Raw genomic sequence first — 123,200 nt, 5'->3', positions numbered from 1 at the left:
CCAGACTACTCAGAGAGGCAGACCTCACATTAGCAAAAGCTGATATTTGTCATGCCAGTGAAATCACATCTAGCCAAATAAAAACTCCCAGTGATTGAAGAAGCAGACTTGCACAAAATTAAAACTGTCGAAAACAAATGAAGAACAAGTAAGAACGAGTTGAAAGGAATGCAGAACGATTCAAGAAAAATATTGTAGATGTGGTTACAAACATGAACAGAGAAATGCCCTGCCTACGGACAAACGTGTAAATCATTCAATAAAAAGAACCATTCACCAAAATGTGCAGAAACGAACGGAAACAACCAAGAAAATTGCATGCACTTGAACAAAATCACGGAACTGACACTAGCATGTTCCTAGGCACAGTCGAAGTTCAGACGATTAAAGAAGTAGAAAACGTAAAAGCCGTCATAACAGAAATGCAAAAAGATAAAGTGGACAGTGAAACTCAAGATAAATAACAAAGCAGTCACATTCAAACTAGACATGGGTGCAGACTGCAATGTTCTGTCCTTAAAAACTTTTAAATCACTTGCCATAAAAGAGAAATTAAATGAATCCACATGCAAGTTGATAACCTACTCTGGACACCTGATGTCGCCATTTGACAGAAACTGCTTACATGTGAATACAAAGGAGAAAAATATAGAATTGAATTTGAAATCACTGAAAGAGATACATCTGCAATACTAGGAGGAAGCACTTGTCAAATTAGGCATGATAAAAAGAGTACACAAAGTGACAGATGAGGACAATGACATACTGAAGGATTATGAAGATCTGTTCTGTGGTTTAGGACGTATGCCAGGACACCATCACATACAACTAGATCCAACAGTCATACTAGTTGTTCATGCTCCATGAAAAATTCCGGTTGCCTTGAAAGACAAGATAATCGAGGAATTACACAGAATAGAAAAGATGGGTGTTATCGCCAGACAAACAGAACCAGCAGATTGGGTCAGTAGTATGGTAACAAGAGTTAAGCCAAACAAAATTTGTATATGTCTTGACCCACAATACTTAAACAAGGCAATCAAACGAGAGCACTACCCACTGTTTACGGTAGAAGAAGTTGTGTCAAACATGCCAAATGCCAAAGTCTTCTCTGTACTAGATGCAAACCAAGGGTTTTGGCAGATTAAATTGGATGCTGAGAGTTCCAAGTTGTGCACCTTCAACACACCCATAGGAAGATACAAATTCCTGCGTTCACCTTTTGGAATATCATCGGCGTCAGAGGTATTTCAAAAAGCAATAGCTCAGATGATTGAAGATCTGGATGGTGTAATCAACATAGCAGATGATCTGTTAGTACGGGTATAAACCATACTAAAACGTGATCACAGACTAAGAAAACTCCTGTAAAGAACAAGAGAGTACAGTCTTAAATTGAATAAAAAGAAATGCCCAATTAGAACGTCACAGATCAAGTACATTGGTCACGTACTCACGGCTGATGGACTCAAACCAGATGATGAGAAGGTGAGAGCTGTAATCCAACTACCGCCACCAGAAGACAAACAAGCTCTACATCATCTAGCCAAGTTCATTCCCAATTTGTCGGAAGTAAGTGTGCCACTGAGAAAGCTGCTTGAAAACAACACTGAATGTAACTGGGGAAGTGAGCAAGAAAAAAGTTTTCAAAAATTGGAAACACTAGCCACAAACGTACCAACATTAAAGTACCATGATGTCCCCAAACCGCTATCCCTATCAGTAGATGCTACTTCTGAAGGTAGAGGAGCTGTCTTATTGCAAGATCAAAGACCAGTAGCATACGGATCACAAGCGCTCGCAGATTGTCAATGTAAATATGCTCAAATTGAAAAAGAACTACTTGCTGTGGATGTGAGAAATTTCGTCAATACATCTATGGAAGAGAAGTCCTAATAGAAAGTGATCACAAACCACTTCAAGAAACCACTTCATCAAACTCCTTCTAGACTACAGAGCATGGTGCTTAAGACTTCAAAAATACTGTAAAATCCCTATTTAATGCCCCTGGGGGTGTTAATTAGAGGTCATATGGTAGTGAAATCGATCATCAGCTAATTTCAGAGCACTACACACGTGATCAGTAAATTTACCCGAATGTCTTCACATGGGCCTTACGTACATGTACTGAGTAGGTCTAATATTGTCTAGTTTTGAGTAATACTTTCAGTCATGGATCGTAAAAAAAGAGTTGCACAAATTGTATAGTTTGCAGAGGAAAAGGGTAAACATCAGACCAGCAAACTTTTCCAAGTTGACAGAAAGAGAGTGCGCGAGTGGTGCCAGAACAAAGAGAAATTGAAAGTTTGGAGCAAGTCACGTAAACGTGCACCAGGGGCAGGAAGGCCCGTACGCTATGCTGACATAGAAGAAAAGCTACTGAAATGGTTTTCGGAGTGTTGTGAGTCTGGAGTCCGAGTAACTGGAAGTCTTTGAAACATGAAGCTCTCAGACTGCACAAAGAGGGTGGATCTCAGTCTTTCAAAGCCTCTTGCGGATGGTTTATGCGTTTTAAACGTCGTCACAATATTTCATTTTGTCAGCCAACACATATCACAGAAATCAGTCGAGATCAACGTGTTTGTGCATTGTTTCATGTTACAGACTATGGAAGAGAGTGCGATTTAAAACTTGGTAGTGGTAAGTTTTTTTTCATACTTTTCTGATTGCTTGAAAAAAAATACCAGGTATTTTCAAAAATGGGTGGGGGCATTAAATAGGGATTTTACGGTACAACCTTAAAGTTACATACAGACCAGGCAAACAAATGCACATAGCAGATGCATTAAGTTGTGCATACCTCAAAGAACAACAGAAGAACTGCCTGAAGAGGAATTGGAGATAAACTGGATAGGCAATTGTGGTGTTATCTCAGACAAGAAACTTCAAGAGTTCAGGAAAGCTACAGCAGAGGATCCTGAAATGATAATGCTGAGAAATATCATTCAAAAACCCCTTATGAAGAAAAAATCAAGGCTTTCGTTTACCCCGCCCGGTATGGGGTCACCGGGGCCCCACCCTGGAGCCAGGCCTGGGGGGGGGGCTCGCATGCGAGCGCCTGGTGGCCAGGTCTATGCCCACGGGGCCTGGCCGGGCTCAGCCCAAAGCCATGACATGGACATGGAGTCGCTCTTCAGTGGGCTCACCACCTGCCGGAGAAACCGTAAGGGGCCGGTGCATTGTGATTTGGGCGGTGGTCGGGGCCGAGTGCCCGGCCGACCCAAACCTCGGGCGCCAACTCTGGTTTTTGGGACTTGGAATGTCACCTCACTGGCGGGGAAGGAGCCTGAGCTGGTGCGGGAAGTTGAGAGATACCGTCTAGATATAGCCGGGCTCACTTCCACTCACAGCTTGGGTTCTGGAACCACTCTTCTCGATCAAGGGTGGACTCTCCACTATTCTGGCGTTGCCCAAGGTGAGAGGCGGCGGGCAGGTGTGGGCTTATTAATAGCCCCCCAGTTCAGCCGCCATGTGTTGGAGTCTACCCCGGTGAATGAGAGGGTCATCTCCCTACGCCTTCGGGTTAGGGAATGGTCTCTCACTGTCGTTTGTGCTTATGCGCCTAGCGGCAGTGTAGAGTACCCGGCCTTTTTACCCGGACTCTGTCGTTCTACTGGGGGACTTTAACGCCCACGTGGGCAGCGACAGTGATACCTGGAGGGGCGTGATTGGGAGGAACGGCCTCCCTGATCTGAACCCGAGCGGTGAGTTGTTATTGGATTTCTGTGCTAGTCGCGGTTTATCCATAACGAACACCATGTTCATGCATAAGGGTGTCCATCAGTGCACTTGGCACCAGGACACCCTAGGTCGGAGGTCGATGATCGACTTTGTAGTCGTTTCTTCTGACCTTCGGCCATATGTCTTGGACACTCGGGTGAAGAGAGGGGCTGAGCTGTCAACTGATCACCACCTGGTGGTGAGTTGGATTCGATGGCGGGGGAAAAAGCTGGACAGACCTGGCAGGCCCAAACGCATAGTGAGGGTCTGTTGGGAACGTTTGGCGGAGGCCCCTGTCAGAGAGGTCTTCAACTCCCACCTCCGACAGAGCTTCAACCAGGTCCCGAGGGAGGTGGGGGACATCGAGTCTGAATGGACTATGTTCCGCGCCTCCATTGTCGGGGCGGCGGTTCGGAGCTGCGGCCATAAGGTCTCCGGCGCCTGTCGCGGCGGCAATCCCCGAACACGGTGGTGGACACTGGAAGTAAGGGATGCCGTCAAGGTGAAGAAGGAGTTCTATTGGGCCTGGCTGGCTCATGGGACTCCTGAAGCAGCTGACAGGTACCGACTGGCCAAACGGAGCGCGGCTCTGGCAGTCGCCATGGCAAAAACTCGGGCTTGGGAGGAGTTCGGCGAGGCCATGGAGGAAGACTTTCGGTCAGCCTCAAAGAGATTCTGGCAAACCGTCCGGCGACTCAGAGGGGGGAAGCGGTGTTCCACGAACACTGTTTACAGTGGAAGTGGTGCGCTGCTGACCTCAGCTGAGGATGTTCTCGGGCGGTGGAAGGAGTACTTTGAGGATCTCCTCAATCCCTCCGACACGCCTTCCGTAGAGGAAGCTGAGGCTGGGGACTTGGAGGGGGGGACTCGTCCATTACCCTGGCTGAAGTTGCTGAGGTAGTCAAAAAACTCCTCGGTGGCAAGGCTCCGGGGGTGGATGAGATCCGCCCAGAGTTTCTCAAGTCTCTGGATGTTGTGGGGCTGTCTTGGCTGATACGCCTCTGCAGCATCGCGTGGAGTTCGGGAACGGTGCCTCTGGACTGGCAGACCGGGGTGGTGGTCCCTCTTTTTAAGAAGGGGGACCGGAGGTTGTGTTCCAACTACAGGGGGATCACACTCCTTAGCCTCCCTGGGAAAGTCTATGCCGGGGTACTGGAGAGGAGAATCCGACCGATAGTCGAACCTCGGATTCAGGAGGAGCAATGCGGTTTTTGTCCTGGCCGTGGAACACTGGACCAGCTCTATACCCTCACTAGGGTGCTGGAGGGTTCGTGGGAGTTTGCCCAACCAGTCCATATGTGTTTTGTGGACCTGGAGAAGGCATTCGACCGTGTCCCTCGTGGCATCCTACGGGGGGTACTTGGTACTTCGGGATTATGGGGTTCGGGGCTTGTTGCTACGGGCTGTTCGTTCTCTGTATGACCGGAGCAGGAGCTTGGTTCGCATTGCTGGCAGTAAGTCAGACCTGTTCCCGGTGCATGTTGGACTCCGCCAGGGCTGCCCTTTGTCATCGATTCTGTTCATTATCTTCATGGACAGAATTTCTAGGCGCAGCCAGGGAACGGAGGGTGTCTGTTTTGGTGGCCGCGAGATCTCGTCTCTGCTTTTTGCGGATGATGTGGTCCTGTTGGCTTCATCAAGTCAAGACTTGCAGCGTGCACTAGGGAGGTTTGCAGCCGAGTGCGAAGCGGCGGGGATGAGAATCAGCACCTCCAAATCCAAGGCCATGGTTCTCAGTCGGAAAAAGGTGGATTGCCCCCTCTGGGTTAGGGGAGAGTTGCTCCCTCAAGTGGAGGAGTTTAAGTATCTCGGGGTCTTGTTCACAAGTGAGGGAAAAATGGAGCGGCAGATTGACAGACGGATCGGTGCGGCGTCCGCAGTAATGCGGTCATTGTACCGGTCTGTTGTGGTGAAGAGGGAGCTGAGTCGTAAGGCGAAGCTCTCAATTCACCGGTCGATCTACGTTCCTACCCTCACCTATGGTCATGAACTCTGGATCATGACCGAAAGAATGAGATCGCGGATACAAGCGGCAGAAATGAGTTTCCTCCGCAGAGTGGCTGGGCGCACCCTTAGGGATAGGGTGAGGAGCTCAGTCACCCGGGAGGAGCTCGGAGTAGAGCCGCTGCTCCTCCGCATCGAGAGGAGCCAGTTGAGGTGGCTCGGGCATCTGTTCCGGATGCCTCCTGGACGCCTCCCTGGGGAGGTGTTCCGGGCTTGTCCCACTGGGAGGAGGCCTCGGGGCAGACCCAGGACACGTTGGAGAGACTATGTCTCCCGGCTGGCCTGGGAACGCCTTGGGGTTCCCTCAGAGGAACTGGAGGAGGTGTGCGGGGAGAGGGAAGTCTGGAGGACTCTGCTTGGACTGCTGCCCCTGCGACCCGGCCCCGGATAAAAGCGGAGGAAGATGGATGGATGGAGAAATATCATCATGAATGGATGGCCTGCTGAAGGAAGTGCTGTTCCAAAAGAAATACAACCATACTGGACATTCAAAGAAGAAATCAGTTACACATCAGGACTGATGTTTAAAGCAGCAAAACTCATTGTACCAAGTCAGCTGAGAGAAGAAATGTTGGGCAAAATTCATGAATCACACCTGGGTATAGTGAAATGTAAAGATAGGGCAAGAGACATCTTTTGGCCAGGTATGTCAACTCAAATAGAGAACAAGGTATCTCAATGTGCTAAGAGCAACACACAGAGAAACAGTAATGCAAAAGAGCCATTAATACCGCACACATTGCCAGGTAGACCTTGGGCAAAAATAGGTGAAAATGGTTCTGAATACTTATTGTGTATAGACTACTACTCATAGTTTTTGGAAATTCCAAAGTTAACTGATATGACTAGCCAAAATGTCATCATTGCCATGATATCTATGTTTGCCAGACATGGAATACCAGATATAGTGATATCTGATAATGGACCGCAGTATGCGAATCTAAAGTTCAAATGGTTTGCATAAAGCTGGGAATTTGAACACAAAACGTCGAGTTCTGGATAGGCTCAATCCAATGGACAAGCGGAAAGGGCTGTACAAACAATCAAGGAGATGCTAACAAAATCACAAGGTGAGAAAGGAGATCTATACATAGCATTGTTAGAATACCGTAACACACCACTAGATGACATAGGACTGTCTCCAGCACAACTACTAATGGGAAGAAGACTGGAGACAAAATTGCTGACCTCCACAACATTGTTGACTACAGAAGGAAATTGGCAGATAAAAGAGAAGTTGAATCACATACAAACAAAAATATTATTATGACAGACACACAAGACAACTGCCAGACATAGCTCCAGGAGACAATGTTGGACTCTGATAAGGACAGGTTTGGAATCCAGCAACTGTCTTGTACAAACATGAATGCCCAAGATCCATCATTGTTCACACATCAGATGGAAAGACCTACAGAAGAAACAGGAAACATTTGATGAAGACCAATGAACAAGAATTTCCACTGTCTAACAAACAGACAGACATGTATACTGATTCAGACAAAGAAGAAACACAAGAAGGCAACAAGGATCAAGTTGAATCTGCAATGGTGAATCACACTTCACAGCAAGAAGAAGCACAGACATAGTTGACTAAAACGACTAGATCTGGTAGAGTGATAAAATTGCCATCAAGGTTTAGAGACTGAAGTCATGTAACATATGTAAGAATTCTTGTTATTGTGTATTAAAAAAAATGCTAGAGACATAGTTTAAAATGAATGTCTTCATAGAATGCTTTGCTGAATGTTAAATAGCTATTTGTGCTTACATGGTTAGATTTAAAAAGAAAAGGGGGATGTGATATATTCAATTAGAATATGTAAAATATGTAAGTGACGTGATTACGAAGTAGGCGGTATTGATTGTGTGTTCATGCAAGATGGCGGAATAAAGAAGTCTTGTTAACTCAGCCACATGTCGAATACTCATTAAACCACAAACAAAACAAACTTTACACATGGGTCGTGGCTCTTTTTTTGTTCACCTTACATTCGTTTCAGGTGCTGATATTGTTTGCCTTATTGTATATTTCCTTAAAACTAGTTTCAGGATTTCGATGATGTCTTTACGAAAATCAAAACGGTATCGACTAAGTATTGCACTACATTTCCCAGCATCACCTTGCCCCAGTCGTTTGAAAGGTGTGCTTTATAAACATGGACGGAGAAGCGTCTGCTGTCACAGCCCACCAGGGGGCGGCGAATACGGGCTCACACTCGCTTCACTATGTGCTTGTTGAATTGGGTTTAGTTGCTTAGGCTTTAACTGAATTTTTAGAACCTGTTATTAAATGGATTTCAGTGTATGGGGTGTAATTTAAGCATGACGGTTTTCATTATTTATTAAATGGATTTAAACTAAAGTGATGAGCTGTCCATTCTTATCCATGGAGGGAAAAACCTGTTCTAGCTCTTTCTTAGGAAGTGTAATGGTTTTATCTACATTTTAGCTGCCAACATTTATATGTTGCCCATTTTACTATGAACAGGTATAGGTATTTGCCATTGCTTATCTTTTATTAATGAACCTGTGCCGCTGGTGCAACTCTGAAAGTGTTCTCTCTGCAGTGCTTGGAGAGCAAGGCTCCAGCAGATCCTGTCTATCTGCTGGGCTGAACCGTTACAAAGTCAGTATGGATGGCGACTCTATCAACTCCCGTGGAAGCTAGGAAGTCCTGGAGACACGAGGACAGGAAGCAAACAAAAGTCACCCTCTCCCACCAAAACAGCTGACCAACTTTGTCAAGCAAGGACAGCTAGCACATGGCATCACGCTCAGGAAGAATGCCGCAATCATTGCATCTGGAAATAATTGGTCTTTGATAGTAGACCTCTGTCGGCAGCTCTGTGTTCACACCAAAATTATGGCAAACCTTCTAAGACCAGACGTTGTGGTATGTCTGCAGCAGTCAGAGCGGTAATAACGATAGAGCTGAGCATCCTGTAGGAGGAAGGTTTGCAGGCAGCCCACAGAAGGAAGAAGTAGAAATACGTAGAGCTTACGGCTGAATGCAGGGAAGGGGGAAGGAGGGCAATCGTTTATCTGGTGGAAGCAAATGTTGGGGGCTTTGTGGGGACATCTACTCAGCATCTACTGAGAGACTCTGGAGTGATAAGTGCAAATCAGGAGGTACTAAGAAAGCTGACTGAGGAGGCAGAAAAGGGAATCTTCTGGCTATGGCTAGGAAGGAAAGGTAAAAACTGGGGACCACATGGCTTATGAAGGCAGACTGGAGGACTCTATGAGCAGTGAAATGGAGATGTCTGCTCTGATCATGGAGAACGGACAACACCTTGAAGGGATGGATTTTGAAGCCAGCTGCAGGGGGTGGCAGGGAGACATCCAGCCACTGCTCCAGCACCAGGAGATTTTCTGGGATTAAGGGGTGAAATACTGATGAGGATTGGCTCTCAACTGATAACCTTGCAGCTGGTCTGAAGGCACCGGTGAGAATGTGACAAACAGTATTGCTCAGCAGAAAATACGGCTACCTGTATATGCAACAAATACTGCTGTGGCAGTTACAGTATATAAATATCAATATCAGCAGGAACGCTATTTGTTTAATTATAGTGTGGAAATTAATGTGAAATTGAGACACGGATGTGTTTCAGCCACAGACCTTCCTCAGCATGCACAGACATTTGTGAGAAATGCAAATAAAGAATAGATATACAAGGTCATGTAACACATAATTAAGTGTAACAATGAATATCATTAGATAAAAAATGTTGACCACTAAGACAACCAGTTGGACTACCTTTTTTTGTCCAATGGCAGTAATTGGGGATACATCAGTCCTAGATATACTCTAGAGATATACTCTATTTTAGTTTTTTCAGAGAATTCAGCACTTGTTGGAGTAACCTTTTCCTTCTTTGTGATTATCCAAACATCTATTGTTTGTTTTGTGATTTGTGTGACTATTAAATTGTGTTACATTTAACTTCTGTTTCCTTTTGTTTTACTATAGTTCAAGCATAAACCTTTCATTTGTGGAGCTCACAAAAAGTGTACATACACATATTGTAACTGGCCATTTAATATTTGTAAATGCAGAGCCTGATATGAAAACCTAATATAGCTGCAAACACATCAAAAGCTTCTACAGGATCTGATATTTTAAACCAAAATCTGGCCATTAATATAATACTCTACTGCACTTTAAAGTATTCTAAAAGTTGTCTTTTATAAACTAAAATAGCCCATAACCTTGACATTTGTCCTTAAGGGGCCTATTCATGAATTATTTTATCAGCTAATCATACATTAATATTTCATAGAAACTCAAAGGCACTTGCAGTGGATATCACTAACTTAGAATGCAATAAGATGTGACAAAATTGTTTAAATATGTTCTTTATTTTTGTCACTACATTTGAGCTTTTTTCTTTTACTCAACTTATGCATATAACTGTCAGTTGTTGAAGTGCTTGTTTATCCACGCTGTTAAATTATGTGAATCTTTTATTTTGTTATATTTAAACTATAATGTATGTATCCATAAAAGATGAAGCACATTTTTGGTTTTTATTCTTCAATACAAGGTCAGTGTGATGAGTAGATTATGGTTTGAAGCAAGTATTGCTGGAAAAAATCACAGACATTGTAATCAGATTTAGTTTTCTACATAATTCAGAAGTTTAAATGGCTATTCAGTACCAAAAGTCTTTCTTTAGTTGCTCTGAGAGCAGGGTGAAGTGAAGCTGTAATGATTTATCAGGTATTGGGGATCATGTGGTCAAATATGTTTGCAATAGTACTGAGGATTTATACCTAAATTAAGGTTTGCTTCAACATTGGGGGGATATTTCCATCGTTATGCTTATGGTGTGGAAAAGCTATCCAATGGCAGGCACCTAACCCTAACTACAGCATGCAAACCTTCCCGAAAACCTTGGCTAATCCAGGTACTCCAGGTTAATGGAGGCTCTCAAATCTGTATTAGATCTTGCATGAACTGGAGTTGTTGTGAAATTGAGTTTCCTTGGGCAATGTAATCCTCATCCATTTTGTTGGTGTTTTATCCACAGTAATGTGTCCATGCTGGAGGATCAGATAGCCTATACATTTTCCTTTTAGGTCTCCACAGGAGTGTGGGGACAATGGCATCTGCTGTTGTCCCCCTGTTCCTGTCTTTAATCAAAGCCAAGCCTCTGCCAGGTATGTTGGAGACTTCATCTCTGGAGACATTACTTCCTTACAAAAAGACATTGTCTCTGTCTTAATTATAGCACTAAGAAATGATATGAGCTGTGTGGTGCCAGGGTAGGTGGGCTGTGCAATGCCCCCATGGCATTAAGTTTTACTGTGAGTAAATGAGAAACGCAAGACGACCACCATGATCAGATGGAAGAAAGATGATTAAAACTCATGGAATAAAGAGAGGTTTCTTCTCATCGGACGTCCCCCCAGTTGCCCCTCTACTCCTTGGGTATATAGAGGCAACAGTAGGAACTCCATGATTTTTTTGTTGCTGTAGGTTTCTGAGATTTTTGGAGATCCTCCAGATGCACAATGAGCCTTCCATCGAGGGACCCTATGCTGGCCATCCTCATTCTCACATTAGTGCGGACCTCTATGGAGAGTAACATCAGTAAGTTGTTCACTGAAATTGACTTTTTACAGTGCACTTGTAATGGACGACACAGAGTAACTCAAAATTCAGGAAAAATGCTGAAAACTCAACAGCCTTGTGTAAATCTCATTTTCCACTGTGTGGAGTTATCATTAAGTAGTTTGCTTTTTAGGCATGGATTGCTTTCTAAGTAATATTCTCAACTGAAAATATGTTTACAAGATCATTTAAACCAAGACTTGGTTTAGCTAAAAGCACAACACAGAAAGAAAGGCAGTGGAAAAACTGTAAATGTAAAAAGGTTCAGCAATATCTTTTTTAGTGAAATACTGTAGAAATTATCAACACAATGTTAGAAGTGCAGATTTGCTCTTTCTTACATTTGTCTGTTTTTCTGGAATATTTGTTACGCTTAATTAGTTCCGGATTCAGTTGCATGTGTCGGCAGGTAATATGAACTAGATGGTTTTTCATCAGAAACTCATTTGTTTGCCAAAATGTCGAGTCCCGTTACATTTGTCACTAACAGAGCCTGAAACAAATTTTTCTTAATTTAACAAGTCATTGAAATAACTTTTTTCAAGCACTGTTCTTACTTCTGGGTCTAATACCAAATCTGTCCTTAGCATTAATGCAGAAAATGACAGTAAAAGCCAACAAACAATTTGTTGTCATTGGTCTGTGGAAACATAATGTACTATTATCATAATAATATTTTCTTAAATTAAATACAAAGATTTATGCTACAACAGACATATGTTGTGCACTGGATTAAGTGACAACACACTTGATATTCTTTTTTTACCCCTTAGGTCTTCATAATCTGTGACAGTAGACATGCTTTGGGGTCTGAGGCTTAATGAAAAATACATAAAGACTGGGATTCTATTTAATGATTTTAGTCTTTTGGATTTACCAATGAAGAATTCAAAAATACAATGCTAACTGAATGCTGTATTCTGATTAATACATTCTCACTTTCAGTATTAACAGATAAACCCGTTATGAATGAAAATAAAATTGCACACATCATTGCAGATTCAGTAAAATAGGGACCGTTGCAGAACAAAAGTATTGATGTCAGGGCTGCAGGTAATGTAGCGTTTAGATTTACCATACAGCTCAATAGTTTTCAGTTACAACTGCTCTTGCAGTACCTGTTTCGTGAATAGGTAAATGGGTATGGTGTGCTGTTATCTCACATTATAAGATGTCTTGTGGTAACTCCAACATATGGAACAAATGAACCAACGGTATTTTAGTTTTGTGGTGGTCTTGAGAAGGAGCCTGCTGATTACATCCATTTCGACAAGTGGTTCCTTTGTGCTTTTAACTGCTTAGTTTTTACATTTTTCAAATGGAGAGTCACAGTTTAAAACCTGAGGAACAGCTTGTACTGATCAACGCCTGATGTGCTGCAGTCACGTGGTGCACTGTGTCCGATGCCGAGGAGCGCAAGTGTTGGGATTTGGCCGGAAATGCCACTGCCAGGAGCATCGGCCCCAAGCTGCAGTGTGCGCGTGGCCTACACGCTCTAGACTGCATGCAGAAAATTAAGGTATTAGTATGACACGTGTTCTGTGAGAACTTCTGTAAGATTGCTGAAAAAATTTCTCAACCATTGAAACGGATCTGAGGTTCTTGTTCATCTGTTGCTTTTGTCATGTTGCTATTTTCTTTCTATCCAGTGTTACCAGAATGGTCTTTGGAACAGGTTGATCATTTTAAATACATTTTGAGAATACAGGAATATGTGCTATTTCTATAGAATGGGACAGCAGATGCTGCCACTATGTATGCGGATGATGTCTACACTGCAGGATGGTGTCATGGCCTGGAGGTGGCGGCAGGGGAGTCCTATAATGGAGAGGGTGAGCCCAACTGGGTGTGACTTGCTCACCTTGAACAATACACCTGACCTCTGTCATCATTATGACCTCCTGTGCATGCGTGCTGTGGATATGTCATTTTTCACAGATTCAGCGGTGCCTAATTGTACACCGTATTGAGGGTTATGTTAGCATCTGATGTAAGTGTGAAGTAAATTCTGTAATATTTTCTTGGATGGTTGCTAGGATTTTTTTTCCATAAGAATAATTGCAGTATAGTTTAAACTAATGCTGCAATAAGGATTTGGACATGTACCAATTGTAGGCTGAAGAAAGGGTTGTAACTTGGTGCAAGGAAGAGTTGAAGGAAGAATTGCTTTTGGTGTGAATGCTGTCATCTGGTTCCGTTCTGTCATCTGGCATCACAATGATCCTGGTATTTTGTGGCTTTATTGGGCATAACATGTCTTGTGCTGCTAAGATCTCTGTACACCCCCCCCCATCCAGATGGTATAAGTTACTATGTGGTGGCACTGGCCAGGCGCTCCTCTGGTGACCTGTCCCTGCTGGAGATGCATGAGCGCAGCTCCTGCCACCCTGGTATCCGTACAACGGTGGGCTGGACGGTGCCCATTGGATTCCTGGTCAACACCTCGCAGATTAGTGTCAACGAGCAATGCAATTTCCCCCAAGGTCAGATACACCCCCTCAAAAATGCTACACCACAATAATTCAAAAATAACTGCATGTCCTTGTGAAATTTGCACTTCCTGCTCCTCCCCCTGCCTGTCAGCCGTGGGGGATTTCTTTGGCTACAGCTGTGTCCCTGGGGTGAAGGACCCTGAGCACGACCCCAGGGGAAGGAATCCCAAGAACTTATGTGAGGCCTGCATTGGGGATGACAATGATCGGCACATCTGTGCCAACGGCCCCCAGGAGAGGCATTTTGGGGAAAGTGGAGCTTTGAGGTGAGCTGAGGCACATCAGACTTTCAAAGGCTGGCTGGGGCATGTTACTTCTCCTTGCTGGTGCCTGCCTGCATGGGAGTCCAGTGGTGCCTCAATGTATAGCGTATTGGATGGGAAATGAGCAACAAAACACAACTGGTCCACTCCTGTGTGTGCGGAATTAGGTGTGATGCACTTCTCCCTTAATCCATGCCTGCAAGTTACACACATCCCAACGCCTAAAGTGCATACACAGCATCTTAATTCCCAAAATAACAATGGAAGTATAAGAATACTGTGGGAAATTCTGCATTCCTCTAAACCAGCATCTTTACACTGAGCATCACTATCTGAGAATATTCCGCTTCATGCAGAATGTCGACTACAGGGAAAGGTATGATTAGTTCAGCAAGAACGGGGCAATAAAATGCTCAGGGTTATTGTCCTCATTTACTTGCCTGAAGCGTTTCTCCATGGTGACTTACAAGGTTAGATTCTAATACTAAGGTGTTTGTTTGTAGGGTAGTGGTTATATTTGCTGCCTTTGGCTCCAAAGGTTGCAGGTTTGATCCCCACCTCTGAGTTTAGTGCTCTTACCCTAAATTGCTCCAGCAAAATTACCCAGCTGTATAAATTGGTAAATAATTTTAACCTTAACATTGTAAGTCACTTTGGAGAAAAGTGTCAGCTAAATGAATTAATGTAAATGTGTTCAGTTACTTACACAGCTAGCTAAATTATGGAATGCATTTTGTTTCATAGGTGTGTTGCTGAGAACTTGGGTGATGTAGCCTTTGTGAAACACACGACAGTCTTTGAAAACATGCAAGGTGAGTCCACTTCTTTGAGCACTAAAGCTGCTTCACATCTCCTCTGCTGACCCTGATTCTTCACAACAGGACTTGGTTATTCTTCAGTGAGCTACAATTTTTTTGTCACTGTTCCCTCTTGTAGAATATTATGGAAAGATATTAGTAATCAGTTTAAATAAGACATGCTGAGCAGGTCTATAGAAGGAGTAAAGGTAAAAGATGCTTTACACTAAGGGTCTGAAAACTCACCTTTTCCGGACTCACTTCGCCCAAGATCGCTCCAGCTCATGTATAGTGTAACATGTGCTGTAACTTTATAATCATCCCCAGATAAGCCTTTACACAGCTGCTACTCCTGTATTGTATGTAAATGTTTGTGTACCTTTAAAAAAAAAAAAATTGTAGGAAAGGTGATTAGGATTCATCTATCCTGCATCTTATGCACCTACTTGAGCGATGAACATTGGTGCTTCAAGTGGAAAGAAACAAACTAGGTTTACTTAAGAATCACATGTCTGCAACTATGTCTCTTTCTCCTGATGTAATGCACAAATTGTTTTTTCGCTGAGATGTATGTCGCTTGGGAGAAAAGCATCTGCTGAATGAATAAATGTAAATGGAAATAATATACACTTCTAATAGTGTTAAAAACCTTGTTTCAGCGTTTTACACTGAAGAGAAAGTTGCTTCTGGAAAAGTGGTGTGAACTAGCAGGAGGTGGAGCCTGGGAAGGAGCAGGGACTAACCTGATAGACATCTTCCCAGTGTCCACTCCTGTGCCACTTTAAGGTGATGTTGACCAGCTGCAGTCAACTGCAGGTCACTCAAGACAGATGTTTAAGGCAGCTGGTCTGAGGACTTGACAGGCTTGGGCAGACAGAGTTTTGTTGTGGTTGAGTTAATGCATAAATTGTACTTTTGCTGAGATGTACGTGGCTTTGGACAAAAGTGTCTGCTAAACGAATAAATGTAAATGTAAATGTAAATGTTAGTTGTTTGCTTTGGTTTAGCCTTAAAGGGACCACAATCTTAGTTGGTTTGGCTCTTTTTGAAAATAAAACCCTTTTCGTTTGTGGAAAATCTGCTGTCCTTAGCCTCTGGCCTGCCCCTTTTGACACCCCCACCCCACAATTGATCATAATGGCTTATAGCCTGAATGATTTCCACACCTGATTTTGTTATATCAAAATGTAACAGAAATATTTTGTCTTTGTAATCAGCATGCATTGTGTTTCTTATGCCAGACAGTGTATTTCAGTGTGCATCACATCTGTGCCTTTCTTACAGGAGGCCTGAAACTGCCATTAGCTGTGATGATCCACTAGATGGCAGGAATTAAATGTTTAACATAGAAGAAATAGGAGGGAAGTGCCAGGTGGAAATGGAGTTAAACTTTGAAGTAATTAAATTACAATTACAGATACAGATGTGAAGATGAGTCATACTAGGTTGATTGCCAGTTATCAGTATATGTCAGATATAAAAGAAGTCTGATAATAAGTACAATGATATGTGAGTTTTCAAAGTAACATGAGCCAGCTAATAGTTCTAAAGAGGTCCAAATAATCGGTGCATGAATTTGCAGGTACATCAGTCGCATAAACTGGAAAATTATTTTATTTATGAAGGGAAACAGCCTCAAAAATAATGCCAGCAAATCCCAAACATAGACAAACTGCATTGGCAAAAAGGAACAGTGGTCACAGGTCAAAGCTCACTGACATGGATACACACTTCACTACAGAGCAGCTAAATGCCACAAAAGGACAGCCTCAAAAATTACCGCAGAACTGAGTCAGCACCTCTGTGACCCAGCCTAAAGAAAAACTGTATGTCTTGAGTTTCGCAAAGCTGGAATTTATGTTAAGGTGCCACTCTGAAATGCTGCTTACGACATGATAGCTATTGTTATTTACTCATTAGTACTTACTCAGTAATTTGGGTGTATTCAACTCCTTTGAGGCCCTTTTCTTTCCTGTTACACAGGCAAAAATCAGGAGTCGTGGGCTTTGGATTTGGAGCTAGAGGACCTTAAGCTTCTGTGTCCGGATGGGAGGGAGGCAGGTCTCTCTGACCACCTAAGGTGCCACCTGGCAGCTGTGCCTGGCAATGCGGTAGTGGTACGTCTGGAGGACAAGTGCAGGGTCTACAAGTTCCTGAAGCGCGTGGAGGTCAGTGTGTGGTCTGCTTGGTGCTACTTGCCACCTTGCTGGGCAGGTCATGGTGGTCTGTTCACTGCTAAAAGAGTTATGTACAGTTCTATGAAAATTGTTCCCAGCTTTCTTTGGAGCCACCTCCAAATATGTTCTTCACTTTTTCTTCTTTTTGACTGCAGTGCTCTCTCCCTCTGCCTCACCTGTGCCTGTGTATCGTCTTTTCTTCCCTTGTTTCCCCATTTCCATGTACTCCACCCTTTTCTCTCAAACACTTAACACAAAACCTCACCAAACCCTCCAGCATTGTTTCCTCTCTGACTGACTTGTGATGTCTTCAATTTCCTCCAGATGGCATTTGGCAACACCACACAGGGTTTCTCACTCTTCAGCTCCTTGACCTATGGGGGCCATGACCTTATGTTCAGCGATGCCACACAGAAGTTGTTGCGTGTGCTGGGAGGGTATCGTTCATGGCTAGGGCCCAGTTACACCACTGTGCTGCAGGCCTTTGAATGTGAAGGTGAGCTATACTAAATACCTGGGTCTGATGTCACTTGATCCTCCAACCCCCCCCAGAGTACAGAGTGGGGGACAGACTGTAGACACAATGAATGTGGGACAGCTTTGCAGCACCAGCTTTCTCAGCAGTCAACTTTGAATGAATAAATTCATTTTAAAAAATAGTTGCTAATATTGGGGGGTGCTGTGGTGCAGTGGGTTGGACCAGGTCGTGCTCTCTGGTGGGTCTGGGGTTCAAGTCCTGCTTGGGGTGCCTTGTGGCAGACTGGCGTCCTGTCCTGGGTGTGTCCCCTCCCCCTCCGGCCTTACGCCCTGTGTTGCCGGGTAGGCTCCGGTTCTCCGCGACCCCGTATGGGACAAGCGGTTCAGAAAATGTATGTGTGTGAGTTGCTAATATTTGGGCTTGCTTACTTAAATAACTCCAGATTTGAAATAGAAGCAATTTAAATCCAGGCCTGCTGAGCTCAGATATAACAACCTCAAGGAGTTCTGTGAGTTACCAGGTTACCAGACTCATTATTTCTTTGAGCTCATTGCTTCATGGGCGTGGGTGAGACGTCACTTGATCTCAACAGGAAAGGCTGCCGATTCTGTCCCATTTTAATAAAGAATACCTCACAACAAAGGTCATTGTTTTTTTCAAGGCATGAAAGCATATTTTAACCTGCTTTTTGATGAGATATGTGTTTTATTTCCAGGTCTGTGTTAATATTAAACAGACACTCAACTTTGGGTGGTCCTTCTCGACTTCCGTGGAATGCCTTATTCTGCCTGTGCTTCGTAGCTTTGCTGTCAGTTCTCACGGCTGCTCTCAGACCTCCCACCCCTCCTGAAGGTCATAGAACACCAGCACTGGATTAGATGTCCCCTGCCAACTGTGCCTCTTTCCTTAATCCATGCAATTTAATACATGGAATTGACTTCTGAAGAGGCTTTCCAAAAACCAAGGAAACAGTGCCTTCATTGTTATTGGATTCTGCATGTTAGGTAATGGCATAATACATTCTGTATAGCAGAGTATATAGGAAGAAATCATACACTTAATAAACTTGACCTTGTACAAAAAAATCTATTTCAACATTTTATGTTCATACAGATTGTTTCAACCATGAGACCTTCTTTAACATTTTTCCTTTTCAATTTTAATAGAAAACCTGAATAAAGCTTTACATTCTTTTAATTTAATAAAGATGGTGCTTTTCGGATTTCTTTAAATGTAATTTTTATGAAATGGTAGATGTAAATAAGCTCATTTTGAGTGTCTAGTGACATTTTAATAAAAACGGATTACAATAAAGTACTTTCTGCTATCCAATGTCCTTTAACACAACATGTCTGCAGACTGAGAACAGCTGTACTACTTAAGCAGTCTTTGCAAACATAAGAATGATGAGATTAAATGTGATAAGCTGTCAGTAAGCATATAACATGTATTAACATACAAGTCCCATTAAAGGATAAATAACATCATAACTGCATCTAGTCCAGCAACAGTAGTGATTTAGAGATTATCCAACTCATAGTTATCTAAAGCATAAACTACACATTAATCCCTTGTGTTGTTTACTTGCTGAACACCTACAGGAGCAAGCCCAGCTCCCTGCAACCGAATGCTGCTCAGGCCAGCTTGATGGTGTGCTGTGTAATGCTGAGAAGGTGCCCTGAGAGGCTCTTACATGCTGTTACTTCACAGATGCGTCCTCTGTACTGTCATCATGGCTGTGGTGGAACTCGGACTCAGCTTCTGTGGCCTTCAGATAAGGCCCAATTATCACCCCTGGAGTTACAGGAGACGATGCACAGAGCCACTTGGCCACCCAGCTCCAAAGTGCAGCTGGAATCCGAACAGGTATAGTGACTGCTCTGGCAGGCAGCCCAATCCAAAGAGGCTTAGCCCAACACAGCCCCCTCCTTTGCCCCATGGTCTCATAGATACTCAGACCTGGCTTTCTGCTCCTGCGATCAGATCTCCAAAGTCTTCTGTCTCTTTTGGGTGCAAGTGATGAGAACATAATGCAGTTACAGTGTAGCGAGGACCTGCAGGGCCGCTGTCTCATCTCTGCTGGCATAAATGCAGGAGCAAACAAAGCCATTTTATTTCTGGAATGCAGAGACTAGGCTAGAATTGCATGGCTTTAGTGCATAGCTGGCAGGCTTTCACCTTTATTTAAAAGTCCTTAAACTCCGTATAAGAACATCTGAAAGCGAAACAAGATTCCTTCACATGGTGAAATGATCTTTTCTTAATACTTCTTAATTTTATAATTTTATGTGTGTGTATATATATATATATATATATATATATATATATATATATATATATATATATATTCAGTAGTCACCTTCACAGAATTGTTTATATATCTATGAGAAGCTATAATTGCAATTGCACAGAGGATAAAATGCAGAAAAAAATTTGATTAATAGTAAAAAATTGGAAGAATACACAGGAAGACCAAGCTAGCCAGTTAATTGCATTTATATAATCTATTTTTCTGATGTAAGAACAATTCATCAGTAATCTGGGGTCTCTGTGTGATTCAGATCTTTCAGCATCTGACACCCTCGTTCAAGTGACATGACCAGGATTGATCAGACCCTGGCTTAAGTCTACGTAGTGCTGCCTTGAACCCACTGCTCATCCCACCTGATTCACAGCCATTTAGATGACCTATCTGTAGCCTCAGTTAACAGCTTTGGCGGCCCTCCTCTTTTTACGGTCCGTGATACCCAGCATACTGTACGCCCCATATAGCGACATTCATGAAAAACCCCTGCTGTGTAATTCAGTTGGTACATACATTGTCCTCCAGCCTTCTGAGTGGCACTGCTCCACCAATTCCTCATACCTTACCACTTTTCTCTCATTAGCCTCTTCCAAACTTTCTTCCCATGGAACTGTAAACTCTGCTCAGAGTTTTCAGAAAGCAGGACAATACAGTATCTGGTCTCAGAGATCATCAGAGGCCAGCATCAGGCAGCCTTCAGTGTGGCTCCCTTTAAACAAACATTGTCATTTTATACTGCAGTCTTATTTTTAAAGTGGATGTTGTTTTTGCAACATAAAAAATTGGGAAGTGAGGAAAATAAGAAAAGGAATTAAAAAAAAATCTAAGAAAGTGCATTCTGTTAAAATGAAAAAGGAAAAAGTAGATGAAAGAATTTATCTATGTTCAGATGTCAGTATTTCGTAGTTGGTATGTTGTAAATACGTTCACAGTAACTAGAAATATGTTCCTATTTTGAAGAAAATGTTCCAAATTTAAAAGAGTGAAGTTCACCTTTTTGCCCCACACTCTATCCCTCATATATTCTTCTAATAAATATAACACGTTTCCATTTCCTTGCTAAAGCCAGCCTTCAGTGCCTTGTTTCACGTGGGTTAATCTCATCAGCGCTCAGGACTATTGCAGATAAAGCCATGAATATTTCATTTGCTTTTTCTGATATTTTGTCTCCCCCCTTCCTTTTTTCCTCTAATGCTTTGTCAGTCCATATTCACTTCTACTCGTACTGACTTCTGAAAAGCTCTGTGATGAATATAAAAGAGGTCAGTTTCTTGTACGGGTTCACAGTAAGAAGAATGCAGAATGACAATTTCGTTTCCAAGATAAATTGATAATTTCACTCTGCCAAAGCCAGCGACCTGCCAGATTGACAGATGGTTCCTTTTTTACTCCCAAGGCCATTAAACATGGTGCGGCTACCTTCTCACAACAACACAAAGAAGAAACACAAACTCTGGAGTGTTACTTTGGACCTCCAGTGCAGACTGGTACCTTTTGTGAGAGAGGGTAAGGGCCCAGAAGAGTGTCGACAGGATGACAGACATGCCCACTGTCACAGGGTGATTGCTCATTTGACAAATCACACAGTTTGCTCATGAAACAGGACTAATGGGGTAAACAGCCCTTTTGGAGTATATTGTAAATTGGCTTCCCAGTAGATTTGCATTCAATGGCAATGTAGAAAAACTATATTGCAGTGTGCTGATTGTTCTAATACAGTCTGTTTTCTTGTAAAATGTGCAGGGCAGAAAAATGTCTTTTCCATGTAATACATCCATCCCTCACATAATGGGGTTCATTTGTTCCATCAAATCATCCCATTAGGTAAAATATTATCAACTCTTCGGTTGCCCCTTCCAGCTTGCCTCTGTTGGGGGGCTCCCAGGTCCCAGGGCCAGGCAAAACACACCTGTTCAGCATCCACAATCAGCCTTTGCTATAAAGGTAGAACTCCTAAAGACCTGTGTTTGATGAGTCTTGCACTGATTTGTCTGAAGTTTGACTATCATAGTAGGTCAGTGTTTGTTATAAAAATGTCACCTAAAATTCAGTAATACAGCAAAATAAAAGGTGCTTTTAAACTGTGATAACACCAATATATTTTAAATAATTGGCATATTTTTTTTAGATGACAGCACTGTTTAATCAGTTCCAGTTCCTCAACAGAACTATCCCGCACATGTCACAGATGCTTTTTTAAAATCCAAGATGGATAGATAGATAATCTTCTAATCAAACAGTAGGCAAACAGAAATCCTTAATTTGTCTGAACTTTTCTGCTTTCCAAGAGATAAGGATATAAAAACCTATATGGCCTTAATATATATGCTATAGGGTTTTTGAGAAACTATAATGTATGCTTATATCATTTGTATAGCTTGCATAATAGAATTGTAACATAATTTACAGTTTTTAAAATAAAAAATAAATTTAAATAGTTGTAAGTTCAGAATAGATTTTGTAACTAATCAACATTCTTTTTTCTAATGGAAGACAAAGTGATAAAGACAAAGCAATTTGAAAGATCTATGAAAATGAAAAACATTGCTTTTTACTAGTGGCAGAGCATTTACTGACAAGCATGGAGTGACATAGAAAAAACTCATTTTTACTGAGTAAAACTTTTACATGGCTTCTCCTGTCTTTTTAAATCTATTTATTTTGGAAGATGGGGTAATTTTTCAGGTGGGAAAGAAATCAGGAGAGATTTCCCAGATGAGGTGCTTTTGAAATATTTTTTTCTCCTTAATTCCTTTCTTTTTTCCCTGTGTAAGGATAAGAGGATAACAGAAACTCACAACACCTAGCTGCAGTTTTTGCGATTGCACACATGATGCAACTTTGTGCAATCAGTTTGTATTGTGTTAAGAAGTAGTGCTACTATACTGTGTACTACTGATCATGTGTCTCTTGAGGAGTAAGCAAGGTCTATGACAAAGATATTACAGGCTTCCTTTGTATGATGAAGGCTCCTTTGTTACAAAGACTGACTTTTCAATTCAAAATATGTGCCTTGGTGACATCGAGTATCAGACAAGGTAAGCAGTCTCTTCCCTCATACCTGCATGGCTACTCCTGCACACTTCAGTTCATATGCCTGTGAGCATCTTGGAAATCTTAGCGTTCTTTATAATCTATAATAACAAGCCCTAGTTTAAAATAATATGGTAAAAATTGAAAATACAAAGTGGAATCTCACCTGTCCTAAAACATCAAACAAAATGCACAGAATTCACTTGAATGGAAATACCATTATGAGTAAGTGTGTTCTAGTTTACACCGTTCTTCGATATTTTACCAAAAGCTGAGCAGATAGGGGTTATAAGCATTAAATTAAGTGATGGAAATAAATGGAAGAACAATTATAGTATAAGAACACTAGTATCCTTATAGTAATCTTCCATGCAGGCTACAGAAAAAGGTGTTGGAGGAGAAATCCCCAGGCCTCTAGTTGGTGTTCTGTCCAGTGCCAATATGCCAGGATTCCACGATTCCATGAGTCCTTTAAAGCGGTTTCTTCCTGATTATCTCTTGAAGACTCACTAACTTTAAGTGGTTGCCAAGCTGTTTCTTCTAACTTCACACCAGCAGCAAAGTTATAAATGACATTCCTGGCTAAGCACATCTTCAATCTTATCAAGGCTGAAAAAGAAAGATCTTTTAAATGCAGGCTGCATGGCCATGTTGCAGTTCAGGGGTTCTTTAACTACATGGTCTACCACCCTATAGATTTTACTAATATTAGGAATGATGGGAAATCTGGCATCTTGTGATAACAAAGGATGCTTATTTGGCTTTGACTACTCACCAAGTTATGAAGGAGTTGTTCCTTTCAGATGTTTGTTAAAATTTTAACATCAACCCAGAAGCAAATGGAGAACCAGTAGAGGGAAGATAATATGGGAATTATACTCGTGTGTTCTTATTTTGGACTATGAGACAGGACACCAGTCAGTCATCTAACATATATACAAAGGTGCTGTTCCTGTACAATGGGTTTATACATGGGAATGAGGTATACCAGCTTGTAGTCCTATCCGCCAAGTAGGGGGAGAGGTGTGGAGCTGCAAACCTCTCCACATTAGCATACAGCAAATCCAGAACCCAGTTCTGTCCTGCATTGCACTTGACAAATTGAGTGAAATGTAGGTTGACTTCAGAAAACTTGCAGGCCATACACATACTGACAGCAGTCTGCTCAGTGTTCGGTATACCGATCTGTTACTTAAATGCAATATGTCCAGAATTACACTATTTGTTGTTCATGAGAACGACAAGACCACCACCTTTCCTCTTATAACACTGCTGGTGATTTCTGTCTGCTCCCAAAGTCTGAGACCAGTGCACTGGAGTTGGGGATTTGCTCATGTAGCCGCACCTTCATAAAACGCATGATACCACATTCCTGGTACTCCCTCTTTTGACCTCATCAGTTCTTCTCTCTTATTTCTGAGCAATCGTAAATTCCCCATAATGATAGAGGAAAGATATGGTTCATCATAACAGCACTGATAAATGAAATCTAATAAATTCCAGATGATTAATGTAGTTATGTAGTTCAATTATTTAAAAAGACTAGCTGTTAAAAAACATAAGGTCATTAAATTATCCTTCCTGGCAATAATGACATATCAACTGAGGAATATATCATGTCCCTCAAAGGACTTCTGCCAAAGAGAGTCCTCCCTGGATCACAAAGGACCACATTAACATCCTATCAACAGTCAGAAACAGGAGTGAGAGGCGAGAACATGGAAATGTTCCTTCTGAAATCTACCTTCATAGCAACTCCTCTGTGGTCAGTACATTGCCCTTGTGTATTCAGCCTTGTCAGTATTGCTGTTCAAATTGTTCATACATGCTCTGTTTATTAGTTAATCATCACCATTACTACGAATAAAACGTTCACACGTTTGGATCATCAAACCCCATTACATTACTGCATTCTATTGCATTGCACTGCATTATACTGTGTTTTTTAAAGAAGGACCTAGGGGAAATTCCAGAGAAAATAGAATTACTAGGCTCTTATTTCTGATTTATTTTTATATAAAGTCATAGTACCCAGTATGCGGAACTCATCAGCTCCATAATTTCTCTAATTTTCCCTAATAAAGCCAGCGGTAAGCTTTTTTAAATGAGATTAGGAAAAAAAATAAAATGTCAACAACATAAATTGTACCTTTTCAAACTGGCCTTAAATCCTGGTCTTTCACACTTTCACTTTTGTTAACCACTTGTCCTTGTCAGGTTTGCAGTGGTCCAAAGCCTGTCTTGCAATCACTGGGCACTAGGATAGGAGGGGTACATCCTGGACATGTGAGTGGGCACTACTGGCATCGTAGAGTCATGAATTAACCTGAAACACTTGTCATCCATCTTTTAACTGTGGGGAGAAACTGGAGCACCTGGAGGAAATGCAAACATCAGCAATATGCAAACTTCACATAGACTGAGCTAGATTCAAACCTATACCCAAAGCAGTGCTGCACCACTGTGCTACCCTCCTGGTTGCCATGTTTTAAATTTTAAATGTATTTCTTAATGCCTGGTTTCCCTCTATCGTGTTGTCCTACATTCTCTGCTTTGAGAAATAATGCAGAATTTATTTTTCTCCTTTGAAACTGATCTGCTTTACTGTGTCCTGACCTTGCTATGCCAATTTGCATTCCACCCACCCCCAGCAGTATCCTATTGCACCCTAACACCCATCTCCCTCCGTTTGAGTATCAGAGATTATGTTTTAAGTGAACTGCTTTTAGTCTTTTCCTCTTATGTAAATAACATGGGCCTTCTTGTAACTTGTTAGCTGTAACTGGATTTCATGGTCACAGACCATATCACAAAGTACCACAAAATTTTTATGAAAATTAGAGTAAGAGGTTTACATAATACCGCTAACCAGTTTACACCTTTGAAACTACAGCCAAGCATTTCTATTAGCACTTCTTCTAAAAGAGCAAACAATGGTGTATCAAGAAACTCCACTGTGACATTGTGCAAACATGTACAGGTACAGAAAAAAAGTTTGTAAACCCTTGTGTGCAATAAACAGCTTAAACTAATGTACAAACAATTGTACCATGCTTCTTGTCAATACTAAATACATAATTTAAACATTACTTTTCCTGCTGAAAAGAGTACTTTTTATTGCATTTAGTAACTACTAGAACCTCATATAGCATTATGCTAAGTAATGCCAAATCATCTCAATTACGTGGAGGTCTGGACTCTGACTTGGCCATTCCAGAACACAAGTTTTTTTTTTTTTTTTTTTCTGTTTTCAAGCCAGTCTGTTGTAGATATACTCCTACATTTTGGGTCATTGTTTAGTAGCATCACTCAACTTTTATGAAGCTTCAGGTGACACCGCTACTCTGACATTCTCCCGAAAAATCACTTGACACAATTTTGAACTAATTGTTCCCTGTACGATAGCAAGCTGTCCGATGCCCGAGGCAGCAAAGCAGCCCCAAATCATGACGCTCCCTCCACCATGTTTCACAGCTGGGATGAGGTTTTTTTTTGTTGGTCTGCAGTGCTTTCTTCTTTCAAACACAGTCAGTGTTGTGTCTCTGCGAAAAACTTCAACATCTGTCTCATCTGTCCAGAGAACCGAAAGATCTTGGTGGTCATTCTGTAAGATGTTTTTTTTTTTTCCCATGAACGCCATTCTGCGTTTTTTTTTTTAAATTATAGTGGACCCATGAACAGAGATGTCACGTTCAAGAAATTTCTGCAGAAAAAAGCGACCCCTGGTGGCACTTGGGTGATTTCTAAAATACACAGCATCTAAGTTTCGGTAAAAACACGGTTGCGCTTAAACCACAGGCACAGGACACAACTTTCGAGTGTAAGAAACTACGTGATTCCTTCCTGTTTAAATTCGCACTTAATAACGGTACAATATAGCATCAAGTTTTCTTAGACTCTTTGTGTAATTTTGACCTTTGTCTGAGGTGTCAGCGCGTGCCGTGTAACACACAACGGGTCCAACGTGAACATTTTTATACAGGTAAAACTACGGTACAGAACTCCAAACACATAATTTTGCGCGGTGCTCATAATCTGTCAGGTCTCTTCTCAGTGCGCGCACGTGTGTGTGTGTGCGCGCGAGCACGCACGTCGAGACGGGTTGATACCGCTGTGCATGATGGGCGCGCAGCCCACGGCCGCGCGGGGGGTTCCGTGTCTGTGACAACAGATCGAGCTTATTTTCCGACAAGACGACGCGACCGAACCCCGAGCTCCTACCCTAGTCTGCGAACCGCAGAGCTCGCGCCGTTCCTCGGGGGATGGTCTCTTATGAGCCGCGGTGGGAGGACCATGGTTGAGAGGACCGGTACCTTCTTGCTGGTCCTCGTGGGTTCCGTGTTCTTCATGCTCATCCTGTACCAGTACGCAGCTCCGGGGGCCGCGAGCCTCGGCTCTCCTCATGGGTACCTCGCGGAGGAGGACGCGAATACATTTCCCAGCGCGGACCCGCACTATGTCAAAAAGTACTACTTCCCTGTGCGGGAGCTCGAGCGCTCCGTGGACTTCCACATCAAAGGCGACGACGTCATCGTGTTTCTGCACATCCAGAAGACCGGCGGCACTACCTTTGGGAGACACCTGGTGCAGAACGTTCGCCTCGAGCTCCCGTGCGACTGCCGTCCAGGCCAGAAGAAGTGCACGTGCTACCGGCCCAACAGGAAAGAGACGTGGCTCTTCTCGCGCTTCTCCACGGGCTGGAGCTGCGGACTCCACGCGGACTGGACGGAGCTCACGAGCTGCGTGCCCCGCGTGCTCGAGCGCAGGGAGAACAACAAGGCGGGTAACGCGAGGTGCGAGCGCACGCTGCATTCGATTGAAAAACGAAGAGCCCAGAAAATTAAAATATCAAATGCAGCCCGGCTTTTATTGATTTCCTAATGAGTCATAATAAAATATAAGTGTACTTTGTCTTTGTTTTCAGAAACGCTAGACCTAGGTCGAGTGTTGAGCTGGCTTTATCATCCAGTCGCTTAAGTTAACGTGCTCGGGGTCCAGCTTGCACTTTGTCAAGTTGGGAGTCCCAGTGCCAGCCCAGTGAACGGCGAAAATGTCCGCCGTCTGTTTTTTCAGACGGGCATTTAGACAGTACATGATGCGTGCCAGAGGAGGTGAACCACACACGCTATTTAGTATTTATTCTAAACATTTCCCAATTCACACGCAGCTAGCAGATAAATAATGTAGGATGGGGAAGAAGAAGCAAGGTGCCCATCTCCCTCCACACTCGGGGTGATGATTGCGCTGGGGGAAAAGTAGCGCCGCTAAAGCTGTTGTTGGGCAAACGCTGCTTTTCTCACTATGTCACACACACACACACCGCCGTCCTCTGAGCAAAGACACGTATGTGAGTGGCTGGACACGGGGCCTCTCAGCAATGCCCTCGCTGACGAGCGCGCGCCTCCGGATTTAAAACGGCGCGAGCACGCAGCCCTGGAGGTGACGCTTTGTGACACGCCGGCCGGGCTCAGTCATTCTCGGCGCACCTTCGTCAGCAGAACCCCGTTGTCTGCTCCTTATTGCTGCTCTTGGCACCAACCTTAAACTCCCTGAATATGAGCGTTTACTCCAGTCTGTCCATGTTTATGCCACTGACACTGAATAGATGAAATAATGTTCACTTTTAGCAGTATGAGTTTGGTGGTAGCGAAGCGAAGGAGAGTGTTTCAATTCATGCTCAGAGTCAGTCAGTTTGGAATTTGCACATTTCGCCCATGTTTGCATTGGTTTCCTTTGGGTTCTCTGGTTTCCCTTACAGTGCTGACTGATGCATTTACTCAGGTGTACAGATCATCATGGTAGAATAATTGTACAGAGTTTAGTGTACTGTAGCTTGTAGCATTGCAAATCACCTTAGGTCAAGATGTCGGTGAAATATACTTTGCAGGAAAAGTGTCTGCTAAATGAATAAATTTAAATGTGGGTAGCATAGTGGTTAGAGCTGTTGCCTTGGACCACAAGGAAGCAGATTTGATTCTCACCTCCAGCTGTAGTAGCCTTGAGCAAGGTACTTACCCTAAAATTGCTCCAGTAAACATTACCCAGCTGTATAAATGTGACTGTAGGCAAATTAACATTCAGTCACTTTGGTGAAACTGGTCAGTGCAGCAACAGCTTTACTTTTTAAAGTAAAGTCTATCTGTATTTAGTTATGGTGTAAGACAGGTTATTTTAATGGAACACCTCAGTCAGAGTTGGACCTTTATGCCTTCACCTAGGGGTATTTTATTTATTTATTTTTTTTTTTGGAACATTGTCATGAGATGGAGTTTTTCGGTGATTTCATGCAGGTGTTTGTGTGTGGGGACTTGTTTTTAATAATCTGTTGAGCCTCATAAGGTGATCCATGTGGAAGATAATGTAAGAGCCAAGTTTGTCACGAAACGTTTTACAATATGTTGCATTGAGGACTTACATTTAGGGCTGTCTCTTCTGAAAATGACAGATACTGGCTGTTTTGCTTCTGCCTCAAAGGGCCTCAAAGGCTTCATAGAGGAGTGGGTGGTATTATGGAGGATTGTTATTTTCTAGAGATGGTGTTTACTAGCCACAGCAATAAGACATTGTCCTTGTATTGCTGAAGGAACAGTTTTTTTTACATTTATTTAGTTAACACTTTTTTTGCAGAGCAACGTGCAATGCTAAGGTATTTACAATTATTTAGGTAATTTTACTGGAGCAGTTTTAGGGTAAGTACCTTGCTCAAGGGTACTACAGATGGAGGTGGGAGTCAAACATGCAACCTTTGGGTCAAAAAGCATTAGCTCTAACCACTATGCTACCAGCTGTCCCTTAATTTTTAGTCTGATGTTTAATAAAGTGAAAGCTGTATAAATGGCAGAAGTGCTGAAGATTGTTGATCATTGTGGTATGGAGAACCCAGTTTAAACAGACATTACTTATCTCACATATAAAGAGGTAAAACGGACAAGACTTCAGGCTTTTTCCCTTGAGTGTGGCATTTCTCCAGTCTTGTCACTGTTTTATTGATCAAAAGATTGCGTTTTCAACAACCACTAGTGTCTGTCAGTCACAGTTGGAGACTTTCAAGAACCAAGGACTGTTTTCGGTCTCAACCTGCATAGTATTGCAAAAGTGGGGCTGTTCGTATCAGGAAGGGCCACAAGTTTTTGTTTTCTTGAACCACAGTGATTGGCATTGGCTCTCGCCCTTTATCAGCATTGCCCCAGTATGTGCTCAGTCACTGGGGTCCCACAATCTGCATCTGAATGACTTCTCCTGAAATCCCAGCAGAGACCAAACCACACAGATGGAACCTGTGTTTGTGCTTTCCCATATCACTAGGCCACAGCGCTCATGGATGGAGCAAAATGTGTTGTCATGCTGTCAGTGCAGCTAGAGGTGGTTAGAATTGTAGTTCTGGTCATTTTTAACATGTAGGCTACCTGGTTGAAATTCAGTGTTTGTTATAAACAATCTCTGTATGCTGTTTAAACTTTGAGACCAGGAAAAGATGGTACAGAGGCCAGTAATAATTCCTTTGCATATGGTATATTGCTCACTTGTGTGCTTCACAGTGATAAGCAGTTTTGATTGAGTTCTGTGACAGTCAGTGCAAATTTGGAGAACTCTACGTAGTCGTGCGTCATTTTCTCATTTTTCTCATCTCTTGGGACTCAAAGACTATTTAAATAGCGTTATATCATCAAGACAGTCTTTTCAGTTGTAGCCAAGTTTTATGCAGCATATTAGTGTCCAAGTGAAGTAGGTTTAAGAGGAGATGCTCTTTCTTGACAATGTGGGAATAAATCTTCAATGGAAGTGTTTCCTCCTGACAGTCTCTCTTTGTAGGCAATCTGTACCTCCGGTGCATATGGTTTCCACACTGAAGTCATAGATTTGGGAGTGGGAAAAAAACAGCCACAAGAAGGGATGTTTGTAAACGAGAATTTGTTGATGAGGCCAAAGTCGAGCTCATCCATGCATGTAAAGAGTGGCTGGAAGTTTGCTTCTGAGGCTGCCATGACAGGCTCTGTTTAGTTTGTCTCTGTAGAACCTCTTACTGGTTCCTATTACTTCACCATGGAGGTGGATAATAATGGGTTATTGCAGTTTTTTCTTTTTTTTTGAGAAATTGTAGTTTTGAAGTTTTTGGCATCCCTACATTTATTACTCAAGTATATTTTTAAAGAAAAAATGTACATTGTTACCCTATCCTTGTGACTTTTGAATTTTTCACATTTAATGTTTAACTTTCTCTCAGTAAAATAAATTTTTTGCAATGATCAGTGACATGTCCTTGCTGTCGGCTGGTGTTTATTAATGTTACGTCTTCCGTGGATTTCATTGGCCATTGTCAGTTGAGTTGCTATCATTTTTGTTTTGAACCATTAGCGATTGATTGCACTTCATGTGTAAAACATAATATATGAAGTGTTTTAATAGCACAAAGGGTTGAGATTTGTATGTGCAATGAGGTCAGTCAGTTACATCTCACCTTCTTTGATAACCTGACTATGTAAGAATTAGAGTTTAGGTGGAGAGCTGAATTTCGAGATAAACAGGTCTCAGTCACTTTTGAACAAAATTATTTGGTGAGTCACTCCTGTTTCAATTTTTGTCGAATGGTAATAAGGTAAAGGTTTGAAAAGAACTCAAAAAAAAAAAAAAAAAAATATATATATATACAGGCATTGTTAGGGACAGCATCAGGTCCAGGAGCAGGACAATAGACTTGATATTATTTCTGTTCCAGGAGGTGGTTTTGGACTGTTTGTTGTCTTCATATTGGAGTGATGTAAATGGCTCTGTATTGTAGCTGTCTTCTGCATTTGAATCCAGAAAACACCATAAACACCACACACCTTTGGCTTGAACCCATAGCATTGCAAGAAGGACAGGGTTTAGGGGTGCCTTGTGAGATAGGGAATGGGTACCAACAACTGCAGGTAAATTGATGATTCCTCCTGTTACGGCTTTTTCTGATGGAACTTTGACCTTCTGTATCCTGTTTGACTGCATGTGTTGGGCAGAATGAGATGTATGACAATTGTGGGAACTTGATTTACTCATTCTTAGGACAAGTAGTTGTGTTAACTGATTAGCAGTTTTTAAATAAGGTTGTGCTCTCTGCCTAGATGGAATGAAAGTCAGGGTTTAAGATGAGATGTTTTACACAGGATTTTCTTCCCTTTTGAACATTCATTAATTTACATCAAGCCTCTCAACATCATGCGAGTCTGCCTGTGCAGCACCCCACTGCTAGGGGTGCTTACTGACTGCACACATGCAGTGAATGTCAGTATGTGTTAGCGGGTCGCAGTTGACCTGTGACTTCCATCTCCGTGAAAGCAAAGATGTTTTACACGAGTTGCAGTTCAGAAACAAGCCAGTGAGCATTCTGAATGCATGTTGTCTGGGTACAGCAGGTAGATGCACTTTGGACATGCAATGAGCATGAAGTTATCATAGGCTACATGAGGGAAGCCATCCTGGTCTGGTTCACCTGGCCCCTGCGTGCAGCCTGTGTAATGCTGTGGGTCTTGATCTGGGGGAAGTGAAGCAGAGAGCAGTAATTTCCTGAAGGCTGAAAGTGTTTTGTCCACTGAAATCGCAGTAGTTATGGGTTATTAATCAGTTTTTGTGAGCTGCATTAACAGGCAGCTTGTCTCACTGCTAAGCATTTTTCTTGGTGCTCACTGTATTTCCCATGTGTCAGCTTCCACTAACAACATGGGTTCATTGTTAGTTCTTTGACCAAACATATGGCATGAGGTCACTCAGTCCTTGTAGAGCAAAGTGGCATGTGGGCAATCTGCAGCACCCCGTTTTAAACTGCTAGGGTAATTTCTCACTTGTTCTGCTGATTGTCCTTACAACCCTTGGATAGAGAGGATGTTAGAAGCAGAGGTTTTTTGCGGAAACTCCAAGTAAAGGCCATAGTGTTCCCGTGTTACATATTTTGTGCTGAAATGGTCATACTGACATCAGCTTCAGTGCAGCGCCACTGTAGTGCGGTGTTATCTGAGCAACGTAGCCAGTGATTTATTACCTCTGCAGAGTGAGCAGGAGAACGAGTTCCCTTGTGTGAGCGTCAAGAGATTGAGGACGGAAGGAAGCGGTATCAGTGTGACCTTACTCATTCCAAAAACATTTAGGCTTGTTGCTGTTTACCGCTCCCTTATGCAGGAGACCTCTCTTCTCAAAGTAACCCAGCCTCCTCTTACTTGTGTATAACTCCTGCCTGGGTGTGAGGTTTCATATTGCGCACATTCACATATTATGTACACAGTGTAGCGGGTGTGCTCATTTCCCATCCGGGGATATTCCTGGTACAACCTGAATTCCTAGTACTTTAACATGGTATTTCTGTGTGTGTGTGTGTGTGTGTGTGTGTGTGTGTGTGTGTGTGTGTGCGCGCGCGCGCGCTCGTCTGCACAGGCGTGTCTGCACAGGCGTATACATGCAGCAATGACCCAGGATTTTAGTTTGTTGCAGACTCCAGTGTCTTCTGAAAGCCCCTATTCATTGTCCTGTTTCCAGCGCATCCCTGGTCACAGTCTGCCTGCCTAAGAGCCTCATGTGCCCTGCTTTGAGAAAACAAAAAAGTGGTTTGCTTTTCCACTGCCAAGGCTGCAGTCCCCTGGATCTGGTTGAGTGTGGCTGACTTGGTGCTCTGGCCTGTGAAAGAGTCTGCAGTGTGTTTGGAATGGTGCAGAATTCAAACATAGTGAATGGAGGCTGTAGAGCGGCATGCTTGACCGGGGTGCCGCTGTGGGTGTTTGAACTGCTCTGCATCAGAGGAGTACATTGGTTTCTTCAGGTTAGTCCATCTGTTTTGTATGCGAGTGTGTCGGGAGTCCGATAAGAGCTTATTGCTGTGGGATGCATTTATTAGAATACATTAGTGGGCTTGTTTGCTTTCCCTGTGCTCTGTTTTTCTGGAAATAAAAGGGAAACAAAAGGTGGACGGAACGGCTGTCATAATGAGTTTCAGGCCACCACCCCTGGTGGATGTGAATGATGGCTGTCCAGTTGGTCATGCTGGTGGAGCTCCATAACTGCACCTTTGCTTTAGAACACTAGGTGGGCCGGCAGTGCTTGAAGTGGGGAAAAGTAAATAGTCATAATTAGGTGGTGAAGGAGAGGAGGAACAATGGTGACAAATGTGGGATGCTACCCTCAGTATCAGGTCCTAGACAATTTCAGATTGTTCTTCCTGGTTTTACTAATATTAAGTAAAAAAGTGTCCCCTGTATTTTTATAACGTCGTGTTTCTGTATGTGTATGCATTTGTGTGCGTGCTTTTTCGAAACTATTTGAGATGATTTGTGTTGACTTCACAGTGCAATTACTAAAGGAAGAGCATGCTGCTGTAAAGGGGACTTTCACAGGATGCAGATGGGAAAATATGCTCATTTCTCAAGTCCTGAGGAGGTGTGTAAGAGTAGCACAGGATGTGTGCAGCTTGGACCCGAATGTGGATTTGACAGGTGTGCTGTGGGAGAAATGCTAATGCTGTACTGCTGGACCACTGGAGCCCTGCAGCGAGTATAATTGCACTACTATACTGCAGTGTCCTCAGTATTCATTCCCTCAAGTCACAGTGCCTAAGGATTTTTTTTTTTTTTGACTGACATTTGTGTATGAACACTTAGCTATTGTAATATGCCCTATGTACTTAATTTGTTGTTTCATCTGTATTGGTGTTACTAAGACTGAAGAAGTTGTAATACAGTATGTATTACTTAAAATGCTGTGCCAAATTTAGGTATTTATAAAACGGCCAGAAGAGTACGAGATCAAAGGGGGTGCGGTGGCGCAGCGGGTTTGACCGGGTCCTGCTCTCTGACGGGTCTGGGGTTTGAGTCCCGCTTGGGGTGCCTTCTGACGGACTGGCGTCCCGTCCTGGGTGTGTCCCCTCCCCCTCCAGCCTTGAACCCTGTGTTGCTGGGTTTGGTTCCGGCTCACTGCGACCCTGCTTGGGACAAGTGGCTACAGCCAGTGTGTGTGAGTATGAGATCAATTGACCTTCCACCTCTGAAAAGCTTCTACCTTGTTCCAACTGAGGGCAGAGACACTGAGCCAGAATAGACCATGTTCAAGACCTCAGTTGTAGATGCCATTTCTAAAAGCTGTGACTTGAGGGCAGGTGGTTTCAGCTTTAGGACCTGCTGACGGATGCCAGTACTGAAGGAAACTGTTAAGCTGACAAAGGAGTCCTTCAGGCAAAGCTTTGGGGGGAATTTTTTGATCTGATTGAGAGGTACCTATAGGATAAGAGGGTTGCAACTAAGGCAGTTGCTAAAGCAAAAGCTTGGGCATGGGATGAGTTTGGAGAGGAATGTGGAGAAAGACTGTCAGGTACCTCAAAGTTGTTCTGGTAAACAGTTGGGCACCTTAGGACATGATTCTGCCATAATCCATCTTTGGTGTCTTTGCCATTCTCTTAGGATTTGCACCCAGTTGCAGTTACGATGTCTGGTATGAGGTAGAATATTTGCAGTACCTCCTCCAGAATCCATTGGCTCGGTATGAAATTGGAGATCACATAAAGGTGAAGCTAGAAAACGTGCTACAGACTTTTTGGATTTTGGTCTGCAGTTTGTCTAGCCTGTGTAGGGAACTTGACACACTTCTTTACATGACAGCGCCACATCTCTTCAACAGTGGAACAGTGAAAATGAGGTACCGCAACGTAATTTGCTAAATAAAACCTGCAGCATGTTTTCTAAGTACACCTGCAAAGAAAATGTCCATTTTTCTAATTTTTAGTTGTGTACATGCAAGGGAGGGTGTACTGTTTATCAGAGGCAGATATTCGTTATTGTGTAATTTCTGGTGATGGTAGAAAAGCTTATTGGGTAACTTGTGAGAGATAGAGGTGTTTGCTACTTGGACTTTTTCTAATAGACCCCTGAAGGTTGCACAAGGTGCCATAATGGAAATGACCAGCAGGTTAAGCTTGTTGCTTGGCATCGTTGAAAGTTTCTACCAGCCTTTGGTTTGGCTATTTTGTGTGAACACAGAGATTCATCTGTCTATCCTGTCTGTCTTGCTCTTTTGTCACATTGCATGTCTGATTGTTTGTATTTGAAGAGCATGATGACATCCTGACAGGAGAATGGCCACTGTCAGAGACCCTGTCCTGAACAGCTTCTTTCTCTGTCTTGTCTTTCTTTTTTTTTCATTTTTCATTTTGTGGCATGCAAGAGCACAGACATTGCCGATATCCTGGATTATTGGCCGAAGTATTTAAGTGGGCTGACGGACAAAAGGAGCAGCTAGACTGTCAAGCTATGAGAGGACTAAGTGTTGTTACATGAAAACTTATTTTTGTGTTTAAGTTGTTGCACGGTTTTATGTTGTAATATAATGTAAATCCATCCATTGCCATCTCTCTTGGATGACCAAAATTCTACACACGTGTCCTTCTCCCTCACTTCCCTACCATCTGTTATGCCATCATCCTGTTTCAGCTTATTGCTTCTTTGTGTACTGGCATGACAAAGATACTACATGTTTATATTGCCAGAACATCTTTTTTTTCTTACTGTTTCTCTGTCCTCTCCACCCAAGCACACAACAGGAACCATCTGCCCACCCACACATGCAGTCACTGCTTCTGAAGCCTGGTTCCACCAGGGAGATTCATGTTTGAAATGCAACAAAAGGATTGTAATATCAGTTGTTACTCTGTTTATGTTAATGAGCATTGCTTGATTTCCACATTACGGAAAGGCTTTGGTTGTTACAGGCTTTACTGTCTTGTTTTCGTTTGACAGATGAAATATTCCACATATTCCACAAATATTCTGCTTCATGGTCCTTCTTAATACTGGACCGCATTAGCAGACACAGTAGGTCCTGAGGCAAGGTTGTCGCCGATGTGCCAGGCCTTCTGTGATTTGATGGATTTGTCGTTAAAAATGGACCAAAGGTTTATACTGGTTTCTGATGCTACCTCAGAAAACATATCTGCAGGACAGGGTTATGGCTTTAATGTGCTGGGAGAAGCAGATGTTTGAGTTGATTGTTACTCCCAGGTCCTTGTCTGATGAAGAGAATGAAATGAGTGAATTGTCCATTTTAACAGAGTTCTCCAGAGGTGGCTTGTAGATGGTGGTCAGTCATTCAAGCAAAGATGTCCTAGAGGCAAGCTGCAATACAACAGGATACATCAGTAGCGGAGTCAGGGGAAAGTGTAAAGGAGCTGAGTAAGAGTATGCCAATCACTGTGATAGGAGAATGCAGGAGATGATGATGGGGCAAAGGGAAGCAGTGTAGTTGGAGAAGAGTAAGGAGCTGAGCACTGAGTCCTGTGGGACACTAATGGATAGAGGCTGAGGGGAAGATGGGGAGCTATACCCAAATTACCTGGTAGAATCTACCCAGTAAGACTTGAACCATTTCACTGCTGGTGCATTAATTTGAAGTTCTTCTAGAAAGGAAAGTAGAATCTGCTGGTTGACTGTGTCGAATGTTGCAAAGGGTTAAGGTAGAATGGTGACCGAGGAAAGGGGGGGCAATTCTAGCTGACTGGAGAGCTTCCGATCTTGAATGATCTTGAATTCAGATTGATGGCCGTCAAAAAGTGAAAGTGGTGATCCCCCCCGTTCTGTTCTTTTTCCCCTCTTTATTTTACAATTATTTTCCCTTTATTTTTTCATTATTCCGTTGTTTGTGTGCACTGCTTTGGTCATGTGTGTGCCTCATAGCTCCTGGTCTATGGGTTTGAACAAGGTTTATTCCCTGTTTTCAGTCTGTGTCTAGTTTGCATGTTCACCCCATGTACACAAGGGTTTTCTTCCAACACTATGAAAGTGTATTTCACGTGAATCGGTGACTGAATTGCCTGTAGTGTGTGTGTATGTGAGTGAATAAGTGTGTAATTGCCCTGGAATGGATTGGCGTTCCTTGCAGGGTGTACCCTGTGCTTCCAGAATAAGCTCCAAACCACAGTGACACTCCAGTACATAAGTAGTTGTAATCAAATGTTTTCTTGTAATTTTTTTCCAGTGCTGATATTTTTTGTAAATTTCTTTACATTTGTAATCCATGTATCTTTCTTTTCGATTGTAAGGTAGAGAAGCTTCTTCTAAATGTGCTATATAAAATAAATGTTATTCCATTACATTTTCACTTGCCATTTTTCAAATGCACTTCCCTGGTCACTTATTAGAAGATTACTGGACATGCCAGTTCTCACTGTAATTACTTCAGTTATTTGTAATATTTGTAGCTCTGCTGAGCTACTCTTCAAGTACCATTTGTTATGAATTAATGTTAAGTCAAACTGCGCAAAGTTAATTGTAATTATATTACCTCTGAAAGAGAATTCTGTGCACTTTAAACTAAGCCTTTCCTTTGCCTTTACAGCTCATTATTATTGTATTACTGTAGATGATGGAGAGTTATGATTTTGGAGATCCTTCCAAGCTGATACATGGCTGCAAGACAAGAAAGATGTGCAGGAGAAGCCATGACGAAGCCATGTGGAATGGGTTGAGGGCTAGGCTGCATGCCTTTTGCAGTATTCAATGTCACCAAGGCTCATGTTTTCAGCTGAAATTTCTCTTCTTATAAGGTGTTTCCTGTGACTGTGTTTATACCTTGTTGGGTGAATTTTAGGGCACATTTTAACTTTCAATATTTGTGTGAATATTTGTGTGTTAACTTTGAATATTTGTTAAAGGAGGTTTCATTATACAATGGAATCCAGTATTCTGTTTATGAGGGGGGGTGTGGCGGCGCAGCGGGTTTGGCCGGGTCCCGCTCTTTGGCGGGTCTGGGGCTCGAGTCCTGCTTGGTGTGCCCATCAGTGGACTGGTGTCCCGTCCTGGGTGTGTCCCCTCCCCCTCCAGTGTTGCGCCCTGTGTTTCCGAGTTAGGCTCTGGTTCGCCGTGACCCCACTCGGGACAAGTGGTTTCAGATTCTGTATGTGTATTCTGTTTACATTTATTCATTTATCAGACGCTTTTCTCCAAAGTGACGTACATATCAGAGAAAACAATTTGTGCATTACATTAGAAGAAAGAGACATAGTTGCAGACATGTGATTCTTAAGTAAACCTAGTTTGTTTCTCTCCACTTTAAGCACCAATGTTCATTGCATGAGTAGGTGCATAAAATTAAAATAAAATAATTTTTTAAAAAAAGGTACACACACCTGTTTGCTACGATTGTTTGTTCACGGCATATTCCATTCAAATTTTGGTCCCTGCAGCTCTTGGGACAGGTTTGAATCCTGCCTTCAGATGTAGTACCCTTGAGGAAGGTACTTGCTCAATTGCCCCAGTTAAATTACTCGGCTGTATAAATATAATTGTAGGTGGCTTAATGTTGAAAGTTGCTTTGGAGAAAAGCGTTAGCTAAGTGAATAAATGTAAATGTAAGTCCGATTCTCATGACTGCCATTGGCCAGGTGCAGAAGAGAGGCTGAGTTCTTGCCAAAGTACAAGTGAAATGCTCCTACCTTTAGGGCACTCCTACCCTTTGGACATCCCTCATGGGTGGGGGAGGGATGCTGACATATCAGCTTTGTCCACCTCATGAAACACAGGCTGCGTAGAGCGATGCCTGTCACTGGCTTCTCATTTCCATCTGCTTCCGGCGGCTGTGCTTAGATCCCTGTCCTTGGGGGGCTTATCTGCAATCTCACAGTCCCAGTCCCCCCAAGCGGTGCCTAGGAGAGTAGGAATTTTGAAATTTTCAGGCAACCTTGTTCCTTCCACTTCACATGGTTTACACTCTAATTGCATCAAAGTGACAAAACAAAGCTGAGGGCCTTGTACTGAGTCTGCTTTGTTTCCCTTTGCCCCCCCATCACCAGGTGAGCCCCAGCATGCCCTGGAGGCAGTGGGGATTCATCTCACTGTGAAATTGAGGTCTTCCACTCATACACATTGTCAGTCCACAGATAAAAGATGCAAGATTGGGGCTTTCAGAAAGGTTTTTATTATTAAGCTGTAGTACCGTACAGTTGTGTGTCTGTGTGTGTGTTCCTCTGATGTGATCATCAGGTTTGCTGAGGGCTGCAAATATTTGTGTGGGTATCTCTGTGTGGTTGGCATCATGCATGTCAAAATGCAATGTGGAGAACCTGTATTAAGAACCTGCACTGTTAGTGGATTTGGACTGTTAATTCATCATTACAAGTATATGTACACAAAATGTACAGTATCTGCTGTAACTGCTATGCATACAATTTGTCTTTATACTGTAAAGTTTCTGTGCTGTGCTGTCTGGCCAGGCAGTGCTGTCCTGTCAGTCCTGTTCAGTTTCAGACTCAGTGGAGTTGTTTTGATCTGTTTTTGTTTTGATTTCCTCTCACATTGCAGCATGCCATCTCTGCTTGGATGAATGACTACCGTCTACAACTCAGTCTTTTCAAGACTGAGCTCTCCATCTTCCAGCAGGTCCCTATATTCGTCAGGAACTCTCAAACTGGATGATTCGCTCATCTCATTTGGTTCATTGGTTAGAAGTCTGGGTGTAATGATTGACTCAGACCTCTGCTTCTCTCAGCCCTCTGAAGGCGTAACCCACTCCTGCAAATACCCCCTATATAACTATATTTACGGGATCCGTCCATACATCACAACACACTCTGCACAACTTATGGTCCAGTCCATGGTGATTTCCTGCTAGGACTTCCACAAATCCTTTCTGTCTGGTTATCTGACCTCTGCTGTCAAGGTTTTTTTGGCTGATACAGAATGTCCCTGCATAAGTTGTTTGACCTATCAAAGCATTCCACTCTCTCCCTGAGAAGTGCTAAACCTCTTTCAGCATTCAAGAGTCTCAAAAATGTTTTTTCACCTGCTTCCTTACACATCTCCTGAGGGTGCCAACAGATCTTTTGTGATCACTTAATTCTGTAGATAGCTACTCATTTAATGCATGCTGGCAAAAACTGGTATTGGACGCAGTGACTTTTTCGACAATCATGTGTCTGCATCTATAACTCATCTCATGAGCATCACTTTGGAGAAAATCATTGGCTAAATTAATCAATGTAAATGTAAGTAATTTGCACACTGATATCTAGTACCCTCCAGTCCTGATACCCCTGTCTTTCACTGTCAGTGTGACTTTAATAATATGCAGACTCTGACATCTACTTCCAGCTGACTGAGCTCCAGAGTATACTTCTGAATCATGAGTAACGATCAAGCCTTCAGTTTTATGGGATAAAAAGGCTGGGAGCAAGTACCATGATGCATATTTAGCAGGGTACAGGTCCCTCAAGGGCTGGGTTTATTCTTTATACAAAGCATGGAGATAATGTTGGTTTTCTGTTCCACTAGTGGGGAGTAAACCCTGTGTCCCTACTCAACAGCTCCAGTCTTTCTGTAGAGAGTCTTTGTTTATAAAAAGAAAAAGGGGTGGGGGGGAAACATATTTGAGCTTTTGGGACAGTGTGTTGCCTCCTCCGTGAACCGCCACCTTATCGTGGTGGAGGGGTTTGAGTGCCTGAATGAGTCCAGGAGCTATGTTGTCTGGGGCTACATGCCCCTGGTAGGGTCTCCCATGGCAGACAGGTCCTGGATGACAGACGAGACAAAGCGCGGTTCAAAAACCCCTTATGACAAAAAAATCAAGGCGTCCGTTTACCCCGCCCGGTATGGGGTCACCGGGGCCCCACCCTGGAGCCAGGCCTGGGGGGGGGGCTCGCATGCGAGCGCCTGGTGGCCAGGTCTATGCCCACGGGGCCTGGCCGGGCTCAGCCCGAAGCCACAACGTGGAGCCGCTCTTCGGTGGGCTCACCACCTGCCGGAGAAACCATAAGGGGCCGGTGCGTTGTGATTTGGGCGGTGGTCGGGGCCGAGTGCCCGGCCGACCCAAACCTCGGGCGCCAACTCTGGTTTTTGGGACTTGGAATGTCACCTCACTGGCGGGGAAGGAGCCTGAGCTGGTGCGGGAAGTTGAGAGATACCGTCTAGATATAGTCGGGCTCACTTCCACTCACAGCTTGGGTTCTGGAACCACTCTACTCGATCGAGGGTGGACTCTCCACTATTCTGGCGTTGCCCAAGGTGAGAGGCGGCGGGCTGGTGTGGGCTTATTAATAGCCCCCCAGTTCAGCCGCCATGTGTTGGAGTCTACCCCGGTGAATGAGAGGGTCATCTCCCTACGCCTTCGGGTCAGGGAACGGTCTCTCACTGTCGTTTGTGCTTATGCGCCTAGCGGCAGTGTAGAGTACCCGGCCCTTTTAGAGTCCCTGGGGGGCGTGCTGGAAAGCGCTCCCACTGGGGACTCTGTCGTTCTACTGGGGGACTTTAACGCCCACGTGGGCAGCGACAGTGATACCTGGAGGGGCGTGATTGGGAGGAACGGCCTCCCTGATCTGAACCCGAGCGGTGAGTTGTTATTGGATTTCTGTGCTAGTCGCGGTTTATCCATAACGAACACCATGTTCATGCATAAGGGTGTCCACCAGTGCACTTGGCACCAGGACACCCTGGGTCGGAGGTCGATGATCGACTTTGTAGTCGTTTCTTCTGACCTTCGGCCATATGTCTTGGACACTCGGGTGAAGAGAGGGGCTGAGCTGTCAACTGATCACCACCTGGTGGTGAGTTGGATTCGATGGCGGGGGAAAAAGCTGGACAGACCTGGCAGGCCCAAACGCATAGTGAGGGTCTGTTGGGAACGTTTGGCGGAGGCCCCTGTCAGAGAGGTCTTCAACTCCCACCTCCGACAGAGCTTCAACCAGGTCCCGAGGGAGGTGGGGGACATTGAGTCTGAATGGACTATGTTCCGCTCCTCCATTGTCGGTGCGGCTGTTTGGAGCTGCGGCCATAAGGTCTCCGGTGCCTGTCGCGGCGGCAATCCCCGAACACGGTGGTGGACACCGGAAGTAAGGGATGCCGTCAAGCTGAAGAAGGAGTTCTATCGGGCCTGGCTGGCTCATGGGACTCCTGAAGCAGCTGACGGGTACCGACGGGCCAAACGGAGCGCGGCTCTGGCAGTCGCCGCGGCAAAAACTCGGGCTTGGGAGGAGTTCGGTGAGGCCATGGAGGAAGACTTTCGGTCGGCCTCAAAGAGATTCTGGCAAACCGTCCGGCGACTCAGAGGGGGGAAGCGGTGTTCCACGAACACTGTTTACAGTGGAAGTGGTGCGCTGCTGACCTCAGCTGAGGATGTTCTCGGGCGGTGGAAGGAGTACTTTGAGGATCTCCTCAATCCCTCCGACACGCCTTCCGTAGAGGAAGCTGAGGCTGGGGACTCGGAGGGGGACTCGTCCATTACCCTGGCTGAAGTTGCTGAGGTAGTCAAAAAACTCCTCGGTGGCAAGGCTCCGGGGGTGGATGAGATCCGCCCCGAGTTTCTCAAGTCTCTGGATGTTGTGGGGCTGTCTTGGCTGACACGCCTCTGCAGCATTGCGTGGAGTTCGGGGACGGTGCCTCTGGACTGGCAGACCGGGGTGGTGGTCCCTCTTTTTAAGAAGGGGGACCGGAGATTGTGTTCCAACTACAGGGGGATCACACTCCTTAGCCTCCCTGGGAAAGTCTATGCCAGGGTACTGGAAAGGAGAATCCGACCGATAGTCGAACCTCGGATTCAGGAGGAGCAATGCGGTTTTCGCCCTGGCCGTGGAACACTGGACCAGCTCTATACCCTCACTAGGGTGTTGGAGGGTTCGTGGGAGTTTGCCCAACCAGTCCATATGTGTTTTGTGGACCTGGAGAAGGCATTCGACCGTGTCCCTCGTGGCATCCTGTGGGGGGTGCTTCGGGATTATGGGGTTCGGGGCTCGTTGCTACGGGCTGTTCGTTCCCTGTATGACCGGAGCAGGAGCTTGGTTCGCATTGCCGGCAGTAAGTCAGACCTGTTCCCGGTGCATGTTGGACTCCGCCAGGGCTGCCCTTTGTCACCGATTCTGTTCATTATTTTTATGGACAGAATTTCTAGGCGCAGTCAGGGAACGGAGGGTGTCTGTTTTGGTGGCCGCGAGATCTCGTCTCTGCTTTTTGCGGACGATGTGGTCCTGTTGGCTTCATCAAGTCAAGACTTGCAGCGTGCACTGGGGAGGTTTGCAGCCGAGTGCGAAGCGGCGGGGATGAGAATCAGCACCTCCAAATCCGAGGCCATGGTTCTCAGTCGGAAAAAGGTGGATTGCTCCCTCCGGGTTAGGGGGGAGTTGCTCCCTCAAGTGGAGGAGTTTAAGTATCTTGGGGTCTTGTTCACGAGTGAGGGAAAAATGGAGCGGCAGGTCGACAGACGGATTGGTGCGGCGTCTGCAGTAATGCGGTCATTGTACCGGTCTGTTGTGGTGAAGAGGGAGCTGAGTCGTAAGGCGAAGCTCTCAATTTACCGGTCGATCTACGTTCCTACCCTCACCTATGGTCATGAACTCTGGATCATGACCGAAAGAATGAGATCGCGGATACAAGCGGCAGAAATGAGTTTCCTCCGCAGAGTGGCTGGGCGCACCCTTAGGGCTAGGGTGAGGAGCTCAGTCACCCGGGAGGAGCTCGGAGTAGAGCCGCTGCTCCTCCGCATCGAGAGGAGCCAGTTGAGGTGGCTCGGGCATCTGTTCCGGATGCCTCCTGGACGCCTCCCTGGGGAGGTGCTCCGGGCTTGTCCCACTGGGAGGAGGCCTCGGGGCAGACCCAGGACACGTTGGAGAGACTATGTCTCCCGGCTGGCCTGGGAACGCCTTGGGGTTCCCCCAGAGGAACTGGAGGAGGTGTGCGGGGAGAGGGAGGTCTGGAGTACTCTGCTCGGACTGCTGCCCCCGCGACCCGGCCCCGGATAAAAGCGGAGGAAGATGGATGGATGGATGGACAGTGTGTTGCTGTGTGTGTGTGTGTGTTAGGACTTGATTATTGACCTTTTACAGAGCAGCAGGGGCTGTGGGATGCTGCAGCTCGAAGCAGGCAGACTCAGGCAGATGGTGGCAAATCCTTGTGGATAAAGAGTGTGTTTATAGTGAAGAAACCCAGCAGTGACGGGCTGGAGGGTGCTTCTCCTTTTGTGCAGATTTTTGTTTCTGCAACCAGGAGATACACTCCCAGAGCTGGGAGGAGGGGTACTGCATACGATACTTTACTTGCCTTTTGAACTAGTCACCCTGAGACTAGGAGAAGGCAGATGAGAGCTTTGCAGTCAGGAGGAGAGCAGGATCGGTGTCCCCAGGTCCATGAGATGAAGGTGTTTTCATCTATCCATGTCCATACTGACTCATCAAGCCTCTGGCTATACTAGTTTTGAAAGTCAGGCGCCTACCTCAATACTGGTGTGATGTACCTCTATCAGGCTTCATTCAAATACTAGTAGAACTGATAAAAAGACCTAATCAAATTTGTTAAATTGCTGCAAAAACTGAGAAAATTTGGAAGTGCTTTTTCACAGCACTCATGTAAAATTGTATTACTCTTCCATTGCTTTTCTCTGTCAGGTGCCAGCAGTTATGTTACTGTGAAAATCTCATGTGGAGGCTGAGAATGACTGACTGTTGCTTTTCAGAGTCCTCCGAGATCAGGCTGCATACGTCACGTTGGCTCCGGTCCTTCCGCCGTTGTTCCACATCAGCCAGTTGGCTCATGGCCATAACCACTTTCCTGAATCTTTTATTAGGCAGGGGCCCACAATTGTAAGCACTTCTAAATTTAAATATTGTTTTTGTGGGGAGATCTGAGAAACATCATTGCACTGTTAAGTATCAAGGACATCTGGTGAATGCATGATGGTTTAGATGAGTTTTGGCTGGAGCCTCCAGGGTCCATGCACTTTACCACGTAGTGTCATCTGCGTATTGCAGTGGCTTCATTTGAATGTTTCCATTGCTTCTCACACCGTGCTTCTGCATGGATGCATACTTTGGCATATGTTTTCCCTGATGTGTTCAAGCTGATCTGATTGGTCTCTTCTTACATTATTTTAAGGTGTGGAAAAATTTTTCTTGCTCGCTATAAAGAGCTCGGATGCGTTTCTTTTTTTTTTTTTTACAATATCACAATTTATTTAAGATTCAGTCCAATTCAGACAGTATGTTTCTATGCATTTGCTGGAAAAAAGTGTAATGTGTTTTACCAATGAAAATTCAGTTATTTCATTCCCACATTCCTAAGTTTGTTTGACTGTGTAGCTATCCCATAATTTTGTACAGTTGTGTTTGAATTCACTTTGACCTGCTTTAATATTGCGAAATTCAACTTGTAAATATTGCTAATGCAAAGTGTGTGCATTTCGGTGAATGAGCAGCATGAGTGACAGAGCACAGTGCAGTGATACTCCCATTTACGTCCTACCATGCCATCCGGCAAGGTTTGACACGACTATTGATTAAAACGCTAGTCGAGTATCTAGTTCCACAGATTTCAGTGTTTTGAGCTGTAAGATGGACACATTTGTCTCGGTTTTTTTGCTGTCACGTCAGACTTCTGAAGTCTGGCTTGTTCCTGCATTGCCACTCTGATACTGGAAAAACTCCTTCTGTTTGCACTTTGATAACACAGAATTTCTGTTGAGATTTTGTTTTTCTACTCTGATATTCTAAATAGCAATTTGTCAGTTTATTTAAGACCCTAGTTTTCCCCCCTTTTTTTCTTCCGCTCTGTGATCGAGGTTTCAGCCGCGCTTTATACCCACACACTAATGCAGCCATTCGGGGAACGAAACGGTTAATTGCCTCAGTGGATGTTTGAGTTTCATGTTTGGTCTTCATTCGTGCTGTTAGAGATGGTTTAATCGGTTACGAAGATGAAAGCGATCGGTCTCTCCAGGAGTCCGTGATCAGTGATGGGCCTGTCAAACTCTTCATTCCGTCATTGACACAGACCAGCTTACTGAGAGGTAGGCAGATGGAGGACTGTGGAAGCACATGACAACTGACAGTGCACCTTGGGAGGCCATGGAGGAGACTCGGGCTCACGGGTGTGAAAGCATTTGACAGCAGCAGCTCAGATTGGGGCCTGCTTTCTGCTCATAATGAGTGTTGGAACATGACCGGTGTTTTATCTGAATCATCGCTGGGATGTGGCTTTATGCTGACTCTCGCTCCCGTGGGGCTAGGGTAGTCGGAGAAAGAAAGTCAAGCACTGAGCCATACTTCCATCCACAGCGGTGGTCCCGCCCTCGGCATGAGCCTCAGTCAGCATCTACTGCAGCACCCAACCCCACATGGCTCACGATTATAACTGCTGATCCCACCCTGTGACCAGTGTTCCTCATTCTGGTAAAAATCCTTGTTGGTCCGACAGAGTGGAGAGTTGTTCAACACGCAGAACATCACACCCCTCAGCTCTTTTAACCGTTAGCATGTATGTAAAAGAGGGCCATGCAGCCCAAGGTGTATGTGGCAGCAGAAGAGTGGCTGTTTTGTGCTATCATGGTCCTCCTGTCTCTATGGTGCAAGCTGCTGCTGTCCCACACCGCTGATGCACTTCCTTTATACGTCATGAACCGAGGGCCTGCTGGGTGCAAGTCGCTGTGCCCATCGCACTCCATGGGTGGGAACAGGTGTAAAAGACTGCTGACAACACAGTTTATTTGGGTTTCTCGCATACTGCTAAATGTTGCTTTTCTTTTCTCATTACTGGGTTCATTGCTCAGTGAATTCAATTCCAGTCTTACATAAAGCTTTATTTGGACGTGGTAAGACAGTGGAGTCTCATCCATGCAGAGGTAGGGATAGAGTTGCAGTTCTCCTGTTTGTTCACATCAGAATTATGATTGTCATTCCAGGAGGAGACAGTACATCGTAATGGACAAGTGTCATGTGACTGTCACATCTTACTCTGAGCTCACACATTGCTGCTTTAGCATCGGTGGCATCGGACATGTTATCACAGTGTCAGCCTCACCTGGCACCTCCTGCTCTGGGACTGGAAAAAAATGATGTACGTTGCTGAAACCACTGCTTTGCGCCTGCAGCTTTCTGATGCTATTTTTGGAGGGAAAGCTGAAGGCAAAACAGGACAGTTTGGGGGCTCGGATGGGCCTACAGTATTTTACTGCTTTTCATTTTTTTTGGGCGAAGGAATGTGCTGGGTGGGGTGGGGTGTGGCTAAGTTAGGTAAAGTGCCCCTTTCAGGGGAGGCGACACTTGTACCATGCTTTGAGTATCACCTATAACGTTCAAGAATACCAAATATTCCCCTATTAACCCCCCCCCCCCCGGCTATTTTTCGAGGGGGGGGGGGGGTCACTCACCCCTTATGACTAAGTCAGTCACTGTTTTATTGTATCCATATAAGTGAAGGCAAATATAAACTTTAAAATTTTGACGGACTTTTAAAAAGTTTTAAACACCATTCTTCAAAACTAACTGAATACGCATCCATGTATATACAGTTTAATGTCCGGGGCTATCACAATCGGAGCACGTGTCTTCGGAACCACCGTCGATATCACTGTGTTCGACAAAATGATCTCGTTAGCTGTCGCTGCGTTTTTTAACACCTGCTGCCCAACGTCAACATCGTCCTGAGAAAACCCTTCGAACTCGGAATCCTTTTGTTCTTCGTCCAACTGCAAGAACGAATGGTCTTCAGAGCCATCGAGTGCCGACGTAATGCTGCACTTCTTAAACGATTTGCGTATAATTTCTGGAAGGCAAACGACTTGTGGCTTAGATGAAAGGCTTGAGGCATCACAGGAATGATAAGACTTTTACCATACATGCTCTAATAAAGTGATTTGGGAATATATGTTACCGTACAGAACCAAAACTGAAGACCGTTTTTTACCGATTTTTGACCAGTATTTAATGCCCCGGGGACGTTAATTAGAGAATATTTGGTATGTGGCCAACTCCTTCAGACTTTATTGGTGCAATAAATTTAAGGTTCTCTCACTCTTCCTACTGAAGAATCTTCATAAATGCGGTGAGAAACCAGATTTTTGTGTCCTTTTTTTTTTGAAAAGGTGTTGAAACTGTGGCTGGTTTGTAGCAGTTATATGGCATTGTGTAATCTGTACCCAGAATGCTCAGTTTAGTAGCTTGGCCAAGTCATAAGATTGGGTGTACCCATTTGCAATTTCAGAATCTCACTTTTTTTTTTTTTTTCTTCTTTCTTTATTTATTTGAAATTGAAGATTTAGATGTAGTGTTCCTCAGACCTTAAAGTCTGAACACCTCTATAAAGTACTTAGTGATCAAAATGGATCACTGCAACACATCAAATGGAGCTCCTCTGCCTTTGCTTTTTACTTTTGTAAAGTGTGCTTCCCCCCACCTCAGCACCACAATTCCAGGAGGGTGAAGTCTGCTCTGAAAGCTAGTTTGAAAAAGCTAGAAACAGGCTTGCTTGATTAAACGGCATATTTAATACTGACATGGCATGCTGCAAAGAGCCCGTAGGCCTTGGGTGGTTCATCTAACGCATGACTCATTTGCTGTAATTGTTTCCAAAGATGCAGTGAAGTCATAAAAAAAAAAACTGAATTAAAAAAAAATGGCACTAGTTGGTACCTAGAAAAGAAAGGCTGTACCCACCATGGATTTAGAGACATGATCCCTGCCATCATGTTTTTTCATCTCCCGTATTAAGCAGTCTAAATGTGCCGTTTCAGGTGATCTTAGATTTATCCACTTCTGGGCTCCTGTACCGGTTATTCATCCTCTAGGAACTGAACGGTGGCGTAATTGCTGTACTTCGCCTTTTGTCGAAATCTTGCTCATTGATTCTTTCACTACAACATTACTGCCGTTTACACCAGTTTGTGTCACTGTCTGGAACGCTGCTGCATCGTGGGAAGGCACACGGTGATGAAGCCAAGTGCGATGCGTGTGTCGGCCACCATTGTGCGACAGGAGGGTGGGACGAGTCTGAGTAACGGTGTGAAAGTGCACAAAACCAAAAACCCCACTTTCTGGCTTTCAGAAGCAGGGCTGGGGTGGTTAGAATAGAATAGAGTATACTTTATTGTCCCATTTCTGGGAAATTTGTCTTGGACAACCATGACACGGCCAGTGCACGACATTGGACATAAAACAATACCATACCATAACATACAATAAAATAAGAAATAAAACAACAATCAAAATATATTTAAAACCTACTGTATACTAATCTAAAATCTCAATTTTGGAATTCTCTATTCAATAATTTAACCGCAGTTGGCACAAAAGAATTTTTATAACGATTTGATTTACACATCAGAATCCTAAATCGTCTCCCAGAGGGTAACGTGTTAAAATTCTCATGTAAAATATGTGTGTCATCAGCAGCAATTTTTTTTTAGCTTGTTTTAAAATGGATACCTTGTACAACTCCTGTATTGGTCATTTCTCTTCCCACCCTATAATTTTTAGAGCAGTATGTACTAGTCGTGCACATTTTGATTGTGACTGGACAGTCAAGTTTCCATACCATGTTGTAATTCCATATCTTATCAAGCTCTCAAAAACAGACTGATAAAACAGAAGCAAAATCTTCTGGTTCACCCCAGATACTTTTAACCTTTGCAGAAAATGTAGTCTCTGCTGCAATCTAGACCGCAGACTGTTTATGTGAGAAGACCAACATAAATTATCTATATAAACGCCCAAGTATTTATATGAAGAAACCTGTTCAATAATATTATCATGTATTATTACAGGGCTATGATCCCCCACAGATCTGGGGTCGAAGATCATTTCAACAGTCTTCATTTCCGAAACTGGTTCTCCATGTGCTTTGTTGCCGTTTAAACCGCAGGACTATCTGGTCGTCCTCTGAATGGACAGAGTAGGTGTGTGTCCCCAAGCAATGTGTAAATCCTCACGAGGGTATGTAAGACAGCACAGAGTGTTGATTTGTGTAAGGTGATCTCGGTGTGGTGTGAGAGGTTTGCTCATTCTCTTTAGTAAGCAATGTTCTGTATGTTTTTCTGGAACATAGCTTTTAACTGCTGTAACGTGTTTTGTTCTATATCTGGGGATGTTTTGCCATAGTGTTTGCAGGTGTCCTCTTCTGTGTCGTACTCCTGGCCTCAGTCGTCCTTCAACATCACCACACACACAAGTGTTTTCCTCCATCACGAGTTTGGCCAGAGGAGCATTCTGGAAGTGAGGAAACACGTTCTGTTAGCATCCCCTCGGGGTGGGGGGTCTCTAACTCAAAGGGAAATATAGAATGTAATGTGCCACATTTTGGTGTCAGTGAATATTAGGTTTGATTTCCACTCTGATTAGCACTAAGGAGTTCACCTCGCTTGTTTTGAATTTAGTGAAGGGCAATAAAAGTCCTTCCAGTCAGGGTTAAAGACTGCAGTGTGGTGATAGCTGGTGCCCCAAAGTGTCGTGCTAGGGAAGTATATCAGGGTACATCAATTACTTAGAACCCCAGAGGGAGGAGATACTAAAACTGTAGGAGAGAGGTGGGTGAGCAGCTGGGGGACATGGGATTGTACCTGCCTGTGTGAACATGGTAAATTCTGGGTCCTGCAGACCAGCACCTGCAGATGACAGTCATTCACAGGTATTGGTATTGAGCCTCATCCTGGCCCATTAATGTCCATGGGCACAGGATCTTTAGCTGTGATTAGAATTTAATTTAGTTTTGCTATTCTTTTTTTCTCCTCTACTCAGCTGACAGCAGGAGTATCTGACAGCAGAGGCTCCCTCAGCTGAAACTTGCTCTGCCAAGATATGAAAATTTTAGAATTTAGGCTTTTAAGAAGTCTCTGCCAAGGTTTGTGAAATGTTGCCTCTCACTGTAAACACACACGTCGTAGTCCCTGCTGGGAGGTCCCGGACAGAGGCCGAGCTGCAGACACCGCCATCTGTCCTTCCGTTGGCCTCATCAGTGCGCAGTTCATTGTGTCGTGTCTCGGAAAAGCCACCAAGTGACCGCTATTCCTCGCAGGTGTTCTCGGTATTCCCACCATCACAACTGCACATTGCTTCCCTTTTACATGCACCATGCATCATGCATGACTCCAGCTGCTGGCGACCTTCCCTCTATGCTAGACATAGTTTCTGCTGAGCAGGGTGGTTTGTGCTTTGCAGATATCTCCAGTGCCCTGTTCCATGAGTCCTGTTTGTCACTGTGTACCCCATTGATGATTCTGGACTTAGTCTTGCCTTAAACAACCTCTGAGAAGGGCCAGAACTTGACTCCAGCAGCCAGGTCCTGTTATCCCACCCCCTTGTCTCATTCTTTTCTAAATGGTCCTTCTTTGTCATTGTGAGCATCTTTGCTGGACTGTCTGTGTTTTCTCAGCAACCTTGTGTTGAAGGTTGACTATATCAGATCTGAAGGAAACAATTCAGTTCAGTTAATAATGCCCAAAGATATGCCCATTTATCAACTCAAACTGATTTTGATGCATTAAATGTGTTTTTGTCACTTTTAATAAATTTAAAAGCATTGGAATTTTCCCATTACTGTGTTAGTGAATGGAAATCACTGTTCAGAGAAATGTTTACTCACTCTCCACCTTTTTTTTTTTAGAGCTCTGTCTGATTCCATGGCAACTGGCTGTTTGTTTTTACTGCGTGAGATGTTTTCAGAAGACTCTTTGTTAAGGTCATTATTGCCAGGAGCTGCAGGGCTTCTAGAGGCCATATCGGTCTTCCTGCTCTCTCTATAGATGGCAATAGTATGGCAGTAAACGTTGTCATCAAAGTTCACAAGGGCATTCTCTGTGACAGGACCTCCCAAAGCTTTCCTTCGAATATTGAGTTAAAAGTCTCTTGAAACTACTGTTTGCCAAAACTGAAAGTTTCCTACAGGGTCCTTTGTTGGCCATATTTTGGTTATTCTAGAGGTAATGATAAAATTCATATTTTTAAAAAAAAAAAAAACAAAAAGTCAAGAAGAATAAATACAGCAAATGAATAATTTCAGCTGAGGCATATAAAAAATAACTTGTATGACAACTTTCCTAGAGTGATAAATTATGAATTGCATCCACATATGATGTAACCATGTAGCCTAGATTTTCAAGGAAAACTGCCAGGTTATGATAACTAATGCTAATTATTGAAGTTGTGACAATTTTAGAGGGTTTGGAATTATTTTATCATATATGGGTGTCACTTTTGGGGCTCAGGAACTCAAACATTTTTACAATTGAAGCTATTGGTAATGACATCTTTGACTTATGAGAATTAATCTTACAAAAGGCTTTTCAGGAATGCAGTATCCTAATAAGGTGGGTGAAGACTATTTTTACAAAGTATTTTTTTCAAGCGAGGGACACGACTGACACAGACAGTGGTAATGGTTTGCAAACAGTATGTAAGTAAGAAAACTGGCAGCTGAGAAGAGGAAAACATAAAACTTCCAACTCAAAGAAAGAGAAAAATAAATCTCTGGGGGTCCAAGTACCAGTTGCTGCACACCCACTTTGATATTGTCACACATTATGTTGGACATACAGCATATAGAGGGTGTGTATAACTAAGATGTCCAGTTAATTTAGTCGATACAGGTGGTCCCTGATTTATGATGGGTTACATTTTCTGAATCCCATCATAAGTTCGAAATATCGTAAATCGAAATAGCATTTAATACACCTGATACACATCTCTGTGTGCCAGTGGGAGAAGGGAGCATGAGATTGGTTGCAGACGGGGAGCAGCAGTAGCAGTAATGCGGTCGCTGTACTGAACTGTGGTGGTGAAGAGGGAGCTGAGCCATAAGGCAAACCTCTCTCTTTACTGGTTGGTTTGCGTCCCTACCCTCACCTATGGTCATGAACTCTGGGTAATGACCGAAAGAATAAGATTGCAGATATAAGCGGCTGAAATGAGTTTTCTCTACAGGTTGTTGGGACTCTCTCTCCATGATAGGGTGAGGAGTACATCTGGGAGGAACCAGTTGAGGTGGTTCGGGCATCTTATAAGGATGCCCCCTGGACACCTCCCTTTGGAGGTATACCAGGCACAGCCAATTGGGAAAAGACCTCGAGGTCAGCCCAGGACTCGCTGAAGAGATTATATCTCCCAGTTGACTTGGAAGTGGCTGGGGATCCCCTGGGTTGAGTTGGAGGAAGTTGCAAGGGACAGGGATGTCTGGGCTTCTCTGCTCTCCTTTTTGCCACCATGACCCTAGAAGGACTAAGTGGCATAGAAAATGGATGGATGGATGGATAATAGTCAGAATCCAGTCTTCGGGCAGCTGATCCATCATGCATCACTGTACAGCTGCAACCATGGGCTTTCCAGGTGACTCTGGTGTTCTGAAGACTACAGTAAAACTAGAAGAACCAAAGATAAATGGTAAGTACAACATGCAAGATTTAGAGGATGTTCACTAAATGCCCTCCACCTACAGTTCTCAGACCAAGGTTTTGTGATCAAAGAGCTCAATTTTATGTCTATTTTGTAATAAGCTCAGTGAGGTAGGAAAGTGCCAGTCTCCGGAATGTATTCTGGTTCCGTTTAGATTTTTTCTGGCCCCATGAAACACTGTTTGGTGTGAAAGAGCATTTGCTCTTTTAGAGTTGCAAGAGCTCTGTGTTGGAAATTCATTTATACTCAAATGATGAAGTTCCATCCCTGTCAGATTTATTGATTTGAAGCAGAAGAGACACTAAATAGGACACTGTGTGCGCTCATAGCTTGGACTGTAGTCATAATTCACAGGGCTTAGAAACTACCAAATTTAAAGAAAGATTGCCGTTCTGTTTCTGGTTTGTGTTGCTGTTTTGGCTGCATTTTTCCACATTATAATTTAGTTTGCTTACAATGGGTAAGCAATCATGTCGGCATTCTCCTGTGATGAATGGCTTCGTCTGTGTGTGAAGGTAAAGTTGGAGAGGTATATTGTGATGGCAAGAAGAGAATAAGATGTGATTTCTGGGTGAAGAGGCATGAATGAAGGTGTTCTTGCTTTTCTTGTTTGACATATGGTTTTCTGATTTGATTTTCTTACAGTTGACCTTATAGTTTAAGGTGAAGGCTTTCATAGAAAATGACTTTAGGGCTTTACGAGAGTGTCTCTTGGCTTTGTTTTGACCAAGGCTTGAGCCTTTTTGTTTAGTTTCATCTCAACTGGTGATTGCGTTCTTATTTTGTGTGACAATTAATATCGTTTTCGTATTAATCTATAAAAGATGTGGCAGACGCCCTTTAATTCTTGAATAAAGTTTTTGCTTTGGCGAAGGTAGGCATAGCCCTGTAAACCAAGCCCATTCAACCACTTAAAACATTTTTATATCTTCATCCTGCAGATCAAATTTAAAGTCTTCTACAATTAATAATGAGTTCCAGTCTGTCTCGTTGATATCTGGAGAGACTTGCACCTTGACATTCAGGATTACACACTTTTTTTTTTTTCTTTCCTAACCAATCTTATACCAGAGTAGACTTTATCTTCATTTCTAATATCTTTTTACATACAGTCACATCTTGCCAGATTGGCCTTATTATGCTCTCAGACCAAGTAGCAGTATGTTTAGAAGCTGAGTTTTAAGGGATGTCTCCTAAAACTAAACAGTGGAGACTGAACTCAACTCTTTTTGGATAATGAACCATTCTATAGGGAGATTACGGGAATATATACAGTACCTGTGTTATCAAGATAATCAGCATCTTACAATCTCAGCCTCTGTTGTTTGGGATAGAGCTAAAGTTAGTCAATGGCATCTTATTTCAAAAGCTTCCTACCAGAAAAAGCTATGAGTGGAGGAACATGAAAAATTCGAATTACCTCTGCATGTTTCTCAGCAGGTCTTACATTTGACAACCCAGTGAATCCAACTGGAACATCTACTCTGCTGGTGTTTCCTGGGTTTTGCCTCCCACTGTGTTCTCAGCCTCTTCGCATCTCAGAAATTATTTCAATGGAACTCAAACTGATTTCATTAAAAAGTATAGATGATATTCCTCTCTGTGATGACACTTCAGTATTGACTAAGCAAAAAAAAACATAAGCAGCTTTTCATTTTGCTTTGACCTGTCTGAAGCTGAAAGGCTTGTTGGTGATTGTGTTAATGTACAATTATCACTTCTCAACAGAGACTTGCCATCTTGCTCTTCTACAACTCCTGTGGCTATGTTTTACTACACAAATTATACACATTGGTAGGCAGATGTCTTGGTCTTACCCATTTGAACAAATTAATTAAATTGTATTAATAGCGGGGGGGGGGGGGGGGGGGGGGGGGGGGGGGGGGGGGGGGGGGGGGGGGTTGCGTGGCAGGTTGCGTGGTGGCGCAGTGGGTTTGGCTGGGTCCTGCTCACCGGTGGGTCTGGGGTTTGAGTCCCGCTTGGGGTGCCTTGTGATGGACTGGCATCCCATCCTGGGTGTGTCCCCTCCCCCTCCAGCCTTGTGCCCTGTGTTGCCAGGTTGGGCTTCGGCTCCCCACAACCCTGCATGGGACAAGTGGTTTCAGGTGTGTGTGTGTGTGTGTGTGTGTGTGTGTGTGTGTGTGTAATACCAGTGGGAAATTCTGTTCAGTTGCAGAAGCTTAGAGAGTACATTTAGAGAACTACTAGATTGACCCTTCTGCTTTAATCCTTGATTAAATATGTATCATTTGGCCAAGTGCATATGTATCGTTTCCAACTGCTTTGTTGTAATTATGGTGTCTGGAATGTTTTTCAGTACTAATATCAGTTTATTTTTGTAAAGAACTCTTCTCAACAAAGTGACAGCATGCTGAAAAAGAGAGCATGTTCTGTTTGCACAAAGGCGACAGTAAAAGAATGCAAAGAGAAAATATACAAAGGAGTTAGTTTGCTAGCAGTGTTAGCAGTTAATGAGCAATGCACACATCACATCTGACAAGCTGATAAATCCTGTCATTTTTATATTCATTCTCAAAGCAGAGCATAAATGGATGTTCTGCCTGTGAAAATCATTTCCGATTCCTCCAGCTTCTTAATTTCTACAGTATTGTGTCTGTGGTGGTTGCAATGTTCAGTTCTTGTCTCTCACAATAAATGTTCCTGTCTGTGCAGCTCGTTCGGGCATGGGTTTGACTCCTGCTCACGTATGGAGGAAGGCAAACCTACAACACTTCCATACTCTCTCACCACACAAACGATCACCATGAGTCGCATTGGACTCACCAACACTTAACCAGAGTTTGGATCGCAACTGCACACAATGTCCATGACTGAGTCAATCACTGTCCATCCATGTAGGTCTTGACAGCCTCAGTGAAGCATGGATTCACCGTGAAGTTGCCTCACAAAGCCTGCCTTCTAGTACTTGTAGGTGAGGAGAAAAATCGTGTAGCCTGGTTGTGTGTGTGTGTGTGTGTGGGGCTACGATAACAGAAGGACTGTTGCAGAGAGTTCAACACACAGGCTCTGCGTGGTCTCACACTGATCAGCCTTCTTGGGCTGTGGATGGAGATATAGAGAGAAGGTCCACCTGGATGTGTGGCTGCTGAAAACTACGTTAATTATGGAACGCGGTAATGAAGGAACAATGGGAATTCTCCTTTTTAAAGGCCTTGCGTTTTTTTTTTTTGTTTGTTTTTTTTTTTTCTTTTTTGACATTTTTACCGCGATTTCTGAATGAACCTGACTGAAGTATTAAGTTATGTATTTCTCAGTGGCTGAAAGCACTGCCTGCTGTTTATGTTCCCATAGTAAACTTGAAATTTGTGAAGTTCTCTTTGATCAAGCCTCTGGCCGTGGGTTCCAGTTGATGGTTGAACAGAGGAGTGATACCCTTGAGTCAGGCTCTTTCTCCACTGCTGTCCATTCTGTGGGAAAGGAGATTTGCCAGAAGCGATGATGCTACAAGTGAGTGTTGGACACAGTCGTGAGTTCAGCTTAGGTGTTTCGTGTCCATACAGTGAAGAGGAAGAACATGGTAGTGTTGTTTGATGGGATGTGGAGTGAACACATATGGCAGCAATGCTGAGACCTGTCTCCTAGTTGCCTGCTGCTGTCTCTCATTTTGCTGCAGCAGCTAGGTTTCAAATAAAGAAGCCGATAAAAACATGCTGCAGGGACAGAGTATACAGGAGGTTTGCAGTTTTATTTTTGTTTTTGCTTTTTTGTGAGTGTTTCTTCTTTTCGGATTACCGTATCTTGCTGCCAAATAAATAAGCAGCTTAATTCTTCTCAGGCTGAAATTTCTGGCAGTGGAGAGGAGAGATTGTAGGCATTTCGGTCCTCCTGCGGGATGCTGATGTCGCAGCACAGTCGGGCAGATGGCGTTTGGGCAAGGGTTTGACTACTGTCACTTGCTGCGATTAGATGAATAAGCTGGAACGTGTGAATGCTGCTCTTGTGCTGGTGTCTTACCAGTCTGATGAACTATGGTGGAACAAGCAAAGAGCAACTCATGACTTTGTGCTCAGCTATCAAGCACATTTAGCTCATCAGAAGGTTCTGCCAGTCGTCCCTTGTCTTTGAGGTGACATTGGAAGTACGCTGTAGGCCCGATATAACACGGCTCGATATGCAAGGTCGCATATAGCGCGGTCAGAGCTTTAATATGAAGTCCAGTCATGCCAGTGAGTAGTACTTTATGTAGGATAGTACTGCATGTGGGGAGTTACACTACCATGCTAGTGGAGTGTCTGTTACTTTGTTACTCATTTCTTACATGGCCCTTTGCTAGCTTGTCGAAATGTGTCCAGTATCTACTTCTCACATAAAAACCTGTCATTTTCATACTATGCAAGGTTATGAACTGCTGTTCATCAGCTCTAAATAGGTGGTTCGTCCCTTGGTACCAATATGCCTCAGGTCATGAAGGGATTAGAAGTACCAATGATGTGCTGAGCACTTCTGGGGCCTTCAATTTAAGGACGTGCTGTCTTCCCTCAGGATGCAACATCTAGTTTTCCTTTCTTTTCCTCTTGGGAGAAAAAGGTCACTTAAATTATTCAGGTGATTTTTCTGTCACTGGTACAACTCCAAAAGCAGGACAGAAAAGTCTATGAGACAGTCCATAACTGTCCTCAGAAGCATGTTTGTTCCTGTCTTAACACCTGGTTTGATGTTAGTTTTTGTAAGCATCCCGTACCGTTGTTCTCTGACTGAGTTAGGGCACAGTCCTTGCACTTCTCACGCATCCACTGTGTTTTCTCTTCCCCTGAGATTGGAACTAGGGTTCAGCAGCCTGACTGTTTAGTCACCAGTCCTCAGTGCTTCCTATACAAGGAAGATGGGATCCACTTTGCTGCTTTGTGGAACGGTGGTCCAGCATCCATCTGGGTGGGAGCTGCTAGAAACATGCAGTTCATGCTAAGAATGGTCTTCCCTCCAGCTGTAGTGCATCCTGTTTATCCCTGCAAAAACAAACCAAGATAAATGATGTTGACACTTCGGCTAAACAGCAGAGTGCCTTCAGACTGTGGTCTGTGTCCTAACATTACATTGCAGGGCAGTCACCGTATTTTTGATTTCCGTTAGCTTCGTTATGTTTTCAGATGGCCATACTCAGACTAGCGGAGGGTGCGGTGGTGAGATGGGGGCCGGGAATGAGCACAGGTGCACAATTTGTGTTAAGCAGTCAGGGTTTTTATTGTTTGAAAACAAGCAGTCTTATTGAAGAGAGGCCTGGCTGCATGCCCAATGTGTTCAGTGTGCTCAACAGGAGTGAGCCAGAAGGGTTAAATGGGTTGATTTGCCAGGCAAGTCTGGCTTGGAGCCAGAAGTGTTTTCCTCCACAGATATAGTAACATGTGAACGGATGCCCGGACCATTACAAGGAAAGATATGAAAATGTTATCGACTTGTTGGAAGCCATTGTTCAGTTCTGTCATCAGGTTTCATGAGCGCTGCTTTTTCCAGTAGTCGCCCTAGACTGACTTATGCTTTGTTTTCCCGCTAGGTATTCAGGTCATTTTATCTAAGCTGCCCATTGGGGAAATAAGAGGAATAGACAGCGTCTGACATCTGAGCTAACTGCACAGTTAGTGAAATGCTTTTTTTTTTTTTTTTTTTTTTTTTTTTTTTTTAAATGGGAGAAATGGTATGTCATGGATCAGAAAGTATTCTGTTAAACTCAGCATGTTTAATAACATGTTGATACCACAGGACATCCTGAGCACTGCCAGTCAGGCTCCTACAGCTGAGACTACTCCTTTGTAAACACAGGAAGCGTGCGACTTAGACTCGGGTTGTGCTGTAGGGTTTGGATTTGTGATGTCCCCAGAGTACACAAATACGCAGAAGACTGAGACAAGTAATACGAAGAGTACCGAACCAAAAGTCGTTCCGAAAAGTCGTCGTCTTGGGCTTCGAAAATAAGTTAGGATTTCATGAAGTGTAGAAAATGATGCTCTCTAGAGCAGATCGTTTTTACCGCCTTCAGAGACAAGAGTGCTCATTTCTGGTAGTCATATTCAGAGGGCCTGGTGTGTGACAAGTTTTTCTCATTACCCAGGGAAACAATAGGGAATGAACCATTCCTTGCGCCTTTGTTCATCGTAGAAAGTAATCGAAATCTCCACACCACATCCCGTGCTCCCTCTGTGTGTGATATGTGACACGTGTGGCAGCCCTGCTGTAGGGTCTCCGCTTCCTGGACCCCCTTCTCGCAGTCAGTCAGTCACAGGAGGAGCTATGAGCGGTGGGGCCGACGCTTAATAAGACCGGAGATTTTGTTGAGAGGTCATTTTGTTCTCAGTTTCAATTTTTTTAAAGCTTAACTGCAAACAAGCTCTGTTACTTTTAACAGCATACAGCTCTGAGATCGCAAACATAGCATTACATTGACACGTCACTCACCATTGCTGGCCACATGCAGGCTGTCGTAAAAAGTAAGCTTCTACTCGAAAATCAAAAGCATATGGCAAGACAGCAGCTTTGTCAGTACATGTAGGGTCGCCTGTGTGGTGCCCTGTGACCGACATGCAATTGGTAATAGTCAGTGAGCCCTGCCTATGTGGGGTGGGGTCAGTTTAGTTCTTCTCAGGCCGAAAAGTCGCAGTGCAACTAGATTGCTGATGCAAAAAAAAAAAAAAAAAACCCAGCTGGAAACGAGGGAGACGGTGTGTACTGATCCACTATTACCATTATTAATCCACTATTACCATTATTCGAAACCAAGTGAAGCCAAAATGAGTCACAGCTATTTGTTAAAGTGCTTTACGAAGTACTAGAGCAGCTGTAAAGAGCTGATTTTTAGGCTTCAGCACCTTTGCTCCGCTCCTAAGAGTGCCAGGGCTTTCTGAAATATTGTGTGCTTTCAGGTGCATGAGACTGTGAAGGGATTCACCGTTGGCTGTGAGGGAAGACACAGGATGAAACGGCTGGCTTTGTACTCCACGTGAAAATGACAGCAGCGACACAGACTCCTCCGCAGCACTAAATGTATTGTTGCTTGGCTTCACACAATGACACGGATTGACTAACAATGTCCAGCACTTATCCTTGGTGACCCAGAGGAGCCTACAGTGGCACTGACCGAAGTACAGCAGTTCTCACCGACCCTCGGTGTCTTGGATCGGCGTCTTGTGAAGACCTGCTTAGGTCTTATATTACAGTGATTACTCGACCTCTTCCAAACTCCACCAGCTGTTTCAGTTCGATCAGTAGACGTTTTGAGCAGCAGTATTGCTAATGGAAACCTCGTCATGTGTACGGGTCCTGAGCTCTGTGAAGATCAACAATAAAACTTATAACATGAGCAGATGAGGGGGGAATACACTGTCTTTGCCAGTAACTGTAGTTTTTCCTTTTTGAAAAGCATAATTTACAGAAAACGCAGACAGACACTTGGTTTTCCTTGTTCTTAATGGATTTGGAGTAGCTAGGTCATAATAGTGTGCTTTTACAGGGACAACAAGAACAGCTCCACCACCTCTCTTTATTCTACTATACTGTAGCGGTCTCTTATTCACTGCCCTTCCTGTCTTCTTTGCAATGGTTTATTAGCAGATAGGATTGAAAAAAGCTTTCAGAAGGTTCAGAATATATCTTTTCTATCTATTTGGGTTTGTCACCCTCACATGGCTGCTAGAAGAATTGCTTTAGCAAGGAACATTTACTCAAACACATTTAGTCTCTTTGGTAACTCAACAGAAAAAGAAAGGCAGGCAGTTGAAGTCCGTTTAAATGTAGTCTCTTTTAAACTTGTATGGCATTTCTAGGGTTGCAATTTATTTTGCTCTGGGAATTTTTTTCCCTCCCCCTTATATAAGTTGAAGCTGTTAAAGCAGACATGATGGTAATGTATGGTAATTATGTTTTGCCAGACTTGCAGATTCTGACAGGTTGCCGCTTCTTTGCTGAAGTCATGCTAGAAGGTAGAAGTGCTGTGCTCAGATTTTTGCTTGATGCCATACTCCCCTGTACCAGATTCATACAGTAGGGTTTTTCCTTTGCTTTTACTCTGTTTTTTCTCCAGCAGTTTTCTCTCTGGGTGTTTCCAGTCCTACCACAAGGCTGGCTGGATCTAACTAGCCACAGATAGGGGCCAACATCACCATGCCTTATAGTTGTTAGCACACAGCTACAACAGTGCAGCAAGGTTGGGATGATGTTAAGTGTCACTGTGCTGTGAGGAAGCATCTTAAATGGCTTTAAGATGCATAGACGCTTCATGTTCGCAGGGGTTCCATGCACAGAAATGAGATTTTCACAAGTAGTTTGCCGTTACCCTACAGGCTCTGTAAACCTTAAAAATAAAATGCTAACTGTAAAATACCAAATCCTTAATTCCTGTAATTTGTAATTCAGAGAAGAAATAAGCATAAAATTAAATTTTAAAAAGTCCTTCCCCCTCCTCCTCTCTACATGCTGTTTTTAATCAGTACCATTTTAACATTCTGACCAGGACAGACTATGGAACTTTCAGTGGATCCTTGTCTCTCATTTCTTGTACATTTGAGAGAACACAAATTATGCAGTTGCCTTGTGAGACTGTATGGAATGAATGGAAGTCGAGCCAGATGTACCACTGTGTGAGAGCCTAGGGAGCATAACATTCAGTGGTAATGATGATCATAATTAATGTTTGCAATGCATTTATTTTTTAGACACAGTATTGCAAGTTCCCCCCCCCCCCCCAAGTGAAATGATTGCAGTCTGACAGGAAGATGGTTTTTACCTTTATTTGGTGGAGTGTTTTTTAGGAAGTCATGGGCAAGTACTTTCAAAACATAATGCGAATATGTGCGTTAATGAGGAGCCCGATGGGAGAAGCGGTGAGGTAAGAGCTCTGTTATGTACTGTAGGCGTGGAACTGGTTGTCAGGCTTCTTGATTGTCTGAGTTCTTTGAGTGAAGAGTAGTCTGGGACCTGTTTGGTGTGAAAATGATGTGTCCTCATTCTTCCCCTTTTATCTCCATGTTCAAATCCGGGTTTACATAAATTATCTGTTGCTTAAGCTGTCAGTCCAGGCCTTGTCATACGTGAGCTGTACTTCTTATCATTGAGAGGCACATAGCATCACTGTTTGGAAAAGTGTGTGAGAAGCTCTCCCTTGGAACACCATGCCCTGACTGCTCTTTTCTGCTTCCCTTTTCAGGAAGTTCTACTACATCACACTGCTTCGAGACCCTGTGTCCCGCTATCTGAGTGAGTGGCGGCACGTACAACGCGGCGCCACCTGGAAGACCTCGCTCCACATGTGTGACGGTCGCACGCCCACTCCCGAGGAGCTACCAGCCTGCTATGAGGGCACAGACTGGTCAGGATGCACGCTGCAGCAGTTCATGGACTGTCCCTATAATCTGGCCAACAACCGGCAGGTGCGCATGCTGGCTGACCTCAGTCTGGTAGGCTGCTATAACATGTCCTTCCTGTCTGAGAAGAAGCGTGCCCAGATGCTGCTGGAGTCTGCCAAGAAGAACCTGCGGGACATGGCCTTTTTCGGCCTGACAGAGTTCCAGCGCAAGACCCAGTACCTCTTTGAGAGAACATTCCGGCTGCGCTTCATCCGACCCTTTGTGCAGTACAACAGCACACGGGCAGGAGGCGTAGATGTGGACAATGACACAATACTGCGCATCGAGGAGCTCAATGAGCTTGATATGCAGCTATATGACTATGCCAAGGACCTTTTTCAACAACGCTACCAGTACAAACGTCAACTGGACCGGCAAGAGCAGTGGCTTCAGAACCACCGGCTAAACCCGGAGCCTCTCCACAATGAGGGTGGTGAAGAGACAATACGTGTGCCCACCGAGGACTACATGAACCATATTATAAGCCGCTGGTAGCCTCAGCCTTGGTGGGGGGAGATGGACATTGTGCTGCTGTAAGGGATTCTGCTGATGTGCTCCTTGAACATTTACCCAACATACCCTCAGGCTTCTGAGTTGCAGAGGACACATCTCTATGCACACACTTTAGCAGCAGGTCCATAGCAATGGCCAGCAGTCCCCTGCAGTGCATAGTAAGCTACACAACCCAAACCCCTGAGACTAAGAAGTCTTTCTAGAGGACATTTGTCTTGCATGGGGTATAGTACCTTTGAAAAGTTGAGAAACAGATTTAAAAGTCATTAAGAAGTATAAACGTCTTTGGGCATTAATGTGGTATATGTCTACACTGTCTCACATTTCAGAGGGACGATACACTAATTTGGAAAGTCAATTTCAATAACGCTCAGTCCTTCTTAAAACTGAGGGCTGCTTCAAAGCTGAAAAGAACTTTATCTGTGAAAATGGGCTCATTTTCATCATGCCCTTCCTTGCTGTTAAGGCACTGGCATTGCCAGCTGTAGACAAGGGTGCTACAGGTTGTCAACCCTATAGACAGGTTTCATCAGCTGACGCTGGGAAAAATGGAGCAGCAGGAAGTCAGTTATTTTACTTATATGAAGGGATCAACTTTAATCATGTAGGGGTTAGAGCTGGGCAGATTCTCTTTGGAGAACAACCCACTGGTGACCTATCCCACTGGCCCCAGGGGAGCAATGTGAGAAACCACAGTGTTTTTAATTTGTTGCACTCATTGCAGTCAGCCTGGTGGACAGGGTGACATGCTCCTGTGAGACATGAGGAAGGTGTAAAACCCATCTTAGCCTCCCTGAGTTTGGAATAATTTAATTTTCTATTTTACACTACATGTTTTATAGTCAGATCTGCAGCATGCATGTGTTTGTGAATGCGTGCAGGCATGCATGTTCAAATACGTATGTGTATTTAAGTAGTGCAATGCAACATGCTCCTGAACTGTCTCATACCCATCAGGGGCTGCTCTGTGTAGAAGGAGTCATTTTTCAGATCATTCCTCAAACTGTCTTGCTACTAGTAGCTGTCACAGGGACAGAGTTGTGAAAATGAGCTTTGCATTGCACACATCGAAAGTGCCACATGCCATTATTCCATAAGGTGTGAGCACATTTCTTTTCAGCTGGAGTACTCCGCAACTCTAAGGCTTGCAAAGGAAGAAAATCAAAATAAGGTTATTGTGAACAGGCCTACGTACAAGGTCAGTGATTGCGTTTCAGGTGATCACTGCTAGTTTTCTGTGATGTTGCGCTGATCTGTTTGACCTGGTGCTGACTGCAACTGGAAGCCAATGTGCAGAATGGTTTCATCACAGTTGCATGGTCATTTGTAAAACTGTGCTTGTGTTGGGGAGGATGGCAGATGACAAGCAATGGCTATGATTGGTTTCCAGCTGTTAATAGATGTTTTCCTTATTCAAGCAAAATGCACCATCAAGCCACCAATAAAGATGATTCATTTTTAAAAACCTTTTGTTTTTTGATTCCCTCAGAATGCATACACAAATTGGTTTTGCCGTGGGGAGACGGGCATAAGAGAATAACACAGAGGTACTGTCCCACTTCCTCACAGCTATTTTTTTCCCCTTTTGATCTGGTAGCACATGAAGAAAGTAGCAGAGCCTTAATACTGAACATGTATGACAGGATGAAGCAGCCAGCATAAATGTGCTCTGATGATTAAAAATGATCATAAGCAGTTGTAAGAACATAAAACAGGCACAGACATGCACCCAACTGTAATATGTCTCAGCTCCAGCCCTTGTACCATTGGAAAGCAGCCATACCACTTATGTTGTATAAGGTAGAACAGCAGCTTCCACCAAGAATGGTAACTCTGAGCAAAGAAATGTGAAAGTAGTATTGTATTCATACTGGCTGAGCCTGTCTTGGTCCTGGGGAGGTGTACTGGATAGAAGACAGTCACACTAGACTGCATATTTCAAGTTATATTCAAAGTCTAAAAGCCAATTTTCATATCTGTGTGGAACAGAGTGAGTCACATGTTTACAAAAGTGAGTCACGAAAGCAAACCCATCTCCACCCAGAGCATGATGCAACTCACCACTTGGGTGGTGCCCTACAGGGAAAAGTAAAGGCAACGAGTTTATCTACAAATACACTGGAACATACACTCCTACAATAAAGGCAGAGAGGTATATTTTTCAGTTTATACACTCATCCCTGTTATTTGTTCTCTCGCTATCTAGTTTTTCACTTTTCTGGTACACCATTTGTTGTTAATTGCTTCAGTTTTTGAAACATTTCACCTGCAACAAAAAGTCCAGCATGGCAACATTTGGTTTGATGCAATAAATTTGGACTTCATTTGAAAATTGTGCCAAGCAGCTGTGCGAGAATCTTTGAGACACGCTGTGATTTAATTTTCTCATTATTCATACAATAATATCAATTTAACATACAACCTTTGTGTTCTTTAAGTCAGTCCATGCACATTACCAGTATGTTTACCTTATGAAATCATTATTTAATTTTTTTTAATACATGTAAACCTAGAAGAGTAGAATAAAAAAGTTAAAAAAGGTAATTAAATGAAAATGAATTTCTCCTACCTCTATTTCAAATGTAGACTTTAAAAAAACCGAGTACGATTATGAGGATGCCTTTTATACACTATACAGGCTGAAATTTGCTACTACAGCTGTGATTCAAAAATGGTTGTGGGCATGCATACAATTTAACAAGCCTATGAGTGAATCAATAAAAAAAATAATGATGTTATTAATTGTTATTGTCTTGTAACGTTACATAACACTTACTTTATACAATAGGTATAATTTGGAATGATTTTAGGGTGATCTTGGGATGAGCTTAGACCAAATTACAGTTTTTCCCAATAAGAAATATGGAATTAGTTAATTTCCTTATATGGTTTTCCTGCGCAGTCTCTTTCAGAAATGAATTAGGGGGGATAACAGGGGATAAGTGTTTAAGGGGATAATATCTTTTCTGTAGATATTTTCACATTGTATTCTTGCTCTGTAAGAGGTGTACCCCTTTTTCATAAGTGGTAGGTGCAAAAGGTAGCAAATACATTGATTTACCAGCCTTTCTGACTTAGTACTTAGAAAATGTAGGCTGTCTGACCTGGTGCTAGACATAAACAAAAGCAAGGAATGATTATTAATTTTTAGTCCTTTATTTCTGTATTTATTTACAGAGGATTATGTCCATCTGCCATGACGATCGAGACGTTCCATGCCGAGCTGGGGATCCAAGATGCCATTTACCAACATTATCATTATTACTTGTTACACACTGGCTTACAAATTGTTATTTTCTAGAATGCCCGGGAGGGATGGGCAACCACTGGCCCGTGGACCCCCAGAGGTTTTTTTCTCCCTCAACCTTCAGTTGGGAGTTTTTCTTCCTTTCCCCAGTGGCCAGTAGGTTTACTTGTAGCTCTACAATAAGTTCTTCATTATGGTAGCCATAAGTTGACTGTCTTCTTTGTTCGTATCAATTTTTCTTGTTGTATGCCTATGTTAAAAAGCTCTGTGTCACTACGTGAGAAGAGCGCTGCATAAAAAATAAAAATAATAATAATAATATTACTGTAAGGAGTAATAAAGTGAATTAATATTATTCAAAATGTATCACTTGAGATGGTTTTGAAATTATGGGTACATAACTGATCAAGCACAAGGCTCAGAATCCAGCAGCAGTCCTCACATAGCAAAGGCCACTGGTTTATTATGCTGCTTTGGCTCTGTTCATCTGTGTTTTTACAGTTGCAGTGCCTAGACAGCCATTCCTCCACATCTAAAGTGCCTTCAGAAATACACAACACATATTGTAACACATTTAAAGCTAAGGGAAAGTACTAAGGAAAAATTGCCCTACTCAGGGGTTAGTTCTTAACAGCAGATAAGAGCACCTAGGTTGTATGGTTTTCCACCCTGTTCAATCAGCCCTGTTCCTACTAAAAATGCCCAGCCCTGGCATGCTTGAGCTGTGATTTAATTCATTCCTAGAACATATAATTTCTGCCCCTTCAGTGTCAAAATTGTGCCTATGCCATGGTGGGCCACAGTGATATAAATAACATTAACCTCAACTCCTTGATAAAGGTAGGAAATTTTAGGTAATGACCACACACAGTCTGAACCACTTGTCCCCTTCAGGGTCAGAGGGAGCTAGATCCTAACTCAGCAACACAGGGTGTAAGGCTGGAGGGGGAGAGGACACACCCAGGATGAGATGCCAGTTTATCACAAGGCAACCCAGGCAAGACTCAAACCCCAGACCTACCAGAGAGCAGGACCTAGTCCAACCCACTGCACCACCAGGCCCCCAGGTAATGACTAACAAGATAGAAATTTACTCCCTGCTATAAAACAGCTTGGGACTTTTGAACCTTGGACCTACCATGATTTGTAGCAGGCCTCTGCCACAAAGAATCTGGAGATGGAATGTGGTTTTATATGTTATTCCCCACTTATTTCAAACTTTTTTCTTGATATCTCCATTAACATTCTTTTCTCCTTGGAATGATGGTAATGAATGCAGAAAAACATGCTCGTGTATTCAAAATTTATCTTGCCTTAACCCTCTCCAGGCAGACGTTGCAAATTAGCATCAGCTGGTACAGATCTTTTCTATAGCTAGTATTAACCTGGCCCTGACAGCGTTAAAATTAATGGAATTCAGCTTGCTGAGGGATCCTCGGGATCAAGGTGAGACTGCAAGATGCATTGACAAGCTCCCGGTAAACATAACCATTGCATGAAGAACAGACTGCTGCTAACACTAAAGTACGCGAGGAATTACAAATGCCCTATCAAGACTGAAATATCAGCAGTGGAGGAATATAATCTGGAAGGTCTGTCTGGCAAACAGACCTAACACTATATACTAAACCAATGCCCCATTACAGTTACACTTGACAAAAACTACTGAAGCACAGTATTCATCCAAAAAATCTACTTGAGTAAATGAAAAAAAGCAAAAAAAAAAAAAGTATGAGGTTAAAAAACACTACCCAAGTATCAGGTTACTTTGATTCAAATCAGGCTTTTTAAAAGTCCAATCCACTAGTAGAACATTCTGACTCAGACTTATTCATTTAGCTGACACTTTTTTCCCCTAAGTCACTTGCAATATTAAGGTGCTTATAGTTATGTACCCATTTATACAGCTGGGTAATTTTACTGGAGCAATTCAGGGTAAGTACCTTGCTTAAGAGTACTACAGCCTGCAACCTTTGGAGCCAAAGGCAGTAGCACTAACCACTATGGTACCAGATGTAGTGTACTTTGACTTCTTGCATAAATGTCTGCAGTGTGCAAACACAGACTTTGGGGAGTTCGCATAGGTTTTCTTCAGGTGCTCCAGTTTTCTACCACAGTCCAAACATGAATGTGTTTCAGATGAACTCACACACACACATTTTCTGAACCGCTTGTCACATACAGGGTCACAGGGAACCAGAGCCTACCCGGCAACACAGGGCATAGGGCCGGAGGGGGAGGGGACACACCCAGGACGGGACACCAGTCCGTCACAAGGCACCCCAAGCAGGACTCAAACCCCAGACCCACTGGAGAGCAGGACCAGGTCCAACCCACTGCGCCACTGTGCCACCATGCCCCCAACTCACACACACATTTTCTGAAACCACTTGTCCCATGTGGGGTCGCAGGGAGCTGGTGCCTAACCTGGTAACACAGGGTGTAAGGCTGGAGGGGGAGGGGACGTACCCAGGATGGGACGCCAGTCCATCACAAGGCACCCCAAGCAGGATTCAAACCCCAGACCCACTGGAGAGCAGGACCCAGTCAAACCCACTGCACCACCACACCCAATTTCAGGGGAACTGCTGACTCTAAATTGCTCTTAGAGTGTGTACAGGCATTGGAGAAAATACAAGTCTTAGAAACACCATATAAAACAGGAATTCAGTTGAAGAAATTAAATCACAATTACTAATCCAGATGTGAAGGTGGGTCATATTACTTTGATAGAAAATTTGCAGTAGATGTCAGCTATAAAAAGGGTCTGGCAGTTAGCACTTTGATATGTTTGTGTTTTTTCTTTTCTCAATTAAAAAAGCTACATGAGGCAACTAACAATGCAGGCTAAATAGTTGGTGTCTGAATTGCAGGCAGGGTCACAGTGGTGCAATGGGTTTGGCTGGGTCCTGCAGTGCCTTGTGATGGACTGGCATCCTGTCCTGGGTGTGTCCCCTCCAGCCTTGCGCCCTGGTTCACCACGACCATCCTTAGGACAAGCACACTGCTAGAACTCTTGTGCCATACAGGGTCACAGGGAGCCAGAGCTTAACCCAGCAACACAGGGTGTAAGGCTAGAAGGGGAGGGGACACACCCAGGACGGGACACGAAGTCCATCACAAGGCACCCCAAGCAGGACTCAAACCCCAGACCCACTGGAGAGCAGGACCCCGTCCAACCCACTGCACCACCGCACCCCCTGTCACTTAGGACAAGCAGTTTCAGTCAATCTATGTGTGTGAATTGCAGGTACATTGGTCACAAAAACTGTAAAAGTTATTTTATGTGTGAAGGGGAACAGTCTCAAAAATAATGACTGCAAATCCCCAACATGGACAAACTGCACTGGCAAGGAGGAACAGCGGTCGCAAGTCAAAGGTCACCAACAGGGATAGACAGACACTATGAAATAGTTGCTAAATGTCAGCCTCAAAAATCAAGATAGAAGTGAACCAGCATCTTTTTAATTCAGTCTCAACAAAAACTGTACATTGCAAACTTCACAAAACTGGAATTTATAGCAGGACTGCCATTCAGAAACTGCTGGTATCTAAAGCCAACACACAAAGTCAGAAAACTTGGTATAAGCAGCACAAAACCTGAACTCCTGAGGAATGGAAAAAGTAATATGGTCTGATGAGTCATCTGTCACCGTATTTCCCATATCCAGGCAGGGCCATGTCTAGAGAGAGCCAACTGCTAGAAATAATGGGGATCCATAATTGCATGTGCAGCAATCTCGGGAGTCATTTGGTGTGATAATTTTTCTGTGGGGATGTATATCTAAGGAATATGAGGCTTCTTACAGGACCAGGTGCACCCTACGGTGCAAACACTGTTCCCTCATGATGCTTCCATATTACAGAATGATCATACTCCAGTACACAGTTAAACAAATTCAAGTGGTTTCATGAGCACCTGAATGAATTCAAATGCTTTCTGTGGCCTCCCCAGTCACCAGATCTATACATTATTGATTCTTTATGGGACGTTCTGAAGCACAGAATGCAAAGGTGGTTTATGGCTTCTTCATCCCTCGGAAAACTATAGGCTTTTCTTCCTGAAGAATGGTCAGATATCCCACTACACACAGGTCATAATGTGTCTGACAGCATTCCAAGAACGACTTAACCTGAACGATTGATCATGTGTTTCACTTACTGAAGACAACTGAAAGCAAAAAGCCCCAGAAACAGGCAGGAACTGAAGATGGCTGCATTACTGGACTCCCAGAGCATCCACAGGAAAGATACCCAGTGTCTTGTTAGATCTATGGGTTTCAGAATTCATCAGAAGTCATTGAATGCAAAGGATTTGTGACCAAGTAATAAATATGACAATTTTAAGATTATGTCAATTTGTCCAATTACTTTTGGCCCCTTAAAATTAAGGACCTATTTCTAAAATTGCAGTAATACCTACATGGTTCACCTGATATAAATGTAAATACCCTAAAATTAAGGCAGAAAGTCTGCTTGCGTTTCACTTTTATTTAACTTCATAGTCATTGTTTCATTTGAGATCCGAATGCTGGAGTACAGAGCCAAAACAACCAACAGCATCTCGCTGTAGAGATCATTATAAACTGCACTATATATTATTGCATTGTGTATTGTGTGGAGTGAGTTTACATCTTCTCCTTGTGTTTGCATACTGCAGACACGCAAGGTAAACCACTTGATATATATCATGTCGCAGTCAATAAAAGCTCAATAATACATACATTAATCCACATTTTAACAAGCTAAATTCTGCAAACACCTCAGACAAAGCTATAATAAATTTAAAAAATACTCCAGAAGACTTCATCCATTATTAAAAACCTCTTGTCCAGTGCAGGGTCCCATTATCTACAGCCCATACTGGAAGTACACGGTGTGAGACAGGATAACTTCAACAAATTAAAAGCAGTTCAAAAACACTTTAGAGAAAGCAGTAAGGGCAGTTGGTAATGTAGTGGTTAGAGCTGCTGCTCTTGGGTCTGAAGGTTGCTGGTTTACTGCGGTAGTCCCGTAGAGGAAAATGGTTACCCTGAATTGTCTATTGGAAGTTTCCTTGTAGTGTAAATGTTGTGAAGAGTTTAACATTGTCAGTTGCTTTGGAGAAAATCATCAGCTAATTGAGTAAAGTCATAAATTCGACTTTCACATTATTAGAAAACTTTTTAACTTACTTAAACATGTTTTCAAAAAATCATTTCAATTGTCACTTGTCTTGAACAACATAAAATGTGCTTAGAATCTTGTTTCCAGAGAAGGTAGATATACTGGATCAGGGAATGACATTATTTTTAATATATACACTATTGTTATTATTGGGAAGACTCAGTGACACTGATTAAATCTACTTTATGTGTCACTGGTGAATGTGAGTTGACTGCAATGCAGCCTTTCTCGGGTAATAGCTGACATCTTGGATCAAACATCTGCCTATCCTTTCAGAGCCAACATGGCTTCTTTTTGGGGTCCGAAAAAACGTATCATCAGTATGTTTAATATCTTTTATTTTCAAGAATAATTTATTCCGCCCTGAAACTCCTAAATGTTGACAGGAGGAACGTTAGGTCAATAAACTGGTTATTGCAATCAGGCAGAGGTGAAGCCCAACTAGACGAGGGCTGAAGGACCCCAGTTACCGTCACAACCATGGCCGCATTCACAGCCTTTCAAGCCGGTGTTGGTAAGACATTTATTTCGTATTAACCTATCCGTTATTCTGTATTTTTCGCGACCAACGATGATCGGTATTCGTCACGGTATATGAGCTTTTTAAAATATAAACATTATTATCAAATCTTCTTTGTTGCTGTGTGTGTCTGCCTAAGTTTTGTTTCGCTTTCAATGAATCGCTTGTTGCGGGACGCTCAGTTGATTACGTTCCGTGTTTCCACAGTATTTACGCCCACACTTGTGAAAATTACACAAATTTGCCAGCAGTGTGAGCAAAGTTGCAGCAACTTAAGCAAGCAAGCAGTTATTTATGTGACTCGTTGGCTAAGCTTGCATCCCCCCCAATTTCTTTTGGGCACATGTGATATTATTGTATTGAATATTGCGTTTAAGTTTTTGGCAATAATTAGCTGTTATGTAACCAAAATATGAATATAAAAGGAGGATAACACCACTGTTCCATCCCAGGAACAGCTACTGAAGGAAGCGCTTCCGTCTGTATTCTGACCTCTGATTGGCCAGACGCTCTCGCGAAGCGCCACGCTCTTGACGCTTATTGGCTGAAACTGAGGACAGAACATCTTTAGGTCACAGCAGGTGCAGAAATGGTCAGGTTTCCAAGATAGCTCTGAGACATTTATGTTAATCACTTTATCTTAAGTAATTTTTCAGCATTCAAGAGACTTTTAATACCTGCGTTCCAACCGCATCCTCTCACCGTTATTAGTTTGAGTGCAGGACCCAATTACTAATCATCATGATCATCCATAGCATTACTATTTGTATTGTAAGGATGTGTGTTCGTTTCTCCCTTTGGTTCAGGCACTGAGCACATTGACAGGATGCGCATCCTCACTGTCTTCTTGGTGTGGGTGTCAGTGGTCCATGCTGGTACTGATTCAAAAGCAGTGACAACATCACTCACTGCTAAGTGGCCCTCAACACCTCTGCTGCTAGAGGCCAGGTATGTGGCACACCCCCCGAAACATGCCTTCACACTCCTTGAGCATAGCTTTTCTTATAAACATGCTGGCCTACTGTAAGTTTCCTAGGCAAATAACACATAAATGATTATCATGGAGTAGGGGACAGCAGATAATGTTTGGTTAGAGCTGCTGCCTTTGGACCCAAAGGTTGCAAGTTCAAACCCACCTATTGCTGTAGTACTCTTGAGCAAGGTACTTATCCTGAATTGCTCCAGTAAACTTGCCAAACTGCATAAATGGGTAAATAATTGTAAGTAACTTAACATTGTCAGTTGCTTTGGAGAAAATTGTCAGCTAAATGAATAAATGTAAATTGGTATGGTACAGAGGTGTGCCCTTTCTCTGACTTATTAAGATATTTGATATGCTGTGGCTGCTCCAGTGGAGCTGAAAAGTTAAAATAACCCAAAGCAGTCAGCAGTACGTAGAATGAAGATTCAGGTTGTGGGGATATCATAATACCTTTCTGAAAAGTCTCATCATCTTTTGTGTCTTCAGTGAATTTCTTGCTGAGGAGAGTCAGGAGAAGTTTTGGGATTTTGTGGAGCTCAATCAAGAACTTGAAAACATAGATGAAGGTACAGTTTGTATTCATTTAATACAAAAGAAAAGTCTTCTTGCATCACTTAGTGGCATTGTTTTTCACTCATGATGATGTAACGAAAGTGGGGAGAAAGCTGTATGCAGTTTCCATTTGTCAGCTTGTTTCTCAGTCTTGATGATATAACGGGGGAATAAATGGCTGGCTTGTGACATGGAGCACCCCCCCTCCCCCCTTCAGGCTCGGACCAGTTCTACTATGAGCTCGTTGTGGAGCGGGCCAGCCAGCTGCTCAGTCCGGTGCAGCTCAACATGTTGCGCTTTGCGCTGTCCCTGCGAGCCTACTCCCCTACCGTACATGCCTTCCAGCAGGTCAGAACCATACGTACGCACACTGACATCCACACTCGACCAGTTAGTGAATGTAATTGGTCAGTGAAATTTTTCTCGGGATGATTTCTCTTAAAAATTAAGCAGTTTTATTATTTGTAATGGGAAATATTATTCCACCCCAGAAGTGAAATATATTTATCCAAATATGAAAAATCTTTATCTAAATAACATCAATAGTAAGTTGGTGTGTAGTAATAAGGAGTTTTAAATTGTAACAAAGTGCATCACCAAGTTATGAAATATGTGGGGAGAAGGGTTCTGCTCCACCGAGAAGCTGGTCTTATGGGGAAGCTTTTCGCAAAGTGAAGAAATGGTTTTAAATTTGTCTGGTCTTCTGGAACTAGTTTCTGTAAAGCAAATTTCTGCTGACCAGGGTATGAGTGTACATTCCTGATTTCATATGGACATACAAGCATGCTTGTATGAACAAATTCACTAGTCAAGTGTTCTGCCCATCTTAACTGTATGTCATGTGAGGCCAAACCCTGTGAGTGGAGCTGAACTGGTTGTTGCCTTTGAATTTTTGTGTGGCATTATTCCTGTGCTCTCTTTTGAGTTGTTTTTTTAGCACTTTTGTCTTTTGGTACTGATGTTTCTCCTGCCTTCTGCTGCTGTGTTGCTTTTGTCTTATTTAATGTTTCCCCTGAATGCGTTTCCCTGCATTTTGCTATTGCTGTTACTGTTTCCCTGCATTTTTTCCAATTCTGACGTTGGTCTTCTACTCTTTCACAGATTGCTTTCAATGAACCACCTCCCACTGGGTGCAAAGCTTTCTACAGTGTCCATGGAGTGACCTCATGCAACACAGAGAGTTTGAAAGCCTTGCTGGAGACTGCCTTGGAAAGGTAAGTGCTGAAGCTGAATTTGCAATAGTTCGAAATGACCCTTTTTTCAGACACGGGTTTTGTTACTGTGCTGCAGATTTTCACCAGGTATTATCTATCTGTGACAAATGCATACCTTTCTCAAAGGACATATGGTTGTCTTGATGATAATGCACCTGTGTGTCTTGTGCACTCTATATGCTGCTCTGCACATCTTCTGTTCTGTGGTTTGATACAACCTGAAACTTATCTACTTGTACTCAATAAATATCCAAGGTGTTCGAGCATGAAATCACTGCCTACTGAATTTTACAAAGTTATCGAGGTGCTTTGTATTCTAAAATTTTCTATAATGTGCAATTGTCAGTAATATAAATAAGGATGAAAAGAATACAAAAAAGCACAACTAATATAATGAATAATAAGAGTAAATACTTCCCCACATGATCTTCCTCTTCCCTGCATGTTCTTAAATGGTCTTCATTCATCTGTATTTAAGGCCAAAGCCATACCTGTTCAAGGGTGATCACACTTTCCCGAGTTCAGCTCCAAACTCCCCAGTTGTTATACTGTATGCCAAAATTGGGAGCAAGGACTTTCCCAGGTTTCATCAGCTCATGGTTTCCAAGGCCAACAAGGGAGAGATTACTTATGTCCTTCGCCACTTCCTATCTGTGAGTATTGCAGTGACATCAAAGTGTCATAAGATGTTTTTCGCTTGATCCTGTATGGATGACTGCTGAATAACCTCAAATCTTTCTGCACATTTCTGTTTTTTTTTTTCCTATTTTTGAATATTAGAGTCCCAAGAACAGCAAAGTGTTTCTCTCTGGCTATGGTGTGGAGTTAGCAATCAAGAACCAGGAGTACAAGGCCAAAGATGACACCCAGGTTCAAGGTGGTGACTTCTTCTGTTCTCCTGTTTTGTAAAGAAGGAGCTATCATCATGTGACTTGCATGGTCAGTCTGAGAATCTTTTTTTTTTTTTTCCCCCAGTTTTCTTTGTAACAGTTATCTTTGTATTTTTTTTTAAAGGTGCAGATCTGAATGCTACTGTGATTGGAGAGAGTGACTCAGTGGATGAAGTACAAGGTTTTCTCTTTGGGAAACTGAAGTGAGTGTGTGTTATATGACACCATGTAACTGTGTACATTAGGCTGTATATATAAAGTTGCATTAACTCCTCTTAAAATGTATACATTCTGAAGTTGATTCCAAACATCATTTACATTCTGAGGAGTGCTAGTAAACTTGTGTAAATCTTGCCATAAATGCAATTTACTGCATTTTTAACTTAAATATTACAAATTGTTACCTGATCATATAAACAAAATTAAGTACCTAGTTCTGGTTTTCATAATGCTACTTAATACAGTTTATGCACCAGATAAGGCTTAAAACTTACTGTTGTTTACCCATTTCCTAAAGTATAATATATCAAACTGAGTCATGGATAAACAGATTTGTTAAAGTAGAAGCAATGCTTTTACTATTTTGGAGTCAAGTTTTTCAGTAGCTTTGCATAGCAGAAATGCAGACAGGACTTGTTATAAGTATGTCATTGGTATTAGCTGTTTAATAGTTACATTTTTTCTAGAAGTACATAGTTAGATGTATTTTTTAACTTTATCATTGATATTTAGTTTGTTCACAAAAGGGAATTCTGGTTAATTGGTGTCTCATAGGCAGATGGTTGTGTGAGTGTATTTGTGTACCTGTCTTATTTCCCTCCTGCCATCTTCAGGACCCTCTACCCTGAGCTGAAGGACCAGCTGAGAGAGCTTCGCAAACACTTGGTGGAGAGTACCAATGAGATGGCTCCACTCAAAGTGTGGCAGATGCAAGGTGGGCCTGCCAATGGCTCCTTCAGGCCTTTTTATGTGTGGTGCCTTCAACTTTGCCATTTTTTACTGGTTCTTATGAGATGCTCCTAAATATTTGCTGTTCTCACTGTCACTTTTGTTATAACACTTCCTAACATCAGTACTGTTCAGTGGTACAATAAGAACAGCCATGTTGTATCTATGTGGCCAACCATTTTTGGCCCTTTCAAGAAGGCCTGATTATCTAGCTGCAAAAATCTTTTTGCTGTGATATTAGCATACCTGTGGAAGGGATCTGGTTGCCTAAGGTTTTTACTGTAGTGCCCTTAGTTGGTAAAACAATTATTCATGTACATTTAGAAGAATTTTCTTGGAAGGTGTAGCTGAGATGGATTTTAACGTACTCATGATGACAGCAGTTACTCATGTCTCTTCCTATTATGCTTTTCCGTGGTGTGACGCTGTCCTACTCTGTTCATGGTAGACCTGAGCTTCCAGACTGCTGCCCGAATCCTGGCTGCACCGCCTACGGATGCCCTGGCAGTGATGCGGGACCTGAGTCAGAACTTTCCCACCAAAGCCAGGTGTTGCCTTCATCTACCTGCCATACCCCGTAGTACAGGAGGTCTGAGCAGGCACTGCAGTAGTAGTAATTGACAATGTGCAATAAAACTAGTAATTAGTAGTAGTAATCACTACTAATTAGTTCATGTTGCTGTAGTATAGTGCTTTCTCATGTTTACATGCATAGTAACATGTGCAAAGTGGGGACTACAAAATCTGCTGACGGTTGAAAATGCAAGCAGTATAGCTGGGAGCAGATAACTGACAGTGTGAGCAAAGACCTGTCCAAATCTTGTTCATGTTACATGTTTTCAGTTAGTCATGGGGCCTCTTGGAAACACTCACAGTAGTTGTTAGAGAACGTTAAATTCATCACAACATAGTCTGGTAACTGCAATTAAAAATGAATGTGCTGGTTTAAACCTTTGTCCTTAACACTTTAATTTGCATACTTGTTTTCAAATTACGAGGCAGAAGCCCATTTCTTCTCACAGCTGAAGACTGTGTTCTTTGTATTTTTTCAAATAACGTTCTCCGCACTTTACTGAGCAAGTTTGGAGGGGTGGTACTTTTTATTCACCGGAAACATGTCTCTTTGGCCAGTGGGAGGGCACCCATGCAAACACAAGGAGAACATGAAAACTCTGTATGGACTCAGCCAAATTTGAACTTGGACCAAATGCACAACCCAGGTGCTGTGAGGCACCAGTGTTACCTTCTGCATCACTATGCCTCTGTCTGCCACACTTAAATTAAAATGCAAGGAGAATAAAAAGTCATATATACATACTCTTGATTAATTTGTTTTTTTTTTTTAAAAGTGTAAGTTTACCTTTATGTTGGTATTGATGGTACAACTTTTTGCTTTCCTACCAGATTTATTACAAGAACAGTGGTGAACTCTGAGATTCGGAAAGAAATTGAGGAAAACCAAAAAGTAAGTATGCTTGTTTGGTTAATTTAGGTGAGTTTTACAATCAGCAGGATCACTACTGTAGTTGTCTTTGCCAACCCTGCAGATAACAGCTTTAGGTTTTATCTGTTGGAGCCACAGAGCAAGAGCAAAAGCAAATGAGGTGAAGTTCAATTTTTGAAAAATTCATGTCTAATATTTTTACTGAATAGTATTTTCAGAACATGCAACTTTAATGTTTTTACATTTATTTATTTAGCAGACACTTTTCTCCAAAGTGACTTCCAATGAACTTTAAGTAGTGTTATGGAGCCCACACACCTTATTCACCAAGGTGACTTACACTGCTAGATGCACTACTTACACTGGGTCACTCATCCATTCATCAGTGAAACACACTCTCTCTGTGTTTTTGTTCATTTCATCTCAGCATATATACACCTGTTTGCTGGCTGACTTAGTGGTTTGATTAGTGTTTAAGATTTTACTTGTATGTGATTAATAGCAGTAATTTGCATAGATCTAATAGAGAAGTTTCACTGTCTTTTTTCTTTTCTGCCTTTTGCTGTAATGCTCACTAAATGAGTAATAGATATGTCTGGCAATTTTGGGGAGATTTGTCCTGCTTTAGTATGTGTAACTAACAAACACGAACATAATAAATGGCTTGTACTGAAGTGAACCCAGGCTGTTTGCACCTGAGATTTGAAATGTTTTACTTTAGAAAGAGCAATGCCCTTTCATAGTTCTTGAAAATGACTTCATAAAACACAAGATTTGTATAATTGTGTAGGGCTTAGACTCTTACTAAATTACAGAGAACCATATTAACTTGATTTGTCAAAAAAAAAAACACTAACATAGATTTTGCATTATTGTAACTTCAGTTAAACTTAGTCACATCTTACATTTTATACCCTAAACAACTTATATTAACGTAGTTGTATCTTGTTAGAAAATTTTTGTTAATATGGATTCTGGAATCAATGATTATTTATAACAATTTCATTTTAAAAATCCTTGCTCTCCTCGTTTAGAGTTTACATTTTTTTTTTCTCTTTGGGTCACTTCAATCTTAAATTCAGTCTGAAGCTGTATATTTGCTGCATGACCTTGCCTGATCCCTGGCTTACTCAAAACTGTGTTGTCAGTGTCCACATCACTTGAATGTGACATTTTTGTGTGAATCAGAAATCGTACCTCTGCTTTTATTTCCGGGAAGTGCATACCTATGTGGTAAATACATGGGTAGGAAATTAGTTACATTTATTTTCATTTAGTGCTTGTCTCAACATGATGAACAGTAGAAAGCATGCAGCACATAAGTGACTAAATAGAAAGCACAGTCAAAATTAACATGGATGTTTTCTCATGTACTGATATGAAATAATCATTCTCACAACTGAGGAGAAGGGGGGGAAAACTTCCTGGCCACGGATCTAGCAGAAAAAGGAAAAAGCCCTAGGAAGATGGAGAAGGATGAGAGATGAGTAAAATGATTAATGATGAAAGAGGACATTCAAAACAAGTGAAGATATGAAGAGGAGAGTAGAACAGGGTAAATCACTAGTCTACCTGTAAAGCTTATTAAAGTACTGAGTTTTTAGTCTTCATTTAAAGACTAAGACTGATCTTTCACATCACAGCTGAAAGGACGTGTAGCTAACACTCTGTCACCTACAGTTTTCAAACACATTATGGGAGTTGTGAGTAGGCCGTGACTTATGAGCAGAGAAGATGATTATATGCTGGAGTTAGTAAGGGACAATGGTCTTAAGCAGTGACGATACGAATTATCTTGCACTTTTCATTGTTTTCCATTCAGTACTTTAAAGGAACCCTAGGACTGCAGCCTGGCGACTCTGCTCTTTTCATCAATGGTTTGCACATCGACCTCGACCTTCAGGACATCTTCAGGTAACACTGATGCAGAATGTATCCATGTGTGGCTGACTTCCTCTCCATGTGTATCTGTGTTTGCATATATATGTACTTGTATGTGTGGTGCTAATCGGGATCCTTCTGACTCCTGCAGTGTGTTTGACACGCTGAGGAACGAGGCAAGGGTTATGGAGGGCCTTCGCAATCTTCTCAACGACATGCCTTTCATCCATGACATGCTGAGCCTCAGCTTGCAGCCACTGGACTCTGACTATGCAGTTGACATCCGCAGCCCTGCCATCTATGTGAGTCCCATGCCATATCTCAAGGATATTTCTCACTGGCTGTTTTCAGTGATAATGTTTAAATGATCCACTCCTTTTAAGTGCTGTGGTCCCCATAGTTAGAAATATTGGGGCTGCTGGACTAAAGATGGTTTCTGTATGCCTGTCTGCGCAAGTGTGAGATATGAGTTTCTTTAAGTGTGTGTTTGTACTTATGTGCACCTGCATGTCTGTGAGTACTTTAGCATCTCAAAGGTTTTTGTGTCGCTTACAATTTGTGATGTGATAGAGAAGACCACTGTATTGTTCATTTTATGACACCCCCTCTCTCCTCTTTCTCGCTTGGATCAGTGGATCAATAACCTGGAGACCGACAGTCGCTATGCCTCTTGGCCCTCCAATGTGCAGGAGCTACTGCGACCCACTTTCCCAGGAGTCATTCGCCAGATCCGCAAGAATTTTCACAACTTTGTAAGTACTGCGGGAGGTAACATTAGAGGAGTTTGTGAAATATTGGGTAGAAGGGAGAGTATGTCATTTAAAGAAGAGAGAACAATGTTTGTTATCTTATATGGGACACAGTGGCAGGCTTTTTTTTCATTCCATCCTTAACACCTCCCCACCCCACTTCAGATGACTTCTTTGTAACTATTTATTTATGATTACAGATGTTACATGCAATTAACATATACCACCAACCCACCTGTCTTCCACTACAAGAAAATACCAGTGCCCATCCCCAGACTCAGCTAAACTTATCCCATCCCCAAGAAAGACAAATAACTATAATATGATGATTTGCACACTCACAGACAGAAATGTTGACAAATGGGCAAATAGACAGGCCAACAGATAAACCAGGTAGACAGACAGATATGGAGATAAAATAGGCAGCATGGTGGCATAGTGAGTAACGCTGTATTACTTTACTTCATTTCGATGATGCTTTTCTCCAAAGCGACATATAGTGTTATGTATAGTATTTACCCATTATACAGCTAGGTCATTTTTACTGGAGCAATTTCAGGATAAGGGTATTACAGCTGGAGGTGAGCTGTCAAAGGGCAGCTGCTCTAACCACTACGCTACCAGCTGCCCCGATTAATGGAAACACAGATTGTCAAACCATAAATAAAATTAGCAAGTCTCAGGGGATTAAGAAATGACACTAACAGGTTGTAAAAGAATGTAAAAATGATACCATATCTATGTGATACTAATTTTGTATTAGCTTTTCACTGTATTTTGATTTATGGTGTACACGTGCATCTTTCAGGTGATCATCGTGGACCCCACTCATCAGAACACAGCTGAGCTGCTGAGTGTGGCTGAGATGTTCCTGAGCAATAACATCCCACTAAGGTTGTTGTTCTCTGAAGTTATGTGACTGTAGAAATAAGTTGAATACTTCTTGTGCGAATCTCAAATGAGTACCATAGTTAGGAATACAATATTTGCTAATGTGAAAGAACTGTGAAGGCATTACAGCACAAAGGAAAACGTGATTATTGACCTAGTCCTCGTTCTACTTCCTCTCTGGTGCTATTGGCCATTTTATCAATATTTTCAGCTTTACTTGGAAAATCCATTTGCTGTCAGTGTTCTTAATGACTGTTGTGTTAGGATTGGTTTGGTGTTTGTGGTGTCCGACAATGAGGAAGTTGATGGGATGGACGATGCTGGTGTTGCTTTGCTGAGAGCCTTCAACTATATCGCTGACGAGGTGGACAACCAGCAGGCCTTTGATGCAGTCATATCGGTGAGTCATCCGCTTGTTCTTGGCCGTTCTACCATGTGTGCTGGCTTGGAGCTTCAAGGAAATTGTGCCAATAGTTGTTATCCATCTGTCTTGTGTTGCTTTGAAATAATCAGGCAGTTGTAAGAGTAGCATCACTCACTCACTCACTTTCGTTAACCACTTGTCCTCATCAGGGTCACGGCAGTCAAGGGCCTATTAGCCTGGAATCACTGGGGACTAGGCTAGGAGGGGTACATTACAGACAAAATGCCTATAGGTGCCTGACAGAGTAGCCACACAAACGAGGAGTAACAAATTCTTGGAAATCTAAAACCCTTCATGCCACATTGCTTTAGTAAATATTCTCTTCCCTAGACTAACAACTTGGATTTTAAACTATGGTTTTGTCTTGGCAGATGTTCAATATTGTGCCACGTGGGGAGTCACTGAAAGTTGAGCATGTAACTAATGTGCTGGAGAAGCGATACCCTTACGTGGAAGCTAGCAAAATTCTGGGGAAAAATTCTGTCTACGACCAGAACAGGAAGGTACGTATGTTACAGCCCCTCTGGCAGGTAACTGCAAAGCAAGGGAAGGATATTAATGTGCCTTTAATTATCGTGCAGAAAATGGAATCTTCTGTCATGGCGCATATTATTATTGTTATAGTTTGTCAGCTATCTATGTTGTGGAAGTCTGCTGGCTACATGTGTCCAGAGTAGTGCAGCACTTCACGATTCTATTCATGCAAACGGTGCTAGATCCAAGGTGAATATCTCTTGCCTTCTCAGGAGGGGAGGGCTTATTACGAGCAGACTGGGGTGGGCCCACTCCCTGTGGTGCTGTATAATGGCATGCCCTACCAGAGGGACCAGCTGGAGCCTGATGAACTGGAGACCATCACAATGCACAAAATCCTTGAGACGACAAGCTTCTTTCAACGTGCAATCTACCTGGTCAGTGTGCTTAGTGTCCCAAAAACCAGGGGCTGGCCTTTACCTGACCCTTTGCCATACACAAAATGACATCGCTAAGCAGCTGGTGGTGTAGACTTGAGGATGTTTAATGGTCATGTTTGTGGGTGTGCGTCGTATTGGTTGGTATGGTCTAACTTCATACATCTGACACCCAGGGTGAACTGGGCAGTGACCAGGATGTGGTAGATTTCATCATGGACCAGCCTAATGTTGTGCCTCGAATCAACTCCAGGATTTTGTCCACCAGCAGGCCTTATCTGGACCTTTCCAGCACCAGTGAGTGGTGGCACATTCACTATTAACCAGTACTTTATCATATCAGTTTACATTTAGGTTAAAAATGTTGTCTTAGTTTCCCTGATGCTTTGATTACCTGTACTTTAACTTGTTTAAAGGATAATGAAAGGTTATTTGTCTTGAGGAAAAAATGCTTCTACACAACAATCCATTTTGTTGATTTGTTGTCCTTATATTTCTTCCAGACAATCACTTCATTGATGACTATGCCCGTTTCCTGTTCCTGGATACCAGGGGAAAGAACACTGCAGTGGCTAACAGCATGAACTACATGACAAAGAAAGGTAGATGAGTGCGTGGTGTCTCTTGTAAGAAACTGTTGTGGTTGTTGATCGGTATTCAGCTGTGAACTGAATAGCTTAAAACATTTTTTTGGGATGTGAGTAGCTGGTATTGCTGACAAGACACCATACTGCCCACTATTGCTTGCCTTGTTGAGGTACATGAGGAGAACAACTGTAGCTGAACTAGACTTTAATTCTTTAAAATGTAAGAGTTGATAGTTTTGCCAGCTGCTTACTTGCACCGCTTCATAAGAGTGGCCTCATGTTTTGCCTGTTCAATCATGTCACTTGGGATCATTTCCATGTATTTGCAGTGAGGCTGTGAGCTTGGTTTTTCAGGCCATGCTTGTCCTTATGTAACCCACTTGTAGGCTCCAATATCTTCCTCTATTGAATGTTCAAGAGTGCTACCCCTCTAAAAGATAACTTGTTTAATTCTTTAACATATTTCAGTTGACCATGTTGTCCTGATATCATCAAAGAAGAATGAAGTATTCATTTCTTAGTCTCAGAAACAAAACCCCAGTAGAGTGCAGGTATCTCAGTCTTTAATTCACACCACCTGTAATGCCTCTAGTGGTTTCTCATTTGAATCTCCCTTCAGCTTCAACAAAAGACGCACTGCCATTTTAATTGATAGGGAGTTTAATGGTCTTCGGTTAAAGGAATTTACAGGACCCAGGCCCAGGAAGAAGGGATTGGGCTTCCGGCTATAGGAGAGTTAGGACTTGAAATCAACTTTATTGTCAACAGTGTAGTCCAAAACAAAGTAGTGAAAGTAGTGAAAGCTTAACAGAACTAAACAAAGCAATGCAAACTTAATATCGTGTGCTTGTGTGTGTTTAGAGAGAGAGAGAGAAAAACAGGTGCTAAGCAAGGTAACAGGTAAACGTGGGGCCACCATGTAGTAGGTACTGAAAGGAATATCCATTTCACAGAATGTCTTACTCCTGTATGTCTTCATGGGATATTTATAGAAATATGTCAGCGTGTTTTAAATGTTAGGGCATTCTTGATGTTTTGGTGCATATGGTCTGCCAGTGGGACAGGCTACAGGCTTACTGGAACAGTGTTTATTTAACTATTGAAAAGACCTTTAACAAAGTTTGACTTCTCCCCCGCTATATACCTTTTAAATGACAGCATATGTGAAAGACATTGGACATAAGTTGATTGTTCTTACACATGTAACAATGTACACTATTGTTATGGCCTTTAATATACAGTATGTTCCCTCCTCAAATAATATATGAAAACACTTTACTAAGTACAGAAAAGTAAGTGAAGTCAAAGGTGCTCTTTTCAGGGTAAGGGGCTGGAAAATAGAGAAATGGATAGATGGGTCCATGGGCAGCTCTGATCAGAAGTTATATTACCTTTATAGCATTGTATATTATTTTACCACAAAATAGTATGTATGTTACATTTAATTTATTCATTTGCTGATGCTTTTCTACAAAGCAACAACTGAGTTAACAAAAGTGCATTTTACAACATAGAGTTTTATGTGTAGATGCAATAGCTGAAGCACATAGTATGACAATAAAATGGAAATATTTTTATTCCATTCCAGTTCTTGCTCTCTGTATGTCCTAGTTTTCTTCCACTTTTTGTAATTGCCAAAGCTTCTTTATTCCTGTTTAGTAACAGCTTGAAAATCAGACCAGGTTTAGAGGCACTGGGTAGAGTTATGCTTAGGGCTGTTCCTCTACTTTCTGAAGGCAATTTAAACCCCATTATTCCTTTAGATGCTTGACCATAGTACTTACTCTGAATTGATATGGTCTTCTTTGCTGCCATGCCCAGGCAGCTACTTTTCAGTCTCTTCTCTAATTCCACATGTCCTGCTTCCTTTGTTTCTTTTTCTCTCCTTACTTGCAATATCTTCATTGATGTGCCAGGAATGGCCTCTCAAGGAAGTTATGGTAACTGAGTGTGTGCCTGCCTGTCTATGTTAATATATATGTATGTACGTATATATGTATGTCCATATGTTTGTGTCTCTGCTTGTGGATCTCTACTTGTCACAGTACATTTTTCTGTCATACCTGAAAACTAATTGATATGCTTGTTATTGTGGCTGTATTTTCACTGGCTTTGAGCACGAAGACCCCGGCCTAACACTCATGCATTGCGCTGTGTCTGAACATAAGCTTGTATGTGGCTCTAAGCAGTTTTTTGTTTTTGTCTGCCTTTTCGTGCCACCCTGTATATCCCTTCAGATGATGGCATCATCCGGCCAGTGACGTTCTGGGTTGTCGGAGATTTTGATCAACCCACCGGTAGACAGCTGCTGTATGATGCTATAAAACACATGGTAGGTGATGACACAATGCTGAACCCATTGATCCTCAGCTGATTGGGTCTTTCAACTAATAATTACTAGATAAGGGTATGTCCATCACTGCAATTACAATTTAACCTACAGCTGTAGTACCCTTGAGGAAGGTACTTATCCTAAATTTCTCCAGTGAAACAAATGAGTAAATAGTTGTAACATTGTAAGTTGCTTCGGAGAAAAGCGTCAGCTAAATGAATAAATGTAAATAATATGGAAAATGCATTACAGCAGAAGAGGTCTGAAGGTTAGGATATTCTGTGTATATCTTATGCACAGCTCAGAGAGACCCAAACAGGAAAATGTACAATTTTCACCACTTCTCCTTTTTTCTCCTTGTATTTTTTTCCTCACAGAAAACCAGCAACAATGTCCGGCTAGGCATGATTAACAACCCGAGCGAGGGTGTCTCCAACATCACTAGCCGCATTGCACGGGCCATCTGGGCCGCCATGCAGACTCAGACTGCAAACAACGCCAAGAACCTCATCACGAAGCTATGCAAGGAAGAGACCGCTGCAGCGCTGGCATCGGGTGTAGACATTGCAGAGTTCGCCGTCGGGGTGCGCTGTCAATGGTCACAGAGATCTTGAAAATAACTGTGTTTGTGTGTAAATGTGGGCAGCATGGTGACTTAGCAGGTAGTGCTGTTTCCTTTCAGTGACTTGCTGTGTTCAAATGTGGGCTTGAATCCCTCTTTGTGTGGAGTTTGCATGTACTCCGCATGATTGCATGGGTTTTGTTCTTGTGCTGTAGTTTCGTTCTTGTGCTGTAGTTTCCTTCTGCAGTCCAAAGACGTATTTCAGGTGTCTTAGTGAGTTTGAATTGCCAGTAGTGTTTGTTTGTTTGAAGTAATGTGTGTGCTCCATTGCTTTACTGTATAAACGGGTGCACTGAGTTGAGGTTAGTGTATCTAGCACTGCAAATCACCTTAGATAAAGGTGTCAGTTAAATACTAGTTAATGAGGTTATAGATACTTTGTTGTAGGGCAGCAGATAGTGTGGTTAAAGCTGTTGCCTGTGGAGGTTTCAATCTCATCTCCTGCTGTAATACTCTTGAGGAAGGTAATTACAGAGCTGTGAAAATAGTTAAATAATTGTTGACAGCTTAACATTGTTAGTTGCTTTGGAAAAAAGCATCAGTTAAATTAATAAATGTGCAATTTTCCCCTGGGATAAATACATTTACAACAGAGAGGGAATGCAGAGAAAAGGGAAAACATGAATTACACAAAATAAAACACAGATGTGGAGCTGCTGCAACCGTCATGCAAACCCAGGGGTTCTTATTGTTCTCATTAATTAGTTTTGAGCAGTATGTGGGCTGAGCTTCAAAAAGAATTTTACTGTTAAGGATGACAGTTGGTTTACATGCAGTGATATGCACATGATTTCATATATTACCACTTAACGCTCTATTTTGTGGCACTGACATTTAGACAAATATGATTTCATAAAACCAGGGGCAGTGCTTTTTAATTGAAACCACTTGGCTCTGAGAAACAAGATGTAATCAAGAGTTTGCCTTGTATTGTAATTTTTGGCAAGTATGTTCATTGTGGAAACATCACATGTGTGAAATTGAGGCATTAATCACTTCTACAAACTGGGCTATATTTTGACTGTTTAAAAATTGCATCATCATAACCTTCTTGTGACTATAGTGAGAGCCTGTAGTAGCAGGCAGAGGTCAAAAGAGATGAGCTGATGATCCAAAATTGCTCTGATGCTCTGCTTTAATACAGTCATTTAACATTGACTGTAGTCTGTCAGTGGTTTGGGAGTGGTTTCACATGTCTATTTGACTCATCAATAAGGAGCACCTTATCAATGCTGACTGACATCTTGTTCAGGGCTTCAAACCAATTTTGAGTGCCATGTGGCAGTTGAATCAAGGGACTGGATTTAGAGCTCGTGGAGCCCCATTGGACAGATACCCAGGAGCTGTACTGTGGAGAACCTGCCAAGGAATTGATCAGGAAGCCAGGGGCAGTGTCTGTAGACCTCTCTATGGAGACAGAGGAACCAGGGTTGTTTATACATGGCTCAGAATTCACAGACTTGTCCAGGCAGATTGAATTAATATGCCTGTCTAATATCCCCCAGGGTTCTTATGTGCTTCTCCAGCTCCTGGATTTTCTCGACAAATTCAGAATTGATCGGAGATTTGTAGAAGGTAAAGCCATCTGCCTGGTCAGCAGAACAGTCTAAACTATACATATTGCAGGACACGCAGAGAACCAGCAACAGCCCTTTTGTAGCCATTGTATGGCAGTAATACAGGATACTGATAACAATGGTGCACCACAACGGGAGGAAAGGCAGGGAAAAAAGACAGTGTAGGGCAGTGAAAGCAAAGTAGAGAATGTAAGACATTTCTAAGATATATGTGCTTCAACTGTGTTGTGCTGACTTGGTGGATGTATGCTAACGCTGAGGATGCATATTTTCTTCTCTGTAACAGCGAATTGCTACTAATGTAAAAGTTTAGTATATTGACAAAAATAACAAGGCGCAACGATTCCAGCTGTTCCACACTTTTTTCGTAAGGACATGGCTATATTGAAGGTGCTCATAGCATTGGGCATGCCTGTTCATTTTTGAGAGTGTGTTGTTTGACCCGTCTTCCTTTTTCTAGGGCATGGATGTACCTCTCTTTAAGAGTTCCTATGAGTCCCCCAAGGTGGACTTCCTGCTGTCACATGCTGCCTACTGCCAGGATGTGCTTAAACTGAAGAAAGGCCAGAGGGCCATCATCAGCAATGGCAGGGTGAGTGGGCTCTTAGGGGAGGAAATGTAGGCTGCTTTTGCATGTAATGCATTGTTATTCATGTTTTTCACTGAAAATTTGGTTTTGAAGTCCTTTGTGAATGTCTCACAGAATACAGAATTTAGGATTTTATTCTGTGTCTTTCTGCTTCAGCTGGAAAAAACTGCAGGTGATTGCCTCATGTGAAGGACCAAACAAATGATTTTAGACCAAAAAGATCCTCTTCTTTCAGATCATTGGTCCACTGGGTGAAGGGGAGGTCTTTAACCAGGATGACTTCTTACTTCTGGAGAGCATCATTCTGAAGACATCAGGAGAGAAGATTAAGAGCAAAGTTCAGAACCTCGGTCTGGAGGAGGATCGGTATGTTGGTCGGGACCCTTCTTAGCTTTCCGTAAGTGAGGAACGGAGAAGACGGTGGTTAACACTATAAAAACATGACTACAGCTTAAGAGCAGTGTGGACAGAGAGATGCAGCTCGAGCTGAGACAAGTGCATTTGTTGCTGAGGGAGAGTGGTTTCTCTACAGTGTTCATGACAAAAGCAAGACTGGGAGCATTTTTTATTGTCTTCTACTTCATTTATGAATGAAGAAGCAAGGTTATCTGGAGAGACAGATGAAGGTGGAGTGGAAGATACTGAAGGCTTTAGCAGCAAACTGGAAGTTGTAAAGAGGTGGTGAAGATTTTATTGACAGGAACTGATAGTTGACAGAGAATGATTTCTTAGCAGATCATAGAGCATAAGACAAGATTAAGAAGGTGCAGTACTTAAAATGTCTTAATCTTTCTCTTACAAATACTTTTAGAAAGCTGTGTTAAAAAAAGGATAAAGCATAGAGTAGATAGTAGGTAGATGGTTTTCAGAATTGGCTGAAGGTTGGGCATAGCAATCAAGGAAGGGAGGAGAACAAAGAATAGAACTTCTGTAAGCTGAGGGGCACAATGTGGAGGTTTTCTGATGAAGGGTAAAAGAATGTGTGGAAGGAAAGGACAGGAAAGAAGTGGAGACTACAATGAAAAACATTTGGAAACATATAGTGGGGTGACATTTAAGGAAGATGCAGAGACTAGATTAAGTGCAATGTTTTATCTGCTTCCATCTTGTGTTCTTGGGCCTTACAGGGCAAGTGACCTGGTAATGAAGGTGGATGCCCTACTCTCCTCTCAGCCAAAGGGTGAGGCCAGAGTGAAATACACCTTCTTTGAGGACAGATACAGGTCAGTCTCATCAGGTTGTGAAGCAGGATGCCATTAACTTGACACCCAAAACGGGTTGGTCAACAGTACTGTTGTTTTCCCTTTTATTGTTGCCATTGGAGTTCTGTGATGTTATTCATATGTTAAAATTTTAATATTGTTCAGACTGAACAGTGTCATCTGAAACTACTTACTGTGATCCTGTCATAAATACTTGTGGTGTATATTATCATTACTGTACCTACATAATTAATGTACCTACACCACAAATGTTGTTGTCTGTCACTAGAAGTCTTTATACCACTGTCACTCACCTATAGTGCAGTCAAGATCAGACCACGAGAGAATGAGATGTACTTTGATGTGGTGACTGTAGTCGATCCTGTCACCAGGGATGCCCAGAAACTAGCCCCCCTCCTCTTGGTGAGTGCTAGTCTCTTTTATGATTGCTTAACCAAAAAAAGGTCAGAATCCCATTACATAATGGCAGCAGTAGTGTTCTTGTTTTATGTCCCAGGAAATAAACTGCTCATTTGAGAAATTTGTCTCTTTAAGATCTGAATTGTCAGAATAAAAATAAAATAAATATAAGTAAATGAGTTCCACTTTATAAAAAAGTTGATTGAAAAGAGGTTGAATGAAAAGAGGTAGTGGGAAAGACCAAGGTGAAAATGTAGTTGTAATTTTTCTTATCTTCCCTGTTTTTCTATACACACAGGTTCTGAAACAACTGGTCAATGTCAACTTGCGCGTGTTCATGAACTGTCAGTCTAAGCTCTCTGACATGCCACTGAAAAGGTGATGCAACGCAAGCAATCTGCTCCAGTATAACTGATGGAGTGTGCTATAGGGGGGACATCTGAAAGGAAATCAAAACATGTTGAGTCAAAGTTAAAAAGATTCAAAAATTTCTAAGGACTACCCCTAGGTGGATTCTAAACTCTCCTTGTCAGGATAGTGTCCCATTTTTAAAAGGTGTTCTTTTAAGTCAAGTAAAGTACAATGAGCAGCATTAAACTATATGTGATAATTCATATGTTTATGTTAATATGTATATAATTAAATTTGCATCGCTGAGTTATCCCTTCCTCTGTAGTGGAAAGCTATATTCTCATTGAGATTTTTGTGTTTCTTACTGAGATACGTTTCATTTTTATTGCATCATTTTTATTTTTTTTTTTTTTTTTTTTTTTTTTTTTTTTTTTTTTTTTTTTTAAAAAAGAGTAAAATTTTGCTTGGTTAACCCAGACCAGACCTTAAATATAGCACATCATGTTGGCAAATAGACCTCAATGTTTTCCCTCATTGAACTTGTGTTGATAAAATATTGATAGGTTTTGTGATTTTTTTACGAATTTCCACTTTTTGCTTGTTTAGTTTTTACCGCTACGTTCTAGAGCCAGAGATCTCATTCACGTCGGATGGCAGCTTGGCTCCCGGTCCTGTGGCAACCTTCCTGGATATGCCCCACTCCCCTCTCTTCACACTTAATCTTAACACCCCTGAGAGCTGGATGGTGGAGTCTGTTCGTACCCGGTATGACTTGGACAACATCTACCTTGAGGAGGTATGTACGTGTAGTAGGATTCACCCATGAAGTAGAAATTGTTTTTGTGTCTATGTGTTAAGTTTTTATGCTTTTGTATGTGTCAATGGACATGTTGAATAGTATGTATATATCCCTGACCTTCCACATTACTCTTCTGCTTCCAGGTGGACAGCGTGGTTGCGGCAGAGTATGAGCTAGAGTACTTACTGCTGGAGGGCCACTGCTTTGATGTCACAACTGGACAACCCCCCCGTGGCCTGCAGTTTACTCTGGGTACAGCATCTGATCCTCTTATCGTGGATACCATCGTTATGGCCAACTTGGTATGCAGTCCTCCAGACCCTCTCCTGACATTGTGTATTCAAAAGTGCTGTGAAAAGCACTGCCCCTTGCTCTAAATCTCATCTCCATTTGCCTCTCTCATACAGGGCTACTTCCAGCTGAAGGCCAATCCTGGGTCCTGGATCCTAAAACTGAGAAAAGGGAGATCTGATGACATCTACAAAATTTACAGGTACCGTGCTGCTCTGTATGACTGTGTAAAGACACTGCACACCGTTTGACCATCTCACGCTCTGCCCACTCTCCTCACATCCCTTGACTCGCATAGCCATGAGGGAACAGACTCTCTGCCTGAGGCTGATGACTTGATCGTGGTCTTGAACAACTTCAAGAGCAAGATCATCAAAGTGAAGGTACCTGAGAGAATAGAACCACTCTTACTGAAAGGATTTGGGGACACAGTGTTGGATTGCTTTCTGAATTTCCCCACACTATTGCCTCCTATTCCCTGGAAAGATCTGTAAAGGGCTAACCATGACTACAGCAGTTGCTTCTCTTTTGGAGCATTAAGATGTCCTTTACAAAATGACATTTATTTTACAGTCTCCAAGGATATGATGCTGCAGAATTAATGTTCCCCTGATGTTGTCCATTTGATATAAACATTCTTGATCACAAGGAGGAGGCCAGATGATGTAGACTTTATTTTTCTGTACAGCTGAGATACAACTACCACCTCATATGGTACAAAAAGCTTGACTGGAATGATCTCTTCACATGCTGCACAATGACAGTGTAATCTGTGGTAAGAATTAGAGATTAAGCTACACTGACTATGGTTTCATTTGTGTTTAGTATTTCCTCTCTGTTTATATTTCTAGGTCCAGAAGAAGCCAGAGAAGTTAAATGAGGAGCTTCTTAGTGATGGCACTGAAGAAGAAGACTCAGGTCTTTGGAGTTCACTGAAACGGTGTGTGAATGCAGACTATGCAGCAGCGGCCTTCTTGCTCCGCAAAGTTTGCTATTCCTATTTGTTCACACACTCACCCATTTAGTCACTCTTTCTCACTCATTCAAAACACATTCACCCACATGTTCAGTTTCTGACCCCTCAGGCTCTCTTCTACACCCTTCTTCTGCAGGACATTTACAGGGGCAGAAAAGGTAGAAGACAACAAAGTGGAGAAAGATGATGTCATCAATATTTTCTCTGTAGCGTCTGGGCACCTGTATGAGAGATTCTTGCGGTAAGTCTGTGAAGTATCAGTGTGTCTGAAATGGGACAGTTGGGGGAATCATGCTCAGGTGTGTATGCCCGTGTGGCTGCTGTGCACTGAGATGTGTTTGAGGTGAAAGTAGCATTTCTCTTAATCTTGTAAATTATTTAGTGTGCTGTTTCCAGAATCTTACTTTTTTCTTCTGGAAAGTTAATTATTAAAAGATCCTATTAGCCTTTTGTTGGAAGAAATGCAGAAATACTTTGTACCTGGTTATCATTATTTAAGTTAAATAATTCTTAACATAGATCTTGTTTGCTGAATGTTGTTCAACAGGATTATGATGCTCTCAGTTTTGAAACATACAAAAACTCCTGTGAAGTTCTGGTTCCTGAAGAATTACTTGTCTCCCACATTTAAGGCAAGTTTAATATGAAGCAACCTTGAACAGTGAAAGTTACCTTTATGAATTTTATCAATGTTTTCAGTTCCCCTAGCAATATTGTGGACTGTTTTAGGAGACTGTATAGTATAATCCCATTGGTCTGTTATATTATTTGCTAATTGCACTGATGTTGTGTTAACACTACAAACTTCCTCAATAGGAGTTCATACCGTACATGGCAGAGGAGTATGGTTTCCAGTATGAGTTGGTCCAGTACAAGTGGCCACGATGGCTGCACCAGCAGACGGAAAAGCAGCGCATTATCTGGGGCTACAAGATTCTCTTCCTGGATGTGCTCTTCCCACTAGCGGTGGACAAAATCCTGTTCGTTGATGCTGACCAGGTAAGACTGCAATAGCTTTTGTAAAGGGCGAGGAGATACTGCAGTAGTTAGCTGAAGTTGTAAGCTGGGCCCCTAATGCTGTACATTTAACCTGACTTGTACTCTTGAAAACCAATGACATTGTAAGCTATATGAGTTTACAGACACACACACACACACACATACACACACAATCTGAAAGCGCTTGCGCCATGCAGGGGACACACCCAGGATGGGACGCCAGTCCGTCACAAGGCACCCCAAGCGGGACTCGAACTCCAGACGCACTGGAGAGCAGGACCCAGTCAAACCCACCCATATGAGTTTAGTTAGTCCAATAAATAATAGTGATAATAGCAGTGGCCCTTGGTTTATTTTTGTGTTTGTTTGCACCACTCAGTCAGCCCTGAGATTTCTTTCTTTAATTTTAAACACACTGATATAGTACACTCAGTCAACAAATGATGGGGTCCGCTACAATGAACAACCACTACAATGGCTTATGTAACTATTTGTCTTTTTCATACAACTGGCTTTATTATCCAGTACAATTTTTTTTCTCTAGTGTCTTTACCTTCACAACAGAGATTTTACTCAATGTCTACTATGTCCTTCACTCTGTACAGCATGCAAACACTATGGTTCTTCCATAACAAAACTAAATACTTTATATAAGTATGTTCAATGAAATTATTATTTAATAATATAGTGTAATATAGCATAATGATACATGATATATAAGACCTGGCAGTTGAAAAGGTGATATTATAGTAAGCATTCCTGTTATGACTGATGCATGTGCTCACTGAAGCGCATGCATGTGAACTCACACAGGAAACATAAAATCAATATCCAGGAGAGGAATGTATTAACGAATTGACTTTCCATTTTGATTTATGCAGAGTATCAGATTTTCTTTCCTTCTGCAGATTCAGAGAAACATCCATTGTCTGTTTTAATAGAGCAGTGAGGGATATTTTGAAAGTAATTCCTGTGCATATAATTCTGTGGTAGCCATGGTATCTGTTCTTTTTTTGCCCTTAAGATTGTCCGCACTGACCTGAAGGAACTGCGGGACTTTGACCTTGAGGGAGCACCGTATGGTTATACACCATTCTGTGAGAGTCGCAGGGAAATGGATGGCTACCGTTTCTGGAAGTCAGGTTACTGGGCCAGTCACTTGGCTGGGCGCAAATACCACATCAGGTAGGTTTGCTCTATGGTCTGCCATGGCATGTTCAGTATGTCAACATACTCTTCTCCATGTCCAGGGTGTCCATCTCTGTTGTGGTTCTCAAAAACTTGTGAACTCTTCACCTGGCTATAGAAGTCAATTCAACTCCTGCCTCCAAGAAAAATTCTCTTTCGTTCTGAGTCTGAATGGACCAGTTTTGGTCAAGACCTCAGTTGCTAAAAGTTGTCGTCTCAGGGCAGTTGGTGGCTCTCACTGCAGCAACCCTTGAACCCACTAGTAGACACCAAGAGCAAGGGAAGGTGTTATCCTGAAAAATTAAGCCTTTCAGGCAGTGCTTTCTTGGAAATCTTTCTCTTTGACTGAGAAATAATGCTAGGCTATTTGGGCACAAAAGCAGTTGCTGAACCGCAAGTATGGGCATGGGATAACATTGGTGAAAAACTATTGAGTGGTTCCAGAGTTGTTCCAATAAACCACTTGGTTCCTTAAGAGAGGAGGGGTGTGACTGCCTAGGCTGTGCCAGAGGTGTGGAAGTACTGACTACTCCTGGGGGATTGTTGAGTGGTGAAAGGAGCACTTTGATGAACCCCTTCACCTGGTGAACATGTCCTTGTATTTGGAGGATTTAAAACTGCAACTGGTTCTGTCATTATGGTGTTTTGAGGCCTCTGTAGTCCATAATAATAAGGCTGATTTGGCTGCAAGTGATTTTTGCTCTCAGTTGAATCCAGTCTGAAAGGGTTGTGTTTTGCCTCCACTCCTTTTTTTCCCCCGTTTTGTTTTAGAACAAAATAGAATATTAACTGTGACTCCTCCCACCAGACCCAAATTCAGAATTCCTTGACCAGAATTACAGCACCCCTCGTTTTTGCCTCTACTCATGTTTTTGATTTTCATCAGAGGATGTCAGGTAGAGTGGTGTCCTTTTGGGATAGTTGAGGTTGGTATCTCTGCTGTTGGCAGATAGTGATGTCCTTTTGCCATCATCAGACTATGACGTTTCACCTGCTTTTGAGCGATTTACATGTCTCATTAGGAGGAGACCCCAGGGCACACTGGACGTGTTGGAGGGATTATAACTCTCATTCCTGGGAACTCCCTAGGAGGACCTGGAGACTGTTGGAGGAGAAAGGAATATGGTTTGGGGATGCCTACTCAACCCAATAGTACTGAGACCCTCTCTAAGACAAGGGGGAAGAAACTGAAATAAACCAAAAATCTGTTCTGTGGAAATAGTTGTATCTGGCAGGAAAAAAAACTACTTCCCTTTTCATTTTAGCATGATTGCTGACTTAGCATGTGCTTCCTACCAAACCTAGTTCTATTTCTTGACAGTGCACTGTATGTAGTTGACCTGAAGAAGTTCAGGAAAATTGCGGCTGGTGACCGGCTGAGGGGACAGTACCAGGGTTTGAGCCAGGACCCCAACAGCCTCTCCAATCTGGACCAGGTTTGTTGGAACTCAACTGTGGTGCTCTGTTCTGTCAAACCCGTGTCTACCTGATGTTGTTCTGTTAGTGGAAGATGAAATCTGTCCTCTTGTTTATAACAGCTACATTTTTTCATGTTCCAGGACCTACCCAACAACATGATTCACCAGGTGCCAATCAAGTCACTTCCGCAAGAATGGCTGTGGTGTGAAACATGGTGTGATGACTCCTCGAAGAAGAAGGCCAAAACCATTGACCTGGTATGGCAGCCCAGTTTGGGAACCACTTCAGCTTTATAAGGAGGTCCTCTGGGTGTGTTGTGCAATTTTACATATGTATTAGAACTTGGGGAACATTTCTTTATGTGCACAACATTAATCTGTGTCAAAGAGTTTAGCCAGATTATTAGACTGATCTTGCATATTACCTAGAAAATTCAGTTTAGAACTACTTTATTTACCTTTACCTGCAGTGTAACAATCCCCAAACCAAGGAGCCCAAGCTCCAGGCCGCAGTGCGTATTGTGGCCGAGTGGTCTGAGTACGACCAGGAGCTCAAACGTATCTACAACAAGTTCTTGGAAGAGAAGGAGAGGGGTAGCACTGCTGACAGTAGCAAGATTTCACAGGGAAGCAAAACAGGTAGGTTTGCTCCAGTCACCTCCACCTCCCAGTAAGCTTCCGATACAGAATGGGTGCCACCATTGTTAACACACAGAATGTTGACAGCCATCTCCCCCTCTTCTATTCCAGATCGATCTGAGCACACCGAGCTCTGAGTTGCAGCCTTCCAAAAGAGGGTGACACTTGGCTCTGTTTAAAGAGTTGGTTGATCTTTTTTTTTTTTTAAATTTAATGCAAATATGGTAAACTTGATGAATGACTTTGTTACAGAATTCAAATTACACTTTTTCCGTGTGTGGGGTTTTGTTTGTTTGCAATTATGATGGCCCAGTCTACTTGCCCATCACAGTGTCGGGGGTTGATGGATCAGTGTGAAAATGAAAACGATTTTACAGTCCTGTCCCTACCCTTTTTTTTTATCTGGCTTGCAACATTTTTTGAGATTGTGCAGTAGGCCGAAGAGGCACAGCCAAGATTTTACTGGAATATATTGTAGGTCATCTACCAAGAATTGAACAGCTCTGCAAAGTCATCTTGTTCACTCTGAGAACCACAGCACATGAGTTTAAGTGACTCATCCCAGCTCAGCATATAAATCAGGTGCCTCTTGAGTACCATTTGGTGTAGTATACCTGCACTGTTATTTGCACCTTGCTCCAGCCAAGATATAGAGCTACATGCCGTTGCTCAGAAAATGGTTAAACACAAAAAAGCCAGATTAAGAATGTAGTAGAATTATGGTTTTTTTCTTTATTTTTTTTTTTTTTTTTAGACCTTCTGCTAGGCTGTGTCGGATCTGACCACCTGAAGTAAGCCACATGCGTTTACCCTGTTTTTTTTTGTATTTTCTGAGGAAACTACAACTCAGGGACAAGTTGTGTCCTGTTTATGGAGGATAAATTTATTTTAAACTTGTTTTTTCCAAGTCCTGAAATAACAGGTGTGTCATTAGTACCTGTTGTTTGCATTCCTCTAGACCACTGGTGAAGTTATTGCCCACAAGTCTGTGATTCTTCTTGCTTTATTTTTTGTTGACTCCAAATTTACACCTTAAAAAGTGCTTTAAGTCTGGGGAAGTGGTTAAACTGGTAGGTCTGAATCCCGCTGAAGCATCTCTGGCTGACATAATACACTGGACATAGGCCTACACTCTAATGCACTGCAAATGTCTGACTGCCAACCAAAAAGAAACAGATGATGTTGCTGACTGGTTCACAGTGAAATTTATGATTAATGCATTTCCTGGGCATTGTCATTTTGGGGGCAGTTGGCATTTTACTAAGCAGTAGTTCCTCACATGGCTTTTATAGGTTGTTAACTTGTTTCTTGAATGCTCATGTGAGCAGTTCTTCCAGTGATTAGTATTGTGCACATTGTTTGTTCTTGTCTCATGGGAAGATGTGTGCAGACTGAAAGTGACAGCTTTCACTCTGTACATCTCTGTAATTGTGAAGTTGGTCATTGGCCATTGTTAATCTAAGGAAAGAGGTCATGATTATTCTGGTATATAATAAATCCAATTTAAAAGTGAATGTCTCAGCTTGTGATATTTTTCCTTCCAGTTTTCTAAGTGCTTGCATTTTCCACATTGTTTCTATTGTTTTTTTTTTTTGTTTGTTTTGATGTACTTTGCAATGAATATGCAAAATGTATTTTTGGGGAAGGAATGGTCATCCATGGATTTTTGGCTTGCTGTACTGTTGTGGAATTATCAATATTTTTAATTAAAATATCTTAAAAACCAAACACACTGCATTTTTTTTCAGTGTTTTTCTGGTCATTTAACTGTACAGTCCATCCTTGGAACAACAGAACTGGAAGGAGGTGGTGTTCATTGCACCAAAAATCCATTGTTCCTAACGTTTCGTATATACACGCATATACATACATACTGTATATGCGTACACAATTTATGAGAAAATAAATATGCACGTATATTCTTCTGAAAAAACAATGCAAGTCAAATAAATTAAATTGAAGTTTAAAACGTGAAGATGTTTGTGTTGCTTCACAAACATGTATGATTGTATAAGTATTTAAACCCTGCAAACCACCTTTTGCTGCAATAACAGTCTTGTGAACAGTGCAAAAGAGGTACATTTTCACCCTAGAAGTGATTTTTTAGGTCATTCTTCTAGACAGCCTTGTTCAAAGTTGTTCAGGTTAGTGGGATGATGTTTATGCTACAAATTTTAAAGCATTCATGTATTTACAGTAGCTGTCACAGTGTTAAAGTACTTACAATTATTTATCCATTTATGAAGCTGAGTAATTTTTACTGTGTCACTTTAGGGTAAGTACCTTGAATGAGGGTACCGCAACAGGGGGTGGGTTTCCAAGCATGGTCCTCCAAGCGAACGGCAGTGGCTCTTAAGTACAATAAACCTGTTACACCAAAAGATGGCAGCATGAATTCACAGCTTCATTCACCCCATCTTCTGTAATGTTTTTCCTTGGGGTTCAATTTTAAAACATTTTTATGCGTCAGTTAGAAACTCCGGGATCAGAATCTAAACTCACAATAACCTTTATAAAAGTTGAATCTAGTATGGTCTGCCTATCGTCAAACTTTCAGTGGTCTGTATCTAACTACCTCCTTGGTCTACTTTATGCTCAATGTTCAAGTGTTTCCAGACAAGTATGAAAATATTTTGTCTGTGTAATACTTTGTCTGTCTGTGAAGTGTGTTCCCATTTAGTATTAAATCAAAAAAATTTTACATAAGACTAGTGGTGGTTCACTTCATATCTTATTTAATATGAACTGGCTGTTCATTTTACAAGCACAGTTTGGAAGTGTGTTCTTTAATCAAAAGTCACTTTTACCACTATGTCATGATCAATGATGGCTCAATTTATTCTTTCTTTAGGTACTACAAAAATCTGGGATGTAGATATAATATGAAAGTACTTTGTAGTGGAACAGAAATGCAGTAGGTAAGGCTGGTGCCTTGTAGCTCCTGGGCAGTTGTTTCAGGTCTGGGTTTAAACCGGATATTCAGGTTTCCTCCCAAAACTGAGTCAAAGATAAAAACAGTAAGCCACTTTTTTAGCATCTCTTGCTGTGAAAACCACGAGAGTGAAGCCAAGTGTAATGTAAGGGTACCAATCCTGCCTTTTCTTTAATTTCAGTATTCAGTATTGAACTCCATTAAATTAATTTACAATATCTGGAAATAGGAGGTTCTCAGTTCTGGCTCTGTTGTGGTGGAATGACCTTCCCCTGTCACTCAAAACTGCGGAAACTCTGTCTATATTCAAGAAGGGTCTGAAAACTCACCTTTTCCGGACCCACTTTGCCCAAGATCTCTCCAGCTCATATATGGTGTAATTGTTCACGCATCGTAACTTCATGAGCATCCCCTGATACAACCTTGATTCAGCCACTAGGACAGCATTGTACTTGCTTATTTGTGTGTTTTAGAATATCTAAAAAAAAAATTGGTGGGAGGGTATCAGGATTTGTCTATCCTATGTTTTATGCACCTACTCGAACAACAAACCTCGATGCAGCAAGTGGTAGGTAACAAACTAGGTTTGCTTGAGACTTTCATGTCTGCAGCTATGTCTCCTTCTCTTAATGTAATGCGCGACCCCGTATGGGACAAGCGGTTCTGAAAATGTATGTACTTTTGCTGAGATGTATATCCCTTTGGATAAAAGCGTCTTCTAAATGAATAAATGTAAATGTAATTATTTTCTATTCAGCAGTGATATCAAATGCAACTGGATCAGTCTGTACTACTCAACAAAGTTTTTCCCCAGTTCTTGAAACTCATCCTCCTCCCTGTCCCTGATGCACCCAGTAATCACTGTGCCATCTAAGAACTTTGGCAGATGACATTACTCGGTGTTAATGTCAAAGGTGTGCAGGGTGAACAGGAAGGAGGTCAAGGATTGTCCCTTGAGGGGTCCCTGTACTGTACATAATTATGTCTGATACACAGATAGGCAGCCTAAAAAACTACAATCTGCCAGTCAAGTAATCCAGCATCCAGGAAATCACACCTGCGTTCACCTGCATGGACCAAAACGTCCCTCAGCAGCCCAGACTCTACTAGAGAACTCAAAGAAGATGATTCTCACCCCAGTGTGGTTGTGGTATGTAAATTGGAAGGGATCAATGCAGAATGGTGCTTGCATGTGGGCTCCTCTGAGGAGTTACCTTGAAAAACCTTCACTATCATGGAACATGAGCTGGGTCTGCTTTGTCAGGATCTTGCAGGCTGTTGTGTTAAATTACATGTCCCAGGTCAAGGATGTGCTGACCCTGCAAACTCACAGCCACCTCAGTGAACTTCAGCTACTGGAATGAAATACAATATTTCTGGAACCATCCTGATACAAAACATGCTTGGTAGTTATTGTGCATTATCCATCTAGAAGTAACCATTTGAAAATGGGGAAACTGTGGTGTAGGAACAATATTCAGCTAATACTAAATGACCTAATGCATAACAAGACAACACTCTCCATACCATCAGACTCCCCTATTGACCCCAAGCAGAGTGGACCTACTGTACATTCTTCATTCAAAGTCTGTTAGATTATGCATCTTCTCTATTCCAACTGTCAGATGAACACTACATTTACATTTACATTTATTCATTTAGCAGACGCTTTTGTCCAAAGCGATGTACATCTTAGAAAAAATACAATTTGTGCATAACATTAAGAGAAAGAGACATGGCTGCAGACATGTGACTCTTAAGTAAACCTAGTTTGCTACCTTCCACCTGATGCTTTGATGTTCATCACTCGAGTAGGTGCGAAAAACGCAAGATGGATGAATCCTGATAGCCTCCTACCAACCCACTAACTGGGCCACTTTGCCTTATCTGCATGCTTTATGTCCTGACTCACTGCCACTTTATTCACTGTCTGAGGAACATGAGCATCATGTGTAAACTGGCAGGTTTGCCTAATACCATGGATGGAAAGCTCCCAGCTATCTACAGAACTTGATCATTTGCTACACACCAACCAGACTGCTAAGCTCTTCCACATCTGCCCGCTTGGTGGTCCCACACACGAAAGGTAAAGTACAGAGGTTCTCGGTTCTGGCTCCGTTGTGGTGGAACGACCTCCCCCTCTCACTCAGAACTGCTGAATCCTTGTCTACATTTTAAAATGGTCTTAAAACTCATCCCTTCCAGACTCACTTTACCTATGACCTCTTAAATTCATGTAAGGTATAAATGTTCATGCTTGTAATGTACACATGTTCATAATCATGTTCGGATCAATCCTTTACAGAGCCACTCCTGCAATGTAACATAAATGTTTATACGTATCTAAAAAAACTACTAGGAAGGTGATTAGGAATCGGTAATATTCTGGTAAAGTTAATGCAGCTACTTGTGTGATGAGCATAGACGCATGTGGTGAAGGCAACTGTATTTAATAACATGTCTGCAGCTATGGCTCTTTCTCCTAATGTAATGCACAAATTGTATTTTCTATGAAATGTGCATCACTTTGGAGGAAAGCATCTGCTAAATGAATACATGTAAATGTAAATGTAAAGCTGGTGTTTGAAAGGTATATATGTAGAAGCAAGCTGCTCAGCAAGCTCTTTTTGAGAATGAGTGTTTTTCACAGGGAAATGTCCTGTAGAAACACAAACTAGGATGCATTACACATACAAGAGAAGCTCTGGTATCTTGGATGGTTGAGTGTTTGTGTGTGTGTGTGTGAGTGGTGAGAACATGCATTCTGTGAGTAGAAAGTGACAGCTTGTGGCTGTTGCATGGTTAGTTCACAGAGGGTCACATGGTTGAGCACAGGTGATACTTAACCTTTTGTAGGCCACAGAACACTTTAACAGTAAGGACAATAATGTGCATTAATACATTCAGAGAAATATTTCACTGCTTAGTGAAATGGAACTTACATTCACAGAGAATTCTTTCACAGTATTAACTTTCAAAGCAAGCCTGTGCTTCACAGACCCCCTGAAGTCCATTCATAGACCCCAAAGGAATTGTTGGACCCCAGGTTAAGAACCCTTTGTTTGGTACCTGAGGCCAGAAGGACAGAAGAATAATAGGCCTCGTGGAGTCAATGTAAATGGTTTAGACAATAGCAAGGCTCTTAGGCTTTCCTGAACGCTGCTACAAGTCATGCAAAGCTCGTCAGGAAGTGAGAGCTTGCAACTCTGACAAGTTGTGCTTTGTCTGCACCCCCTTTTGCTCATGTACCACTCACAGTATTTCCTGTACTGCATAGGGGTCTTACTCAGAATTACCAACTCACCACATGGTGGTTACTAAGTTTTATTTAGACACAACTGCAAGCTTCATTATTGTGATCTCCACAAATAGGTAGCCATGTTGTGTAAGCAGTGTTGCAGCTGCTCCTTGGTGTGGAGCCTTGAATATGTCAAACAGAACCAATACTGGGCACAGTAATAAAGCAGGAATCATTTTTATCTCTTGCCATTCTCCCCTGAACTAAGTTTAATTAAGAAGGTAACATGTTCCTTGTAACTGGATTCTTGTACAGAAACATTAACTACAAGCATCTAATCTTAAGGTTCACTAATGTACTGCCTTAGCATGTATCTCATTATGTGTGGACACATCTAAAAATGCAAAAATAAGCAAGTTGATGAAAAATATTTCAGATGTATAAAGCCCTGGCCTGTAGGTTTCACATCTGTAGACATCTCTCTAATAAAGAAAAAATCTTCTGCTCTCTGCTCTTTTTACATGTGGTGAGACTCAGGATGTTTCGACAACACCAAAAGTTTTCATCTACAGTGTCTTTTACTAAGAAATCTGAAGCTTCTTGCTCGTTATGCAATCAACTTCATCAGAGGTCTCAGTCCAAAATGAGACAGACAGCTGGTCTGATAGTCTATACATCATGGACATGAACGTTTTCTCAATTTTTTCTACTCCTTTTTTTCCTTCTATGCCACCTAATGCACAAGTGGAACAGTGCTATCCTATGTACAGAACATATTCCTTTCTGTAAAAAATTTATGTCATACTGGCAAAAAACAAGTATTGCAACAGCAGTTAACACTTATGGCCAGAATAGAAAAAGTGTACTTTTGCAAATTTGGTGAAAGCCTACAAAGAACAAGCAAGCAAGCAAATGAATATGACTATCAGTCCCTTATAAAAGTGAAGATACTCATAGGACATTGACCTTAAATTGTCCTTATGATGACCACCTGCTGCATTTCAGATGCAGTTAGTGGGGACATTTATGTTAGCTGGTCTGAGACATTACAAAAGTGGCTGGGGAGTGTTGGAGGGCTCCTGAAAAAGGACCCAGATTTGGGACGTGTGAGTCTTATTACGGTTACTTTTCTATAATTATAGTATCTCTGTTTTTATTTACTGCTTTAGTTTGTGAATGAAACCCTTGTCTGTGAAACCTGTTGCCTTGTGCTTTGATCCTGCCCATGTGGCCACCTCTGCCCCATCTTCCCCAGTGGCAGCTTATGAGAGTATTAACTCTTTAATGTTGCTGGTGATGGAAAGTGGAAATGACTGACTGATTCCAGACTGTCTAGTGTACGTGTGTGTGGGAGCAGTGCAAAAGATGGTATTACATCATCAACCAGAGTCAGATTCTTTTTTTTTTTTTTTTTTGTGTACACAACAATACATCTTTTAGCACTCTTCATCAGAGTGACTTAGAGCACTTAACTGATATAAGCAAATCACAGAAACAGTGATAAAGTACACAACAGCTGAATTGGACAAGTAGGCTAGCTGACAGAAGAGGAAAGTGGAGAGGACAGCCTGAAACAAGTCTGAAGTCTTTCTCTGGGCTTAATTTGGTAGTTATGTATCTACTGAACAGTGAGTTTTGTGTGCATCAGCCACTGAGATAGGGATTCCAACTGTGGCTGTGTAGAGCAGTAAAAGACAAATGAGATGCATTCCACATCTTTCCAAAATCCAGAAAAAATGTTGCAGCTCTTCTGTTCCATGACGGTCTACTGAATTAAGCACAGTTTTCTTAACTTGAAAGGGGAACTTCACATTCATTCCAAGCATCTTTACAAATTGCAGACTTCTTAGAACCCCTTTTTCCATCAGTGTAGCATTTCATATTCACCTGTTTGGAGCACACTTTTTCCTGCAACATTAAAGGGTTAATACTCCACAAGCTGACACTGGGGAAGATGGAGCAGAGGTGGCCACATGGGCAGGATCAAAGCACAAGGCAACAGGTTTCACAGACAAGGGTTTCATTCACAAACTAAAGCAGTAACTAAAAACAGAGACACTATAATTTTCCAAAAGTAATAATAATAAGACTCACACGTCCCAAATCTGGGCCCTTTTGCAGGAGCCCTCCAACACTCCCCAGCCACTCTTGTAATGTCTCAGACCAGCTAACTTAAATGTCCCCACTGACTGCCTCTGAAAACAGGAGGTGGTCATCATTAGCCCATTGGGGTATGGTAACAATGGGTAGTGTAGAGCTGTCCATCAATTCAAGTCTGCCCCTACCATGACTTTACTGCTCAGCAGCTCACAGCCTGGTTGTCAGAGCACTACATATCCACACAAACTCATCCACATTAACCACACCAGCAAGGATTACTTCCTCTAAAGCACTTCTCAGCAATACCCTCATATTTGTTCTGCACCAGTTTCCTCCTTCATCTGCAAGCTTTGCATGCATCTGCTGACTCGTGAGACCTCAGACTAAAGTTTTGCCCCACTTTTATTTCTGAAACATCCAGTGTCCACCAGCAAAAGATTTCAATCTAATGGTAAGCAAGGGAGCACATTGGTAAAAGAACACACACACACACACACACACACACACACACACACACACATTTTCAGAACCGCTTGTCCCTTACGGGGTCACGGGGAACCGGAGCCTACCCAGCAACACAGGGCGTAAGGCCAGAGGGGGAAGGGGACACACCCAGGACGGGACGCCAGTCCGCCGCAAGGCACCCCAAGAGGGACTCGAACCCCAGACCCACCGGACAGCAGGACTGCGGTCCAACCCACTGCGCCACCGCACCCCCCGGTAAAAGAACAAAACAATGTAAAGAAACCAGATTACATTGTGACACCTGCGCAGGAAATTTTCACTCTGCCTCATCCCTCCCAGTCTCCCTACGTTGGCTGTTAGCCAAAGCGTAGGCAAAATTTTAAAAAGTGACTCTTTCCAACATTAGTCATACTTGAACTTCTTCAGAATGATGCTACAATCAAGAGTATTAAAGACTGAAGTGCCTGGGCCTTTATGGTACTGTTCTCAAGTGGTTTAGATGCTATGTCACAAACAGATCTCAGTACAAATATGACATTTCCTCTTTTGCCTATCAGATATGGAGAATTTCAGGGAGTGATGCTGGGGCTGCTACTTTATATATGCTTCCATTAGGTGATATTATCCATAAACATAATATCCTTTCATATGCTGATGAAACTCTACCTGTCCATCAGGTCATCAGACATCCTCACTATGACACACCTGTCTTACTGTCTTGACAACATGGTACCTAAATCACTGCTAAAAGAAATCTTGCTGCTGAGCCTAAAATACTCAATAGCAAACTCAGCTTAATCTGGGCAGCTTCAATTTCAGTGCTACATAATCTGCCAGGAATCTTGGAGTTGTCTTCAACCTGGAGCTATCACCTCAATTGTTTCACCTCTACATTGAGTCCCAGTCTCACACAAATTCAACTTTTGTCTTACTTCTGATCACTTACAAGGCACAGAGGTGTCTGGCTCTGTCTGAGCTCCTCAACATACATATGCCAAGATGGGCTCTTCATTAACCAACCAACATCAGCAACTGCTTATCCCCAGCAGGGTTGTGGCAAGCCAGAGCCTAACCCAGCAGCAGAGGGTACACACCCAGAATGGGACTCCAGTCCATCACAAGGTACCCCAAGCGGGGCTCAAACCCCAGGCTTGCCACACAGTGGGCACTAGCCAAACCTACCACACTACCTTGCCCCTCCTGTTCTTCATTAGTAAAATGCAAATCTGCTTGTTGTATTGGAGATCCATGACTGAGGTGTCCTATAGCTGAACACTGTCTCCGGAACACACTGTCTGTGTAACGCACCCTGCACCATAGACACAGACCCTCCTCCCTCACCCCCTCAGGTCCTGTTTGTGATCTGATTGCCATGGATGAGCAATGCAAAGTCATGTCTGACCACTCAAAGGTTTCTGATTAGATATGGCTCTTTTTTGCCTTGAGCATAATTGGCTTGTTATAAAAAAGAGACTTGCTGGATTACTTGTTTTGTGGATTCTTTTTCTTAGTGCACACCAGTAAATCTGTCGCTTGACCCTCCTTCATTCGTTTTGCATTATCTGCCTAGTTACTTCAGGGTACTATGGGTACTGTTGCTGCTTCACAGCACCTATGTTTGAGCGTACCTTCAAATCCAGCTCAGTCTGTGTGGAGCTTGCCTGTTCTCCCTGTGTCTGTGTGAGCTTCTTCCAGGTGCTTTGGTTTCCTCCCACGGTACGAAGACATGCAGTTCAAGTGAATAAAATTGCCTGTGGTGTGAAAAATGTATACTTAATATTTTAAAGTTAAGAACTGAACTGCTTAGTGAGCAGGCAGCATTCTTTATGTAACAGGTGTGTTAAGGTCAGCAGACAAGACACACATATTCCTTGTTCTAGTTGCTTGTGCAGCATATTCATTGATAGCATTGTACCCCTCCTGATGGGAATGATTTTGGGATAGGCTCTGGACCACTGTGACCCTGACAAGGACAAGTGATTGACAAAAGTGAATGAGTGTGTCGCACAGAGTGGCCGGAGACAGGTGGTGAGTGTGGACCCAATTGGGGGTTGGTTTTATTTCTTTCCTCAAGTCCAAAGGGCTGGGCACGATCAGGGTCAGGGACAGGCAAAGGTCGTAGGAGGCTCAAACGTCAATTCACAGGCAAGGCTATGCTCAGTGGTCATAGAAAGCAGGCGAGAGTCGATAACCAGGAATACTAGGCAAAGAACAGAACAAGAACGTTGACACTGCAAGACCTCGAAGGCGATTGCAAGAATCCGCGTCGTCTTTCGGACACTGAGCTCCGTTTATCCTGGGTCTTCACTGATTGGTCGCAGGTGTTGGCGATCCGCTTGTTCCTGGGGTCGTGACAGAGTGTCTAGTTATTTCAAGAATTTCTGTACTTTGTTCATGCCTTGCCTATAGCTTTGACATTAACAGTCAATATTCAAGTGTTTTTATTAAACTTTGCTCCACTGTCAGCCATGGCTCATGTTTTTAGTGCATGACAGCCTGTCTCTGTGCAAGATGGCCCCATCGTCTCTTCAAATCTAGAAAAGACACTTTTTAAAATTTTTCTTTCTAGTAGTTGACCATCACTAGTGTATTCACCTCTCTTCTGATCCTTCCTGAGCCACTTGATACAATGGCTGGACATCGAGCTTCACAACACCCTCCAGATATAGGTGAACTGAAGCCAGGTATTAACATCTCACTACCCTCACAGGATCAGCCTAGTCCATGACTTCTGTCTTTCCTAAACTCTAGCTCATGTTGCTTGTTGTACAGGTGATGTAGCTATAGACATATATACATACAGGTCCTCTATAGCCACACTAGAATGCCTTGAAGTGGTGGGCAGCCACTGTTGCTTGGGCCCCCGGAGGTCCATTTTTCTCCCCTTCTCTATGGCTGGGAGTTTTTCTCTCTCTCTTCCCCTCCTCAGCTACTAGTTGGGTTACTTGTCCAACTTTGCAATGCATTATCTCTGTTCCTGTCACTTTCCTGTTTGCATCTCTTCTTCAGTCTTCTGCATCACTCTGCTGAGAAGCGTGAGAAAACAATGAACTGAATTGAAACAGCTACAAATTAGGTTGTTCAGCAGTCATTTGCGTCTGGGGACAGCAGGTGTTTTTAATGTGTTGATTGATAGAATTAATGCTTTTGCAAGCTTACTTTGTATGTATAAGTTTGTCATGTGCTTGAATTTGGGTGTGTATGCACATTGGGTGTGAAGGCAATGTGTAGTGGAAGATGTCTCACCATGATGGGAGGGGGCGATAACCTTTCTGTGGTCGCATGACTGTTCACTGCCCCTGTTTCTCACTCTCAGGCTTGTGTTCACAAAGAACTGCTCAGCCCCCCTTCAGCTAACCGCAAACAACCCCCTACTACGGGGGTGTTCCGAATACACTAACACCTCCTCAACATGTCATCCAGTGCCATAACTTCATTTTTATACAGTAAGAGTATAATAAATTTGTTTTTTAACCAGCACGTTTCATTTAGACTACAAACACAAACAGGCCTCAAATATTCACAAGTGGATGACCAAAACTGCAGTTTAGGCTGTTTCATATCTTGTGCTATCTGCAGCATTGTCTCATGCTATCTGAGAATCACCCAGGGTATTCTTTTAGACATGGACCCAAAATGTTCTGCCTTTAGAAGACCTGTAGTTTTTTTTTTTGGTCTGAGGATGACTCACCACCGAACTGCTATAGCAGCTATTTGCGGCTTCTTAGCCCTTTCCACACTGTTTTCACTTACCCTACACTACTCCCACAGTGTGCCTCCCCTGAGACCTGTGGAAAAAATGAATGAAGTGGGGTCTTAACTTCACGTGGTCTCACAGGCATGCATAAGGGTATACTGCGGTATGAGCTAACTGGGGCTTGAGGAAACCCTGAACTTTTGTCTAAACTATATCTTCCTGCTGTAACTGTGAGCAAACAGATGGGGTGTGGAACAAAACAAAGCATATAAGCAAGGGATCACTGTAATATCACTTATGTTAACATACTCACCACATAATATTACTTATACAATGTGAATTCTTGACCTACATTTATTCGTTTAACAGACACTTCTTCCCAAAGCAACTTCAAATGAACTCTATGTAGTGTTCTGAACTCACACACCTTATTCACCGTGGTGACTTACACTGCTAGATACACTACTTACACTGGGTCACTCATCCATACATCAGTGGAACACACTCGCTCTCTCAGTCACACACCACAGGTGAACCTGAACATCATGTCTTTGGACTGTGGGAGGAAACCCATGCAGACACAGGGAGAACATGCAAATGCTACATAGACTGAGCAGGGATCAAGCCCATGTTTTCTTGCACCACCCAGGTGCTGTGAGACAGCAGTGCTACTTTCTATGCTGCTGTGCCAACCCTAAAGAATTATCAGTGATTTGCCCTGAAATCACACATCATGAAAACTAGAAAAGCTTGTCTTGGTACACCTCAAACCACTGGTCAAGACTGCACTGGGCCATTTGCAAATGGCTTACTTGGACAATATTACAGTGGATGATCCTGTCACCTACCTATAACAGAGCTTATTCCCACCTGGAGAATGCAGGCAGCACAGCGATGATTATGTTTTTTGACCTCTCCAATGCATTTAACATTCCATAGTCTGAACTGTATGGAGAGCATAGACCATGGAGAAATGCTTTAAGATATGAGGACTCAGATTACAAAAATATTGTGAATGACATGCTTACTGCACTTAGAGAAGTATTCCTAGACTAATCTTTCAACTTACATTTTCTGCACTTGCATATGTGCTATGTTCCTGAAAAGCTTGGAGCATGAAGTCAAGAGCAAGGGAAGAGGTTTCACTGTGATGTCAAGGAAGTGGAGGAGAGGTATCAGTGAAGATCGAATATGCACATGCTTGCAGACTACTATATATTAAAAAGGTTTCAGAATACGGATGCTGGGGAAAAAAGCTGTTATTTTATGTTTCCATGGTAACACTACCTTTAACGTCTGGAAGCTTCAGACATTAGGACCATGTCTGCTCTTAGAAATGTCTCTGTGGTGGTATTCTGAAATTTAAAGTCTTTCTAAGTCAAAGCTCTGGAGCCCTGAACAGGTGTTGAGGATAATTCTACCCTCACCTTCCTTGGCAGTTGGTGTGGTGTGCCTTGCCAAATTGCTATTGCCCCACTGATAGGCTCTGCCATAATCCTACCTGGTCATGGCACCATCAATAGTATCCTGCACCTTCTATCATTCTATAATTGCTGCGGACATGATTCAGTGCCCCCTTCTGTGGACAAAATAGAATGATCCGGAAAAAAATTTTCCTTAGCTGAACATGTCAGATGGAGTTGGCAATGTATCATAGACTTGATATGCTGAGGATCTGCTTTTCTGAGCTCTCTTTACCTTCTAGCATTTCTTTCCATCTCATGCAACAGTTTTGAGTTGCCCAATGAAGCTGAAATTTTTAGCTATAAATGTACCACGCACAGTGGGGGTGCCGTGGCGCAGTGGGTTGGGCTGCAGTCCTACTCTCCGGTGGGTCTGGGGTTCGAGTCCCGCTTGGGGTGCCTTGCGACGGACTGGTGTCCCGTCCTGGGTGTGTCCCCTCCCCCTCCGGCCTTACGCCCTGTGTTGCCGGGTTAGGCTCCGGTTCCCCGTGACCCCCTATGGGACAAGCGGTTCTGAAAATGTGTGTGTGTGTGTGTGTGTGTGTGTGTGTGTGTGTGTGTGTGTGTGTGTGTGTGTGTGTGTGTGTGTGTGTGTACCACGCACACAATGGGGGCATGGTGGCACAGTGGATTGGACTGGGTCCTGCTCTCTGGTGGATCTGGGGTTTGAGTCCTGCTTGGGGCGCCTTGCGGCAGACTGGCGTCCTGTCCTGGGTGTGTCCCCTCCCCCTCCGGCCTTACGCCCTGTGTTGCCAGCTAGGCTCTGGTTCCCCGCAACCCCATATGGGACAAGTGGTTCTGAAAATGTGTGTGTGTGTGTGTGTACCACACACACAGGCCCATTGTTTTCTTTCCTCAGTTGCCAGGCGCTTTCTTTTTAGTTTCACTTTTGTTAACCATGTGCACTATTGTTCAGTACTGTGTAACTGTGTGCTATATAAATACTACACCCTACATTTACATTTACATTTACATTTATTTATTTAGCTGACGCTTTTCTCCAAAGCGACTTACAATGTAAGGTCACAATTATGACATTTAACTGATAACTTTGTTGAAGGAATATGTAATGGTTTTCTAAGCAATGCAACCACCTGCCAGTAAAATCAATAAATAAGAGAACATATCTGAGGCATGTACATAACCTGTTCAAGTATCTCCACACTACATAGCTTAAAACTACTGTCTATGAAGGTTAAAAATGTTGAACTCATTTGATTTCATTGATATCCTGTCTGCTCCAGAGTTGCACTACATTATCTCAGAGGAAGAAAACTTTTGTCCTTTCTATCAGTTGCATATACTGCTACTTATGTAATATATGTCTGCAGAATGGTTGTATTAGGTAAATATCCCATGTCTGGATCTCTCTATCTGTTAGTGAAATAATCTTTTGTTTACCATGAGTGGTATGTCACTTCACAAAAATGCATCAGCCAGATAAATAAATGTACATGTAAAATGAGGGAATTCTTCAAATGTACACTGTGTATTAGCTGCTCTCCTGAAATCATGAGTCTACTTCCCCAGCAAGTACACAACCTGCTTGGGCCAGCTGTTTGATAGAAGTGACCATGAGTAGGACAGATAAAGGAAGGCAACTTTTTATTTGAGAATAAAGCTTTATTTATAAAGCACAAACAAATGGGAGCATGGCCCACTTATTGGAAAAACAAATCATAAACAAATCCAGCATGAAAGCCAACAGACTGACCCATATCCATGCCTCAAAATACACACACACACACAGGGGGTGTGGTGGTTCAGGGGGCTTGGCCCTGGGGTTTGAGTCCTGCCTCAAAATATAATCCATTAATTATAGGGAGTCCTGTAGCTCCCTTTCTTCTCCTTTTAATATCTCTTACAAGTCCTCAGACCAGTTGGTTTAAAGGTGCTTCGTCATTGTCCCTTAAGAATCAGCAACTGGCCTTCATTATTTTGGCATGAAGTGGGCAGCGAGGAATTGTACATCAAATTCTTCTCATCCTCATGCCATGGCTCTGCTACTCATGTCAGATACACACACACACACACACACACACACACACACACACAGTTTGAACCACTTGTCCCATTTGGGGTCTCAGGGAGCTGGAGCCTAACCCGGCAACACAGGGCATAAGGCTGGAGAGGGAGGGGACACATCAAAGACAGGACGCCAGTCTGCCGCAAGGCACCCCAAGCGGGACTTGAATCTCAGACCCACCCGAAAGCAAGGCCTGGTCCAACCCATTGCGCCTCCACACCCTCCATGTCAGATAGCGTTTGTCAATAAACTATAACACATTACTCTGACTTCATGTACCATAACATAAATTGCACCACATTTTCTCAGGCTTGATTTTATATTGCATTCTGTTTAATAGTTTTTTGAGGTTTTAATATGGGACATTTTTCTTTATTTACAAATTTATAATATCACAACCTGGACAAATGACAACACAAAAAGCCGAAAATGCTACTTTTTGAACTGTTTTGGCTGTCATACATCTACCTCTTAAGATTGTATCATCATGATCATAGGCAGAAACAAGGTAATGGGTCCAAGGAAGTACATATTCCTATATCGTGCAGATTTACTAGGACAAAGAAACAGTGTGATGTTTCTGATGTGACATAGTAATCTGACAAACATGACAGCTGTTATTTTTATTTGAGCTTGAATATATTTCTTGTAGAGGGGGGTGTGGTGGCGCAGTGGGTTGGACCGCAGTCCTGCTCTCCGGTGGGTCTGGGGTTCGAGTCCCGCTTGGGGTGCCTTGTGACGGACTGGCGTCCCGTCCTGGGTGTGTCCCTTTCCCCCCTCCGGCCTTACGCCCTGTGTTGCCGGGTAGGCTCCGGTTCACCGTGACCCCCTATGGGACAAGCGGTTCTGAAAATGTGTGTGTGTGTGTGTGTGTGTGTGTGTGTGTGTGTATATTTCTTGTTTCAAGAGTATCGTTACTAACATTACACTATAAATCTTTAAATTCATTATTTAATTGTAGAAAGCAATGATTGAAAGTAGTATTCACGAAATATTTTGAGAGGACATTCTAGAGCAAACCATCAGGTGGCTTTCTTTGAGCACTGGTGCTTCTGCTGATGAAAGGGTTCCCTCTGGGTAGCTGTCATCGATTATGGGGTTTCCACTGGGAGAAAGCATGCTGTTGTAGAAGCTTTTGATTATAGATTTTCTGTTACATTTGGCACCACCAGAAGGGAGAAAGTAGGCTCAGGCCTCCGTCACTGGGTGCAGCGTTGCTGTTTGGGTTGGCATCTCCATTGAAGAGACAAGTAGTTTGGCAGCCGTTGAGTCTTTCTCTTGTTTTGTCTGAGGGGGCTTTTTAGCTGAGGGTAGCAATTCCAAAGTAAAAATTTATTTTGCTGTGGCTTTGGTCGGGAGCTGCGTTTTGTCTTTCGCTTTGGCATTTTCAGCATTAAATGTGGCACTTTTGTTGGAAAAAGTTTGGTTGTGCTTGTGGTTGTGTGCAGTGTTTTTGTAAGCGGGTATGACTTTTTATCTGTCGAATCTGGTACTTCAGTTATGGAGTCAAATTTTGCCTCAGTTTTCATTGTTGATGTCTGTTTCATTGTCTTAACTGGCTCTTCTGTTGATGAAAGATTTATTGTGGCAGTTGTACCTTGTATTTCTGTTACTTGTTGTGGCAGTTGCTCTGAAGAGAGAACTGTTGCTTCAGTAGATGATGGATGTAAAGTTCTCATTGCTGTACTTAGACTTGCGCCTGGTGAAGGGGGTGTTGTTCTATCTGTGTTTGCCGGTAGCTTTTGTGTTGCTAAGTATGGTGGTTTAATTGTATGGTGTGGCTTTTCCACTGAAGAAGGCCTTATTGCATTTGATTGTGGGAGCAGTTTTTTCACTGAGTGGTATGGTGTTTCTGTTGGTGAGAAGTGTATCAAAGGGTATGTTGTAGAGTGTAGTCGTTTTACAAGGTGTGATACTTTAACTGTAGAGAAATTTTTTGCTGCACTTGTCGTTAGTTGTAGGTTTAACACTGTTAGGTGTGAACTTCCAGTTTGTGAGACATGTGCTGTATCTGTCTTTGGGTATGGTCTTTTGGTTGGGTGTAACAGTTTTGTTGTTGGGTGTGGGACACCCGTTAAAAAGAGATTTGTTTTTGCCTTGACTGTTGGTTGTAGGTTTTTCACTATTAACAGTGATCTTTCTGTTGGTGAGAGATGTAATGTACCTGTCCTTGGGTCCGACATTTTTGTTGTTTTTGTCAATTTTTTTGCATCCAGGTCTTGCATGGCTCTTTTTGCCCAAGGATCAGAGGGATCTGAACAGATGGTTTTGTCTTTAACAGTGGTGAATCTGTTAGGACAAAAGAAAACATAGTAGAGCATGTAGAAGGTAAACATTCAGAACAAGCATGGACATTTACTTAAAGCCGTATAGTAATGAACCTCACACACTCTCTGCTTTTGAAATTATTTTCTTTGCTTTAAGTAGTCAATGTACTGTTATATTCTTATATATAACAGAAAAGAAAATATTCTTTCATCAGAGATTGTACAACACTTAATTTTATGTTTTCTTTTCAAAATGACAAATATCATTATTTCTTAGGGGTGGAATTATTATTCCTATCTCACCAGAGAATAAAATTATCAGATTTCCCAACAACTGTTATTGAACAAGTGGGGTGTGGTGGTGCAGTAGTGCAGTGGGTTTGGCCTGTGCCTGCTCTCTAGTGGGTCTGGGGTTTGAGTCCTGCTTGGGGTGCCTCGTGATGGACTGGTGTTTCATCTTGGGTGTGTCTCCTCCCCTTTGACCTTGCCTCCTGTGTTGTCAGATTAGGCTCTGGCTTGCTGCGACCCCACTTGGGACAAGTGGTTTCAATTTGTGTGTGTGTGTTATTGAACAAGTACTGTAATAAAAACAGTACTGTACACATATATATCAATCTGTGTATGTATGGTGAAGAGGGATGAACAGATATTAGACAAAAACATTATTCCTTGTTATCATAAATTTTCCTAAACATAATATTCAAGTTAACTCATTAGCTCGTCAAAGAAAACTGAGAGACAAGAAGGTGGGTAAACTTGCAAACATGTCATATTATTTTGTCTTTGACTGTAGATAATTACAAAACACATCACAAGTAGCCACCATGAAGAAAGATGCTCATATGCAAATGAAAATGTTTTTGGATGTGAAAATATTGATTGAAAATCAGATTTAAACGCATGAATTTAATGGATTCACAAAAGTGAAAACTTTTCTTTGAACATTTGCAAAGAAAGGAATGGATGTATATTTAATAAGCCTAATGACACGTTCAAGGATTTTTCTATTACTGTGAAAAATACTAAGAGGGGTGCAGTGGCGCAGTGGCGCAGTGGGTTGGACCACAGTCCTGCTCTCCGGTGGGTCTGGGATTCAAGTCCCGCTTGGGGTGCCTTATGACGGACTGGTGTCCTGTCCTGGGTGTGTCCCCTCCCCCTCCGGCCTTATGCCCTCTGTTACTGGGTAGGCTCCGGTTCCCCACAACCCCATATGGGGCAAGTGGTTCTGAAAGTGTGTGTGTGAAAAATACTCCACCTTGACTTGAGGGTTTCATGATAAGAGTAAATATACTTACTGCACTGCTTCAACTGAACACACACCAGACTGAACATAGTAGCTCTTAAGTTTGTTCACAGGTACTCTGGTTTCAGAAATTTTCAGGCAGCAGGAGACAACAGGTCCAGATGCTGCTGTTTTAAAACAAGGATGTGTTTGAGACCTTAGAGAATTATTATAACAATCTGCCAGCAGTACAAGGATAAGTGTCATGATGTTCGTTACAGGTAAAGAATATTTAACGGATGCAGATCTCTCACACAAAGGGAGAACACATAAAATATACACTGAGACCATACTACTGATGTTACTGTTGTACAAACCTTAAAAGTACAATGTATTTACTTTTTCAAACCAAATAATTTACTAGAAGTGTATTACTCAGGCAATAACTGCAATCACATTTTCAGTTTTTCCCCATTTGTTTTTACATATCCTGTCACTGTTACAAGATAAACCTCACGCTGTTCAGGTAGCCCAGTGACTGTAAATGCTGATCAGTATTTACTATCACTGCCGAGTATCCCTGCAGGCTGGTTTCAGTATAGCTGTAGAAGGGTAAGGCAAGTGCAGTAATGCAGTGTCGTCCCTATTTAATGAAAGTGGAAAGAGATATGCTCACTCACCTTTGGCAGATGTGGCACTCAGAAGGCTCAGGAGTAACAAGTGGAGGGTCTTCATTCTAGTAGGCAACATCATGGAATCTGATCTCATGTCCTCAGTGTCCTCTACTTGTAAACAAATCTTCAATCTAAAAATCTTCTTTTGACTGATAGCATAGTGGAAACAATGTCACACTTGCTCCAGCACCCTACCTCCACTGTCCTCTAACACCCCCCTCCCACCCACACACAACCAATCATCATTAAGCATCAATGATTCTATTATTTTATCTTCTCTGTGGAGGAAGCAGTTAATGGTCCAGAGTGTCTTACAAAAATAGCACCTGTACACTGCAAGTACATCTGGTGAAACCATGCAACACACCGATCACATTAGCTTCAACTTTAAGCAGTATGTGATCCTGACAGCTGAGAAAACGTTTAATACGTGTCTGTGCTTCCTACATACAAGCATCAGGATAAACATTTCAGCATTCCATACTAATCTGAATTTGCACTTTTTCCAAGAGCTTCTGTTGATTCTGCAATTTAGAAATGTATCACAGAGCATATAACATGTTATATGCATGTGAGATCAAAAAATTGTCTGTCTCAACCATGCTGTCAATGATTTAATAAGTAGCATTCTATTTTTTTATAATTATTAGATACTGTGTCATTGGACTCCCACAACTCTCCTGGTGCCCTATATGGTATACTCTTTGGACCACCTTCAGGGTTAGGCCCTGGACCACTGTGGCCATGACTTGGGCAAGTGGCTATAGATAGCAAGTAAGCAAGAGACTGTAATTGATCTTAATTCAGATGAGAGAACTTTCAGCAATGTTACAGGTAGTACACACATTTCTGAACCGCTTGTCCCATACAGGGTTGCGGGGAACCGGAGCCTACGCGGCAACACAGGGCGTAGGGCCGGAGGGGGAGGGGACACACCCAGGACGGGACGCCAGTCCGTCGCAAGGCACCCCAAGCAGGACTCAAACCCCAGACCCACTGGAGACCAGGACCCGATCCAACCCACTGCGCCACCGCACCCCCCAGTTACAGGTAATATTGTTTTCAAAACTTAACTAATTATTTATTATTATCCTTCAGAGGTGACTAGTTAAGTTTTGGCTACGCTCTAGGAATCCAAAATGTACATATTTTTCTCCCCCTGTTCTTACTATGACTCACTCCAAGGGCATCAAGGATTATCTAAGAAAAGCAAATTAACTGAAGAAGGAGCAAAGGCAGAGAAGTTACCTTGGACTTCACAGTCTGGGAAAGTTGCTGTGGACACATGAAACTAAATGGATATTTCTACCTCAACTTGTAACAGTGAAATGAAGAGCTTGTATGATGTAAGAAAGGGATTTCTTGTTGAATGATGTTAAATACATATGCTATATTTGACTACAAAAGTGTTATGAAAGGTGACCTTACAAACTGGATGATGTCACTGTTGAACTCTAGAAGCTTGTTTCTGCTGTAGGAGCAAAATCTTTATCTTAACTAATTGTGTAAATAATTTCGACACAATTTTGACAAACCTGAGTGCAGGATTTCTACTATCGACAATACTGAATCACAAGCTTCCATGAAGCAAGAAGTTATTTTGTGCTGGGAGATAGTGAACAAGTGCCTGTTGATTCTCCTCCAGCTGGGACAGATTTTGTCGACCAATATTGAACTTCTGCACCTGAACTGAACCCTCCTGTAATGTGTACATACTGTTCAGTTTTTGTGCCTTTCTGGTATTGAAGACAGAGCTGCAGTGAAGAAACATGAAACCACCACTGAAGGCTCCCAGTGAAGACTCTAGCCATGGTTATCTATTGATATTCATGAAGGTGATATGAATCCAGAATCGGGTCCAAGGCTTCAGCCCAGCTCAGCATATGAAGTGAAATGGCTTATAGTGGCTATATGTTTCATATCCCAGAACTGGCAATAGCTTTCCTGGAAACATCAGAGGACTGAGAAAGGATCACATAAATTTTTGAAAGACCTGAGTTTTTTCCTCTCTTTTTTCAACAAACTTTACTGCTTTAGTTATTAGAGTAATTACAACTTTATTTCCAGTGGGGCGTTGATGCAGCTGGAGATGATGTGAATTAAGAGTAGGCTAAAACAATCACCACCTTGCGCTAGAAGTCTCTGCCGTGGCAAAAGTTTTGCTGGCGGGGGGTGTCATTTGTTGCTGGGCTTCCTGTTCATAGGTTTGTCTTCTTGGCTGGGCTTTGATATTTATTTTCTGCCTTCTATTTCACTGGGTCATGTGTTTCTATTTGTGTTGTTTTTGTTACCATGACAGACCTTATTAGTGACGTTACACCTTTATTTTACATCAAGGCTATGGAACATGTAATTAAGAGAAGGAAGATTTTAGTTTTTAGAAAAATAGCGATTATACCATGACAAGAAATCCATCTTTATGCATTCAAAACATTTAACACTTGAAAGAGACTGGGTTGGTCAGGTTTAGTACTGCCATTCTAATTCAAGGAATATTCATCCTTTCTTGGTTATGAACAACATGACACAGAGAGCAGGTTCATCCTAACCAACATGTTACAATTTTAAATTTCTATGCCCTCAATAAAGACTCCCCACTCATTAATGTCTCACATGGTGTTATTATGTAATGAGTACAGCAAAGGATTTGGATCCATTACTGATGATTTTAACTGTTCAGGAGCTTTAAGGTGGGGATACAGTGGTGCAGTGGGTTTGGCTAAGTCTTGTTCTCTGGTGGGTTTAGGGTTCAAGTCCTGCTTGGGGTGCCCTGCGACAGACTGGCCCCCTGTCCTGGGTGTGTCCCTGTATTGCTGGGTTAGGCTCTGGTTTGCTGTGACCCTGCTTGGGGCAAGCAGTTTTAGTCTGTGTGTGGATTTAGACCAATCCTTTCTCAGCCTTGTAACAAATTCAAGCCCTCTGTTAAGAAGAAGAGCATCAGTTTAGGTCTTTTTGATATTAGAAAAATACTGCACCCTCATATCATATATTTTATTCTACTCTTGACAGAAATTATTCCAGATCAGACTGTATCTTAATACATTTACTTGTCAAGTAAATGCTGATGATGGACATGTCGAGTTGACCAAGATCATAATGATTTCCCCTGTGGTTTACAAGACCAGGGTGGAACGGAAGTGGTTTGCTTGCCAAGCACTTAACAGTAATTGGCCTGCTTTCCTGTCAGGTCCCCAGTGAGCAGGCTCAACAGGACAACCAATCCACCTTGCATGCCTGAAGCTTCACCATGAGGGACAAAGTAAAGGGAGCACCCGCATAGATTGACTCTCTGGAATCTCAGTGAGTCACTGCTCTACCTAAGAGACAGAGTTCTGAAAGCTGTTTCTGACAGTCCTGTTTCTGTCCATTGCTTGGTTTCAGTTTGTCCAGCACTGCCACATCCGGAGTCTCACCACCCTTGTATGTTTTCTGTTGAACCGAAGAGCACAATTCACTCTTACCACTCTTCCGTTTAATAGGTGGGTTCGCATCATTCTTTTTCCTGAGTGTCTCTTTGTCACTGCTTCTCTTTGTTTTTGAATGGTTGAGTGAACCCTATTTCAGTAAGCTTCCATCCATCACGTTTGCAGAATAAATGTATCAAAGTGCCTGCAATGGCTTTACGTTTAAAACACATTGCTGGGAATATCCTCTGAAGACACACTGGAGGAAGGTCGATTCTGGAATAAACTTGAGGTTTTATTCCTGGAAACACAGGAAGCCACGTGCATGGAAGACTTTGGCACATACAGATATCCATTTATTTAGGTACGTCTCCCAGTGTGCATCATAAGATCAGTTTCAGAACTTGTTAAAAATGATACAATTAAGAAATAATACCCCTCAATCTGCTTGGTACAATGAGCTTTTTTTCCACTGTAGTTATCTTTGTCCGTAGTCTATTCTTATTTTCTTATTCTTATTTTTTCTGCGGCCATAAGGTCTCCGGCGCCTGTCGCGGCGGCAATCCCCGAACACGGTGGTGGACACCGGAAGTAAGGGATGCCGTCAAGCTGAAGAAGGAGTTCTATCGGGCCTGGCTGGCTCATGGGACTCCTGAAGCAGCTGACAGGTACCGACTGGCCAAACGGAGCGCGGCTCTGGCGGTCGCCACGGCAAAAACTCGGGCTTGGGAGGAGTTCGGTGCGGCCATGGAGGAAGACTTTCGGTCGGCCTCAAAGAGATTCTGGCAAACCGTCCGGCGACTCAGAGGGGGGAAGGGGTGTTCCACGAACACTGTTTACAGTGGAAATGGTGCGCTGCTGACCTCAGCTGAGGATGTTCTCGGGCGGTGGAAGGAGTACTTTGAGGATCTCCTCAATCCCTCCGACACGCCTTCCGTAGAGGAAGCTGAGGCTGGGGACTTGGAGGGGGACTCGTCCATTACCCTGGCTGAAGTTGCTGAGGTAGTCAAAAAACTCCTCGGTGGCAAGGCTCCGGGGGTGGATGAGATCTGCCCCGAGTTTCTCAAGTCTCTGGATGTTGTGGGGCTGTCTTGGCTGATACGCCTCTGCAGCATCGCGTGGAGTTCGGGAACGGTGCCTCTGGACTGGCAGACCGGGGTGGTGGTCCCTCTTTTTAAGAAGGGGGACCGGAGGTTGTGTTCCAACTACAGGGGGATCACACTCCTTAGTCTCCCTGGGAAAGTCTATGCCGGGGTACTGGAAAGGAGAATCCGACCGATAGTCGAACCTCGGATTCAGGAGGAGCAATGCGGTTTTTGTCCTGGCCGTGGAACACTGGACCAGCTCTATACCCTCACTAGGGTGCTGGAGGGTTCGTGGGAGTTTGCCCAACCAGTCCATATGTGTTTTGTGGACCTGGAGAAGGCATTCGACCGTGTCCCTCGTGGCATCCTATGGGGGGTACTTCGGGATTATGGGGTTCGGGGCTCGTTGCTACGGGCTGTTCGTTCCCTGTATGACCGGAGTAGGAGCTTGGTTCGCATTGCCGGCAGTAAGTCAGACCTGTTCCCGGTGCATGTTGGACTCCACCAGGGCTGCCCTTTGTCACCGATTCTGTTCATTATCTTTATGGACAGAATTTCTAGGCGCAGTCAGGGAACGGAGGGTGTCTGTTTTGGTGGCCGCGAGATCTCGTCTCTGCTTTTTGCGGACGATGTGGTCCTGTTGGCTTCATCAAGTCAAGACTTGCAGCGTGCACTGGGGAGGTTTGCAGCCGAGTGCGAAGTGGCGGGGATGAGAATCAGCACCTCCAAATCCGAGGCCATGGTTCTCAGTCGGAAAAAGGTGGATTGCCCCCTCCGGGTTAGGGGGGAGTTGCTCCCTCAAGTGGAGGAGTTTAAGTATCTCGGGGTCTTGTTCACGAGTGAGGGAAAAATGGAGCGGCAGGTCGACAGACGGATCGGTGCGGCGTCCGCAGTAATGCGGTCATTGTACCGGTCTGTTGTGGTGAAGAGG

General features: G+C 42.7%; 4 protein-coding genes across 5 annotated transcripts; 3 read left to right on the top strand and 1 right to left on the bottom strand.

The window, feature by feature from the left end:
• Positions 1 to 10,832: 10,832 nt before the first annotated feature.
• On the top strand, positions 10,833 to 17,725 carry otomp (otolith matrix protein). The gene is made up of 8 exons (XM_029250161.1): positions 10,833 to 10,890; positions 12,727 to 12,863; positions 13,074 to 13,176; positions 13,642 to 13,827; positions 13,928 to 14,102; positions 14,844 to 14,911; positions 16,880 to 17,064; positions 17,398 to 17,725. The coding sequence occupies exons 1-8, from the start codon at positions 10,833 to 10,835 to the stop codon at positions 17,581 to 17,583; spliced, it is 1,098 nt and encodes a 365-aa protein (XP_029105994.1). The 3' UTR covers positions 17,584 to 17,725.
• A 9,073-nt stretch (positions 17,726 to 26,798) lies between these two features.
• hs6st1a (heparan sulfate 6-O-sulfotransferase 1a) lies at positions 26,799 to 65,352 on the top strand. The gene is made up of 2 exons (XM_018756123.2): positions 26,799 to 27,682; positions 63,176 to 65,352. Exons 1-2 carry the CDS (start codon positions 27,162 to 27,164, stop codon positions 63,867 to 63,869), a joined length of 1,215 nt encoding a protein of 404 aa, XP_018611639.1. The 5' UTR covers positions 26,799 to 27,161; the 3' UTR covers positions 63,870 to 65,352.
• Positions 65,353 to 72,743: 7,391 nt separating this feature from the next.
• uggt1 (UDP-glucose glycoprotein glucosyltransferase 1) lies at positions 72,744 to 97,904 on the top strand. 2 transcript variants are annotated; one of them, XM_018756246.2, is made up of 41 exons: positions 72,744 to 72,814; positions 73,627 to 73,768; positions 74,289 to 74,368; positions 74,572 to 74,702; positions 75,456 to 75,568; positions 76,047 to 76,221; positions 76,349 to 76,445; positions 76,583 to 76,661; positions 77,292 to 77,392; positions 77,855 to 77,954; positions 78,811 to 78,871; positions 80,673 to 80,764; positions 80,883 to 81,033; positions 81,364 to 81,483; positions 82,289 to 82,374; positions 82,636 to 82,771; positions 83,167 to 83,298; positions 83,542 to 83,706; positions 83,883 to 84,003; positions 84,210 to 84,308; positions 86,210 to 86,233; positions 86,531 to 86,625; positions 87,003 to 87,209; positions 89,285 to 89,416; positions 89,649 to 89,779; positions 90,541 to 90,636; positions 90,936 to 91,038; positions 91,334 to 91,413; positions 91,993 to 92,182; positions 92,329 to 92,487; positions 92,593 to 92,678; positions 92,775 to 92,859; positions 93,328 to 93,416; positions 93,589 to 93,693; positions 94,000 to 94,084; positions 94,269 to 94,451; positions 95,476 to 95,636; positions 96,961 to 97,075; positions 97,199 to 97,315; positions 97,528 to 97,696; positions 97,808 to 97,904. In XM_018756246.2, the coding sequence occupies exons 1-41, from the start codon at positions 72,781 to 72,783 to the stop codon at positions 97,831 to 97,833; spliced, it is 4,653 nt and encodes a 1,550-aa protein (XP_018611762.1). In that variant the 5' UTR covers positions 72,744 to 72,780; the 3' UTR covers positions 97,834 to 97,904. The 2 variants fall into 2 exon arrangements, with proteins under 2 accessions (XP_018611762.1, XP_018611764.1); XM_018756248.2 differs by lacking the exon at positions 86,210 to 86,233.
• A 16,652-nt stretch (positions 97,905 to 114,556) lies between these two features.
• LOC108936657 (fractalkine-like) lies at positions 114,557 to 117,874 on the bottom strand. The gene is made up of 3 exons (XM_018756167.2): positions 117,787 to 117,874; positions 117,180 to 117,291; positions 114,557 to 115,906 (listed from the first exon to the last, which is right to left on the bottom strand). The coding sequence occupies exons 1-3, from the start codon at positions 117,872 to 117,874 to the stop codon at positions 114,817 to 114,819; spliced, it is 1,290 nt and encodes a 429-aa protein (XP_018611683.2). The 3' UTR covers positions 114,557 to 114,816.
• Positions 117,875 to 123,200: the final 5,326 nt, after the last annotated feature.

This window comes from Scleropages formosus, chromosome 3 (assembly GCF_900964775.1).
Source record: "Scleropages formosus chromosome 3, fSclFor1.1, whole genome shotgun sequence".
NCBI classification, from domain to species: Eukaryota; Metazoa; Chordata; class Actinopteri; order Osteoglossiformes; family Osteoglossidae; genus Scleropages; species Scleropages formosus.
The sequence above is the reverse complement of the archived record's forward strand: the minus strand, read 5'-3'. Positions and strand labels throughout refer to the sequence as shown.

Excerpts from the sequence above, each read along its gene's own strand:
- otomp (XM_029250161.1), top strand. The coding sequence starts at position 10,833 with ATGGCATCTGCTGTTGTCCCCCTGTTCCTGTCTTTAATCAAAGCCAAG. Across the intron at positions 10,891-12,726 it reads CAAAGCCAAGCCTCTGCCAG|TCACGTGGTGCACTGTGTCC; the intron begins GTATGTTGGAGA and ends GATGTGCTGCAG. Across the intron at positions 13,177-13,641 it reads GGAGTCCTATAATGGAGAGG|ATGGTATAAGTTACTATGTG; the intron begins GTGAGCCCAACT and ends CCCCCCATCCAG.
- hs6st1a (XM_018756123.2), top strand. The coding sequence starts at position 27,162 with ATGAGCCGCGGTGGGAGGACCATGGTTGAGAGGACCGGTACCTTCTTG. Across the intron at positions 27,683-63,175 it reads AACAAGGCGGGTAACGCGAG|GAAGTTCTACTACATCACAC; the intron begins GTGCGAGCGCAC and ends TTCCCTTTTCAG.
- uggt1 (XM_018756246.2), top strand. The coding sequence starts at position 72,781 with ATGGCCGCATTCACAGCCTTTCAAGCCGGTGTTG. Across the intron at positions 84,309-86,209 it reads GAACTACATGACAAAGAAAG|GAATGGCCTCTCAAGGAAGT; the intron begins GTAGATGAGTGC and ends TTGATGTGCCAG. Across the intron at positions 91,414-91,992 it reads TCTGACATGCCACTGAAAAG|TTTTTACCGCTACGTTCTAG; the intron begins GTGATGCAACGC and ends TTGCTTGTTTAG.
- LOC108936657 (XM_018756167.2), bottom strand. The coding sequence starts at position 117,874 with ATGAGATCAGATTCCATGATGTTGCCTACTAGAATGAAGACCCTCCAC. Across the intron at positions 117,292-117,786 it reads GAGTGCCACATCTGCCAAAG|CATCTGGACCTGTTGTCTCC; the intron begins GTGAGTGAGCAT and ends TTAAAACAGCAG. Across the intron at positions 115,907-117,179 it reads TGTTCAGTTGAAGCAGTGCA|ATTCACCACTGTTAAAGACA; the intron begins GTAAGTATATTT and ends TTGTCCTAACAG.